Source organism: Melozone crissalis, unplaced genomic scaffold (assembly GCF_028551555.1).
Source record: "Melozone crissalis strain CALT ecotype California unplaced genomic scaffold, PUWL_Pcris_2 ptg000006l_1, whole genome shotgun sequence".
NCBI lineage: Eukaryota > Metazoa > Chordata > Aves > Passeriformes > Passerellidae > Melozone > Melozone crissalis.
Window position 1 is genome coordinate 40257528 of NW_026535784.1, and position 144179 is coordinate 40401706.

General features: G+C 41.1%; 3 protein-coding genes across 4 annotated transcripts; 2 read left to right on the forward strand and 1 right to left on the reverse strand.

Moving 5' to 3' along the window:
- Positions 1-8381: 8381 nt before the first annotated feature.
- ARHGEF38 (Rho guanine nucleotide exchange factor 38) lies at positions 8382-44841 on the forward strand. The gene is made up of 15 exons (XM_054295413.1): positions 8382-8508; positions 8614-9234; positions 19790-19995; positions 22453-22576; positions 26852-26999; positions 30016-30033; positions 33945-34144; positions 34636-34769; positions 36718-36822; positions 38004-38126; positions 39898-40218; positions 41992-42132; positions 43290-43488; positions 43670-43929; positions 44656-44841. Exons 1-15 carry the CDS (start codon positions 8382-8384, stop codon positions 44839-44841), a joined length of 2913 nt encoding a protein of 970 aa, XP_054151388.1.
- A 6129-nt stretch (positions 44842-50970) lies between these two features.
- Positions 50971-67826, reverse strand: INTS12 (integrator complex subunit 12). Of its 2 annotated transcripts, XM_054294762.1 has the most exons (8): positions 67745-67826; positions 66340-66493; positions 61659-61822; positions 59678-59824; positions 58962-59149; positions 55044-55203; positions 53599-53751; positions 50971-51916 (listed from the first exon to the last, which is right to left on the reverse strand). In XM_054294762.1, the coding sequence occupies exons 3-8, from the start codon at positions 61812-61814 to the stop codon at positions 51338-51340; spliced, it is 1383 nt and encodes a 460-aa protein (XP_054150737.1). In that variant the 5' UTR covers positions 61815-61822; positions 66340-66493; positions 67745-67826; the 3' UTR covers positions 50971-51337. The 2 variants fall into 2 exon arrangements, with proteins under 2 accessions (XP_054150737.1, XP_054150746.1); XM_054294771.1 differs by lacking the exon at positions 66340-66493 and having other exon boundaries at positions 67745-67770.
- A 68-nt stretch (positions 67827-67894) lies between these two features.
- Positions 67895-115315, forward strand: GSTCD (glutathione S-transferase C-terminal domain containing). Its single transcript, XM_054295889.1, has 12 exons — positions 67895-67912; positions 70760-71191; positions 72367-72825; positions 75705-75959; positions 76640-76733; positions 100752-100867; positions 101089-101133; positions 101522-101650; positions 104126-104259; positions 105973-106003; positions 109890-109959; positions 112166-115315. Exons 2-12 carry the CDS (start codon positions 70781-70783, stop codon positions 112300-112302), a joined length of 1881 nt encoding a protein of 626 aa, XP_054151864.1. The 5' UTR covers positions 67895-67912; positions 70760-70780; the 3' UTR covers positions 112303-115315.
- The last annotated feature ends 28864 nt before the right edge of the window (positions 115316-144179 follow it).

Below are 144179 nucleotides of genomic sequence, written 5' to 3' on the forward strand. Positions count from 1 at the left end.
GGTGCTCGCAGGCCGCCAGCGCTGCCACAAAGGGGGATGCCGAGAGAATGCAGCCAGGCTCTTCTCCGTGATGCCAAGCACTGGGACGCGAGGGAGCGAACAGAAACTGACACACAGGAAGTCCCACTGAACTTACACTAGAGCCGATTTTCATTATGTCCTCACTACTGTTTCCCCATGTACACCTCTGAAATGTGTCGGTGCTCTGGGTCCTTGATGGAGCTGTATTCTAGTGTGTAGATTTCCCATTACAAGAAGGCTCTGGCGGGGGAAAAAAAAACTATAGTCTCCTCTGATTTGTGCCACTGCTTGCTGCATTTGTGACGATAGGCATCTCCAGAAGAGCAGAGAGGCAATTTTGCAGGGCCATTCCCCACTTCTGCAGAAGCTACGAAATAGTACTTCATATTTCATCAGAGGAGTTGGCATCTGAGTTCACCAAATGCAAAGTTTTCAGGGGTAATCCCCTGAATTGAACATGTAGGGGTGAAATTCTTCATAGAATCATAGATCTGGGGGGAAGGATCCTTAAAGATCATGTAGTTCCTCTCTGCCATGGACAGGGACACCTTTTACCAGACCAGGTTGCTCAGAGCTCCATCCAACCTGGCAATGAACATTTCCAGGGATAGGACATCCACAACCTCTCTGGGCAACCTGTTCCAGTGTCTCCCTCACAGTAAAGAATTTCTTTATTATATCTAATCCTAGACATACTCTTTTTCAGTCTGAAGCCATTCCCCCTTGTCCCATCATACTCCTGTAAGAAGTCCCTCTCCGTCTTTCTTCTAGGCTCTCCTCAGATACCAGCAGCTCTCTGTAGTTCTAAGTCTTTTAAGTTTGTCTAGAGGGCAAACAATCTGTTTTTCATGTGGTGTAATTAAAAAAAAGGAAAAATCTATATAACTTTTTTTTCTATTATAATAAAATCCATTATGTGCTTTCTTTGAGTTGGCCTGCTGCTGAAATGGGCACGGTTAAAAGGAAACACATGCCACAGGCCTAGAATTCCGCCTCTGCTTAGTTCTGAGGAATCTGAACTTCATTTATATAAAGTCAGAGCCTTTACAAATCACTTACAGAGAACACACACAGGATTTTTTTACACTTGCAAGGCTGACAGATGGGTGTAAGGTTATTCTAGTAGGAGTCCAATTCATATTTATTCTCCTCTACAAGCTGAAAAGTGAAACACACTGCAGTGTCCAGGAGTCCTGGTAAGATGCACAAAGTCTGAGCACAGAGTTCTCCTTTGCCTTGTGTTGTGAACATGGTCTTACCTAAAACTCTCTCATCTGTAATGGGAAATCAGCTGTGAAGCACTTTGAATTTATTAAATATAAATGAGTTTCTGTGCAGGCACCGTTTAGATGCATAAATAAATGCCATCATGTTACCTAGCAAGGGTAGATGATACAGCAGAAAACCACACTGACACCCTGCTAATGCTACCAGAGCAGAGTGATGCTTTAGGACTCTAAGGTATCCAAAATTATCTTAGTACTGCAGAAATATTAATCCTTTAAATAGCTTTGATTGTATTTTTCAGTATTGTGCATTATATTTCACTGAATACAGCTGAAATACACCAATACTCCTCAAGTCATGTTTGGGTAAAACCAGCTCCCTGGTTGGAATAAGTTTACCTACCATCCTTCAAATCAATGTTTTGGTTCCAGTGTTTACCTTGAGCAAATTCTCCAGAATTACCAAGTCTTTTACTGCCTAGGGATTTTTTTCACAGTCATTCCCAAGTGTTTTACATCTAGCTCCTTGCATATCATTCCAATTGGGCCAGCAAAAAGCATTTATAGGACTGATCCCGTTCATCGACCTTGTAACAGCTCCTGCTGAAAAACAATGAAAATATTGCTATTTATTTCAATGGAATTAGAGCCAGGTCCTTAAGACTTAAGTAGAACTTACATGGTGCTTAGGTTTTATGCTTGCCCTCTGCACAGGGGTGAATCTCATTCCAGCAAAATGCCACTGGAGGATAGCAAAAACTCAGCAGCAATATAACCATCTAAGCCTGAAGGACGTCCTTATTTTAAAAGTTTGTACTCTGCAGTGTACATTTACATAGATTTTAGATAAATTTGTATATACACACATAAATATTTTAAAATTAATGTTTTGTCCATTAAAATGCTGTGCAAATTAAATGCAGAAAATATTATCTATATTTTAATTTAAGGAAACCCATCCTCCTGAAGGAAAATAATTTTCATCTTTTCACCTAATAAAGCTTTGAAGAATTTCATTAGTACGACTACGTGCTATTTCAGTACATTTGCTCTTGGCTGGTGATCACATCATTATCATTAAATTTTGCTGTAATATAAGTTCTATCTCCATGGCTTATAAGACTGTTAATCTGAAGGAATCAATTCCTGCCAGCCTTCTGTTTTGCTGCTACCTGTATGCAGAAATTACAGCCAGGATCCCTCCCTGCCTGCCCAGCCACCTCGGTGGAACAGGTCACTCCCTGGGCGTGCTGGCCAGTGCTCTCTCATTCAGCCAGTGCCGTCTCCCCCACCTGCCAGTGGGTCAGCTGGGACCAGTGCTCACTGCCCCACCTGCCAATGGATCAGCTGGAACCAGTGCTCACTGCCCCACCTGCCAGTGGGTCAGCTGGAACCAGTGCTCACTGCCCCACCTGCCAGTGGGTCAGCTGGGACCAGTGCTCACTGCCCCACCTGCCAGTGGATCAGCTGGAACCAGTGCTCACTGCCCCACCTGCCAGTGGGTCAACTGGAACCAGTGCTCACTGCCCCACCTGCCAGTGGGTCTGCTGGAACCAGTGCTCCCTAGGGCAGATCAAGCCAGGCAAGTCTAGCTGAGGCAGTTTAGTGACTTTGGGCTAAGTTATCCAGGCTGCTTTTCAGCCAAAGCAAGTTAAGGGCCATGAACAACTCCTGCAAATCTTTGCATTGAGTCCTCAGCAGAAAAAGGATGACAAATCATTGGAGTGGGTGACCCCTTTCATTGGCACAGCTGGATTTGGTAGAGGATGTCTAGAGAGGATGTTTACAAGCAGCCAAGTCACATATGGATTTGTATATTGCTCACTGATGGATGCCTGATGGCAATGAAAGACTGCGTCATCTAACTGAAAGGAATCATTGTGTATTTCAGTAACTAGAACTAGGTTTATCAGGTTACACTACTTTCCATCTCAATGTGAATAAGAACAGAAACTCCTATCCCAAAGACACTAAATACTTTGGGTCAGACTGTGAACCCTTGTTTTGCAGCAATGAAGTCACTTCTGTAACCCAACTGGTTTAAAGAGACTGATCTTCTCTATTTATGCAAAATTTGGATTTAGTCATAATACTCATTATTGTTAAGAAGATTTTAAGTTTACACCCTTTTTTTCCCCAAATAAATTGTTTGTCTGAGCTGTTTTGTCTAAGCTGTTTGTTTCTTTTTAACCATGCTTTTTGTTAGGCTCCCCTGAGAAGTGTGTTAGGTTTGCTTGCCACACTTCTCTGGACCTCTGCCTAGAAAGTGATTTGCCTATCAAGAGGCCAGGACACCATGACTGACTCTAGTTTTGTCAGATATGTCCATTTCTTCCCTCCACTCCTTCCCTTCCCTCAGTACATCTGTAATGAGTTAATTTTAAGCTCTGTGAACCAAGGATTTTCAGCCTACCCTAACTCCCATTAAACTTGTTTGTGAGTGTGAACTGAAGCTTAATTTTTTTTAAGATTCTTATCTTTGTTACTCCAAGGCAATTCCTCCATCACAAAACAAAAATCACCAAATAATATTCTCTCTGGTTCATTCTTTCATTCATTCTTTCACAAATGAGCACAAACAGTAACATAGAGAAAAAGAAAAAAAAGGCTCCAGTTCAGCTATAAAAATACTGTCTGGAAATATAAAATTTTAGTGTGAAGCTGTAAATCTATAATGATTCAAAACAGAGACCTAGAAGGAAAATCTTTCCATTTGCTCATGATGGTCCATTTTTAGGTTCCATTCCTCTCTTGATTTGTGAATTGCCAGACATAAGGTTCTCAAAGAATTCCACAGCAAATATTTCATCTTGGTAATTTCTATGCCCTCTTATTTTACATTGAAACACACCAGTACTGAAGAATCATCTTCCTGTTCTTTTACCTGTGCCTCGCTCTCTTGCTTGTCTTTCCTCATTAGCTTTGATATCACAGTGCCATCTACTTGATCAACAGAGTCAGGTTATTTTCCTTAGAAAATTACACGGCTCTAACACTGAAGAATTCAAAGGGCTGCTCGGTTTCCTGGCAAGCTCTCTCTCCTCACCTCCCAGCCCTTTCAAAGCATCACTGCCCTTAGATGTCCCCCTTTGGGAGCTGGCCCAGCTCCAAGCCTATCAGACCTACACAAAGCCCTGGCTGGATAGTGACAGGTCCACAGCGCTGCAAGGACAATCCAAGCCCTGCCGACCCTTTTCTCAGCATCCCTTCTCCTCTATGGCAGGTGTTTCAATTTGAGAGATGGGTCCCCCTCTGTAGGCAGAAAACACGTCAGCCTTTTGTGTGCGTAAACTGGAGCAGAGGCTTTGTTTGGAGTAAGAAAGCATCACAGCAGTCAGAGGAGATAGATTGCATATCTTGAAAGGTTGAGCCATCCCTTCTTAGAAATATCCACAGCCCAGCCTGAGCCCCAGCAGGCATGTACTTTATGAATTTTTCCTACAAATATTTAGACAAGAAACACTGTAGACAGGGCTAAAAGAAATTATCACTGTGCACTTACTTCTAAAGACCTGTTTCTCTACAGGAATCACCAGTCTGGCAAGATCAACAGTAGGAGTGAAGGTGAGACTGCCACACTGAATAACTTTTCACCTACAAGACAGGCTTTTTTCTCTTTTTGTACTATTGAAAGGTGTTTGAAGTTTTTTCCTATGTATATTTCAAAGTAATTTTGATTCATTCATTGTGAAAAATCAGCATGTAGACTCCAGTTTTACCTGTCCCTAAGCCTTATCTTTTTATTGCTTTTTTCCTCACCTGTCATGCTGTTCTTATCTTACCAGCACTGTTGCAAACAGGTAGAGCGTACGTACCAGCCACTTTCCTGTGCTCAAAGTCCTCCATGGGCCTTACACAGGATTGTTCTTATCAAAGCCTCCATGTTTCGTCCCTCAGAAGACATCTTTGCTATGACACGTGCATGCAGGCTGAGTGACAAGGTACAGGCTTGCTTTTATTTGCACTGAGGCTTCTCTGTATGGAGATGTGGAGCTACAGAGACAGCTGCACTCTCTGCTGTCATGCTCCACCGGTGGGGGAGGTAGGACAGCTTTCTGCAGCAGCACCATGGTACCTTTCTGCTTCTCCACTGCCTGTCAAATGTGGTCTTTTTACATAGGTGAAACTGGCAAAGTCACTCTCAGTCTCTCTGACTGTGACTTTCTTTTCCTTGGTGTGTGTGCTGGCCATTGCAGTGAGCAAACTTGTAAATGCCAATCCCATGGCATTGCCATAGGACTCCAGCAGTGATCTATGCATCCTCTCAAAGGGAACAGGCGTGGCAGTCAACCCACACCAGTATTTTTTGTATAAGTTCTGGGATCCTGAGTTATAAAGAAATCTGTAACAGCTGTGAGGTATGACAAGAAAACAAATAATTGTTTGCTTACTTAATGGCCATCAGTCTTTATGGCACTTCTGGTTCATTTATAGCTCAGGACTGAGATAAAGGTTGGCATTGACCATACAACAATCAGCTCTTGTATGTGGCCAATACAGTTGCTGGGGAACACAATGCCAATATTTTCTGTGTTGACACCAGCACCTGTTCTGTTTCTTAAGCAGGGTGGCTTCCCTGCAAATAACTCCTGTGAGTGTTTGCATCAACTGGATTCCAGTTTGCCCTGTGGAACTGAGCATAACAAAGTAGTAAAAGAGATTTCCACATTCATTGAAAAAGAGCATCTTGTCCACGTAGATACCATATATTCCTCTTGTCTTATGGATTAGTGACTTTAGTACTGTTTTCCCATCAGTTGCTAATGGGGCCAGAAGAGAGCAGGAATAATTTGAAATTGAGAGAGGGTTGTTCATACTGTTGTGAGTGGCAGTTAATGCTTCACACACAGTTCTGACCCATGCTTTCTGTGGCATTTTGTTATAGTCAGTAAAGATCAACAAACAGTAGTAGGAGTTTTTAGGGGGTCTTGCCCAAAAGCACATCTGATTGTTTTTATGTAATCCCTCTGCTGATTGCACAGGCATAGCCCACTGCTGTAAATCTGTGATGGTATTTAATGGGATGATGGATACACCCAGTTGTCTCTCAAATCTCCCTCCCTCCAAAAGGGATGGAGAAGCCACCAGTCCTGAGCACGTCCCACTCATTTGGAGTATCACAGAAGATATGGTATTTTCAGCCTTTCCTGTGTTGGATGGCACAGAGGAGATATTTTAAGGTTGAAGTAAGTTCTCATCTACATTCTAAACTGTGGTGTAGGCCTGCTTTGGACTCCTGGCTTTCTCCAAAACAATGCTGCTGGCTAAAGCCATGTAAACCATTCCAAGTACAACTGCAGCAGCAACTACTGCTGACTTTCCCCATAACAGTTTTGTTGCTGAATGAGCACATACTTTTTTACCCCTTGTGACTGAATTGAAGAGCAAGAAAACTTTTGCATGTGGGGAGATTGCTGTTGTAATAAACACCTGAGCAAACTTTACTGTATCCTGTCTTGGCTATAACTCTGCACATGTGCCAGAACGTACAATGCCAAGAATTCTATTAAGTTTTGTTCTTCCACCTTCACCCAGCCAAGATACATTCCCCAGTTGTCCCCCAAACCATTTGAATTTAAATAAATATAAGGAAATCTAATCTAAAATGATGGGACCTCTGTTTTCTGAGAAGTATGGCACTGAAATCCTGGTGGGGAGAGATACCTTCTCTGGGTAATTCTGGCCTAAGCAACCATCAGCCCTACCCACAGCTGCTCATATGTGCCCTGCGTCATCCCCTGCCTCATGCTGCCACAACTGCTTCCTTAGCTGGATGAGGAACTAATCAGAAGCACAGATCCAGATGGAAAATAGCCCAGGGAAAAGGGGCGAGGGAAGGAGTTTTCTGCCAGATCAGTTCCTCCATCTCATCTCAAATTCGTGTGTTTACACCCTGCAGCAATAATGGGAACAAATTCATCTGGGGAAGGGGGGCAGTCAGGGTGGTGACTGTTTAAACCGGTTTTACCACCCTCAATGAATACCAAGCTATTGCTTCAAGTAAAAGCTCCTCCCAAAGTCCCCAGTGTAAGGAAATTGTCTGATTGATTTCCCTAACTCCCGCTTTAGTCTGTGTACTACTTCTTGCTAGAGCTTTGATGCTTGTCACAAGTGTGTCACCAGTCTGTCCCTGCCTACGCCTCTCCCTGCTGTCACCACTGCTTTGCCTTTCAAGGAACTTTTGTGGTCTGACTTGCAGAATAAAGAGTTTCTTGGGAAATAGCAAAGAGGAGGCAGGACGTAACACATGAATTGCCTATGTAATATGTGACTTCTCTGTGTAAGCACAAAGTCTTCCCAGTATTCCCCTCACCACTTTATTCCTCTGCCAGGCTGTGTTTGGGCTGGACACTTTGTGCAGCACTGGCCTGGTGCTGCAATTTGACGTAGTTTATTGCTTAACAGTTTCATAACCTCTTATTTTCACTACTGGGTAGAAATGAAGGGCTTTGATGAGGAGATTGCATTACAGGACCCGTTTTATAAAGAAAAACAAAACTTGGAAATAAGGTTACACTACCACGTCTCATCCCAGCTTGTTTTTTACTAGACAGTCCTTCAGGGACACAGCGTGGCAGCGCTAAAGCCAAACGTTCTGCCAGCCTCTGTCAGAGGACATTGGTTGTGTCCCCTGGCAGATGCTGTGGCAATAATTGTGCGTGAGACTTGACACCGATTAGGCTGCACCACAGGGCTCCCACCAGGCATTTCCTACAGCAGCCAGGGCTGCAGGGTTGGGTATCACAGCAGCAGCAGTGATTGCTACTGATGGCTGTTGGGGCTCTTCCCGGGATAAGTCCGGTCCAAGCATAGATGCCAGCAACTCCTGCTGTTTTGACGTGAGCTTGATTAGACTGGCACTGCAGAGGATCATTAGGCAGTGCATGTGTGCCAGAGGCCATTGCTAACAGACAGGATAATGAGATCTCTTCCAGGGGCTAATCCAGAGGTACTATGAGCAGGTGTTTTGGTGTCCAGTCCCCTGGCTATCACAGCTGTGGTGTCCTTCACCTTCGCAGTTCCTTGGCAGGCTTTCAGGCTTTGGCCCCTCTGTGCATAGTGTAGAGCAGGACAGAGCCTGGTTTGAGACAAGCATCAGCTCCACGCTGCTTCCTCCCTCCCGGAAGGGCTTTCATGTCCTTCTCAGCCCTTTCCTTCATTGTCCTGGGGGACTGGTCGCCTTTCAAACCTGTAGATCCGGAGTTTCCAGCCCAAAAGATACACCTCTCAGTGGGGTCAGGAGACTGGCAGATACAACTTGGTACGCAAGGAGCCGGGGTCGTGACCAGGCTGCCGGAGTGAGGGCCGAGTGGGTGGCTGGCCTCCCCTTCCCACTGCCTTGCTGTCCGCTTCACCTGCCCGGCAGTGCAGAGCGGGAAGGGCTCTGCCGTGCCACCCTCGGGCATCTCCCAGCTGGAGCCGGGAGGAGGCAATTCCCGCTCCTCGGTGCCGGCACCCCGGGCCCTGCGGCGCGGTGAGGAGCGTGCCCTGCAGCAGGGAGAGGGCCGGGAATGGCTGCGGTTTGGGGCTGGCTCCGAAAGCGGCCCCGCCAGGCGCGTTGCACACAGGGCAGGTGAATGCAAACGCTGCCCTGGGCGGCAGCTTCCCGGGGGTGGAGCTGCTCCGACACAGGTGGCAGGGCTGAGCCCGGGGCCCTGCGCAGCCTGGCGAGCCCTGCTGCAAACCCAAGCCCAAAGCAGCCGGCCTTCACCTGGGCAAGGGGGTCACCTCCCCGGATATCGAGCTATTGTCCCCCTCCAGCAGCAGCAGCAGCAGCACGCAAGGATGTCCGGGGCGAGCATGGACTGTCCGGGGAAGGAAGGCACCGGGGGAAGGCTGAGGAATTTGACCCTGCTAAGGAACAAGCTGTACCTGGGGCAGAGGAGGAGGACGGAGCCCGTGGTGGAGAGCAGCACCACCGCCGGGGACCACGGCAACTTGAGGAGGAGTCAGTCCGACAGGACGGAGTACAGCCAGAAATTGCAAGGTACTGGGGAAGCTTGTTCGGTGCTCTGCTGCCAGGGATGCTCTGAGCTGGGCTGGTGTCTCCGTGCCCTCCAGGCTGCAGCCTTCAGATAAAGAAGGGAATGGCAGGCTCTGCCCCCCCACACCCACATTGGAATGAGCAATGAGCCATGACCCCTCTCAACCTTGCCCCCCACCTCCAGGCTGTGACATGTTTCCCCTAATTTTTCTAAATAGTGTTTTGTAGACGGGACACAAAATATAATTGAAGGTTTTGGTGAGTGCCTGCAAAACTCGTATGCAATCAAAACCTTTCTCATTCACCAGAATGCATTTGCAACACAAACAGTAATGTGAAAATAGGGTCATCCTATCTGTCGTTGGCTGTCGCATTAAGCAGGGTATGTGCCAAGTCATTAGAAGCATCAAGGACTTTTTATTTTCTCAATTAAAAATATTGTGGTCAATAAACTGTTGCATAGATTGTACAAGCCTGAACTAAAGTATGTCCAAATACATGTTCAGATGGATATACTGATGAAAATTATACCATTCTGTGATTATGGAGAGAGTTGCTTTTCAAATAATCATATTGCATATGGAACAGAAATTGTAGTAAAGTATGTCAGTACTGGGTTTGTCAATCAAAAATTAAATGTGATGCCACAAATTGAGGAAAAGCATGAAGAATGTGAATAGCAATTTCTGGGAGTGCTCTGGAACACCAACTGATGAATTTCTGTGGGTTTCCAGGGTCTTGAACAACAGGGTTTGAGTATTATTATACTATAAGTGTGTATTACTAATAGTGCTATAACTGCTTAGTGGCAGTCATTCTTGCAACCATAATCCTTTATGAGGAAATAAAATAGAAAAATACTTTGGATTGCTGTATTGTGGTTTTGATGCACTTAATTAGGAAGTAGCATTGCTTCAGAGAGACAATAAAAGCAGAAAATAAAATAATAAGCCTGAAAATAATAGGTTTTCTATGGGGACTGCATATGCTGAAACAGAGAGGTTCATCAATTGTGCTCTTCCCTCCTCATGATAGTTAATCAATGAGAAGGTGAAAAATACTCAGATAGGTCAGGCCCACGATTCAGGAATCTGGCAGGGGTGTTTCAGGGCACGGATGGCTGTGGCAAGCTCATGGCACAAATCCCATAAAGACAGCAGATTTTAACTCCTAAATGGGGTTGGCCAAGTGAGGTCAAGGTTATCAGAGAAGTATCCAGCGAAAAGGTGTGAAATCTTTCTGTCCTGTGTCAGCCACGTTCAAGCCATGGATGTCTCCTGTTTAAAATCTGAAGGCGAGGAGGTGGGAAAGCCCAGGAAGTCATGGCAGAGCTGAGGTTATGTATATGGCAGCAGTCCAAGGAGACAGTAAATCCAGCTTTACAGCTCCTGCCACATGCTGGGACTGCCACGGCCGCCTATTGCAAAGCACGGGCTGATATCAGCTCACTCTGTTTGCCTCTGTTTGTTTGAGAAAAACAATGTTGGGTTAAAAATGTACCTGCAGGCTTTGCATTGGATTAGAAGTTGCCTGTCCTTGGAGTGAAAATACAAAGGCAGTAGAAATTCCTATAAAGTATATTTGCACTTGCCATAGAATTGCAGTTATGTGCCCAGGCCTGACCTGGATCAAATTTTTTTGAGGAAGATGTGCTTGAATCTGATAAGGATCACGGATCCCGGACCTAATGTGCTGCCTGCCAACACTGACGCTGTGCTGTGGTTGGACACCTTTGTGTTCTGCATTTTTCTCGTAGCGCTTGGATGCAAAGCAGCTTACAGCAAGGAAGTGGTTGTGTTGGCACAAAGCTTTTGAGTTTTCCATTCTTGTTAAGAAAGTCAGCAGCTCTGTTGGTGACAGCATTTCTGGTGTGTGTCACCCGGTCGGGACTTTCTGATCACCCTAGAGTGGTAAATGCTTTGTAAAAAGATACAAATGGGAACTTGCACTTGCTTCCGACAGGAATTGTGGGAAAAGCTCTGTGTTTAGTTGCCTCTCCCTTCTATTGGCTCCTGTTAATGTGTTCTCTAACACATAATCTGCAGACCTGGGGTAGGTATTAGCGCAGACAAGGATGTGTAAGACACAGGGATGCAACAGCAGCAAGCGCTGCAGAAGGAAATCTCCCGTAAGTGGGGCGGGTTTCCACAGGGGCTGCAGGACCCTGCTCTAGGCAGAGCTCAGGGGCCAGTTCATTTGTGCAGGGTGAAGCGCAGGCATGAGGCACATCCCGGTCCCTTCCAGGCCCGGCAGACTCTGAGGGTTCCCCTGAGAAGGAACCGGGCTGTTCCTCCACAGCCATTCCCAGCAGCTCTGGAGTACATGCTCAAAATGCAGCTCGGTGTGGTGGAAATAGAGGCCCCCAAATAAAAGCCTGTGAAGAAAACAAAACAAAAAGCCCAAGAGAGCAAGCAGTCAGGCATAAAAACTCCTAAGAATTCAATTTCTGCGCTTGGATTTCTTTTAAGTTTTGTTTTATACAGTAGACCAATGTTTTCTATGAAGAGTGAGAAGGAGACTTTCTCACTCCAAATCTCCAGGGTAATCGAGGTGGTTTGTTCTGTCGTTCTACAAACAGCAGTGCACAATAGCATTGCCAAAGGTGGAAACTTCTGCAAGTGTTTTTCACTTTAAAATTAAGGATTGGTTAAGACACAAGAAAGCATTTTCATGGTTAATGACTATAGATGGTGCAACTATTCAATAGCTTATCTGGTGTGAATGGCCGTGCAACATTTCCTGACTTTACTCTTTTAAAAAGGAAATAAGATGCAAAGTAACTATTATATTCTCAAGGAGCTTGGCAAGCATTCGTGCCTGTACTTCAGCTCATCCTGTGAGATAACCCAATGCCTGCCAGCCCCATTTTAGATAGGGGGAAATAAGGTGATTGCCATCAAATGCCAGGTTCATGATAAAACCATGCAGTCATTTAGAGCTCAGATTACACTTGCATACTTGGAAGAGTCCAGGAATACCTTGATCAGGCCATATATATTTCTTCCATCAACTGGACATTGGTCTTCTGAAGAGGGAAGAATGGGGTTAAGGAAGGTATATTCACTAGCATCTGTGGTGGAGATGCAGAAATAATATCAAGGATCATTATAAGAGCTAAGGCAGAGCTCCTGTGACATTTCTATTCATTGCTCTGCTCTACATTCACTAGAAAATTCAGCAAGTATGTTCTTTCAAGAGGAATGAAGAAGTTGCAAAACAAAAAGTGATATTTAGCATCTCTACTTTCAAATGTATTATCTATAGCTGGTTAGCTGGTATGAGTTATCTTTTCTAAAGTGAAAATCCATCAGTAGCTGCTTCAAAAGTAACTATATTAATATTTATGTATTGTATGAATGTTGGGATTAGTCTTTGAATTAACCCAAAGCTTCCATTCTGTGAGTACCTGTGTATTTTGATAAAAGGGGTTTGCTTGGTGCAGTTATTGGCACACAAATGTTTGCAAGATCAGGGCAGATTAGCATACAGTGTGTCATGGGGATAGATGATATTAGCTAAAAAGGGCACACCATGAAAAGGCATTTGAAGCATAGTTCATTGTCTGTTAAGTTTTGGGCAGGTTGCTGGTTTTTTGTTAATAATTATATGCCAAACTTGTGCTTGCTGTGAAAAATGAGCTATTGAAAGCAGTGAGTTTCCTGAAGGAATCAGAGATCATATTTTCAGTGCTCAGCAAAACAATTAATGCCTCAAAAAAGCACCTTGTCTTACAAATTGTTACATATTAATTCCCTTACAACTTTGGCTGTGAATGGGTCAACTGCCCTGGTAAGTGATTTGCACACACTTCAATTTGAAATGCATCAGGGACATACCTGTATTGGTGATTCAAATCACACAGCTACCACAATGCACTGCCTCAGAGCTCATGTCTGAACCCTGAATGCTGTGTGTCTTCTCTGTCTAATGTAGTTATGAGAAATAACTAACACCAGATATTCTGCACCAGATGATGCAGAAACCAGCAAAATTATACAAATTCTTGGAAAGCTACTGTCCCTTGGAGTACAAAAGCCCAGACGCCTTTGCTCCATCTCAGGCAGGGCACCTTTCTTCATCCCATCCTCCTCCCTGCTTGCAGAGCACACCACCCCTTCCTGCATGGGCTGCCCATGCTGTCAGCTTCTTGCACCTCCCACCAGGTGTAAAGATCCCCTGTGCCACTCCCCAGTTCCTTATTTGCTTTGTGCTAGCTTTCTATGGACCACAATGCAGATAATATCTTATTTCACTGCAGGATGTATTGATCAGTGGAGCGGCTGGCTTGCTAAAGTACAGTAAGGAGTAAAATTTCAGGTTATTTCCTGACATGCAGGAGATGGCTTGATGAAAATTCTCCCCCCTGTGCCCTGGGATGAGAAGTCACGATCTAACAAATACTTCTATTTTTTCCCACGCAAATTTAGGCTTGGGGGATCTAATTCTGTTAACTTGTGCTGCAATAAAGCTGGAGTTATTCCTTGAGCTTATTGCAGTGTCTGTCAGGTAAGTGAGCCCACCTTTTCAGAGCAGAATCCATTTTGTGCTGCAGTGTTTGCACAGCACTTGGCACAGCCAAGCCTGGCTGAGGACATTTAGGAGCTAAGAGTAGAACTGGGAACTGCAGCCAAAGGGAAGACTGAGACACAGGGAGATTTATGGATCCTCCTCTGAGCATATTAGCAAACATTTTATTGATTGGGATACTTTGCTTTGTGGGCCACTGTTCATACAGCTAATCCATGCCAAATCCTGAGGTGCTTGTGTCCTGGAGGGAGCAGTTCAGGTGCAGCCCTTCCTCAGTTCCTGCTTATTAACATATTAGCTCAGTGCCACAGGGGTGGTGTATTTATACCGGTGTGTGACACCCTGGGAAGGTTTATTTGTAAGTATTGGAGCTAACAATAAGGGCATTCTTCTGTCACCTGATGATAAGCTTTCTTCCCTTGCACCACGGTCACATGGGAGCTCTCTGTAGTCCTGTCAGCACACACATAATTAGAGCGGTCTGCTGTCAAGGAATTGAAGAAAGAACCTGCACATAGAATGTAAATACTCTTTGTACCTTATGGAACAGAAAAATGATCAAAGATTGAATGACCTAATTGCATGGAAGTCTCTGATGCAGGTTTTATAAGCAAACCTGTTGCCCAGGAATACGGGTGCAAGGTCATCCTGGTCCTGCAGTGTTTTCTTCCTGGGTTCAGAAAAGGGGCTTTTTGCATGTGTTATTCACAGCCTGTGCACAGCAAACCCGCTCCTGAACAATGCTGCTCTCATGAGTCTCTCAGTAAAAGAAAAAAAAAAGGTTTTCCTCAAGTCTCTCCCAATATTTTTCTATTTCAATGCCCAACTTGGTCTTCAGTGGCCTAATTTGCACTATGTTTGCACCATATTGCTGCACTGTAAGAACTCTGGTGGGAACTGTAAGGACACCCCATGTGGTCCCTCACAAAGGGAGGGGCATCTGGAGTAAAACTCAGGTGTGTTATCTAACGTGATGCACTTTACCTGCACCTAGAGTCACACTCCATCTTTCCCCACTGCCTGTCCTGTTTCAGGCTCCCTCACTCCCATGGATCCCAGTGTCTCAGTGCCCTGCAGCCTTCCCAGCTCCTGCAGTGGATGCAGGCGTGTAGAAAACAGAGCCAGAGCGACAGCATGAGGAAGGAGAGGAAAGCTGCCACAGCTCTGGGCTTGGCTGCCTGCATTTCATTCCCAAATCCAGCTGATAAAAGTCGGTGTACATTCCCTTGTGTAATTGCTAGGTTATCTGAGGGTAAAGGCTATCTGAGGACTTGCTTTCACAGAGGAATAATTTATCCAGGGTGATACAAAACTCATGTTTAACATGTGAAAACACAGTCATTCTGTAATTTGTGTGTTATACCTTGATAACTTCTGCCTTCACCAGTCCCTTGTGCCAGGCAAAATCCTTGTATCTGCACAATGTGAGTGAGAACTCACATTCCTTTGGCATCTTTCAAATGCTGCCTAGGTAACAAAAAGGTCTGTAACTCACTCCACACACCAGCATCACTGTACTTGTTCCTGTATTCTGTGCTAGTTCCTCTGGTTCCACATGGAAGGAACTGGATGGGGAGAAATCTGGGTCCCCACACCAAGAGCAAAGGTAATATCCATTCAGAGCATCTTACCTGTGAGGAAGGATGGATAGAGCAGACCTCTTCGAGCTGCTCACTCTCCAGGCAGGAAAACCAGGGAGGTTTATGCACAGAGGTCTTGCAGCCCTGCTATGGCTGGTCCTCCAGTCCCTTGCTGTGGGTCCCTGTAGTGAACGAGTAAAATGTAAGGAATGCTTCTCCATTACCTCTTCTAAGATTAAGGTTTGAAAATTAAAGTATTAAGTTACCTTTAACAAAACCTTTACCTTTAAAGAAACTACTTTATTTTAGAAAATGAGGCATCCTATTGAAAGTTATTCATAGAGCTTTTAGTTGATACATTAAGCAAGCAGCAGACTTTTGTTACAGCAGAGCAGCGAGCAGCAAACTTTTGATACATTAAGCGAGCAAGCAGCAAACTTTTTGATACAGCAGGGAGCCAGCCAATGAACTTTGTGAAGTGGATGTGACCATTGCCTCTTTCAAAACCCTCTAAAAAAATCAAACGCCTAAGCTGTCACTGGGGGCTGTGCTGCAAATATCCACCCAGCGCTGGAAGCTTTGCTGTCTGTGCTGTCCTGGCTGCTCCAATGAGGCTGCCCATGCTCCCCATCCCGGTCTGGTCCTGCTGCTGTGGCGCTGCTCCCTTGCTGGGTCACTGGGCTCCTCTGGGAGAGGCTTCACCAGAGAAGGACCCCCTGCACCCGCACGGATCGCCCCCACCGCACCCTATCAGCCAGCGCTGGACCCATGGTGGTGGTAACCCCTTTCCTGTGCTTCTTGTAATTATTCTGGCATTCTCCTACTCTTGTGCTTTTCTCTCTTTCTTCCCTCTTTTATGAAAAATAAAGTCGCGTTATCGCTCTGGATCCCAACATTTAACGTCGTTTATGTTTTAATCTCACTTTCAGGTATGTTTTGAGCCTGGTTCCTTTCTGCAGTTGTAGATTAAGGCAAACCTGCCTCTCCTCCCTTTAAGCAGATTGGAACAGCCCCCCAGCACCTGCCCAGGGCCTAGAAGAGAGCTGCTGTATGCAGTATCATTGCAAGCTCTGTTCCTCCATGCTCTCACCACATTGTGGGATGTCTCCATCTGGGGGACATCTTTAGACTTCACACTTGCAAGAAATTGTTTTGTAAGATATATGGCTTCTTTGTCCTTGTCATCACATAATGAACCTCTTGTTTTGTGCAACTAGAGCCATGTACTTCAATTCACAGTTGAAAAATCTAAGTTATCTCCAAAGGAATGTCCTCCAGAAAGGCAACTCCTGCAGATAGCTGACATCACAAAAGCATTAATTACAAACTTTGCCTTCTACTTTATATTCTTATGTCCAGTAAAAGTATCAATTAGTTTTTTGTAAACTGGACTTAAGATGCAGTGGTTTAACAATCTATTCAATAGACTATTTTTTCATTTTTCTATACCTGGTATCTCTGAGGACAAATGAGTCAAATTCTTACTGTAGCAGTTAATCCTCAACAATGTCTTTTCCTGCTAATCCTCTCTTCAACTGTTCCAGGGCTGGTACACATTACCAGGTATAAATGAGTCTGATTATATTCCAGATATGCTCTCACTGTTTGTGCATTCATTAAACTTGCACTTACTCTGCAAGGATTTCAGCAAACTACTAATGTTCTCAAACTGGTCAAAAGCAATCAGCTGAACACGAAATCATACATTTTGGCTGTAATCATCACTTCAAGATCTTGCTGTTGCATTCTATAGAGACAGATATGCCTGAAATGAAAAAGTTAACATATTGAGTGAAAATGGAAAATTATATTACATTTAACTAAAGGAAACATTTATTAAAAAACATATTTTCTATAAGGAAACAGCATCTAACTGATATTTCTCATGATTACTTCTTCCTGTTGAGAATAATTTTTATTTCCCAGCATTATTATCTATTATGCAATAATGATAATAGATGAGCCCTGACATAATTCAAGAATCAAATTTGATCAGGGCTATCTAATGACACAAACTGAAAGAACAGCCTCTCGAGGGATTGTGAATTCCAGCCTGAAGTGAAATACAGTGGCTTTATTTTGCTCATATAATGGCCTCCCCTGCCACTAGTATAAAGATTAGAAAGTTTTTTTGTACAGCATCTTGTGTTTACCTTAAAATTCCATCTGATATCATAACATCTGTGTCTGAGACAAAACTAAACTCCTGAGATCTTCCTCTCTGTGCTTTCTCAGGAGTTGCCCTGAACTCTTCACACAGAGTTGCAGGCATGCAAACAGTTTCATGCTCAATCTAAAGAAAAATCCTGATTTTGGTGCAAAAGTTAAATAGAAATGGATTGTTCATATGGTTCCTTGTGAATTAATAAATGTGGTTACATACTGTAAGTTTTCAGAATAAAAAGTACCTGCTGCTTTAGCATGTCAGCAGCAGGCAAGGTGGTCCCATTCTGCAACCCTAGCAGTAAATTTCTCTGAGGGAGCTTTGAAGTGATACTGGTACCAGTTTTGCTCTCCTACTCACTAAAGAGCAGAGTCTGTAATATTCAGCACGCAGCACCTTTGGTGGATGAGCTCTGCAGCAGCACGAACTCATCAGTGCAAGGTTAAGCCTAAAATTCTTTTGATAACCAAGGCCTTGCAGAGGGGAGACATTCTCTTCATGTTTCTGTTTCATTGTCTCTGTACAAACTCAAGGACAAAATGTTCATGCCTGTGTTATACACAAATGTCAAGGCTAAAAACTCCAAGCTGAAAAGTGTATCTAAATACAAAAATGTTTGAGAAAACAGCTCCCCTACTCCTCTGCCTTCCATTCCTCCACCCAGATCTGTTTAGGTTCTTGGTCCTCACTGTTTAAAACTAGTGCTGTAGAGACTGACATGCTGTCCCAAAAGCAGCTATTTAAAACTATCTGTGGTCGCATCAGTCTCACTTGAAAACCTGGTGGGAGAGTCATTAATACAAACCTTTCCTTTCTGAGTATCACTGGTCAGCATAATTGTAGAAGGTATGGGTGAAGATGACATATTTGATTTATTGTATTTTACACCTCTTGTTTTCAGATGGCTCAAAGCCCTCTGTCCTGAATGCTGCTTGGCTCCCACAGGTCCAGCTCTGGGCTATCCTCTACCCCCTTGGCTGGTGTTGCACAGGCCAGTTGCACTGTTCAATGCTCACTGGAGTGCTCATGACCTTACCCTTAACAATCAATTAAAATAAATGCAATATGATCAGTGAGCAAAGCACCTGATACTGCTTTTTATTACCTCCTTCAGTACAGTCTGTACAAGAAGCTGACTTGAAGGTGCAGCAGTCGATTGTCGGCAGAGATTCCCATCCTTTGCTGCTGAGCAATAAAAGCCAGGGCTGTCAAAGCTCAGCCTGAGTGATGCAGACTTGAGCACGCTAATGATATGTCTGTCCATCTTTGTTGGTACTCTGCACCATCTTGTGGCTAGCAGAAAAACACCAGAATAGCCTCTGAAATCTTTGACTCGGGTCCTTTTTGGTTTCGTTTTTGGATTTTGTGTGTATTTCTTAATGAAAAATATGGATTGCCAGTGCCCTTTTTAGAGCTGACATGGATCTCTGCAGCCTGGCTTAGAGACCAGCAGGTGGGAAGACCATCATTACAGATAAGTAGGTTGTGTGCAGGTCTTGTAATGTACATAAATTACCTATCCGTAGAAGAGTCACTTGTGTTTTCCTGTATTTGAGACAAATCAGATGTCCTAGGTGTTAAGTACCGAAAAGCAGTGAAGAATGTCCTAATCCCAATGATTTCTGTTGTTTGTAGAAATGGTTGTTATTGATCATTAAAGGTTTTCTCATATTCTTCTTGAATTCCTTTGTCTCTTTCAAAAAAATATTTTTAAACAGAGCTGGAGGATTCATCATCATTGTTAGTAACATTGTCTTCGCTTGAAAGTTTGTCATCCAGTACTTGCAGTCCTCAATTTCCCATGAATAGACTCAATGTTACATTGTACAGAACAAAGGTTATTATTGTGAAGCTTTTTTATGGTAAACAGCCTTTTTCTTTCACAGGAGCACATTTTTTCCATCCTCCAAATCATAATAGATGTCAGACCACTACTGTTTTCAAAGGAGTAGAAGGGCATCAGCTATCCTGGAATTTTAGTGTGATGAGAATTAGACTCTCCTGTGCTCCATAGAAAATTTCTGCCCGATACCAAACATCTAAACCAGAGGAGCCAGTGATGGGTTATCCCCTTAATGCCAAATGGACAAGTTGCTTGGGCATACCCCTGTCCACTTTTACAAGAAGGAGATGGGATGACACTCAGTCTGATTTGGGTTTGCCATTTCTTATGCTTCTTTTCCTGCTTGCCATGGCTGTTTGTCCACCACCCATGGTCATGCAGGGCAAGCTGGATGAGCATGTGGAATTATGACACTCCTCACGAATCTTTTCCTTTTTTTACCAGAAAAAATGGCTCCACAGGCGGTGTCCTCAACCCCTGCCACCCCGCTGCAGGAGGACAAAGAAGAAGAAGACGAAGAAGAAGTCAGGCGACGCATGATGGCCAGGAGGGTGAAAATCATCGCAGAACTCCTGCAGACTGAGAAAGACTTTATCAGTGACCTGGATCTCTGCATCCAGGAAGTGATTCAGCCCCTGAGAAACATGCAGGTGAGTGCTGGGGTGGAGGATGAGGGGATGATGCCAAGGTCTCAGCTCAGCCATGTTCTGCTTGCAGACAATATCCATGCAAGCACAAGTGTCAGCAGGAGAGTGACATGGTGCTGGGAGCAGGTCTGGAGCCAGCGCCCCGGGATGTGATGTGTCAGGGCTCTGGCAGTGAGGAGCATGGAAGGTCAGAGATGCTCCTGAACCCTTGTGCTGAACTTGCATAAAGCCTGCATCGAGGTGCTTGTCCAGAGGTCAGCTTGGATATTACATCCCTGCCTATGGGCTGCAGCAGCAGCTTCCAGCTTCCCTTCTGCTCTGTAGTTATAACCCTTGTTACGTGCCACGGCAGATGCTTACTGGTACCTCAAAATGAAGGTTTTTCCCACAGTAGAGACTGGAATGGCATGAACCTCTGCATCAAGGTTAAATTCAATTGTTAAGATAACTTTATTCATCCTTTCAGACAGTTGTAGTGGATAAATACCATGCTTGACAGGCCAGTGAGGACTTGGGATATTTGTATTTCACACAAAAGAGGTACATTTAAGAAAAAGGCTCATAAACTACCTTTCATGGAAAAGACCTTATTAGGCCAATGATACCTATTTTCTTTTTCAGCTGAGACTTCAAAGAGCACCTTTGCCTCAACAGTATTTCAATTTGTAGAAAAATGGTGCTGGAAATAGAGGAGATTGTCCAGACAAAGATTCGTGTTTGTGAGGCCTAGCATTCAACAGAGGCTGCACAAATGATATCTGCTGCAGAAATAGAATAAAAATAATTTTAAACAGACCTTAACCCACGTAATCTTTGTGTAGGGTTTGTGGTGACAAAATACAGGTGCAGAGGCCAAAGTGTCTTCAGGTGACATTGGCAGTGCCTCTTAACCTGTGCTGCTAAAACTTCTGCAGGACATTTTTGCTTTTCTAAAACTGTGTCAGAATTTGCTCCAACCCACTCTCAGAAGAGCTGGCATCTGCTGACATAACTTTAGGAGTTCTTGACTTCTTCCTCCTCCCTCACTCGTTCATCCACTTAGAAGTAGTCTCCACTTGACTTCCTCCCCAGCCTGGCCAGCATGGAGCAAGAATATTCCCTGGTTGAACTCACTGAGATTTTTGACAAAAGTGCCGTATTCTGTCACTCTTTTTCACCCAACTAAAAACATTCTTTTTGATTCTGTCCTTTGCCACTGCATTAATGTGTGGAAGTGTCCATGCATGATGTAGTTCCAAATACTATGTAGACATGCTGGGGAGGAGGTCAGAAGTCCTGTGCTAGATGTATACAGGAAAAGTAATTTAGAGATTATAACTGTCTTAATCTAATCTAATAACCTCTGCATTTTTGAAAGGCTTTCAGGAATGTTACATGTTTTTAATGCTAGCTCTCCAATAAACTACCATATTGGAAGTTTATAATGTATTTAGAAAATTGGTCTAGGCAATGAATCTGTTTCATATTTCCAAATGGATAAAACATGTTTTAGCCCCTATAATGCTTATAAAGAAATTAACTGCATCAGTACTGGAAGTGTATTTCTGATTTTGTTACAATAGCATGCAATTTGATCCTCCTGGCATCTGGTAAGCTGCTATGTAAATCAGCAGTTCTCTTCCAAATGGAGAGGTAGGCTCAGAGAGTATTGATATGGGTGATGAAACTGGTCTTGTCTTTGTTCTCAGTATGAGCACATTACCACTGGTTATCTCCAATGATCCCCAAATAATAACTATTGCCCTGCTGTGAAATGAAAAGTACATGTCCTGGAAATCTTTTACTTCCTGTAAGATGAGGAGGGACACAGAACCAAATTTTCTGTTGGTAGAAATGGATACAATTCACTGAAATCCATGTTGTGTGCCCAGGCTCTGTAAGAAGTTCTTTAGGTTGTATTAATATCCCAAATTAGAAATGTGTTTCTTTTAGTGGAAGTTATATGATCTTGACTTTGGATTTATAGGACAACCAATTTAAATGGCACCAGCTATCTTGGAGTCTTTGTACCTGGTAGCTGGCACCAAAGTGCCAAGCTCTCAGTTTTTGTAGTGGCCTCTGATAGTGGGTGGTAATCAGGGAATCAAACCTACTGCCAAGTATTGTTTTCCCCAGTGGGAAAGTAAATAAACATTTCAAAGCCAGCTAAGGATCTTTTCTTTATTCAGATGATAATATTTATTTCCTTCCTAGATAAACAGTTTCAGATTAGTGATAGTTAAAAATAAGGTTAAAAACACTTGATAACATACACTTTGTCAACAGCGTCAACCACATTATACTAATGTGAAAATTGTTAATGTGTCCTTGAAGTCGCAAGGAGGATGTTTATATGAGGTTTTGCAGAAGTGGTGCTTCCTGGAGTGTTGAACACTCAGGGCATAGCAAGAGAAGCTGTGCAATACACAACGTCCTTCTTTATCCTTTGTCAGTAGCTGCTTACTATTTGTATTCCATTAGATTGCTCGCTTTGACGTGGATGGCTTGTTTAGCAACGTTGAATTGGTCCATCAGCTATCAGCCAAACTGCTGTCATTGTTGGAAGAAGCCACAACAGATGTGGAACCACCCATGCAAATAATCGGTATGTTTACTGTCCTCTTGAGTTCTACAAAGCCACGTGAAAGAATAAACATAACACTCTCCTGTCCTCTGCTCTCATCAGACTTAGCTAGTACCCCTCTCAGAGGCTGGCATCCTAGGGGCTGTCCAAAATGACACAGGAAAAATAACATGTGAAACCTGTCCATTTGCTGTACTGTACTTATATGATGATGATGCTTTTTTTTCCATACATCTGGATGCTGAGGAGAAGGGAGGAAGGAGAAAATGAGTTTAGAATGAGTAAAACCTGTTGCAATGAGTTATACAAATTACTGCTAAGATCTGTTTCATCTAGTTTGATATTGCCTACCTAAATCCACTTGTGCTGACTCAAATTCTTATTTTGCATATACAGAGTTGTGCCATTCAGGAAAAGCATTAGAAATATTTGGAATAACAAGCATGTCAAACCTCAACCCATCCCAACACTCTAAACATGTATGTACTGGTGATACAGTTCCTGTAGGAGGTGGTTAAATGTGCTTGACAGGGACATGGACAGTAGAGAAAGATGTAATGAATCTGAAGTTTGTGGGATTCTGTGTGGGAATGTCTGTAGGAATCACAGGTATTTTCAGCCAGCAGGTTGGCCCCGGATATGTCACAACAGTCACGAGTTCTGCAGGTCAGGTCATGAACATTAAGGCAGTGATTCATGTGACATTCTGGCACAGCTGGAGAGATTTAAGAAGTTACCAGCAGACATCAGCTCTCCCATGACTGCTTTGTCAGTGCAAAGGCACCTTAGGGTGAGCTACCTTTAAGGGATCAGGTGAGAATTCTGAATTTGCTTCAGTGCAAAGTCAGACAGTTTAGTTTAAAAATTTAAACAGTTCAGTTTAAAAAATTTCCAGCTGGGATTCAGAGGTCAAGAGAGGTTCTTTCTTTCCTAGCCTGACCACAAACCACAGGTAACCCTAACCTTATAAAAAGTGTCCCTCTTCTCTCAAGTAATTGGGTAAAAATATCAGTTGACACTTTACTAAGAAACAGGATATTAAAGCATGAGAGACTTGGGAAAAGTATTAATTCTAGCACGTCTCGATCTGGTTTGCCAAGGCAACAGCTTAACGTAGTTTGATGCGTCTGTGTTGTTTGGCAGTATTTCAGTAGAAGCGCATCATGATGAGTCATACTCTTAATAAGCAATGTTCTATTCTAGCAGGAAGTGCCTTTCTCACAGCCAAGAGAATCATTCTATTAGTTCCCTGCCACATTCAGAAGTAAAGACAAACAATTTCATCCATCTATTAGGGTGCATTTCTCCAAATGAGACAAAGAACCATGAAAATACATGGGATCATTGATCATAGAGTTGGCTAACTTATGACAGGAAAAAGGTTGTCAAGTAAGGTGTGAGACATTCTTCTGAAGGCTGAGACAAAAATAGGGAGAATAATTGCATCACTACAAGCAGTTAGTAGGTTTATTGTCCTCTGAAAATACATCAAAGTAATAATTTTGTGTTCAGGATCTTCAGTGTAAAAGTTTTTGAAGCCTATAGAAAAAGCACACTCATCATATTCTGTCATGTTTAATGTATTTAAAAATCTTGTATTGAAGTATCTTACTTTGGAACCCAGTCATGGTGAGGTTCAAAAGAACTGATGATTCACTGCTTTGAAAGCAAAACAGTATGGTTGTTCATAGTCATGTCTTATTTTAGTCTGTGTTCTCCACATTTTATCCTATGTCCACATTGACAAGTGATAATGTCCAATAGGAGCAGACTTGCAGAGTGAGAGTTTCTGCTAAGGAAATGGTATCCACACTACACATTTTACAAGGTCTTACTTCAGCTTGGTTGTAGCCTGTGCCTGTGGGTTGAGATGCCCCTTATGGCTGGACTGCATAAGATGTGCCCTTGGAGTGTGTCTTCTGGCAATTATCATCCTCTAAGGGATCCAGTCTGTATCACTGTGACTGCTCCACCACACAGCCAAGGCATGGGAGATGAGGACTAATGAGTGGTTGGTTTCAAAACCCATCTCCTAATCTGAGCTAAAATAGGTTAAACACCTTTTGTAGTCCTTCCGTGATTTTTTTTCTCCTCTCTGTTCTGAGTACATATTCTTCATATTCCTCTGTATATGGAGGAATATGAAGACTTAGCTTTTGATATTAGACTCTTTCCTCCCTCTCCTACTGCTGCCTGTAGTGGAAGCACCACTGAGAGCAACAGGGAGAAACTGCCTTGTTACTCAAGTCTTCCTCCTAGGAATTTCTCTTTGAGACTGATGACCAACTCCAGAAGAGGCATCAAGGAGCTTTGCATCTCTCAGAGTATTTTTAAAGCTGTGCCAAATCCAATGTGGTTTTGGTTCATAAAGCAAGCTCCCACAGTGATATGCCCAAAACTCGTACAGCTCAGAACCAAGACAGGCTTTAGGTTTAGAAATCCACCTGCTGTTAAAAGGCCCTGTTCATGAAATCAGCACATGATTTTTCTCATCATTGAGCATCAATGGGAGTATCTTTCGCTGTGGCACAATACTTCAGTGAACAGAACTTGCCCAGCTCTTTCCTCCTGGAGAAGCTAATTTTCAGCCTGTAGTATACACTGAAATGAGCTCTAAGGCTGCATTGCATTTTTCCTACTGAAAATGTGACCTCACTTGAGGGCTTAGGATAATACAGACCATGCTAAGCACTTGGAGCTCTGCTTAATGTTAGTGCAAATTTTGAGAGCTCATGATCTCTAGAATTGGGTGCCAAGCATGCAGGATCAAGGTTGAGGCTTGTTAAGGTTTCCCCTTAGGTTGTTGGCTAATAAAGACCTGCATAGAGTTCATGGGAAAGCCAGGATGTAATGTGCATTGTTAGCCATCAGCATTAGCAGTAAGCACAAGGCAGAGAAGACAGCTAAAGAGCATTTAACTACAGGATGCTGGTGCTTTTCTGACTGTGCCCTTTCAGTAACTAAAATATACTGTGGTGGTCTTAGCTTCTCATTGTTTTTTCCCTTATTTGCACCCTGAAACCAACGTGCATTAGACAGCCCAGTTAACCTTCGCTGCTAGGGCAGAAAACCCAGGGCTGTGTTACTGTGGTAACTGAATCATTTTTCACTTGAAGATGGAGCAGTTCAATGCAATGTATTATGGAACAGCACACTCTGGTCAGGATGAAGCATGCAGGATGCCTGACAGCTCAGAGCTTGCTCTGTGAATGAATAGACAGCTCCCAATTAATGCAGTGTTCAGCTTTTACCTTTAATAGTCGTTGCTGGAACTCAACAGGAATGTTTATAAACATCTATTTGGACTGGTTGCCACATAGAAATAATTTTCAGTAAATGCCCGACAGGAGTTTTCAGCATTGCTGTTGTTTATTATACACATTTCCAAAGATGCTGATCGGGGGGCTGCTGCAGAACTGTGTAAGAACTGAGCTAATATCTCAGCAGAAGAGAGGAAGCATGCTCTCCCTGCTCAGATTTCTTACATACACAGAACCAGACACAAGAGTTTTAGGCTGAGAGAATCAGGCTCCAAAAGTAAATGGGAAATGAGTGTAGGACTACTTTAGTGCCTCTAAAATTCCCAACTGTTCTTTATGGGAAAATGGTGGTGTGGAGGACTGAAGATGGAGGTGTTCTCCCTCTTCAGCTGTATATAAACCTAGATATTATATAAAAATGACTGTAATCCATGGTGGTTTCATTTAATTAGGGGGAAGGGGGGTTGGAGGTTTTTCTTCTGTCATGTGGAGAAAATTCTCTATTCTAGGTCGTAACAATTGCCATTTCAAGGTTTTGCAAAACAGATAAAATTGAAATGGCTAATGGAAGATAGAGTCATTATTCCTGTTATTACCCATTTAAGTTCATATTCATGAAAAAAAGTCAAAAGGAAAGCTAACAGGCTTACATTCATCCCTCCTGCCAGCCCATGACACAAAAATGGTCTCCCTTTATTAGTTAAGCTCTCCTGTGTGTTTTCCAACGAAGGGACATTAAGCTGGGGCAGTGAATTAGGAGGTTGTGTTTGAAGGGGTGGGGGTTGTAGAGATTTCATGCTTTTCCCCTGAGGGAATTTTTGTGCATTAACACTGATATAATGGTGCCTGGCTATGACAAAGATGAGCAGCTGAGAAATACATGTAATAAATAATGCACATAAACACACAAGATCATTTCTAAGGGAAGTAAAGTGGAAGCCAGCCTTTTTAGCTCACAGCTAATGTGGTGGAATAATAAATCTCCTTCTGAGATGCTGTTGTCTGACTTGACATGCTTTGTTTTTCTCCTTAACAGGGGAAGTGTTCTTGCAGATTAAAGGCCCACTAGAAGACACATATAAAATCTATTGCTATCACCATGATGATGCACACACCATGCTGGAATACTATGAAAAGGATGAAGAACTGAAGCAGCATTTAAGAGACTGTGTACAGTCCTTAAAGTAAGATCTTTTCAAATGATGATTTCCGTCCATAGTCAGTTGCCTGGCAGGGAACATTTTAAATGGATGTAGATGAAAGGTCCCCTGTAAATCCGGAGTTTTATAAGGCTTGCTGGGAGCTCTGGCTTATGCTGCTTTCATGAAAAGATGACAAGCCAGGGGCCATGATTAGATTTTTTTTCTCTCTAAGATGGCCAAAAATAGCACAAGAAAGGTTGCTCTTTCCTTAGTTTCAGTGCCCCATACTGGCAAAAAAAAAAAAAAAAAAAAAAAAAAATTGCTGCATCATATCATGGGCTATTAGGAACACCTTTTCCAGCTCCCAGGAAACTTGCTGCCCCCTGTCTTCAGCAAGTCTGCTCCTTGAATTGGAGCAGGCTGTTATGGAGCTACTCGAGTGCACTGGCAGTTCTGGGCTGCTGCTACGAGGCCCCAGGGTCTGGAGCTGCTGTGCAGTTCCCAACTCCTCATAATGAGGGTGTCTGAGAGGAAACAGTGGTGCAGCAAGCTGCCACTTCCCACCAGAGGCAGGTGCTTTGTGCCATTGGCTCCAATGCCAGACCCTTGGGAAAATGCGTAGAGAACTGGGGATGTTGCCAAGTAATGGATCCATCTGTCTTCCAGCACAGCTTCCTCCTGCAGCTAGTGACAAGCATCAGCTCATCCACTCCATGGAGAGTGCTTCTCTTCCCACCCATAAATCCCCTTGCCCCTCACTTTCCCAAAAGCATCACACAGAGCTGTCAGGAGGGAACATGCCGCAGATTCAGACCAGAGGTCTGGCTCCAGCTCCAGGAAAGGCCCATGCTGCACTCTTGTAGGAGAGATGTAAAGTTATCACAAATAAAGGAGTGTACAGCAGCAACAGATATTTCAGCCACACCTTAATTTGTGATTGGTCTGCAGAGATCTGTTAAGACTTAGGAGATGGGAAGTATGTCCAAGTGAAATCTGGAAAGAGTGGTGAAGGAAAATATTAATAACATTAAAAGAGAAGTGTTTGCTTTGAAGATAGGTTTTGTTGAAAATGAAGCTTGTCTTGTACAACATGTTTGGCTCTTAAATATATAACAAAGTATATGTACAGGGTTCTCAAGTTTTAGCTACCCTGGAAGTTGAAATAAATAAATTTTCATACAAACTCATGCCTTCAGGCTAATGGATGGCCAGGTATTTCTCCTAAGTGGGTATTTTGGTGCTGATGCCTACAATAATCTTTCCTGACTAATCAAGAGAAGCCACTACTGTCATTCATTTATCCATGCTGCTGAGGCAAGGGGACGTGGAAGGAAATACAGATAAAAAATAATGTCCATGTACATCCTAGGGTGGATGTTGCCACTTGTATCCCAGAGTCAGCAAGAGGTGTTTCTGCTCCAAAATCACAGCTGGGCTTTGTGAAGAGAAAGGATATTTTGTGCTGAGCCACTGTAGCCTTTGCTAGCAGGAAGTGACAAGGACTTCCTTACAATGAACCCTTGTTTTGCCTTATTCTTTCCTGATTAGCCTTTAAGCAGGAGCCAACCATAAAAGCACTGGTGTGTATATATTATGTTGTGACCTTTCCCAGTGCCTAAAGATTGCAGTCAATTCAACTATTATGACCTGAAAGTGCATGCTGAGATTCAGAACTGTGGTCATCTAAAACTGTTTCTACCCAGTGGAGAATATTTGCCCTAGGAAGAAAACTATGCAAGATTGTTACCAAATAAGTTACAAGCTGTTTTCCATTGTGAGACATAACGAATATGGGGGCTGGTGCTATCTTTGAAAAATGTTTACTTGTTAAAGAGTTTTCTTTTCCCTTGGAAAGAATATTGTTCCACTTTAGAAAATCTTAAATGAGCTGACATCAGTAGGGGCTTCTGTGCCTCCACTGAGTAATATCTGACATGTGAAAAACAAGTTCTATATCAGGAGCAATTTGAGAGTGGCACTCTGCACACCTGTACAGACAAATCAGATTTAATTAGCTATGTTGAGGTTCCTGTTCCTTTTGACTGAAGAGGAAAAAATCCATCCCAAAATGTAGGTGTCTGCATTGGAGACGTGTGCAAATCCAATTTCTGTAGAGTCCCGTGTTTCAGCAGCGATTATGCAAACTGGGGATGTTGTTTGCTAGCCTAGCCAAAGAAATGCAGCTGGTAAAAATGAAAGGATGCTGGCAGCTACCTGCTCAGCTTTCAGCCTGAAGTACCTCGGTCAACTATCACAGGGGCAGAGGGATGTCACAAGCACACAAAATGCTGACAGTGCAGAAGCAATGAAAGCAGCAGCAGCTTCCAGATGCTCAGCTAGGCACTGGGGGCCAGGAGATGAGAGTGCAGGCAGTCAAAAAAGTGTGGCTGAGGATGTGATGTCAGGAAAGCCTGATGCAGGGATGGTGCTGACACGTTTGGGTCTCTTGCATTTGAGTGTATTCATACCATAAGAAAGCATTCTATGCACGAGTTTGCAAACTACAATTTTAAGTCCCTGATGCTTTTGGTATATGCATCAACACCATCCTACTCCAGAGAGGTTTCAGTTGATGTGTGGTCTACAAAAAGCTTCACAGCTTCATTGACTCCACACCCTAAAAACCTGAAATGTATTCTTTTTCTTTTAAAACTACATTTCTGTTTAAAGAGAGTAGACAGAGATGTATGTAAAGTGTAAGAGTGATGTTTAGTTTTATTTTTTGTATTAATGGCTTGATGTTACCTACAATTGTTAGCAGAGTGATCCAAACTTCCTTCTCTAACAGTGTGAGGACAAGGCTGGGTCTTGCAGCCAAAGCAGGTTTCTTATAATCCTTTTGCATTTGGGGCTGTCCATTCAAAAAGTTACAGGGTCAGATTCACCAGTACCCTCTGGCTGCTTTGTGCAGTTCTGCTGACACACAGCAGCCATAAACCTAAGTTACCTTGCCAGTTATGGCTACCCTGTGTGCTGAAGTGTATCTGAGAATCTCCTGGTCTGTGTAAACCCTTTTAGGAGGAATCTAATGCATGTTTTGTTTTCTTCTCTTTTGCAGAAAGAGATATGAAGAAGAGTAAGTACTATGCCCTTTTTTACATGTAAAATAATCTTTAAAGTGTCTTTGATTTATCTTTAGTATGTTTAGAGCTGTACAGGTAGTAATTTTAAGAACACAAGCCTTTTGTGTCAGTATAACCTGGAGAATTTTCCAGGACATATGCAGAATGCTCTGAGTGTTTGTCAACAGCATAGCGTCAGTCTTTGAAATCCAATTTCCTGCTACAATTCAGGCAGGCCTGCAGGTAAAGCTGTTTCTAAGCTGACAACCCCTTCAGTAGCCCTATGTGAGAAGCCTTCTTTAGGATCTTCCCCCAACAGTGTCTGGAAGAATATCGGAAAAGAACAAGCTCATTGCAACTTAGCCAAGAAAGTCCCCCAGCCACTGATGAGTTTTGGTTAAGGGACTTCTGTGCCAAATGTGACATCTTTGAAAAGCTGTAAAGGAGAATTTATCACAGCTGCAGCTTCTGGACATCCAGCATGTTGGCTGCATTGAAATGCAGCAATGCCTTTAGCAACCTGCAGTGAGAGGTCAGAGGAGGGACTGTCTGAAATGAAGAGAAAGATTACAACTCCAGACAAAGTGTTAGGAGAAAGGAGGAGCAAGTGTGGTCTATGCTGGCAGGAGAGGAAGAGACCTCAAGCCAAGTCAGGGAATTTGTTAATCAGTCAGTTAATTGCATGTTATAACTATGATCTGCATAAAATACACTTTGAAAGACTTGCACGTTGAAACTCTACTTTTGGAGGTTTCAAGCTTTTGTGCTAGGAAATAGTTTCTCTGCAGTTTGTTTTGATAAGGGATATTCCTGTGTACCCCTGTTCCACAAGGAGTGTGGCTCCAAGAGATACAAAATATCCAGAAGGTCGCAGTATGATCATGTGAGGCAGCAATACATACTGAAATCACCCAAGACTGGCTGTTCTGCCTTGTGTAGCCCCAACAGATATGAAAATCCCTGAGCTCAGCTGCCTCACAGGCAGGGCACTCAGGAAGTCCCATCACCTGCAAATCAGAGGTTGCAGAGTTGCAACAGCCCTTGGGCAGGACTGCACCCAAAAATCTGATTACTCTTGAACTGGAAAATACAGCGTAACTCCCCCCAAATGGTCTGTGATGTTGCTGCTCCCAGACTGCTTTTCATTCAAGCATGATCAAGAAAACAATTACATAAATACCAGACAGTGCTGCCCTTTGCTAGCAGCTCAGTAGGTTAAATTCTGCTTGGCTTAACAACTGTGCAGCCTCAGTGAGTTCCCTGGGTTTGCTCGAGAGACTTATGGCACAGTGAATTATTTGCCCTACGTGTCTTGTGCTAAAATCAAGGCATGCATAGTAGACCATGAAGCCCGAGATCCTGAGTCCTGCTGCAGCCTGATTCCTGCTCACCATCTCAGAACTGGCAGCTGCCCATCACACCAGCCTCAGCCCGGCTGGACCATGCTGGCTGTCATGTTTGCCACTGGACCAAGCTGCCTGGCAGTGAGAGCAAATGAAACTAAATCCTGCCTCCGCTGCCTTTGTGTGGCTCACCACCATGGGCTTTTTAAACAAGTGGGAATGTGTCTGTGTTAGTGACTGTGTTTTGTTGGGAGGCTGTGCCCTGGAGCTCAGTTTGCCAGTACTTCAGTTTGCCAGCTGCATTTGCTGCAGTGCTATGGCGATAATTTGCTGTGAGATTGGTACAGTTACATGTGGCTTAGAGTACTTGCTAAATTCAAAATAACGTGGGGGAAGGCTGAAGTAGCATCACAAATGAATTACCAACTTAATTTTCTGCACAATAGATGTCACAAGGTGTTACTCTCCTGCTTGAGTCGTGTGGCAAGGCCATGACCCAGCAGCCCCTGGGTCCTAACAGGGTGCACTGCAAATGGGACTGCCCAGGGAGAGTGGCTATCTCAGCTAATCTTGCTGGGGAGAATTAGATGAGTCAAACTTTGTGGCATTTAGTGCCCCAGGGAGTCATTATCTCCTAACAAACCTGCTATCTCTCACACCATATTGCAAGACTGTGTCATGCAGATACCGAACAGAGGGCTGTTTATCACTTGGGCAGCTGTCCAAAGTGCAACTATATAAAGAGAAGACGCTTGAAGATTTTTCCATTCATGAGGCAGCTTTTATAGATTTGCATTCATAGAGCTTTTCAGAGAAAACAATAACAATTTAAGATTTTTTTTCATTATTGCTGCCAGAAGCTGAAAGAAGGAAAAACAGCTTTCTATTTAATGTAAGATACAGGGGAAATGAGGGGAATTGAAATGATGAGAATGTTTCAGGACATGAGGAAGCCTTAAAAGGCATCTACTGTTAAATTTTTTTCATGCAGAACTTTTTTACAGATAATGCCTGTTTGAGAGAGATGGTTTAAATATGCAGATGTCTCTTCTCAAAGGCATTCAAATTGTTGTTAATTAGTCAGCAAGTAAGGATTGGCTCTTGTACTTTTTACACATATAAAAGTAGGAATGAAGGGGTTTTTTTTCTTTTATGCTTTCTGTTGCACAAAACAATAGATGTCAGCCTGCAAAACCATGTGGCTGTTCCCTATTTTTTGTACTTTCCTTCTACATTGTGTCATTTCTTCTTTCCATATGCAGAAATCCTTCTTTGTCTGCCCTTAACTCTTGCATAGTTAATGTCAGAAAACCTTTTCTGGTCCAAAAGAGCCTTTCTGGGCGTGCAAATGGAAAGCTTGCTCTGCTTTACTGCCCTCCACACTGTCACCAGGAGCTCGTGCTCAGTTTCAATGGGGAAGTGCCAGGTAGCTGGTGCTGGAGCTGTGCCTGGTTTGCTGAGGAGTGTGCTGTCATGAGGGGAGGCCATGGACATGTCTGTCCTGCTGCTGGAGCCTCAGCAGTGGCTGGCCCTGCTCTTGGCCACCTGGTGGTTGGTGTTACCTGTTCTGGGGAGACCCCGTGTTTCTGGGGAGACCCACATGGAAGGTGATGAAGGCACATGTGGCTCAGTCCTTTCCTGATTCCTTTGAGGCTGTTGTGGCAGCCCACAAACTGCACAGCCTCTCCCATTCCAGCCTGGAGAGTGTAACCAAAGTCTGGAGCAGGGCTGGAGTGTGAGTTCAGATGGCCCAAGAGCTCAGGGGGCCCTTCATGGTCTGAGCCACTTGATTGCCTGGGGATGCTGCTCTGCTGCCCCAGCCCAGCCAGTGGGGATTGAGCCTAGAGCCACAGAGCATCCCTGTGCCCATGCTGGGAGCTGGGACTGTCCTGCTCTCACCCTTCTGCCACCCTGGCCAGCTGCCTGCTTTGCCTTTATGTAAGGGAGTCTTCCAGCAGGCTGGATGAAGCCTGTGTGAATATCCTGTGTGTTCAACATTTCCCAGGCCAGATTTGGTACCCTTTGGAAGCCAAGGCATCATTAGAAATAACTGACTGGCAGCCAGCAAAGCAAAGCCCCAGGTGAAAGGCTGTAAAGCTTAAGGGTCTCTGTGCTAAGTCAGGGGTGTAGTGAGAAGGGATGCACTGTGAATAGGCATCCCAGTTACCCACAGCATGGAAATGTTGCAGTTTTAAGCCTGAGGGCCCAGAGCAGGATGTAACAGCCCTGCTCTCACACGCATTTCTCAAACTTCCTGTTATTTGTTCTTCCACCTACATCTCCTTTCCTGGGTGTTGTGATGTGTGAGTTATAGCACATGCTCCTTTAGACTGAGTGGGATGGTTTCAGAGCTGATGTCTGCTAAGTTCTGAAAACAGAAAATTCAGAGAGCTGGGGTGTATTTCTCATTGAGGGGGGGACAGCAGGGTTTTGTTTACAACACCCGTGTTCCCCCACAGATCTATCTTATTTTTATTTATGCAATTTTTTATGCAATTACCAGACAAGTTTTTTGACTTGAGCTGTAATTGCAATTCAAGGAATTTCTAATTTTGTGACAATTATTTTTGTGTAAATTACAGAGGGAAGCCAAATCTAATGGACCTGGGATCCCTGTTGATCAAACCAGTGCAACGGCTGATGAAATATCCCTTGTTACTCCGGGAGCTCTTGAACTCAACTCCTGCTTCTCACCCTGACCACGAGGCTCTACAACATGCCCTTTTTACTATGAGAACCATTAATTGGAACATCAATGAACTTAAAAGGAGGAAAGATTTAGGTAAGAAAACACAGAAAGTTCTTTGTAGGTTTGGGCTGGCCTTTACAAGATATATTTCAGCTCAGACATTTCACTATATAAATTTTAACTGGTGCCACGCAAGGTGTGTAATACATTGAGTTTCAAGAGGGTAACAATGCCTTAATGTTCCTTGTCCTCAGCCAACTATGTTACCTGACTGGTAACTCCAGTATGAAAACAGAGAAAGAATTAATGTTATAGTGTCTGTAATGCAGTTGCAAACACCGATAATAATTAGGATGCAGTAATAGCAATATTTTTTTTAGATTTGCCAGGTTGAAGCCCTAACTTCGCTCTCCCCAGGGTTACTGTTGATAATGGGGTTTTCATCCTCTTGAGCATTTTCACATGACATTACCCCAAATTACATCAAAGTGTCTGCTTTCAAATAGTTTCATATTTGTGTGCCTGTTCTGGTGAAAAGTCCTGTGAATACAGACTATTGATGTAATGAAATTCCCTGTCTGCAGTGCTGAAGTATAGGAAGAATGATGATGATGAAACCCTTAAAGAAAAGTTTGCCCGACTGAATATTCACTCCATTAGCAAGAAATCCAAGAGGGTCACCAGCCATCTGAAAATACTGACGAGGGGAGAACCTCAGGTACTTACTCATCCAACTGCAGATTTGCATTGACAGCTTCAGTTCTGCTTTTGCACAGGGTGTTTTTCAAAACATGTTGGAAATGGAGTTTGTGGTGCTGCTTTTTTTCCTACCTAATTTATAACGTCATTTTCTGACTGTCACAGAGGACAGGAAAGATCATTGTGATTGAAACAGAAAATAATGTAATGTGTTCTCCACCTTTTCCTTTTTTACACAAGAGTTTCTCAAACTTCTGGTCTTCAGTAGAGAGGAAGTGAGAGGTAGTTTTGTGAAACTCAGCCTGAGGTCAACATTTTGCAGATACCCTGGCAATAATTATTGTCAGGGCTGAGAACATGTTCAGTCCGTCTTGCTCATGTTGTAGCTTTAAAGGTTTGGGATCCACCAAGGAAGATGATCAATGCCTCTAATTAGGAAAGGGCCACAGGGTTTGCCTCTACACGTGCAAAGACCTGGAACCCTCAAAACTACAGAGAGAAAGAACTCTGTGATAAGTCTGATGGGTGTTGGCTGGCCAAAAGTAAAATCCTCCTTCATAATTTCAAAGTTGTAATTCAAAACCTAGCAGGATAAACATTTTCAGGAAAGCTTAAATTGAAATCTCAAAGAAAATCAATTACAAACGACCTTGAAAGTGATATCCAGTGCACCTCACTGCATGAGATGGCTGATTATACAAGGTCACTTGCCTTTCTAGATGTGACTTCACAAGATACATGCCATTTTTTCCTGGTTTGTTTTTTATCAGTGTTTCTTCTCTTCCTCTGATCCAAATCACTCACATATATTTTTTTTCTGTTCATTTATTTATACAGTGGAAATTTTTGTATTCAAAATGTGACAGACACCAGTAAGACTATAAAATCAGAGAAAAAGGGAATTAAATTTGATTAAGAGGATATGTGATTTTTCTTTTCCCTTTATTTTCTTCTTTAGAAACTTCTGGTTTATGTTTTTTTGGTTTTGTTTCTAATTAAGCTTTAAACGTTTGAGGATCATTTTAGTATCAGAATGCATCTGTTAGAGATTCAGCCGCCTCTCCTGCTTAATTAGACTGAGAAAGTTCCCGACTCACGTCTTGAAACACGCCGACACCCCCACGGCAAAAACACTGAGACGTGACTTGAGATTTCTGAAGCCCCTGCAGGAAAAGAGGGGCAGAACTGACCGCGTTTTCAGGGCGGGATTAAGAAGTTTCCCGAGGCCATCGGCGGCTGCCGGCGTTTCCAGAGGAGAGGCTGGCTCGGCTCTGGGATAACAGCTCTGGGATAACAGCTCCACCTGCAGCCGGCGTGCGGGAGAGCGGCTGCGGCCCCGCTCCGGAACAGCCATCCCTCCTTCTCCTCCCGAATGTCCATCCCACCTTCTTCTCCTGAACATCCATCCCACCTTCTCCTCCGGAATAACCATCCCACCTTCTCCTCTGCAATAGCCATCCCGCCTTCTCCTCCCAAATAGCCATCCTGCCTTCTCCTCCCGAATATCCATCCCACCTTCTCCTCCCGAATATCCATCCCACCTTCTCCTCCCAAATATCCATCCCACCTTCTCCTCCGAAATACCCACCCCACCTTTAACTCCCAAATACCCACCCCACCTTTTCCTCTGCAATATCCATCCCACCTTCTCCTCCCAAGTACCCATGCCACCTTTCCCCCCTGTCCTTTCCTCAGGTGGAACAGCACCACACAGGAAAATGAAGCATTTTGTCGGCCTTGTAGTAAAGCAACTCCCTGCTCCCACAAGGATTAAAAATGGAATTCTCTGCTGTGTTGCCCAGTGGTTTTGACTTTTCTTGAATTACAGCTGGAGCTTGGGAGAATTAGGGGTTGATCTGTTTTCAAAGGGAGGAGTTCAGGGATTTTTCTAGCAGCGCTCTGGATGTTTATTTTGTTAGCCAGGCTCCTTTGGGCTGCCGAAATAACAGCGCAAATGTCTATTTTAGGTGAAAGATGGAACTTTTGATAAGGAAGAAAAGTTGTTCCAAAGTCTAGAGAAGACTGTGAAATTGTGTGTGAAGAACATTTCGCTTTATTCACAACATCTCCAGGTGGGTACAGGCCTTTCTGCAATCTGTGGTCACAAACCCTGTCCGTAACCAGTTTGACACACATTTCTTTCACTGGCTGAGCAACACCAAATTATTTATTAGCAGGGCTGTCTACATCAGAATATTAAATAAATAAGCTTTGCTGCCACTGCATTACTGAGCCAATGGCAAAGAAGTTTTGAAGCCCATAGTTTTGCGTTTTCCCCCTGACAGAGGCAGGTTCTGTGGAGACCCACAGGTGCAGAGAAGAAGGTTCTGTCTGGTGGCACAGTCAGGACTTTCAATCTCTGTGTGAAGCTGTCACCCCCATCTGCTGCAGTGAAGGACAAACTGAGATTGAACCAATCTTCTCATTAAAGATTGAAGAACTGAGCTGCAGCCCCATAAATTAAAACATCCTAAAATACATATTGTGGATGGTAGGACCCCTTCCCTTTTCCCATGTTTACGTTGTGTTGAGGACTAGCATTAGATGTGCAGAGTGCTTGAGTTCTCTAAAATGTCTTTGCTTCAACCCTCCTCTCCAGAACTGAGGGTTGGCTTGTGATTTATCAGCTTGCCCCTCCCATGGACCACTTGCCAGCTTTGTGGATGGCATGAAGCCTGTCCAAGGGTAAGAGTGCCCTAGCCAGGCAGGGAGGCTGTTTGGGAGATAGGCAAGATCAATAGCCAGCTGGCCAGGGCTTATGGTGCTTGCTTCTGCAAACAGGGAAAGGCCGGGGAGCTCAGCCAAGGAGGGCTGCTGCCTGCAGTGGTGCTGACAGCTCCTTATCCAAATGGATCCACACTTCATTGAGATTTAAATTCTGAGTAACTGAAATACACCACTTAGTCCTACTTAGTCCCCCAAAAGAGATTTTTGAGGATGCGTGGTAAGCTGGCTTCTTGCTGAGGAGTAGCTGAATTCCAGTGGGATATTCATTAGTTTAGGGCATAATTCTTTCAGTTGAACATTAACAGCTTGATTCTTAAATAGTTTACACTGAAAATAGACAAAGCAGAGGAAAATACTATCACAGTAAACAACCTCACGATGACTGGAAACTGCACAGCAACTGCGCAGGTGTTGGAGATGGAAAATATTTCTGATTCCAGAAGTATTATTGAGAAGCTGCATGAGTGAATGCAGCATATTAAAACAGATTGTAATAGTTTCATCTTCCTACCATGTTTTCATTTAGGATTCTATACATCTGGCTGCCCAGAATATAATTGAGCTTCAGGAAATCCTGCAAGATAAAGATGACAAAGTCAATGACTGTTCGGAAGAACAGACCAACACTGCAAATCTGTGTGAAGACTTTGTAAGTAAATGCAATGTCCACTGTTACACAGCTGTCTGTATGTCTGAGAAAACAGCTGCATGTGAGGAAGACTAGGACAGAAAAGAGGAAAAAAAACCAGCTCAGGAATCTGTTGGAAAAGATAAATGGGGGTTTTGGTTGAATTTATGTAGGAACTAAGATAAAATACAATATAAATGAATTGTATTTTCCTTAGAAGAATGAAAGAAAACCTGCCAAGCTAAATTCCTGGGTTTATACTAAAATCTTTGTGTTAAATTTGTATCACCTGAACAATTCTGTATTTGTTTCATCTGAACTTCAGCAAAGAGCAGCAGATTGTTGCCTTGCTGTTTTTGTTACCAGCACTTTCAGTTTGAGTGACTTTTGTGATTGATATTGTGCTTATGTACTGTTAGCTCCTGGAATCACAGATCTGTAAAAATCTAAGATTTATTAACTGGAAAAAAGCCTCTCAGATCATCAAGTCCAGATATTAACATAGAACTGTCAAATCCTTCATATAGGGAAACCACGAAAAATCCAAATATAGCCCATAGTAATTTATAAAGCAATTTTTAAAATAGTAATAGTCTACTTCTTCAACTAGTCTTCTGCTTTCAGAATTAAAATGAACTCTAATGCCTGGCTCTAATAAGGTACTTAAATGTCTTTTCAAAATGGGACAGGCTGCTTATTCGAACAGCTGCTCAAGCTGGAAAAATTCAGATTTGGAGGTGCATTTGTCAATAATGTATACCTTCCTCTCTCATTAGATTTTTGGAAAATTTTCAGGGCAGAAATTCCCAGTAGCCTCTTTTTAAGAAATCAAGTCCAGCAGTTTGGAAGAATTGTTTTCTTAATGCATCAAAAATTGGTTCACTAAACACAGCCCAGTTTTTCAGGTGGAAATAAAGTAGGAGCTATTTAGCCAGTGTACATCATCTTGGCCTTGGAGAGCAGCTCTGGGGCTAAAATGGATCTGTCCTCAACTCTGCTATGTTTTTGAGAATGCAGAGGCAGCTGCTTTTATATTCTCACATCCAACCCAACAACTTAATTCACACAGAATGTCCAAGAGCTTTAATCTGATGATGAATTTCACTCACTACCAGCCTGTGCTGTATTTGAACAAATTACTTACAAAAATAAATTTTATTTCATGCAATATTAATCCCATGAGACAATTAGAGACTAATGGAAAAGTCTGAGGAAGACTGGTTTTTCTACCAGGTGTCTAATTTTGTTGATTACTAGAGATAAAACCAACAAGCACAACCTAATTTAATCAAATCAAGTGATTGTTTGTGTTTGCTTAAACAGGAATTGAGTTACAGCTGTTTCCAGGAGAGGGAAAAGGGGAAAAAAAAAAGCAGCTTTGAGAGAATTCAAGTCTCCCACTTAATAAGACCTCGTTGGCTCTAGAGTGTATATTGATGTGGGCCTTCCAGCCAAGGAAATCCCAGTTTTATTTGACCACTTGATCAATCCTTGCTGTTTTCCCCCAGCGGCAGCTCCCTAGGGGCAGTACCTGAGGCTGCATGCTCCAAGGGACCACTGCCATTTGCAGAGGCTGAAAACTGAAAAACTAACATCTATAAAACTGAACATCTCCCGTTATGAAGGAGATTCTAAGTCATGCTGGACCCTGCTTGAAACTGCCTCTGGCAGCAAAGCTTTGTGTACAGTGATTAACAGATTGCTGGATGGGCTGCCATCAGGCTCAGCCCCCTGTGGCATCTGATGGACTGTGTGAATAAGGTAATGAGTAGGTTTGGTTTCTACTTTCCAGATGGCTCAGCTGGACAAGCTTGTCTTGACTCCTCTCTCAGCACTGCAAGCCCTGTTTCCAGGCCCCCAGAAGCTCATCCAGAAGCGCTATGACAAGTTGTTGGACTACAACAGCTACATTCAGAGGTCAGCTGGAGAAGAGCTGGAGCTGGCAAAGAAAGAATATGAGGCTCTAAATGCACAGCTAGTGGAAGAACTTCAGGTATTCAACAGAGCAGCCAAAAAGATCGTGTTGAACTGTCTACATTGCTTCATCACCCTCCTCAGGAATATTATGTTTGCAGCACTTCAATCAAACTCTGCTGTCATGGTGCCTGTTCCAGTAAGTACATTAGAAACAGGTGTGGCTGTGTCTTAATTTCTCTTTTCTTCTTTCTGTATGCTTTGGCTAAAATTATGTAGGACACATATCTACAAAGCTACACTGATTTACTGATTTTGTGACTTTGTTTGTTCTGCTGAGCACAGTTAGATTGTTTTTTTCTTTCCTTTGCAAGCTCAGTACAGATTAAGTTCTTAGAATCAAAGTGGTTTGGTTGGAAGGGATCTTAAAGATCATCTAGTTCCAATTCCTCTGCCATTAACAGGGACATCTTCCACTAGACCAGGTTGCTCAAAGCCCCATCCAACCTGACCTTTAAAGCTTCCAGGGATAAGGAGCCCACAGCTTCCTTGCAGAAGCCATTTCAGTGCCTCACCAGGGTCACAGTAACCAATCTAAACCTGTCCTCTCTCAGTTTAAAGCCATCCCCCTTGTCCTGCCACTACATGCCCTTGTAAAATGCCCCTCTCCAGCTTTCCTGTAGGCCCCCTTTATGTACTGAAGGCCACAGTAGGGTCACCCTGGAGTGAGTTTTGAGGAACTTGTTCTGAACTCTTGTCAGACATGGGTTTTTCATTGAGAATGATCCTAATGGGACTGTTCCTGCTGTTGCAGTTACAGTAATGGCAACAGTATTACAGGGAGGCAAAAAGACGGCAGCTGCTAGCACATCTTAGCATGTACTCTGACTAGCCCAGAAAACACAGGAAATTATAAGAAAGTACATGAACACCTCATTTGCTGCTAGACTGCAGAGTCACAGATGACTGCAAAAGAGAAACAAGTTAGGAGATCCGATGAAATCGTGTTTATGAAAATCAAGGTGCTTTAAACCCCAAATATGATGCAGAAACTCCTGCAGATATCTCTCAGCAGTAATGAATAGCCTCACCTGGAGGACTTGAACCCCCTGAGAAACACAGCTACAACAATGTCTTCCACACCTACAAATCCACTCACCTGAACAGAGCAAGGCTGCTTGGGAAACACACTCTAGAAAGGCAATTCTGGAGTGTTTTTGTTCCATCAAGGCTGGAACAGAGCACATTATAGTAAAGGGCAGCTGAAAAATTAAGCAAAACAAGGTCAGGATCAAACCATAGAGCTATGGTGTTTAATGGGAAAATTAAGGATTTTTCTGCATGAAGAAATTTCATCCCTGTAATTTGATGTTTTTCATGTGTTGAAAGCTGTTGTATTGGGCATTGTTTTCTGGGAGGGTCTGGCTACAAAGTTACCTTATTTTTCTTTTTTTCCTGTTTACATCAGCAAATGCTTTTGGTATTAGGCATATACAAAAATCAGTTATTCAGTGCCACAGACAGAGACTCAGTTACCCAACAATTTTTAACCTGTTTGCAGCTCTCAGTTGCACAAACACACAGCTGTGGGATAAACTACTCCAAACCTTGTAGCACATTGGCCACTCTGATAGCTGCTGAGATGCCCATTTGCATGTGAAAGCAGGTGGTTCAGTAGCATAAATGCAAGGCTCTTAATCTTCATCACCGTTTAGAATATTTTTAATGATTTAACTTCAATTTCTATGCCATTTAAATGTAATAGCATCTAGTAGAGACTTTCTTTAAGCAAAGACCTTGCTTCTCTTTACATCTTATATGTAGAAATTGCACTGCTTATGGGCTCTGCAGAAAATAGTCATAACTTGTCAGATTTCCTGACTCCTAGCACTCAGCAAATTAAATTAAGTCTGCTCTCTCCAATCTCCCTCCCATTTTGTACATGAGATCTAACCCACATTTGTGTTTGCAGCTGTCCTCCTCAAGCATCTGGGAAGTGCATAATCAATTGATAGAGGAGGTTCACAAGCTGAATTTTGTAAAAGAAAACATCAGTACAATCTTTATTGAGGGAAAATTGAGCCTGGAAAAAAAGAAACCTGTTCCTTCTCCGGTGAGTACCATACATCCCAATTGTGTATGAAGCATCCTCTTTCGATCACTGTTGAAAAAATCCATTTTTATGCTACCTAAAGGTTTGGGCTTTGTCTCCCCACTGTGACTCTGCATCAGGTTGTTGGAGTAAAGTTTTCATTGACCAGTAACCTCTGAAGATTTTTCACTTTTTTCATGTTAATATCTTGAAAATCCACTTGAAATTACCTCAAATTGCTCTTAGCCCTTTAAGCACATGTTAAGGCTTAGGTATATTTTTGGTAACTTGTTTTGTTAAATGCTCTTACATTGCATCTTAGTCTTCTAATTCAGAAATTGTTTTTTCCTTGTGCTCAGCTGTGGTTATGTGCACTGGTGTTTACACATATATGCACAAACATACACACCCACAGCAGAACATTCAGAAAATCCACCAGGAAATCTGTGTTCCCAATCTCATCAGATGTTTCTGGAGGTTTTAGGAGTTTGATTTACAGAAAAATAAGGACTTGGGTGCAGGTTTACAGAAGAAGCTGGGGCAGTTGTAGAATTCCTTTCAGCATCAGTGAAGGCACAGGTGCTCTTGCTTCTGTGGTATGTGAAGATCCCATTGATGTGCATCACCTCCCTCCCTGCCCTCTAACCAAACCCTGAAATGAATATGCTTCCAGCAGGTAATGGCATCTTGCCCTCATTTAGAGAGGTAATTTCACACAAAAAGCAGCCATTTTGGGTACCACTGTTTTTTTTTTTTTTTTTTGCCTAATGCCTTATCATGCAAGTTTTTATGTGGCCTTAGCACACCTCAGCCCATTTTTGGATTATGCTTTTTCTGTGATATTACATCGGAATACAAAGGTCATGGCTACGGAAAACCAATTAAGCAGGAGATAGTTCACATACAGAACAGCACCTCTTCGAGAGCAGAGGACAGACTAAGAGGTCTTTAATTAGTGAAATTCCTACATTTCTTTGAAATCTGCCCTTTATTGCTCACCTGTTAATATAGCAGTGGGACAGGTTCTTCCTGCATTCGCAGGGGAGACTTGGTCCCGGTGCAACTCCTTGGTTTGTGTGTGAAAATGCTAGGTCAGTTGCCACATGCAGCATTTTTATCCAGATTTTTACCTGGAAATGGCCCCAGCATTACTGAGGATGAATATGATTTGTTTCCAGCTGGAGTCCCCACGGCAGACAGAGGAGCACAGGTCCAAGCTGCTGGCCACCAACAGCACCGAGTCGCTGTACCAGGCTAAGCGCAAGTGCAACGCCGTGCAGGAATTCGATATTGACGTGCAGGAAGGAGACGTGGTGGCTGTTGTGGAGAAAAAGGACCCCTTTGGAAGCACAAGCAGATGGCTTGTTGACACAGGAAGTGAGTTCTCTGCACAAATATCCCAATAACAGCTTCCCTTTGGGATATTGATTTCCTTTCATTCTGGCCCCATCTGTTTGCCTCTGTCATACTGACAGCTGCATAAAGCGGTTGGTTTTGAAATTATTTTAGCAGCGTTTTGCTGTTTATTTATTTTCTGTCTCTTTATTCTGGTTTCTAGTCCTCACAGGGTATGTGTACTCCTCCTTCCTGAAGCCATACAATCCAGGCAAAGCACAGAAGGATGCAGCAGAAAATGGCTTTGGTGATGATGATTTTGATGACATCAGCCTCTTTGTCTCTTCACGGCCCTCTGCTGACAGCAGCACAAGCAGTCCAGGGTACCAGAAGAGTAAGAGCTGCTCACCTTTCCACTTCTGTGAAAATCCTGCAATTAATGGCACGGGGACTGGTGCTCTTCAGGGTATGGATGAGCAGCAGGTAAGTATGATACACACTGTGCCTGTCTTCTTGTTGTTCCTATTTAAAATCTAAAATTATACTGTTAGTAATTTAAATGGTTTCCTCTCATACCAGAAAAGAGTGGCACCAATCTGTCAGTGTGACATAGGAATTCATTATTCTCTGCTCTAAAATAGCTGTGAGGTAGGAAAAGAGAATCAGTTAAACTGTGAATTGCAGTCCTGTGTTGCAGAAAACACACTTGCATTATCCCACCCCATGTATCCCACCCCAAGGTTCTCATACGGAGCAGGAACTTGCAAAATAGCTCAGTTTGGGGGATTTTTCAACTTACTGGTGACAAGAAAGCTGTGACAAGAATGCTGATCAGCAAGGCACAGAAGTGACCCATGTGCCACATTTTAGCACAGGAGCTTTAGGAAAGGTGATTCCCCATGAGGAAACCTTGCTGAAAAATTCTTCATGCAATCCATGGCTACTTGGTGTGAGCTGAAAACCTTACCAGTGTTGCAAGGTGATGAGGTCTTGGAGATTGGTTTGTTTGTCATGCAGAACTTCCCAGATGCTTCAATTTTACTTTTTATTTTGGCCCTGTCTATAAATTGCAGGCCATGTAGTTGAACGCTGGTTTGTACATATTATTACATTTCTCTATACAGAACTGCTACTGATACACAGCTACACAGTAACATGTGGCTACATTTTTCAATTCTGATTTTTGTTTATGTGGCTTTCCTTTTTCAGATCTTCTATGCTGTTTTTGCATTTCAAGCTAGAAGTGATCAAGAACTCAGCCTTCAGGAGTACCAGAGGGTGAGGATACTTCGCTTTTCCGACCTGAGTGGCAATAAGGAATGGTGGCTAGCTGAAGCAAAAGGTCAGAAGGGATATGTACCATCTAATTATCTAGGGAAGATGACATATGCTTAGGAGGGGAAGGGCCTGTTGAGCCAGGCTCTCTGAAGCAGACAGAATAATCATCTGTTAGGTTTGCTGCAAGCAAAGCAAGCTCACAAGTGATTGACAGAAGCCATGGTATCCAGCACACAGATGATACCGAGAACCTCCATTCTCCAAAAGCTATCACCTTGTCAAGACCTGAGGGAGGAAACATTTAACAGGAAGACTGATTCTGATTAACATGCTGAAGAGCTTGCTTTTCTATTACCCCATAATTTTCTCTTTTGTCAAAGCGTCGTGCATCAAGACTCAACCTACAAGTACAAATCACAGATGAAATTACATTTTTCTTCCATGATATTTAGCAAATAATATTCAAGATGAAGAGAATTAGCCTTGAAAAAGGACAAATTCAGTCATCAGGGATACTGTAGGCTGAGTTGTTCCTGAACTGTTATCTCAGTGCACACAGACACATCTTAAAACTTGAGCTTTTTTGATTGTCTGTTTTTATCCTCAGCCGCTTTTGTGAAGAACATTTTTTCTCAGTGGAGATTATTGGATTGGAAAAAGAAAAAGGACTTTAATTTTAAGGAAACATTTCAACATTTAAGACATACCAGGTGTGGTGGTACCAGTGACTAGTCCCAGGGAAGAAGGTACGTTTAGTTAAATATGGAAATGCAGGAAGGAAAAGAGGAGACACTAGAAACAGGTACTGTGACATGAAGTCATAATTTTCAAATGAATTACACAACTGCTTCATATGGTAGAAACAGTTTGTAGCAATATGGAAGTGCCCCAGGTTTGAAATCCACATATGTCTCCATACTAACTGTTTTAGTGCAAGATCTGTGTAGTGAAATGAAACCTGTGTTATTAGTCTTGGGAAATTCACTGGTTAAAAAAAAAAAAAAAAAAAAAAAAAAAGAAAAGTCAAGTGGTGCCTTTCAATGACTATTTAGTGCCTCTCTGATTCCTTAAGTCAGATGCAGGGATCATAATATCTAGTCAATAAGTTTCTTTAGGTTCACTGACTGCAGTGATTCCTAGATCAGGCTGGTGCCCAGCACTTAAGACAGACTGAATGGTGACAGCAAACAGCAAACCCCTCCTTGTGATTCTCATGGGTATCTGAGTGCTCAACACAAAGCGTTTCACCACAGCAATGCTGAGGTCCTCTAGTGATTAGCAAAGACCTGGTGCAAAGCACTGCAAAAAGGAAACAAAAATGTGATTGTGCCTGCTGCAAATGGTGTAACTGAAAGTACACTCCTGTCAGGTATTTTTTGGTTTGCATAATTGCTTGTGCTGATGACAAAAATGGCAACACTGTTACAGTCAAGGGTGGGAAAGCAGGTAGTGTTGCTGATCGAGGGTAAACAGAAATTGTTCTAAAGCTTTTGTCTGAGTTTCTACTTCCCATAGTTTGAAGAGTGGGGTTTGAAGATGAAATTATTCAAAATGCTTAGTGAGATGTAATAGAAAATAACCTGTCAGCAGAGGAAGGATAAGAAAAGTTAGGGCAGTTGCTGCACACAATAGTTTCTGCTATGATAATGAACCTGGTTTCATTTTCTTTAATATCCTCAATTTTCAGGTTATTTTTATAGAAGGGTAGAAAAAGTTGTCAGTCTTGCTCAGAGACTGAATGCAGTGGGGGATCACAGAGATTAAACCTGAAATTTGTGCTGGATTAAATCATATGATAGAGAAAGTTTTAGAGTTCTCAGAGATAGATACCCAGAATCTGATGTGTGAATCTCTGTGTACTGCTGCTATCCAGTGAGCATTATTTTGCCTTATTGTACATCACCTCAGGCACTTAAATCTTGCTGTTCCCATAGCAAGCAAAAAGGATTATCAATCACTTAATAAATGGATTTAGCTGCTTTTATGGAAAGATTCACCTTTAGTTAAATGAAGAAAATAAAAGTGCAGGGAGTATCAGCTTGGAAGAATGGACTGAAAGACTCATTGCTACCCTTTTACTGCTTTGGCACTTATATTTTGAGATTATGGGGAAGATACACACAAGAAAGTTTTCAGGTCTGTCTTACAATTTAGAATATTTTACTTGGAGAAGATCTATGCTTTGCAATAGTTGAAACAGTTTTAGAAATGGCTGAATTGTACTTAATAGGTTTAATGGAGTCATGTAAGCACAATGATGAAGTTTTGTATTTCAGACAGTGAAATTAATCAAGGGAAAGAGGAAAAAAAAGATTTCTGAAGTCTTAGCACTGAGAACGCAGCTTGAGTCACATGAGAGCTCAGATTTTGAGTGTTAGGTACATTCCCCATGAAGAATCAGACTCTGTGAAGGTGTCTCAAAGAGTACTCAAATGCTGCTCTCCAAAATATAGGTATCCTGATCCTGAAGTAACAAGGAATGAAGGATGAATATACGGGAGTTGACCACCTGAATTTCTGGGGGACCTGGAAACTCCTAGTAGGCCAAATGAAATCCCTGTAGGATTAGGATCCAAAATAATTTTTATATTGTGGGATAATTATATGACTTTATTGTAGCCTTGTAACTTGGGATCCAGTAAAAGTATGTAATTATGTACCCAGGTGGATTTGCTTAGTCCATTTCAGAAATTCAAATTGTCAGCCATTCTCATTTGATACTATTAATATATAGCAAATTATTTTTTTTTTGTTTAAAACAGATGAATGCAAACAGCAATCGCAGAAAAGTAAGAGATGCTCTTTGAATCTAAAGCCTTCCAAATTAAGGATTTACAACAATTCATATTAGACTTGCTCAGTCACACTTTTGTTAAGACAGTGCTTTAAATACCAGAAACTGAGCTGTGTTAGGGCTCCAGAAATTCATAAGAATATGCAATGATTTTGCCACTGCATTTTTTTTAATATAGGGAAGGTTACAGTATTTTAAGAGCTTTCTTATTCTCATTAATGACAACACTAATTAATTTTGATTGAAGCAGGGACAGGCTGCAGTTTCCTGGATTGATCCTGCATTTGTTCCAATGTGTGTTTTACTTGAGTTGTGGTGACAATAAATATGTACAACTACTTCCAAGATTGGGTCCATTCAAACTGAAGTGCTTCTCCATTCAGGGAATATTTTTGTGTTGCCATTGATAACCAAGGCAGTACACAGCAGAGTCCCAGGCTCTGACCTCTGGCACCTCTGCGCTTCACCATCTTCCCTCTGGCTGGGTGATCTTCCAGCAGGGGTTCAGCTTTTCAATGCAAACGCAGATTGAAGAATTATTCCTTCTGACTTCTCATCTTTGGAAGCTTCACTGAGTAATTACCTCCTTCAAGCACTCAAGTATGCTTTTGCTGTCATTTTAAGATAGCTTTTAAAAATGAAGATAGATGAAGTGGACCTACCACCTGCACTAGGAACACAGCCATGATAATCCTTGTTCCCATAGATCTGTTACTGATAATTCCTATTACAATACTATTTGTCGAGAAATAGTAAAAAAAGAAATCTTCTTTTAAATTATTGTAATAATAAAATCTATTTTTGTAAAGATGTTTCTTCTTCTTTATTTTTTTAAACATTATGTTTTCCAGAAGCAAAGAGCTTTATATGCTATCCAAGATCTGCCTGCAAAATAGCTGCCTCAGATAAAATGCTGCATTTCTAGGGTGCATCCTTGCTTATTGATAAATACATTAGAACTTTTCAAGCACTATCAAAAATACTAAGAAAGTTTAAAAATACACTTCAAGGTTCCAAATGTCAGCATAGCTCTGTTCTTTTCCAGCTGCTTCTGAGATTGTAACCACTATGAGCTGTAGTAGATAAAAGTGAGCCTTGTGTTAGACCTTCATTTTTAGACACAGGTATCACCAGCATCCCCTAGTCCAGCCAGAAGGAGCACTCATGGAACCAGAGTAACCTATAATTTCACATTACTGAGGGTATCAGAAGTTGGGCATCCTATTTAAGTGGAAATAAAATACTACCACACCAATTTCTAAAACATTTAAGAAAAGTCAGGTAGCTATTTTTACAGTAAATCACAGAGCAATTTGGTTTGGGGATAGAAAAATCACAGGACTATTTTCCAGTTATTTTTACTAAACCAGAGGCATGCTTCTCAGATTTCAGATGGGCATTACTTCTTCCTGCCCTACACTACATTCCTCAACCTGACACACGACTTCAGTCAAACAAGCCTGTAGAACAGACTCCTTTCCTGAAAATACAGTTGTTAATTCCATCCTAACTATAACATCAAAGCAGAAAGCAACTGCTCCCTTCAATCTTCTCTGGTTTTCAGCAGTGCCTGTCTAACATATTCAAGCTAAACACTTGATTTAAAAGACCTGGTCTGTGCTGTAAATCCTTTCTGATATAATACTTCAAAGAATCACAATCCTAACTGACATTTTTATACCAACAGAAGATGACTTTGTATTTCATTTAGGAAGCTGGGAAAGTTACAGTGGAAGAATGTCTTTTGCTGCTGCAAACTGTACCTGTATTGCAGATTTTGCTAATGCAGTGTTATTGATGAGTGCAGCCAGACTTTGGCCTTATTAGAGGGAAAAGAGAGGCACGAAAAGCACAGCATCACTTGTTTCATTCTGAATGGAGGGACCCTACAGTCAATCCAGGCCAGAATTACAGATGCAAAGACATCAGGGCACACTTGGATCAGATCTCAGGAGTATTCTAAATGGCATTAGCTACCACAATTTGAGAACAAGGATCATGCCTCTGCCTGTGTTCACCCCATTGGTGGTGCCTAAAGTAAGGGCACAGTTGAGATGTAAGCTCCTGCACTCTCACCAGCAAAGCTTTATGTCTGTTCAGAGACAAGACAGGCACCTAGCACCTTGAACACTCCTCTGGGAGCAGGTTTTACTACTGGAATGAACACTTCACATAGGAGCACTTGGCCATGTAAAGAATATCTTCACACAACTTCTTAGTGTAGGCATCAGTCTTCTGATTAACACTTAGGAAGAAAATATGCCTTCTCTTTGCTAATGGAAACTGCATCAGTGTCTTTTCCTACTATGCTACCATTAAAAACCCTCTGTGCTGGAAAGGAGGAAGGATGGGCTGATCAAAAAGCAGTAAAAGTTCTGAGTTCCTCCTCCTCATGCTGTTATTTTTGCACAGCCCTGGAAGCTGCAGGCACTACAAAGATAAAACCTTGCTTTTTTTCCCTCCACAGGAAATAATAGCTGAAAAAATATGCAAATTTTCCAGGCAGCTGAGGCAATCCTGAGTAAATTAAACTATTCCTTTGGCTGTTTAAGGAACTATAGCCTAAATCTGAATTGTGGAGAAAGGAAATGAAGTATGGGAAATAGCTGAAATGTACCAAGCTTTACACACACTTAAAATTCAGGATGGCAAAGAGAAACAGTTGCTTTCACCTACCTAAGGCAGTCTGTGTCACCACAGACCATGGACAGATGTCAGGTGCCCACCCCAGCCACTCTGTACTCACTCCCCTCCTCAGCTGGGTGGGGGGGGAACAGAAACTAAGATGGAAGGGACATAGGTCAGGATAAGGGGAGTGAGAAACCACTCACCAATTGCCATCATGGAAGATTAATGTGACTTATTACCTGTCAAATCAGAGTATGATAAGGAGAAAATAACACTGGCCATGCAAACCTAATACAGTCCAAGATGTTTTCATGTTTAGAGATGCTCCCCTCACCACAGAAGGAATGGAGGGAAATTGCCATGTGCTAGACACAGAGAGGAAGACTCAAGGTCATTTTCCAGCGCCCACCTTGAGCCAATTCTAAGCTGAACACAACCTGGAGCAGCTGGGATGAAGAGAGGGAGCACAAACCATGAAGAACAGATCAGGGTAACAGTGGTGAGCTGGAATACCTGATACTTCTCAAATACAGGACAGTTCTCTACATTTTAAGAAAACTTGAAGACAGTTTTGACTCTCTTCTGTTTTTTTAGTTGAAATTTCTCACTGTATAAAACCAAAACAGGCCAATTTAGCAAACTGCCAAACCAAAAATCTCAATCTAAATATACTGTTGTCAAACAGTTAAATTTTGAAAGTAAAGTATTTTTTCCTCTAACAAGCTTTAGAATTTGAGGCAATAAGTTCTGCACAATATTGAACATCTGAAGCATTTTAAGTACTGGAATATGGCGTGAAAGAAGAGTGGCAATGACTTTCCCAGATTAATAATAATTTTATTATTGACATTTAAGAATGATGGTTTCAGCAAGTTCAATTTATTAAGTATCTACACAAATGTGGGGGTTTTAATATTAAAAAATACCCAACATCTTCAATTTCAAGTTTCAGTGCTTTGAGCTACAAAACCAGGAGGATGTAATAATGAATTCCTCTAACAGATCCAATTCACAGATTTGGAAAGGCAGAAGGAATACCAGAATTATTAAGGTTTGACCCTCGGTATTACGCAAGGTTTGGGCTTCCCTGATTTAACCTCCTTCAGTCCAGTACCTGCGGGATTTCCTTTAAGAACAACACTGAGGTGCTGTCTCACGGAACACAACCAACAACATCAGCGAGCAGCCAGACTACTTCTTGAGCTTCTTTTGGGCAGCCTTCTTTTTAACCATTTGTAGCCGCTTCATGGCGTTGAGCTGGGACTCCTGCGAGGTGGGGCCCTTGAGGGGCGCGGGCTGGTTGCCGGTGTCGGCCGCGGCCTTGCCGGCGCTGCTGCCCGCGGAGCCGGAGCCGCCGCTGCCGTTGCCGCCGCCGGCCGCGCCGCCGGTGCCGGGGGCGGCGCCGCTGGGGCTGGGCAGCCCCGCCTTGCTCACGTTGTCGCTGCTCACCGAGCGGCTCAGCGTCGTCTTGCCCAGGGTCAGCGGCGGGGGAGGCTTCAGCTGCACGGGGTTCGCGCTGTTGTTGGCAGAAGCTATTTTGGCCCCCAGTCCCGTCTTGGAAGTCGCCAGCCCTGACAAACCCACGGGTTTCTGGTTATTTGAAGAAGCTGCAGGCTTCCCGCCAGCGCTCTGTGCTGTCGATCCCAGCTTGGCAGTGGATGGGTTGGCAGAGGAGGTTTTGGCTGCAAACGCAGCCCATCCTGTAAGGCCACTCGTTGCTGAAGAGGAAACGCTTGTACTGGCAGAGTTCCCCGAAACTGCTGCTGAGGTCTAAAATAAATAAGCATTCTTATTATAGCAGCATCTATTTGTGTAACACATCACAGCAGGAATACACTGAGCCTCTGATTCGGTTCTCTTCCCAGGAACACCCAGTGCACAATATTTCATCACGGGTCACCACAGCTGAAAAGTACTAACAAGAACAGGAAAGGATGCCAGGTGCAGCCAACTTTCCATCTCCCAGGCACACAGAACATAGTATCCCTTCTCCCCTCTCTTCTGTACACTTAGCAGACTACCACACAGCACTGGGATCCCTCCATAAATAATAAAAGTCCAAATTTGTGAACTATATAAAGGGTGGTGGCTTGGCTGCTTTTTAATTTGCTTACTGTTGTTACCAGGTGTCACTTTTCAACAAGCTGACAGAAGCTCAGACAAAAATCAGACACTGAGCAATTAAGTATTGCATTTATTACAGTCTTACTGTCCAAGTAGCAGTATCTAAACTGTTTCCTTACTTTGAATTTAAAAAAAAAATACTATCCTATAGTCTTTTCCCATTCAGGTACTGCAAAAGACAAACTTTCTGCAGACATGGGTTGCCTTTGCCTGTGAAGCACTTTGCTATCTGCTCTGACTTCCCACACCTTAAATCCTACAATCCCCAGGCTTCAGGTGAGGATGATATGTTGTTAAATGTTAAATCAGAGTTAGACCAAATGGCAGAGTCAAAACAAAAACTAAACCTCTCTATTCAAGTAACACTTCTTTTATGGTATACCCAGACAACTTCTAAACAGTAAAGGTGATGGAAGAAATCAGGTCCCAGGTCTTATAACCTGTTTAGGCACATAAATAACTCTGCTGACATGAAAAAAGTCATTCACAAGCATGAGTGCTAGAGCAATACCCATCCTAGTATTCATGACGGTTTGCATCCAGGCAGAGCTTTGAGCACATTAATAATTGCTTTGATTTTCAGATAAAACTGTGTTTTCCTAAGAAAGGGTCATGCTTTATGAGACTACTCTGTTATTTATTACACTGCTTCTGGTTTACCACCTTTGACCATTTTGACTTTTGACAATATTTTAACTAGGAAAACCAGAAACATGAAGCAACAAAGAATCAAAGAACAGAATCACAGAATGGATTGGGCAGGAAAGCCCATATTTAAGAAGCTCCCAAATTAAATCTCACAAAGTCAGCAACACTTTCACTACAATGGAATCACAGAACCATCTAGGCTAGAAAAGACCTTCAAGATCATCAAATTCAAGTGTAAACCCAGCACTGTCAGTGCCACTATTGCCATGAGAAAAAGCCTTCCAAGTGTCAAAAGACACATAAGTTACTTGGCTACAGAGAGCAAATGACACATTTTATATGATCCACAAATGACAGAATGGTTCAGGTTGTGGAAAGGATTTTGAAATCATCTAGTTCCAATCTCCCTGCCATAGGCAGGGATGCCTTCCCCCAGCCCAGGTTGTTCAGAGCCCCACCCAGCCTGATCTGGAACACCTCCAGGGATGGGGCATCCACACATGAAGTGAGTTTTTTTCCCCCCCATTCTTTCAGTGTTCATGCAAACCCACGATGCCCTGGTACTGATGACTATTTTCAATTATGGATCTTATGTGAAAAGATTGGTCTAATTGGAAAAAAGCCCTATTAATCTGTGCAGTGCAACAAACTCTTCCTCTGGTAAATTTAAACTACATTACCTTGACTTCTGTTCTCTTGAATGCCAGAAAAGCTGGTGGGGTCTCAGGTTTTAACTTGATTTCTGGTTTCTTGACCAATGGATCCTTCAAAGCTGGTGCAACTGAGACCACTGCAGGAGCTGGTTTTTGAGGTGGTTTTTGTGTCTTCTGAGCCTGTGTAAGTGGTAGGATAAAAATACCCTGAATAAGTTATGGGCCACATAACATGGACTGTTTTGACTGTTAACAAAAAGCATGAGCATTTGAAGATTGCAATCTAGCCTTTACAATCTCAGGTTTAATGGTCCCTGAGAACTGAGGCAACAGGGGATGTGGAGATGTGCTGGGTATGGTACTGAGGCCAGGGCCCAGCCAAAAAGCATCCTGAACAGAGCTTGCTATTTCAGTGTGGAAAGAGTGGCAGTGTTGATGCTTGGAGAGCAGGAAAGCACCGGGCCTTTACAGAACAAGGCAAAGACAGGTGAGTTTGCAGAAGGCAAGGACACAGTCCAGCAGCACTGGGATGTAGGCTGCAAGAGCCTGCTAAGAAGTGGCAGGCAAAATGGCAGAATTCATGCCAAAACAAAAAAAGGAAAGGTCATACTGAAGGCAACTGCTCAATGGCTAAACTGGCTACCCTGTGCAGGAACTGACCTCTAGCAAACACACCTCTGAGTTCAAAGGCCTGAAGATCATCACAATAATCATATATTTCAGTCAGTGTTGGTACATCCTAGGCCAGGATCTTACTTTGCCTTCTTTCCTTGTTTCTAAGTGGAGCCATGTCAACAGATAACACTTGCTCAATTATCAAAGAACAGTTTCAAAACACATTTTCTGCTGTATTTTTCTGTATTCTGGGTGTGATTTTAAAACATCAGAACTAAAGTCACTAGTGTTCCATGCACCCAAAGCTCTTATGTTTCTTTCTCATAATGAGATGAGTGGGAATCTGGTAGGATACTGTTCAGTCATGCAGAGAAATCAAAATAAAGGCTTTTTAAAATTTTTTTTTTAACTGGAATGTGCTACCCTCAGCTTATTTTTGACCCTGAGAACATTCAACATGTCAGACTGGAATTGGCAGTCTTGTCCTACAGGAAAAGAACCATTCACATCCAAAGCTCAGAAGAAAACTTAAACTGTAGAGCTATTACTACAAGCTGAGTATCACCTGAAATAAAAAAAAGAGGTTTTAACTTCTGCTTGTCAAGCAGGACACAATCCTATTTCACTTTTCTTCAGCCACCTGATTTTTAAAAAGCTTTGTTTAAGAAGTGCATTACAGAATACTCTTTGAGATGCTACATTAAAAACCACAGCTGCAGCAAGGGAAGCACTGCTGACAAAAATGGTTCTCTAACCTGCTTCCTAAGACTTGTCTAACCCAGGAAATATTCTCACACAGTAGAAATAGCCTGCTGTATTCAAACAGTGCTCACACGAGACAAAAAACTGACTCCTACCATTCTCTTCATCTGCCTGGTACAGCGGGCACAGTACCAGACAAGCCGAGGATCATTCACTTCCTTGTCTGTCACCTGAGGTTTATGGCAGTCCTGGTGGTACAGATTATGGCACTCCTGACACTCCACTAGCTGATTCACAAAAGTAACTGTCATTTGCCTGCAGAGCAAATAGTTAAGAACAGATTATGGGAGAAAGCACTTAAAGGATTATCCAATTGTTGAAAATTTTGCAAGGCTTAAGATAAAAAATAAAAATATTTTTCCTTTCACATATATTTTCTACCTATGGCAAATCAAATGTATTCCTTTTCTTCCTGTATCAGTTCTTCCTAACTAACATTTCAGAAATTTGGTATTTTTTAAAGGTAATTTTTTTCAAGAGATTTGAAGACTTCCATTCTATTAAACATGTGTATATGACAGTCTTGATTTCTCTGTTTGATTTTTAGAGCAGAGATGTAAGCCTTGCCCACTTTGGTTCACCTGGGCATTTTGTGGATACATCACAGAACACCAATTACTTCCTCATTATAATAGCATGTGAGGGACAGTCTCCATTTGGGTAATTTTGCTGTCAGCTGCAGAGCAATAGAGTTCAAGAACAAATAATTTCTCAATGACAAGCATGTAGGAGTGCTTTCTGCTGCAAGATTTAAAAGCCTCATCACCCAAGCTCTACGCTACTTTGAAGATGTTTTATTAGCTGTCCCTTTGGTCTCTACCCCATAAAGAGACACGTGGAATTTGAGATAATACCAGAATCGTGGAGAGATGGAATAGAAAGGATTAATTGTGCAGTCCTGCCTTGAAGCAAACATGCAAGCTGGTGATGAGGGCTTCATTTTGCGTGGGCCTTGCTGAAAGTAATCACGCTGTACAAATGACACATTAGTGATATATACATGGCTGGGAGTCTGCCTGTGAATTACCCAAACACCATTTTCCTAACAATTCCTCCTTTCAGATGACAAATCAAGCTATTTAATTGCTAAGCTGCTTTTGCTCATATCCCCGAGGAGCAGGTACCCAGGTAACCATGGAAACTCTATTTGTAGATACATGGGGAAAGGTAATCCCTTATTTCTTTATGTAACAGAAAAACAAAGTCTGAAGGTATTGTCCATATAAGTACTGGAACATTTTCTAAGAAAGATTTCTCTTTTAAACAGGCTACTTAAAAACAGAAAGGGAAACTTTTCTGAAATCCTAGGGTCCATTATTTTACATTCAGGATATTGAAAAGATGTTTTGTTTGGTTTCTATTCCTAAATAAACTGGATCAGAACAAATAGTCTCAAGGAGGGAGACTCACCCTACTTTAAAAATACAAAACCCAACCCCCAACTGATTAAAAACCCATGGATTCTTCATGCTCAGAAACAAGTTACTTTTAAATTATTACATTACTAAGAAATAAACCTAATGATTTTTTCCTTCAAAAACCAACCAAACAAACAAGTATTGATAGAAAATTAGGTGGTTGTTTCCACACCAGTCTTTTAAAAGCATTTTTTTAGGAGGAAAATTTCGCTATCATCTACAAATTTCATGGAGTATTTCCTCTTTGTACAACTGAGGAGCCAGTGAGGAGCCTCCATAACTGGTGAGTTGTCGTGTTTTTCCCAGTCTACAAGTACTGGAGAGGATGAAGTTATTTTAATTTTCCTCCCCTCCTTATGCCTAACTCAGTAAAAAAGAACAACTAACTTGATATAAAAGAACAAGAAGAAAAACACCACAGGCATCAACATTAATTACTCCTAATCACTATGAAAATACATTTGACACTTGGAAAATCTTGAAGAAATATTTCATGCCTCTGCTTTAGTTTTTACATCTCTAAAAAGGAATAGTTAATATGCAAAAGCACTTTTTTGGATCTGTGAACCCACAGCTGGGTTCTTGTTAACTTGCCTTCTTAAGCAATATAAATATACACTCTTTTGCTACGAACTCCACCTACTCTGCAATTTGACATGTTTTCATTCACAACTGTTTGAATAATTGAGTTATTAAGAGATGTAATTTTAAAAATGTACAGGGATGTTATTATTTTGGCTCAAGATAAAAACTTTAAAAACATACAGGATGTTATTATTTTGGCTCACACCAAAAGGGGTGCAATAAATAGAGGAATACTGTCTGACCAATGTGCTGGATTCAGAACTTTAAAGCACAAGTCCTCTGAAAAACATCCAGTCCAGCGTGAGCTGGAGACAGACAACCACGTGACATCTGTTTCAGCAGGTTCCATGTAAAATGAAAACAATCCAGAGTGTTGGGGTGACTGTTGCCACTCTCTCTCTAATGAGTTGTTCCTTTCCCAGCAGTGCTTCTCCCTCTGTCTGGCATCAGAGGTATTTTAGTTAGCCAGGGTAGATACATCTTTTACAGGAACACTCAAGTTGGGGACCATGAAGGGGCAGAAGCAAAGCTTCAGCAGCCAGGTTAAATAAACATGGACTGTGGAACAGCTAATGGAGCCATATCTCTGGCCTGTGCCTTTCAAAGTCTTGGCTACACTGGGCACAGGAGTTGCATTTCCTTTCTTCTGTTTCTTTACTTTGCAGGCATTTCTCATTATGCCTGCAAGTGTTTTTCTTTGCCAGGGAAGACAAAGAATTAATCATTCACAGCAGTCAAGACTGTATAAATGAAACTTCATTATCCCCTCCTGCCAAAAAAGGTAATACCTTACTATTTTTAGTAGCATTTTAACATACCACTGAAGGGGGCTTTGCCTCTTTTAGGAGACATCCAAAATGGAATTTGCAGGAAAAAAGGTAAAGTTCAGATATTTAAAAAAGGTAAAGTTCAGATACTTCTTCCTTTTTCAATGTCTCTAACAAGAAACTAAATATTTAACTAACACATGGGCGTAACATGAAATCCCATTGGACCCCAACTGGTCACCAGTACAATCATCTGTAACTACAGACATTTATCCTCTGTGCACTGACAACACCTCCCTATCTTCACAACAGGAATAACCATGGAAATGATGAAAGAATAATATTACAGCACACGCTTCCCAACTGACTCAAGCTGAGCTAAAACACATACTGCTGCCAAAAGGCCTGTGCCTCTTCTCTGTCCTGGCTCTACACATGTGCCAGCATAAGCATTTAGTCTTACTGAGCTGACTGAAACCCAAACCTACAGAAAAACCCACGTGGAGAGCTGATCCAGGGGCTGATTCAGCTGATCACAAACTGTACTGGCAATACACCCCCCTAAACAGTCGAGGGAGGGAGGTAAAACTGGGAGAGCCAAACTGTTCTTTTTGGCAGCATTGGGGCCTAACAAGGATATAAATGATCTGCGAAACAAAATCCTGGTGTGAGTGATTTGATCCTGGGATAGTTATTCAAAAGTATTTTGCATATCTGTTAACAATAAATGAACTGCTAGTACCATGCTAATAAGTCCAGATTTAGAGCCCTTACTGGAACCTAAAAACAACCTGTCTTCACTGCTGATATATTTGCTGATAAAACATGGCTATGTGTAAACTAATGTCAAATGATTAAGAAAAGAAGAGCAACACGTACAGATCTCATATTAATACCACCTAAAAGTACTTTCAGATGAGAACTGATTTTTAAAAAAACACTTATCACTAGCCATTAATATTTTGTTTTGTGATAACTGAAAAATGTATTTGTCATGATAGTTTTGCATCTTATCTAGTTTTATTTTCACTTGTCTTTTCCTGCAGAAGAAAAGCTGGTTCACTCTCTAAAAGTTCCATTTTCAAGAAACCATTCTTATTCATGAAGGAGCCTTAAATGCATTACCAGTTTTGGATATTAAGTGATTAAGTTATTTCCAGAATAAAAACTTTGAGAAGCATTAACTCAATTAAAAAAAAAAAAGGTAACTACACCTAGCTAGAAAGAAGCAATGTTGACTTACCTGCAAACAACACAGGCTAATCCCATTTCCATGGCAAAATCATCAGCACTGGTTTCCTCAAAGCTGGATAAATCAGGCATGGATAAATCCTTGCTCGTCTGAACTGTAATAGGAGATGAACGAGCCTCCTGCTTCTCCACCCTGGGCTTCTTTGGTGCATCAGCTCCTTCAGCAGGATCCCCTTTTGTCTGTTAAACACACACATACAGAATGTGAAAATGCAACAAGCTAGCAGATTATTAAAATGAGTTAAAATGGAACAGTTCTATTAGCAGTATAAGAAGGTGTACTTTATGCAGCATACACACAATGTATTTTCTTTAATTACACATTTTCTTCAAAATATTTATGAACTAGAAGCTCAAGCTCCCTTTTTGTACTTCACCTCAAAATCCTTGAAAAAGCTTTGGGAATATCGCATTTCAACTTGCTACATTTTAGTAATCTTTTATGAGATAATCTCCTAGGATTTAAAACACAGAATGGTTTGGAAGACATCCTTTAAGTCCAACCTCCCCACAACGAGCAGGAAAAATAACCACAGAATAATTACAAGAAGATATTCATTAGATTGCCCAAATGGCAACATGACTGGCTAATGTAACTCACAGGCTAGATGAGCTGAAGAGAAGATGAGTTGAAAAGGGGAGCTTTTGTCTAAAACACCTTTGAGTTCATTAATCAAGTTATTTCACTAGAGAACAAAAATAACTTACTTTATCTGCAGATCTCTTTTCTGTTTCTTTTTTCACCTTTTCTGATGCAGTGGGCTTGCCATTGTTGTTGCCAGAAGGCAAACTGGATGAAGCTTTAGGTTCTTGCTTAATGGGTTTGGTGACAGATACTTTTGGTTGCTCTACTTCCTGGAAACAGAAACAAAACTTGAAGCCAAATTCTGCTGTTCAGTTCCTACCTAATTTGCAATTAGTGAGATAACAGGACAGGCAAACAATATGCCATACAACACCGATCTACATATACACTTTCTATATAAAAAAAACATTTCTTAAAATATTTTCATATTACATCAACAATTGCAGAGAATTAATAACATCTTCCCTTACCACTCACCTCTCTGAGGAAAAGGCGCTCCTTTTCCAAAGACAGATCCTCTTTGGAACATTAATTAAAAAGGAGACATTTCTGCTTTTAAAATTCAAAGAGGTAATGAACATGAATTTTCAGATAGTTCTAGGGACAAAATTCAATATAAGCTAAAAACACAAGCTAACAGCTGATATAATCAGACATCAATAATTCATTCCTTCATGGAGAGAAATACTGACCTCCTCTTAATCTCAGTCCATATTTGTCTATCAGATTAATAAATTTAGATATCAACAGAAATCAATTGTTCTCATTAAAGACACATTAGTGTCAGCAAATGGATAATAATCAGGAGAGCCTGTAAATGAGTGACAGTCACACTGATGGGCATGAACAAGGTACCCCTCCCAGCTGGGAAGATGGGAGCAATTCTCTGCTGTATACTGGGACAGGTCCTCAGCCCTGAGCTTCAGCCCCGCAAAGTTCCTTGACTTGACTGTGGTAATCCTGTGCTCCCTACTCTCTGCTTGGATTTCATGGTCAACCACAAATTCACCCTGCAGCCTCAAAATGCAAGAAGAATGATTGTATTTTTTTTTCATTTCTGACCTTTATAGTCCTGCTGATATTGGATATATACTGAAAAGAGAACGAAAGATTTCTTCCTCTGGCCTGAGCTTCAGTTTCACCTGAGGGCAGGTGACTTCCAGCCAAGCTGTTATTAGAATTGGCTTCCCAAACCTCTCTGCACTGTTATTCTGCTCCCTGCTTCCTCCTCAAACCACACATTTCTTTTTTGAGCTCTGAGATGAAGGGCACCTGAGAGTTTTGAGACCTGTGTTAGGTTTCAGGGAGTTAACAGAAAGGAGTTAGACCACACAGTAAAGCGTGATGTATGCTGAGCAGTACTAGTGCCTTTCAGTTATTTGGAGACACGTAGAAATGAAATATTGCAAATGTATCAGCATACAGCCCATCACTAGAACACAGCAGGCTGACATGCAGGCATCCTAGGGGAGAACAAGACCTCATTATCCATATGGCAATACACAGTTGCACGAGGATGGCCCCGCTTGGCTATTTCCATACGCTCATCTCACAGTCAAATATTCTCTCTAGCAGGTGCTCAGTGATTTTCAGTAGATGAAAAGTAATGTTTGTCCATTGGACAGCAATGGTTTCAGCCTGCAAATAATTTCTGCTTTGAACCACTTGGTGGTTTTCTCCTATGACTTCATCAACAGAATTTCAAGGAAAGAGATACAGCTTTATTGGTAAATAGCGTATTTTGTTTCTTATTTCTCTGTGGCAAATGTAATCTATATATTAAAGAACTTTTAGCTCTGAAATGTAACTGCAGAAATATGTAAATTTGAGTGCACCTTACACAGCATGTCTGATATAATGCTGAATATCTCTTTTAAGTCTTGGTGGATCAACAAGGTAAAAAGATTTTTTTCCCATTAACTTCCATTAATTGAAAGGATTATGTTGTATGGAAAAGGGGAATGATGAATATGAACACTCCACGATTACTTTTTCCTCAACTTCTGATTCTCTTTTAACTTCCCAGCTGTAAGAGAGGGACCAAGCCCAGCAGGAGCTTTATTAAGGCTCACAGAAAGGAGCCATGCTGCCCAACGCCAGTACCTTCTGAGAGGGACGGTAGCTGGAGTCGGTTCCTCTGGCCAGCGACTCGTCGAGGAGTGCTTTCAGCTTCTCAGCAGAGTCCTTACTCTTGGAGTGCAAAAAGCCCAGGGCCTTCAGAAAAATGGGATCCAGCTCCAAGTTCACTGTAGCAGCCATAGTTGCGTCTTCAACGTGAGTTAAAAGGAAAACGAAAAACAATGACAGCTTTATTCACATGGAGCATAATTCAAACAGCATATGGCAAATAGAAGATTTCTTTTCTTTTTAAAATGTAATTATATTAAACCACAGCAAGGATTATATGCGAATTAATTATCATTAAAGATGGCTGTGAATTTCAGTGCTGCAGAACTTAGAATATGACTGGACATCTGAAATGCCAAATTCATTCTCTGGCATATATGATATTCAGAAATGAAACTCATCATACTTACGTAAATGAAAAAAAAATTATCATATAATGATATTTATAATATCATATTATTGATATTTCATATATAAAAATATTGAAAAGTATTAAAAATAAATATTACCTTCAAAAAAGCAATCACCACCCTTCTCCTTAACCCTTTTTGCACATAAGTGATTTCTAACTCATTGATCATTTAAGAGCAACTAGGAAAAATCTTACTTGTAGAAAAATTAACTTTTGAAACTTCTGAAAAGAACAGGTCATTGTAGCATGTAAGATATAAACAGCTAGTGTATTATTTTATATATATATATAAAAAATACATTCTTAAATTTAGCTGAAACAGTGAAAAGATTTGTAATTCAGGTTGTGACCTATCCACATACTCATGTGACAGTCTAAGTGTAATGTCAGATAATGACTATCCAGAGCTGCGAGATGCCACAGTGTCCATGGAAATAGAATAAACTGAGGAAAACGTTACAATGACTTTAAAAAACTCTTTGCCTCATAGCAATATATTCCTGCACTCTGGAGCACTGTGTTAATTTCTTTAAAAAACTCTAAGGAATTTACACCAAAAATTGTTCCTACAAAGATCGATAGCTAACTTAAATCAGTAAATAACAATAATTTAAGAAATAACATGGGAAGTTTCCTGATCTTTTCTAAAAATGTATGAGAAGTGTTATTGTTATTAATCCCTTTAGGTCTCATTTAAAACACATCAAGATGTTTGTGGGTTTGGGTTTTTACCTACAATAATCTAGAAGACATTCTTGAAAAACCTTTCATGAGTTCTTTCATCAAAAGCACTGTCTGGACAGCTTTTTCAGCTGAAGCTTCTAAGGTTCTGTCTGATTAATTCCTTTTGATATTCATGGCAGTGAACTTTTACCTCTCTGGCCAAAACACCAGCACTGGTTCCCTCCACACCTGCCTACAAGTCCCCAGGAACCTTTATCTCATGCTGAGCTTTCACGAGACACCAGAGAATCGCTTGACTGAGATCATGAAAGAGTTCAACGTACAGAACTTCATAGGCATTTTATCAATGGACCCAGCAGAGAGCTAAGAAACCTCTTCAAGAGCTTCATCTCTCTTCCTTAATCTTTGCTACTCGACAAATCATTTTCTGGTGGCCACAGAACTTCTGCCAGGCAGTGCTACCCACCAGCTACTCGGCTGTGCCACTGATCAAGCACAGACTGCAGCGCAAGCCCTGTCCCGGCAATTCCGTCTCTCTCTGATGATGACAAAAAGTGAATTCACAGAGCACAGAGAGCACATACCCTCTTTTCTTTATTCATCTACCTCTGATAAACGTTCAGGCTGCTCTTGAGATCTGTGGGTAGATTATGTCCCACACTTCTTTGTTCTGTGAACATGCCTTCCAAGTGTCAGCACCACACACTTAAACCAGGACTCTGCTAAACCCTCTGTTGAATGAAAACCTCAGAATCGAAACACTAATTTCAGAAATTTTGTAGAACTCCCTGTTAAAAAAATCCTTCAAGTTCTTCTCTGAGCAAAAGAGGAATTCTAGTAGGAATATATATCTGTGTACATGAGAAACAGGCAGCCATTCACAGCCATTCTTTTATATTTTGAAAAGAAATGTAAACATAATTCAATTTTCATCTCTCTGAAGGTAACACTTCCCAGATTTGTTTCTAGCTCTAGCTTTTTAAAGACATATATTGAAAGGAACTGTTAAACCCCAAATTTCAAAAGGGTTCTCCATACTTATTCCTTTATTTGCTATGTAATTACAGCAGTTCTTTCTCTGTTCTTGAGGACAATTATAATGTCCCAGGCTACTACACTTACGACTAAGATATCACAAGAAATTTCTCATGAGAAGAGAAAAAAATGGGCTTAGTAAAGAGTTCAAGTATGCTCAGTTTAGGAATGTATTTTCAAATTAAAAAAAACTATTATTGAGTTAGAGAAGGGAAGTATATTCAATGGAAAAATGAACACATCACTAACTGTCTTAAAACCAGCATCATCTGAAAAAAGCAAATTGATAACTATGCTGTCCTTATGGGACCATAATAACACTGCTGTCAAACAGGTTACTAACAATGTGTGTCCTGGTCCAAAAGGCAGATTATTGCTTTTGGTAGTGGCCCTTTCCAAAGTATCAAAGGGTGGACTGACACTTAAAAACCTAAGATACAATTTCATTCTTTCATGTGTTCATGCACAAACTGCTCCTCTCGCAGTCAAGTCAGCATACAGCAATGTGACAGCCTTGAGACAAGGACAGCAGTGTTTCAATGATGATGCCACAGGCTATTCTGTAAGACAGACCTCCTTGACTTTCTTCTTGAAGTGGAATCTTAGTATAGGAAATAAAAATTAAAATGCTATTTAGAAAAGAGTGAGTATGACACTGTCTTTTCTGCATTGGATTGATAATGAGCTGTGAGATCAGAGGGCTGTGTTAAAACCCTTGAACCCTGAGCAGAACAGGTTTTGCACCAAGCAAGCACACCCTCTTGCAACTCAGCATTATCCCATCAGGCTAACCCTAAAAGCACCTTTCTCAGCCTAGGTTGCTGTTACCTCCCAAGGTGGACTATTCTAAGTGATTTAAATCTATGGGGAAACACAGATGTCATTCAGTGAGTTGTTATTCTTAAAACACCCAAGAAGTTTAGGATTCTTTAATTTCTTGAGTATACTATTGTCTTCTGCCAAAAACAATCAATCTTAACTGTGCACTCTACAGAACACATGGTCTTCCAATTTAAAACTTACTAGATTTATAGGGTGTAGGAGCCCTCTTCTTTTTTTCATTCATTTGCCATCTACTGTTTTGCATACCTGCCCATGTGTTATCTTATTCACCATAACTTGCAGCCAAATGGATCTACTTCCATTATATTTTCAGATATGGTCATATTTTCAACCATTTGTGTCTGAGCTCCTATTCCTATTATTTTCTGAGGCAGGTGTACCACTAAAGATGTTTTTCCAAGAAAGTACACCTCTTCTATTTACATTGCAATGCGATTATGGACTTCTGCTATTATGCCATCCTTTTATAGACTCATCAATATTTTTATTTTTTACTGTCACTTATGATTAAAAGGCCTTTCACTCACATATCCTTTTCAGCTACCTTCAAGATCTGTTGCAGCTACCTTAAAACACAGTCACATGAATCAACAGCTTATAATTCCTTCCAACACACTCACTGCACTGTTCTTCATTTACTACCATATAATAAATTCACTTTTCCCTGTCACTTTGGATCCTTTTGTTCCTCAGAATTTACCTCCTTCCTGACTACATCTATTAACAAGTGACAGTGGCAGATTTTGCTTATTTACCAATAATGCCTCTTACAGGTCACTTTCAGACCTGATGAGTCTTATCAAAGTAGATTAAGGAAAATCTTAAAAGAAGAAAAAAAAATGAACTTCTATTTTCAGTTTTTGCTACTTAAGTATCTTAATCAGCACTTGATTTATGACAGGATAATTTCTCAGTAACTTTCCACAAGGGACATTTCAAAACTCACGCACTTCAGTAGTCTGGATAACTGTATTAATGAGAACAATTGTATTAATCAGTTCTAATTTCCTTGTCATCATCTTCAAAGAATCTTTTAAGACACGTATAAGATCTCCTGCTATGGAGTTACTAGTACTGGCATCCTTAATTTTACATTCTATTCTACAACATATTTTATAGTGTTCTTTTAAATTAGTATTCCAATCAATATCACTGTAACCAGCTTATCCAATATTTAAAAAATTACACTAATGCCCTCTATTTGCTGTTTTCTCCACAAAAACAGCATATTATTTCAGGATTACAGAATCATGCCTTGTGGAAGGAACCCACAAGGTCACCCCCTGCAACCTCCTGTTCAATGCAAAGTCAACACCGAATTCAGTCCAGCTTGCTCAGGACTTTTCTACCTGGATCCTGAAAATCTCCAAAGACAGGAATGCACAAATCTTTCTGGGCAACCTGTCCCATTGCCTCACCGTCCTCATTTCCTTGCTTTGAACTGGAGGTTTTAAGTTGTGCTGTCTCTCGTTCTCCCATTGTGCATGGGAGTACAAAGACTGGTTCTATCTTTCCAACAATATCTTCAGGAAAATTAAAGCTCCCACTATATGCCACTAAGCCATCAGCAGATGGTATCCAACACTCCCTCCACCTCCAGATCTAGCTATTTAGTCACAGAGGACAAGCAAATTGATCAGGCATTATTTATGCTTGGTAGATCTGGCTATGCCCAGTTTTTACCTTCTTATGCCACAAATGGCTTCCTCCGCAATACCTCCTCAGCACGAAGGAATGAGGCTGATCAGTCTGGAGTTCTCTTGCTTGTCCTTCTTGCCCTTTATGAAGATAAGATTTGCCTTTCTCCAGTCTTTGGGATCTCCCTCAGTTTCATGGCCTTTAAAAGACGATAGAAAGCAGCTTTGTGAAGACACTGTCAGTTGCTGGCACCCTTGAACGCAGTCTACCCCGGCCCATGGACTTATCAGGGAAACAATCCTGCTTCAATCCTCTTCCACAACTTGTAGTTCCTCCTCTCCTTAAGCTCTGCCTTGTGGTAAAAGGCCTTGGGACACATTACAGGTCAAGTCTGTGGCAAAGAAGACATCAACTATTTGACCCTTATCTGTTTCTGCTGTCACTAACACACTTGTTCCACACAGCAGCAGCGACGTACTTTCCTTGTGAATCCTTTTCCTGATAAATGGCATGATCCTTGTGAGTGCCTTTCAATTCAGGATATTTTGTGATCACTGTACCTGCACCACTGAGATTTGTTAAGCCCTGCTACCACTGAGCTTCAACATCCTGCAGAAAATGGACCTGAAGGTGTTTCAACACATCACTACTCATTGGCTTAAGCCACTGGTTAATTCAGTACACCCCCACTACTGTTTTCACCTTTGCAATACTCAACGTCCACACTGAAACTTATCAAGTGTACAAATTCCTAGATATCATCCTCCTGGTAATTTCTCAGGGAGAGAAGCAAACTTTAGTTAAATTTCTGAAACAGCTACGCCAAAGCCACGACGTGACCCTCGGCAACCTACTCGCTGCAAATTTCTCCCTGGGATTTCCTTTTACCAACGAAGGAAAGGCCTCTCACCTGAAAGCAACACTTTAGAATGCTCAAAAGAATAAAATACCACCCTGCTACAACTATTATTCCCCCGCATGGACGTGTGCCCAGGAGGGGCCGTCCCTTGGCACCGCCGTGTCCCACAGGGACAGCGTGGCCGCCGTTCCCTCCGGGCCCCCGGGACACCCAGAGCTCACCCGGCCCGAGGGGAAGAGCAGCCAGGTGTGCCTGAGGGCTCCCTCTTCCTCCCTCCTGCCAAACACCCAATTTCTCCCACCCGAACTTATCCTTACTGTCCTCTCGCAGCCCCTTTTTTCTTGTCCCTAACGCCTCCTCCCGCTCCCAAATCCCCTTTGCCTCCTCCCAACCCCCTCTTCCCCTCCCAACCCCAAAATTCCCTCTTCCTGTGGCCAAACCCCCTCTTCCCTCTCCCAGCTCCCCTCTTCCTTCATTCTCCCATTCGCTCTCTGCCTCCTCCCAGTCCCCCTCTTCCTTCCCCCAAATTTCCTCTTCCCGATCCTCTCTTCCTCCTCTCAAGTCCCCTCTTCCCGCCCGCTGGTGTCTCACCGGAGACGAGAACGAGGAGGAGGAGGAGGAGGAGGAAGGCGCCCCGGCAGGTCCGCCGCCACCGCAGTCCCCGCGCAGCGCGGGCGGCGGGCGGCAGTTCCGGGCAGTGCGTGCGGGCCGGGGCGGCGCAGGAAGGGGCGGAGCCGGGGCGGAAGCGGCCGGGCCGGGGTAAGGAGAAGGAGTGGGAGAGAGGGCAGGATCTGGGGAAGGTGGTGATGGCAAAGTCCCAGGGATGGTTTGGCAGCTCTGCCTGGGCACTAAGAGCAGCTAGGAGCAGAGCCTTTAGCGAGCGGGGCTGCGAGGGAGCCCTGGTTCGGTGCTGTCGCTCTCAGCCGAGCTCAGGCGTGTGGTGCTATCCCCCGGAGTACCGGCTCCATCCCCCGGAGTACCGGCTCCATCCCCCGGGTCCCGTCCGCGTCTGGCTCTCCAGAGCCGTCCCCAACTTCCACTTCATTCCTAGAACTGCCTGAAGCTCGGGTCCGAAGCTCTTCTGTGCATCCCCCTTCTATGCAGGGTGACGCATCCAGTAAATGAATCGTCTTGGATAGAAATATAACTCTACGCTCTCAAGTTATGTACCTTAAAGCACAAATAATGCTTTGCACTAAGTTAAATATTTGCCGCGTTTTGAAGTGGCGTTGTGTTAAACATTTCTCGAATTCTAACGCGCCTGCTTAACAAAAGTTTCGTTTTACTGGATAGTAATCAATAGGATCTTTTCCAGGGACTAAAAGGAAGAGGATGTTTATGTAGTTATTTATTTGTCTGTAATTTTTATGGGCAACGCTTGTTTTTAAAGCAGTGTTTTTCTTTATTACGTTGTTAACAGGGCAGCTGAGTGAAACTTAGTTAACTATTGTTTAGTGCATGTTGAAAGGGAAAAGAAAATGGTAAAAAACAGCACTGCTAGTGAAAGTTGCACTTACATAATATTTATAATTTTTAAGTAGGTGTCTTTTATACCAAAGGTAGGCAACATTATTTATGTTTACCAAAGGTAGGCAACATTATTTATGTTTGTCTTTTAAGTTTTGGTGTAAATTCTGTATTGATCGTTGCTTTTCACTTTCCCTCTTTCAAACAGTGGCTACTGTAAATATGGCTAATAGAATAAAAATCTATCTCTTCTCATAGAATTTATGGTCTAATTAGAGAAAAAAGTGCTGAGAAAAATACTGTGAGTGAGTAGTGCAATGTCTTATTAGATTTGGTTAGTTCTGTATTGCACATTTTATTTTATTGTGTATGTCTGCATCTGCTTTTGCTTTTTACCAAAATATTTAGCCATTTTGCATAGCATGAAAATGACCAAAATACCTCATTGAGTCCAGGAACATCAACTAGAAGAAAAAATTGAGTGAGGAAGGAATGTGTATGACTGAGTGGTTTGCATGCCCAGCAAAAGATGGACTTGTGAGCTCTTTGAGTTCACATGGAGAACAAAAATATTAACCCAAATGCATATAAGAGTACTATTTAGTATTGAATGAGATGCTGTAGTCAAGAATAGGAGTTTAAATGCTGCAAGCTATGGCTGTGACTCTGGTAGCAGTAACTCTTCTTGATTTACCTCTCTGGCAGTGCCTTCAGTGGATGATTTCTACCACAGAGGTGTACTTAGGAGATAGAGTCTGTCTCAACTTCCATGGTGTCAAGATTCACCCAAATAAAATATCTTGTGGTAAAGTAGGTATGGCATTGTGTACTGGCCTGTTCTTTGTGTGGCAGTGTATTAATTAAAGAAAAGCAACAGTCCTCCTAGCAGAGCCACTGTTCTTGTAATTTAATCGTTTAAAGAAGTGTCACTGTAACAAACATTAGTATTCTTAATGTCAGGTGGACTTGATTTTATTCTTCAACTCCCTTTTTGGGCAATCTGTTTTGGTCCTGTGGTAGGTAATACAAAGTAGTAAGTGTGATGTACACATCTACATGGAAAAACATAAATTGAATAATCAAGGTGTTTCAAATTAAAATTTTATTTTAAAATACTTGCATTTGTAAAAATGCAAGCAATTGTAATTGTGCAAAGACTTTATTAATCTGGACAGTAATGTGAAAGAGTGATGCTGTTCCAGTGGCACTCGTGCTTTATGTATATGTATATAATACCCTATTCTGGCCTCTCAGCAGCATTTAAATTTCTCTTCCTCGCTGCTCGAGCTGTGCTCTGTGTCACTTGTGCTAAGAGGGCCATCTAGTGTCTGTGGCTTTTCAGTGCCACCTGTCATCTCTCAGGTAATGGGCAATTCTGCTGAGTGATGGAGCAGAAAAATTACTGCTTCAGTGCCTTATGTTAAACTCCTATGGAATACTTAGTAGGAAAAATGTAGCTTTCACCCCACTTTAAGGAAAATTAAATTGAGTTTTTAATATACTGAGAAGATACTTCAGCTCTGCTACTGATGAATTGGACTGCTTTAAAGTAGTTGTGTGTTTGAGGTGTTCATGTAGCATCATGGGATGAATGTTTATTTGCTTATGAGTCCTTCAGTCATTATCTCACCCAACTCTAGATTAATTTTTAATACAGAAACCAACATTATTTCCCATGGCCTAAACACCTGCTATAAATGCCTTTAAGCAGTTACAAAAAGACAGATGGTTGTATTGGGGAACTGACTGTTGTAGATACGTGCTCAGGAACTTTTTTTTAATAATGCGTTGTTAATATTGTGGGAGGTTTTAATGTGAAAAAAAAGGGAAGCCTTGGTCTAAAATGTTTGTGCACTTAAAAATTGAAAATTAAGCATTTTCTTTAGGTTTTGTTTGATGTCAGAAATATGCTCAAATGTAAAAAAATATTTACAGAGGTAGTTTTCCTATCCATGATCTTGTGTGTGAAGAGACAGTGTAGATGTGAAATCATTCTTTTCTCTCTTTTTGGTCTTTAGTAGTGTCTTATGTTAAAATCAGTTGCAGCAGATAGTGGAAGAACCAGTGATTTAAATGTTTTTTAATTTTTTTTTTATTCTATATTCTTTTATGGATGTCATACTCTGATTTCTATTTCAGGAACTTCATCTCAGGAAGAAGATGAAAGATAATGTCGCTGAAGAACATTTATATTTGGCTTTTTCTCATCAGTACAGAGATAGTATCTTCCCTCTTCATACATCTATCTCACTGTTTTTGCTGTCCTACTGTGACTGCAAACTATTTAAAGTTTTCTTAGTGCCGACTGGCGAAGATGTGGGTGATCAGTGTGTGACAAAAAACCTCGCTGGTGACCTTGAGATCCACTTAATCCCCAGGTGTCAGCTTCCAGTGGTTGTGCAGAGCTGCAGTTTGCCTGCTGTTGTTGTGAAAGATGACAAATTCTGCCGAGCTGGGCTTTCTGTGGTCTTAAGACATATAATACAGAAAACATTTGAGGCAGATCCATCTAGAAAGGAGGTTTTGGAACTCTTGGGCTTTAAGAAGACCTGCTTAAAAGCCTGTGCTGAAGTGAGTGTGTCTCTCTCTTAGGTACATTGATTGGTTTTTTAATAAGCATTAAATGCTCTGAAGTAGACTCTTAATATTGATGTCAAGTAAAATATTTTTATTTTATTTAGTAATGTATTAATTTGCTTCAAAAATGCAATTTTTTCTTTGTACCTGTATTTTGGCACAAAGATGAAAAATAATTATTTTGAAGATACTACTTTTTAGCAGCACAAAAAGAAACTTACTGTTAAAAAGTAGGTCAGATCTTTGTTTCATGTCTAGCAGTATAAATGAGTTATAAAATTTGAAGTAAACTAAGAAACACCTAATTTCTTGCTGATTTTGTTTTCAAGAGCACGATATATTGTTTCCCTTCACTGTCAAGGTGGCTTTTGTTTAGCTTATCCTCACCAGGTTGTCCAGTGTCTTTTCAGCAGAGTGGCTACCTGGCCAGGTGGTCAGTCCCTAGCCTGTACCATTCCAGGGGATAAATCCCTCCTAGGTGTGGAATATCCTGAGTTTCACATCTGTTCCTCTCAGCTCATTCTCTAGTCTGTGCAGCCTCATGTGAATAGCAGCTCTACCTTGGAGTTTGTTGGGAATTTGTTGTCTGCTCTTCTCAATTCCCTGTCATCCTTGATGGCAGTGTATTCCATCTCCCCCCTCCAGGTAAAGATGATGAAATGGGATAGGCCTCAGCATAGACCCTTAAAGATTTCCACTCCCGACTGGCCTTCAGGTAGAGTGTGAGCTGTTAACCAGCACTGCCCTTTGAGTTGAGATGTCAGTCCATTTATCACACAGCAGTTTGCTCATCTGGCAGCTCATCCATCTAGCCTTGCCTTCCTCACGCCTCTCAGAGGCAGAACTCCACCCTGGCATGATTGCTGTTTCCATGGTTGCCATTGATCACCATGCCACAGCTTTGTTTCTTATGAGTGACACAGCCACCCTAATTTTATGTCAATAATAAGGAAATAAAAATATGCTGTACTGGATAACCATTCTGTTATATATAAGATTTAGCTTCCTAACTCTGCTGTTGTAATACAGAAATATCTGAGTTTCTAAGATTAACAAAGAATGTATTTACAGCTGGAATTCCTTTGCTTGAAGTGATTAAGTAACCAAAGTAACCTTAAATTTTGTTTCTCTTTCTGTAGAGACATTAATTATGTAAATGTATTTGACAGGTTAGCCAGTGGACCAGGCTCTGTGAGATCAGCATACCTCTGGCTGTGGAAAGATTTTTGACAGCCTCTCCTGAGCACTGCCAGGCTATTCCTCCTGACATTTTACTGCTGGAAAGGAAGCTTGGAGAACCTGTCCGAGTACATAATGATGACAAAATTCGAAGGCAGAAACTTCAACAACAGAAGGCAGGTGCCAAGGCTGCAGTGCCTGTGCTTGGTGAAGAATCAACAGAGGAATTAAAACCAGAAGTCCATGAGCAACCACCCTCAAGTTTGGAACTGAGTGTAGCTTTCTCCAAGCTACTTGCCCAGGAAGCACCAGATGCAATCAACAGGGAGGCCCCTCACATCAGGAGGACAAAAACCTCTGACCTTCCTCTCCTAGACCATGTTTTTGCAGAAGGGCTTTATTTTACTGTGGCAGATCTAGTGCTTTTGCCATGCATCCACCAGTTCTTGGTAAGCTGACAAATTCTGCAAATATCAATTAGTCTACATGTATGTTTTTTAAGAACCTAAAAGTTGTAAAATATGTCAATTTGAACATACTGTGGTGTTTCCAAAGTGACCTTAACCCAAAATCAAAGATTTGTCTTGTTTTTGTACAAACACAAAAGCCAGGAATTGGTGAGGTCACTTAAGTTACTTCTAGATACAGAGCATACCAATGGTTAGTGAACTCTGTTAGCTAACAGAATTAAAATATTATTTTGGCACCAATAATTTAAAAATACTAGTACAGGTGACTTGAGCTCAACTTAAAAACTACTTCTACAGTGGGAAAAAGCTTCTGTGGCAAGACTGCAAGAGTCTTGCTCAGCACAATCTGTGTATTTAGTTTTATAGGGATAGATGCATAGGAGAGATTTAAGGAAATTACAACTATGTCTTTATTTCCCATCACAGTAAAATGATAGAATGAGTTTGCCTCCTACAGTTCTATTCCTGCAATTACTCTATGAGATTTACAGCTAAGCTGCTGTCTATTCCAGGAGCAATTGCATTTTGATTTTGCAAGTTGGTTTGCCAAATTTCCCTTATGGTGTTTGGAAACAAATGGGATTCCTGGGGAAGATGCTGTTAGTCAGATTGAGGATAACAGTCTCGGAAATAAAGATAATGACTATCAAATATCAATAATGTGACAAATGTCCACTTTGTAACTTCTGTAACCATTATCATCATCCTCAGTGGATTTCTGTATGATAATAGCAATATGCTGCCTTTGAATTGAGAGGATGACTTATTTTACAGAAATTCCTCCTAATTCACATCTGCTTTGTTTTGCAAATCACATAATTGGAGGTGAGCAGCAACTTCTGTATGGATGACACTAAACAAAAGTATTAAGACAAAATGCTTTCCTACTATTTAAAAAACTATAATGTATTTCAGCTTTTGTTTTTCCAAGACCTTTTAAAATAAGAGCATAACTTTTTAGAGTAATATTTGATTTACTGGTGCTAGGCATGAGAAGATTTTTGCATCAGGTGCTTAATTGATTTCAGCAACGTAGTTGGGATCATTCTGTGGATGTTCTGTGAGCAGCCAAGAATTTTGTATTTATTGACTTTTTTTATGTTGCCCTTGAGCCCTTAGTGTTCTGCAGCTCATGAACTAGGTATTTTACAATACCCTTGTGTTAGCTGACACCAAGGATTGCCCTGAAAACCTGGCTTTCAGTTGAGTTTTTACCTAATTTACAAGAGCTCTGGGATAATGTTTGTTTATTTCTGTTCTCTGGTAAATGATCATTTTCTAAGCAATTATACCTTGGTGCCTGCAGTTGTCATCAAAATTGAAAAATGTGCATCTGAAAGCTTCTTGCAGGCCATGAGTTGAAACTGTTCTTGTTGATGGAAGTCCCAGAGTTCAATTCTGTATTCAAGTGTTATTTGTCACTTATATAGCTGGACTTCCTGGATTGTGTTTAAAAAAATCACTGTAGTTGCAGTTCCACTTTGAATTAAGGGTGTGAATACTAATGAAGTCTTAAGTGAGTATGTGTCTCGAAAATATCATCCTATAAATATGAGGAGACCTGACTAGCTGATTGTAATTATAATTACCAAAAGTGGGATAATGAAGCTGAAGGGTTGTTTTTCATTACCTCATTTCAATGCTGTTATCATTCTGAGGTTACCTTTGTTATGCCTTCTATTAGTTGTAACTGTTGAAAATTAATAGAAGTATAACAAAAGCTCAGATCCTTATTTGGGAAAAACACTATTCACTTTTTAAAATACAATTTAGAACACTTGATAACAAGTGTAACAGTGCCTCTTAGAATTGCTTTCCGAAAGACTTTGTCCGTAACTGAATTAATGTGGTTTTGCCCGTGTTACTATTGGGTTATTAAATTAGATACTAAAGTTGCACAGTTCATCCTTTTGTTCCTTTAGCTATTGCTAATTACTTGTGGTTACCCTAAGCATATTATAGCTTGCAGGAGGGCTGGAATTTAGTGTAATTTCAAGTTTTCTTTACCAATTTCTATTTCCATTCTTTGGACAGCTGTGGGGAAGAATGTTGGTTTTGCATGGCCTTTCCTGCCTGTTCCTGTAATTGTGTTTTTTAATTTTCTGTTTAAAGCAGGTACAGCACCACAGAATAGTTGAAGTTGGAATAATTGAGGTTGGAAGTCACATCTGGAGCTCATCTTGTCTAAGTACCCTGCTCAGAGCAGGGTCAGCTAGAGCCAGTTGCTCAGGATCATGTCCAGTTATATTTTGAGTGTCTCTAAGGAGACTTCACAACCTCTCCTGTAAGAGGATGATCTCCATTGTTCTAGAACATTTGGGAATCTAAACAAAAGTTATTTAATGTCATCAAATGCATCCTTTTTAAAAGTAGCTGGACTTCATCTTAAAAAGTGATTTGAGTATATTTTTTTTAAATATGTGCAACATATTCTTACTTAGGAAATGTTCTTATTTCATTTTTACACTAAAAATGCTAGTTTCTATTGGAGGCCACATTACTGCTTTGGAGTTTTTTGTCTAACAAGCAACAAAAACTAATTGTTCCTATGTGGGGAAATAGCCCATATTTAGAGTATTATTTATATGGATTTTTCCTGTTACTGACTGAAATTATGATTAAAGTTGGTCAGGTAAACCTTTTCATCCTATTAAGCAAATGGGAACTGCAGGTAAAGTCTAAATGGCCAGCTGGCAGTTCCACCTGGAGCTCTGAACCAGCTGATTTTTGTATTGTCATCATGCTGTGAGTGCTTGTGCTCAGCATGGAGCTGAGTTTACTCCTGTAGTTTGTGCCTTTTGGTGGCTTGTAGTAAGAAATTTGCAGTAGCCACTAACTTTCTCATTTTATTATTTTAGGTTTCCAGCAAGAAACAAGGCAAAAATCTGGTAAACTTGCCACTGATATCCAGCTGGTATCGAAGGGTTCAAGAAGTACCTGGGGTAAAGAAAGCTGCTGGCAAATGCAACATGGAGCTTCTCCAGCTTCCAGAGTTGGTGTCTGCTCCTGAGGAGCAGCTACAGGACTCTGCTCCAGTTCCAGATGAGCTAGAAGAGGGTCATGAAGACAGTCACTTTATAGGTGGTCCAAGGCCAACCATGACTAAGTTAATGGTAATTTAAGCTTTTTAATGAGTTATTTTTATAGCCACATTTGCTTAATTTGGAGTAGGTAGAATTTATTAGAATTGTATGAGATAATTTTGATAGCCTTGAGCAGTTTAATGCCCTTTGTTTGTCTGAAATCTGAAATGCATTGACTTAGAAGTGATTCTACTTTTTTTCTTCTCTTCTGATATTTGATTCATTCAGGAATTGGGCAAAGATAGGACTGCTGGAGCCCTATCAATAATTCTGAATAATCAAAGTAACTTTTTTGTTTGAATTGCAATTTTGTATTTTTCTTTCAAAGATATTTACATAAAGAATGACAAAAACTCTTGCTTTTATGTTTGAGTTCATTATCCAACCTTTTCAATTGGGTTGGGTTTTTTTTAACATCTGGGAACCCTAATGAGTTTTGTTAAAGAAAGCTGTCCATCATATTCCATAATTCAATATTTTTTACATTGAAGCTGACAGCATTTCCTAAAAAAACTTAGGAGAGTTTTTTTGTGAGAATGAGGGAAGTGCATAATTTGAATGTTGTATAATGTAGAGTCATCTGCCTGTTGAGTTTCACTTAAACTGACAGTGTTGCAGTTTGATCTGGTGCCATTAAATTTAGTGGGAATTTTGATACCGTCTTAAGTGGGTAAAGGGTCTTAACTTATGTTTTTCCTTCTTTCATGCAGGAAAATGGAATTGAAGCAAAGTTTTCTCCTCATCCATGCCCCAGCTGGACCCTAGACTGGACCAGTCTTCCATCTGCAGTCAGTCCTGGGGAAGGTGAGAGTTTGTGTCTGTGTGTGTATTTAACAGGGTCTTCTTCTGGTGAAGCTATTTTACTGTTTCATAAGAAAATATGCCCGTTTTCAGTATGTTTCAGAGCTAAGACAGGTAAGCAATTTCAAATCTGTATTAAAATGCAGTCTGTTTGTGACACATGGTGATATAGCCTCCTTCAGGTCATCAGCAGCTGAGGAGCAAACTGGGAGCAAAACATTGGCCTTGATTTCAGTCAGCAGTTGACACAACCCAAAATTCCCTACCAAGCTCAGTGCTTGGTTGTGTTTAGTTTTCCATGGAAGTAAAGGCATCCGTAGATACCTTCCATAGGAGTAGAGTTACTGTGGTTTTTTAGTATGTACAGATGGTAAAAAGAGGTTGACAGATCAGAAGAAAAGTGTATATAAAAGTGTAGGTGGTCACAGTGTGAGACAGAGGAAAATCAGATACATAGTGTGATTATTTCCCTGCACTGATGTATGTCATCAAATGAAATGTTTTAATTTTTTCCCTAGCAAGGCAGAAGCTGAAAATTTTGGGAAGAGGGGCTCGTTGAAATAAGACTGTTGAATGGATATACTGTGCAGCTGCTAAGGTTTGGAAAAGAGGAGATTATATTTAATTTGTGACCAACAAAGAAATGCAGCATCTTTTCTGTGGTTCTATTAGGCAGCATTTGAAAGGGGTTTTATTCCTTTTTGGAACTTCAGTCAGTCATGGAGTTTTTGCTTGTGTTCCTGGTCCTGTGTGTGTCAATGGATTCATTGTCTTCAGGTTCATTTCCTACTTGCTGCAAAGGCTTTGTGAGTATTAAGATCAGTTTGGCTGGATATGATTAGAGGTCCTTCCTTTAGGCTAATCCAAAGCACATTAAAGGGAAGGTGAAAGTGTGTGGATGTGGGGTTGGATGGTGATAACCCTTTTTGCTGCTGCTTTATTACTCTGAGGATATATGGAGATTAAAGCTTTTGGTACTGTTTGCTTTTTTCATCAAACATTGGGTTCACCTGTTAAACAAAAAAAGACATTTTTTAAAAGAGGATTTTTTTTTTCTTTAAAACAGCTTTTTATTAATTAACTTTTCTTATCCAACTGTGCAATTCAAGAATGAGAGGTAACTGACCTACAGTCTTACAAAGCCTTCTGACTTTTCTCATGAGTTGAAATACTTGTTAAGCAGGAAGTCAAAGAACTGAAAAGAAGTGCTTTATTTGTGGTATTTCATTTGAAATGAACCATCATTGCAGTAACAGTATGCATGAGATGGTATTTACTTACAGAGTAAAACAATGTTTACATTTGTAGTTTAGAAACATCTTTGAAATTTAAGTACCTTTGAATAACACAGGCTAGGACGGTAACACAGAGCATGGTGTTCCAGTTCTGTGGAATTAACTGATGCTTTGATTAAACAGTCTCTCAAACAACAATCCTGAAGGATCAGTATTAGCTTCAGCTTCCAGCACTGTTATTAAGTAAAGGATACTTTATTGTAGTGTGGCCTCTCAACAGAGAAAAGAAAATTTTGAAAATTTTCTAACCCTCATCATAAGCAAAATTAATTTTAATGAAAGGAACAGCACTTAATGATGTAATTGTCTTCTAACCAATATAAAAGTCTGTGACTTAGTGTCCATGTTAAAAGTTGTTTGTAATTGCTCATAGAACTGAATAATATAATAATTGTGGAATAAATGGTGTATTAGATGCAGAGCTATTTGATTTGAAATGGTCAAAATTGATTCAGTATATCCAGGTTGTTTCTGGGATTTTTTTGTGAGGCTAGGTCACTCTTATTTTTGTTCTGCTTTTTGTATTGGTATTACCTTTTGAATATTTTGACTTGAAAGATGCTTTCTGAGTTGAGAATACATTATGCTTAAAAATCAAAGATGGTTTAGGGAATCTGATGTTTTATGAAAACTTCGCTAATCAAGATATGCAAATTGTGTATTTTATTTTGAAAGTTAAAAGCAACTGTATTTTTAAAATTAAATCCAGACAGTCATTTATTCTGTAAAACAAAAAGAGTTTAAAGAGACACTTTAAAGTTCTCTGTTTCCCTTTCAAGCCTGTCAGAACTCTTTGAAAGACTTTGAAGATTTTTTTAATAGTGTTTTAGCCTCTTCCAGTGACTCAGGCATCCTGAAGCAGGAACTCATCCTTCTTTTTCAGCTGATCTTTCCATATCAGAGAGCTCTTTGCCTGCAAGCCACATGGGTGTAGCAATCCAAGGGAAGTTCAACTGAAGCTGCTTCTCATTAACTTCTCCTTAAGTTACAGTTTTGCTGCATTCATTTAAATAAGTTTAAACCACATTTGTGTGTGCATTATATTTTGCAGTTCAAGATTTGAAAAACCTATCATGGTAATACAGCCAGGTTGCTTCACATTCTTGATATATACTTGAGAAGTAAATAATTTTCAGTAACAAAGAGAAAGCAAAAATACTCATTTTTATAATATAGGTAATACTGGTATATCTTCTTTTACTGGCTTGCCTTAAAAAGAGTATTCTTGCAAAACTTTGTATTTCATATTTGACTTCTTAGGATCTTTTCTTTTGAATGTTCAGAGATAAATAACATTGTGTAGTTGGCCTGTGGACAATTTTCATGGAAGTTTGTATGCAATTACTAATTTTTAGACAAAAAGTTCTTCAGGTTTAACTGGAAATAATAACTTAGGCACATCACCAAACCAGATAACTCATGGTTGACAATGTACACTGTTTCTACTGTTACTGTACTCCTTCTCCCTTTTTCTTTTGTTATTGTCTTGGGCTACCAAGCAAAACAAGGGAAGGGAATTAATTACTTTATATTTTTATAATGCCTATTTGGAGACAGGAGGCAAAGCTATTTTACATGTTAAATTAGTATGTAGTAATGATTTTTAGGCACAATGATTTACTAAAATGAATAGTCTTTGAAAACATAGCTAGTTTCCATGCCTCAAGAAATCAATGCATATGCATTATGAGGAATACAAATTCAATATATTTATGTTTGCTTGAAGTCTGTTGCATTTTCTTAAGTGATGTTTTGATCTAGATGACAAGCTACAGCCTTTGAAATATTCAAAGTCTGCAAGGAAGAAACAACACTTGCTAGTGTATCTTATTAAAAATCATACTGGAAAGAAAGATTCCAAGTTCTAACAGCTGCATTTTGATTCAGTTGAGGACACATTCTCCTTGGTGTTTGGCCTGCTCTGTAAAATCCTGTTGTGATGGGTGATTGATGGACTTTCATGTGGCTGACAGTCATACTGCAAGGTGTCACCTTTGTTTCAGTGCCTTGCTTTGTAGGGTAAGTGTAAGCCCTCAGAGAATTACTGAAGCTTTAATGCTTCGTATTGAATATCTCCTACAAGAAAGTTTGGGTTTTGATGAGGTCTAATTGCTGGAGGTATGATTTTTACAGTTCACGAGTCCTTGTTAAATGAGTGTTTATTAGGCTCTGGAGAACTTTGTTTTGTGGAGTACTGTACATAAACTTCAGTGTAGGCTTTTTTAGTCCTGTTGTGGTTTGTGTTTGTTTACTGAACATACTAAAGAATTAAAATTAAATACTGCAGTTTGCCCGTTGAAATGTTTTACAGATTTATGGCTTGAGCACTGAAGACAATTCATAATGATTTGGTTTTGTAAATTCACAGTTGTTTTGGTTCTGATGGTTGAAGCATGTTCTTGATTAATCCACAATTAACTTTGACACAATGTCTGCACTTGACAGTCAGTGGCCTAAAATGACTTTACCTGTGTGGAATTAGAATGTGATCTGCCCTAGATAGAAAAATACGTTTTATTTGTTAGATTGTGAGGTTTTTTCTCTTTTGTCTCTGAAGTTATTAGGCAGGTGGAAGGGCATAAACCCCAAAGACATTAACTCATAGGTGCCTAGCAGATATTTTTAAACAAGGTTGTTAAATTAGTTTTTCAAATCTTAATCAGAAATCTTTAATAAATGTTAAGTAGCCTGCTAATTAACTCTGCCTTTTGTTTCATTTAAACTATGTGGTCTTTCTTTTACTCCTGATATAATTGTAGTAGAGTTTACTAGTTTCCTTCTCCCTTTTATATTTCTGTATTCCTTATTCATGGGATAAGGAAGCCCCAAAGTTACATTATTCATCTCTTAAACCAGAAGTTTAGAGGTTACATGTGTACTAAGTACTCCACAGCATGGAGAAGCAGGTCATTTTTTGTGGAAGATTACTGTTGAAGAGTGAAGGAATGCTGACCCATTCTAGCAGTTATGGTGTGGAACAATGTCCAGCATGTTATGATTAATATAATTCAAAAAGACATTTTCTTTTGAACGTGGCTCAAAATCATCATCAGAGGTATTTTTGGGGAATAGAAATGTAGAAATTAATATCCTTTAATGTTCAATAAGGTGTACTTAAGAGTGATGTGGTGCTACAGTGTCACTTTGTAGAGAAGGGGGTGATGACATATTTATTTTATTTGTATTAATTAGAAAGATTTAGGAGGAGACTTTTCTGTCTCCAAATATTCTAGATATGCTATTGGATAAAATGCTAAATTGTTGTTGACATTACTCTTCATAATATTTTTCCAGAATATACTAATATCTTAGTATTTGCAGTTACTGTAAAATTTAAATTGGTTTTCTGTAGCACCAGTCTTGACTTTAAAAGGGATATTTGATCTGCTTCAGTATTCTGGTATTTCTTGCTGTAAAATGTCTTCACTGCTTATTTGAAGATTGTTCTATATGTTTTGTCATTAGACTTCAATCCCAGTTACATCAATGATGGGGGTGTACAGCTTGTGTGCTTCAGCTCTTTTGTGTCACCCATTTGCCATATCCCAGAGTGTGGGGATTCATCATTCACTTCACCTATGTGGTGTAATCAACACAAGGATTTAAACTTATGGGGATTTTACCTGTTTTTGCAGTATTTTTGTAGGTCACTTAGGCTGCTGTTTTCTGCACACTGTAACTGAGGGACAGGTGAGTTTTAACGTGGCTGTTTCGTGTTTCCTCTGCAAAGCCTAAGCTGTCCTTTCAGGGAGAGGCATCAGGAGACCTTTGGTACCCCTGCAACAGCACTTTGGCATTTTTGCTTTCTTCAAGGTGTAATGTTTAGCTGTGCAACCTGTCTTTCAAGAGCAGAATCAGAGTGTGATTCACTCAGCTCTTTGTATGACTTCTGGAGCTAAAAATCTTCACACACCACAGGAGGGCAGCACAATCTCTTTGGATATGGAGCTTTGCCCTGGACTAAGGAGTCATCCTGGAGAAAGATGCTTTGTATGTGGCAGTTTTCAGCTCAGTAATCTCTAGTCCCAAAATATGGGACCACCTTTTGTAAAAGGTGACATGAAACAATTTTTCCCCTCCTTGAATTAGAGTTGGTAATTTAACAGTTGACTCATTCATTGTGCTGGATTACACCTGAAAGCAATAATTGCAGTATAAACACATAGCAGAGTAACAACTTCTGCCTTGAAAGTTTTCAAGTCTGAGAAAAGAGGTAACAGCTGAGCAGGGAGTGAAGGAGAGGGAAAGTTGATCAGCTCAACTTCTGCTGGAGTTTTATGTTCTTTGGGGAAAAGGAGTAATTCTGGGAAGATATTTCTAAGGAAATGAGGAGCTTAATGAAAATTTCTGGAAATTTTTTTCTGGCTTAAAAGTGACAATATACAGATATTTATGCAAGAGATTTATTGTTTTTAATTGGTCAACAAATACTGCAATAGTTCAAGAGCCAATGTTTTGGAATCAAAAAACATGGTAGCATCATAGGCTAGGTTATGGTTGGAGTTCAAAGGAAAGGGAAATAACTTATTGAATATGTTAGAAATAAAAATAGACAAATGAAAGGATGTAAAGGAGCTAACCAGTAACTCACTATTTTTTTATTTTGTAGCAACACTTTGAGCACATGAAAATATGTGACTATCCTCATTAGGATGGGAGGAAAGTAGAAGTGGAAGTCAGAAGGAAAGAAAAGTCAGAATGTGAGGAGCTGTGTGACCTAAACTTTGCACAGGAGCAAAATGTTGAAACTGAGCCCCAGAAACAAAGCAAAAAAAGATTCTCTCTCTTAATTGAACCTCTTATGAATTCTCTTCCTGATACAATCTTGCTTTCAGAAATAAAGGCACTGGGAAATTACACAGAGGATAAGATCAGATTGACTAAGTGTGAGAAGGAAGGTATAGTCTCTGAGCTTATGCACAGAAAAGGTTACAACCTAGAAAGCAAATGAAACTGAGCCCAAATGTGTCTCCTTTTCTTTCTCAGTGACAAAATAGTGCAAAGACTTCAAAAGAATTTAAGTTATGTTCTCACTCAAGTTTTTTGACACTCATATTTTGTTCTGGGGCTAAGTCCTTTAAAAACATTATTTGTTGTTTCTTTGGGGGGAAAGTAGGACTTGCTGGAAGTTGAAATATTTCATAGATTATTTAATTCTCTTTTTTTTTGGTAATGATCTTTGGAGAACTCATTAGATTATTTGTAGATTATTGGTGAATAGATAATTCGAACTGTGTTATCAATTTGCAATTTTGATTTTACCTGATTACTGAAACTCTATTAATCTCTCCTACTTAGTATTTAATATCCTTAAGTTATTTCTAAGGCTACAGAGTAGTTTCCAGGTTTCCCAGATTTTATGTGCATTCATAAATTATCATAGTAAATAAAATGGAGTTTTATTTTGTGGTTATTAAAGTAAACAGTTTCCTGCAGAAATGTAGGCAAGCATGTTTTGAACAACTTATTTTCCAATGTCACGATTTTCTATGTTGCAAGTATAGAACAAGTACAGAAGAGTACTTCAGAATCATTACCAAGGTATTGTCAAGTTTTGTGCAGCATTAGTGGATTTCTGGGAGCTCTTCACTGACATTTTATAAGGAGTTGATGAATCACAGGAAGGATATTTCATCCCATAAGATGTACCTTGAACATTGTGTTAGTGCCCAAAGGTGAGTACTGTGTGAGGGGCTGCATTCACCTTCTTCCTTCCCCCAGGCTTGCTGTGTTGCAGAGCTGAGGTACGGAATTCATTTCCAAACCATAAATCAGCTGTGACAACGTGTGAGTTAAGGAGGAATTTTTCTGTCTCTTGGAGTTGCTTATGGATTCCATCTGCACTTTCATTGGTTTTGGATATTCGTGTTAAGAGCCATGAATGCATTATTTGATTTGGATGCAGTTGTACATTGGATAAGGTCATGAGTTTGATTTTGGCTTTTCCTGAAGGCAACTTTTTGTGCACAGTTGTTCATTTAAAGTTCTAATCAGCAATTTCGAGGAAGTCAGTACTGCTGTGTTTAAGAAAAAAAAGCCAAGCCCCATAGTGTTAAGAAACACCATAAAATTACTTTGAATGATTCATTATCTGTTCTGAGTAGTTTGATTGTTTCAAAAATTTTAATTACACAAAGGAAAGGCCAGACTACTGTATGCTTAGTGTTTTATTGAAGGTGGTATTAATTATTTTGTACTCTAAATGCCTCTTCTCCAGATGGTTTGGAAATGCTTCTGAAAAGTTAATTTTTGGCTCATGTCTCATGTCAAATTTCTGGCATCTTACCATAGCAATATCAAAAGGAGTTCACATCCTTTAGAAACTTTTAAAGCATTAAAGAGCAAAGTCAAGTAGGAAGTTCATCTTTTTGTAGAATTATTTTCTAAGTGCAGGAGAATAATCTCAACATTAAAATGAGTCAAACCTAATCTGAAGCAATAAAATTTGTCCCCTACTAGTGTGGAATATTGGTATAAGCATCCAGAGATAATGGAGAGAGATATGGTGCCTGTGTTTCAGCTTGAGCTTTAAATGTTTTGTAGGTCTGTCATGGAGTTGTTGGTCTTTGTGTTGGTGTTTGAATGGCTCATGTAAGTAGTGTGAGTAGACTAGTTGAGGTATCATCAATGTAGTCATTCCATCAGCACACTTTCCCTGGAATTTTCTGATGTATCTGATTGGTGAAGGACTCTTAAATCTGCTTAAATGCTCTTGAATATCCCACTTGCAGATCTTCCTTGTGTTCTTGTGGTTTTAGTGACAACAATTAAGAAACAAAAGAACATCTTCTCACCTCAAAGTTTAAGGTACTTCTGAGTGCTTCCATGAAACTCAACTGGACAAACTTTTTATCTTGTGGCTGCATTGCCTGTTTTCTGCAGGATTTCATTTGTTAGGAACCAGAGTATGTTGGACAAAAGTAAAAATGGGCTCTAAAACTCTGCTGTTTTATACAAACACTCCTTGCTGTCCTAAACTTTGTACCTGATATCTTTAAGACTGCACTGAACATCAGCTCGGGTGGTAAATTGGTCTAGGCTGGATACATAATTTTCAAGGTCTCATACAGAAACTGGTTTTCCTTCTCTGGCCTTCATAGCTTGAGACAGGGAGAAATGTGGATGCATGTCATGGACTGCCATGAGCTAGCATTTCATGCTGCATCCTGGATGGGGTCATGAGTTTAGGCACAAGTTCAGGGGGATTTAATTAACCCGTGTCTTTAGCAAACAGCACAGTGCTTTTACTTGCACAATGTTTGCTAGTTTTGTGCAAGAAATAAGTCAATTTGTAGATATAATATCTTGAATCATGCCTCATATTTCTATTACAAAACTGTAAGCATTGTGAAAAGTCTTGTAACCAGGAGGTTTATTTTTTTTTGTATGTAACTTCTAGAATCAAAGGTTAAGAAAGGATATTTACTCTTAAACAGCTTCTGAATTTATTCTTGTTGCTAAGTTCTTTACCCATCAAGAATAGCTTTTCTATGTGTGCTAATGCTGAATATTGAGGAATATGATTATGAAAGCCAACATAAATGGATATATAGTTATCTTTCAGAATTGTTTGTGTTTTATAATGTATTTTTTGAGCACAGTCTATTACTTGACAACTTTTGTGAAGCACTGCCATTATTTCTTCAGTATGCTCTCATCATTTTCGAAAGCCTGAAAATGATTTCTTCATTAAAATAATCTGCTTCTCTAAAAACACAACAAACCCCCCCGAAAACCCAACCTGAACTGAGACAAAACACTTCTTAATCCTCTATTTTATGCTATGCAAAAACATCTGCCAAATGGATTACTTTCCAACTTATCTGCAGCACGGATTTGACATTCCTCTGCTTGCGCTTGTTACCGGGTGCTTTGGCCCACTTGTGATCTCACTTGATGGATATTGGCATTATAAGCTCTCTGTAACTTAGTTGGATGATAGGTAAGGCAAAATGCAGAAAATGAGTCATACCTTCAGTCAAGCTTTCTTGACATTTTGGATCTTAATTGTTTTGTAAACCCAGGTTAGTTTGTTCTTGTTTGTATTACCCAATTCCCTTTTGTTTGGGGTTTTTTTTTTTTTTTTTTTTTGGTGGTTAATACATGCATTTTGCACCTCTGTATGTTTTTAACTGTGTGATCATGGTCGCAGCTGATTCCCACTTGTAGGGAGCAAGTAGAACATATGGCAGAGATTATCAACGTTGAACTCCTATTTGAGCCACAAGGTCAGAAATTTCATGTAGAGATCAGGTTGGTAGGTTGTTGCAATGACAAGCAGTGGGGCTGAAGATCACAGGAGTAACTTTCTGCAAAGCATTGGAGTTGCTTGTAAATTGCACTTTGCCTGGGTTTGTGTCACATTCAAAACATGCTGGTTTAGGTGGACACACTTGTTCATGATTGTGCTGTTGGCAAGATTAGCAGATTTTGTGGTATATTTTTTCCCTGAAAGTCCTGCAAGGATAAATGAATCTTGAATAATTAGACAGTATCGCATATCTAGTTCAAGACTCTTTATCAATAGAGCTTTTTTTTGAATAAGTTGTTGATAATTTTAATAAATATGGAAGTAGCTGCTTAGAAGCTGTCTGTTTCTTAAGCTAGCTAAACAGATATAAGGAAACTTCTTTCTGACTTTGTTTTTGTTTAGTAAATTTTACTAATTTCTGCAGTGGCTTGTAGAGCTTACTCTTCCTTACTGCAACCATATGTGTACTTTGTTTCAGAGTAGAAATAGTCCTGCTGAGGTAGTGTAAAAATGGAGCAACAAGAGCTTCAGTAGAATCATAGCTTTTTAATTTTGTTATTCATTAAGATGACTCAGATTTGCTACTGTGCAGTATATACAATACCAAAGAAATGAGCATTAAGACTAGTTATTTCTTTTGTATCAGAAATATGATACATAGGTGAGTGCTCCCTACTGCAGGAATTTTATATTTAATTTAATTTTGTTGTGTGTCAGAGAGGGACAGAGCACAGTGCTCAACTAATTCTTCTGAATTATTTTCAGTACTAATTAATTAATTAAAAGAAAAACACCAGCACTATAATATTTTAGTTACTAACTCAATACTGCTGTATGGAAATTCAAATCTGATAGAATGTGGTCTGTTGTCCATTTGTAAGATATCCAGTGGCTGCTGCATGAGTAAAATTAGAAGCATACTTTGTTATTATATTTTTTTGTATAAAGCTGCAGTACAAGAGAAGAAATGGGCTTTACAGACTTTGATTTATCAAAGGATCTTGAATTCCTTTGTACTTAAGGGGGAAATTGAATGGAAAACCATTGATTCTCTTCCATCCTCAAATTTCAATGCCTGTAGACTATCTTGCATAGGTGCGCAATGGAGGTTGTGATTACTATTACTATCAGGTTTTCATGGCTTTTTTAATTAAAAATGCCTCTTAAAATTGCTGAATACACTGTTAAGGATACTTCTGTAGTCCCATACAGTCTTTTTCCTCCATTGTAATAAACACTTTTCCATGTAATTGCAATATAATTTTTATTATAGATATGCTTATTCTATCTTTGGATCTTCTCAGCTTGGTTTACTCCAAAAGTGGTTTAATGTAAGTAAAATAATCCCATCAAAGTGCCTCAAAATAATTGCACTATTAAAGCAGAAACACCCATTTTAAGGATTTTATTTGTATAACACTATTGATTTGACTGATGAACCTTCTCACTGCGGGTTAGCCTTTGTGCTGTGCTGCATTAGTTACTGTCAGAACAGTTTTGTCCCTTTGGCTTGAGGAGAATTTGCACACAAGATGCATACCCCATTGGCTTACTGTTCTCCAAATGCTTCCCCTGCTCTCTGGGTAAATAAGGGCTGGAGCATCTGCAGAACATCTGTCTCAGAGCTCCCAACAGGAGTGTGGGTGTCCCTGCTCTCAAAGGTGGGGTCCATGCAAAGGTGAAGGATCCCTGTGTTTCTCGGTTCCTTTCACCTACTTTGGGGAGCTTTTATTTCCTTGAGACCAGTTTCACTGGGATCTTTCCTTCTCAATTCCCTGCACAGCTATAAGTCCAGAGAAAGAATGCTGCCTGGCAGTGTGTACATTTTGTGTGAATGGGATGCAGTAGGAATTTTGCAGAGTCTTCTGTGTGGAGTTTGTCAACAGGAAGACAGTGGGGTAACAGAACATGCAAACTGTTAACCCCATTCTGGAGGTGACTATTGCTGTCTGAGCTTGATATGCATTTGCTTGAGCCCACTTTGTGTGTGTGCATGTGACAGGCCAAATTTGTTCAAATATACCAGATAATCCTTACAGTATAGAGGTTTTACTTTCCTCTTTATGTAGCGATTTTAGAATGTCCTCATTTTTAAATGATGCAAAGCATTCCTATAGTCATTTATCAGAAATATATGCTTATATATATTAGAACAGATTTTATGTTTAAGAACAGCTAGCTGAGGCAGTGCCTAGCAGATGCACTTCTGAGACATTTCTTCAGCAGGTACTGCTATAAAGTCTACGAACTATTAATTTGTTTTAATGCTAGACATCCCCTCTTACAGTTTATTAGATGATGATGGGGTTTGTAGCCCCAGATACTTGGTGACCTATCAGATCAATTTCTGCATCAGCATTAAAAGATGATGACAGAGTAAATGTGTCTGTATGATCTCCAGTACCACAGCTCTATCCACATTTGGTGGTGGTGAGGGAAAAGGAGTTCTGAGATGGTTTTTGCACTAGAAGGACAGTAGGGCCTCCAGAGGTCTTACCCAAAAAAACATTGCTGGGATGACTTTTTGTGCTGGGCTTTTTTGTTTGTTTTCCAGCTTTTGTCTCCTTTGACATTATACTGGCACATAAAGTTTGTGTCAAAGCTCATTTGCTACACAACAAGCTACAAATAATTATCTGTTGTTTGAATATCTTAGGTTTATAAGTCTATGTTTAGTTTTATTTTTTCATTAAGGCAGATGTTTCATGAACATGCCTTCTGGCAGTTAGTGGGAGATATATTTTCTTTTTAAGTTTCTGAAGGCAGATATTTCTTTAGTCCTAGTCTTTGTTTAGTTGACAGCTGATTAATTTCTGTTGGAAAAGAGTTCATAATTTTTCATTTCTGTTGGCTTCAATTTACAGAAATTCAACAAGCTGTTTGAATTCACTTCGGTACATGCTGCACAGTTTTTCAGTCTCCGTCCCCTCAAAACTGTTATAAAGTAACAAAATGAGTACATGAAGGGGATACTGTTGTACATTTTCTCCCCTTACCAATTAGTGCAGAGGATTTGTGTGGGAGATAAATTTATGGGTGACCTTTCTGTTTAGTTAGGTGGCCTTAAGTATGCTGGTAGTTTGTAGAGTAAACAGAAGTGATGTGTAAAGCAGAAGGTGCTGCCCTTTGTCTGCAGCCAGCTGCTCCAAGTCTCTCTCTGTGGAGGGGCCAGATGAAGTCATGACTTTATTTCCTAATGCTCCCACTTGAAAAGCCCGTGGAGCTGGAGTGCACTACTGGGCTGGTGCCCACAGTTTCATTAACTTTTTCCCCCCGCATTGAAATCCAAGTCTCTGTTTCAAAGATGGTTGAAGGGATTTATGGATTTTCTTGATTATTTGCTTTCATAAACTATGTAAGAATAATACAAAAGGCCACCTGGCACAAAGCTGCTTACCGCACAAGAAAAAGGAGCCTTTTATTATTGGAACCATTGATTAGGCAACAAGTGCCAATTTTATGTATTTGTTGGCTTAGAAACTCACTTTTGCCTCTGCTTTGGGTTTCAGGAAAATGAATTAACCTGTGACAGTATTTTCAAGCTTGGGTACTTTTTATTCCTTATAATAACAGAACACTCCCTTCTGCTCTTTTGTCAAGCATGTATGTAGGTAGTGGAGAACTGTGTGCACAGCTATCTTTTCATCAGTGTTTCCAAGGTTATCTTTCATTGGATTAACCAGAATTTTTTTAAAAATTCACCATTAGGCAGCTTTTGAATTGATATAATCAACTTGTCTCTTAACTGGTATTTTATACATGCTCTGAAAACTGTCTAGGAATGTATTTGTGACGGGTTGTGTAGCATAAGCTGACCAGTTCTGTGTTATTTGAGAGGCATTTCCTCCTTCTTTTAGTTTGTAGTCCTTCACAAATGCATTAAAACACATTGAAATTTTATTTGAATTTCATATTCTAAACTTGATGTAAAATGTTACTGTCTTCATGTTGCATGTTTTTGACTTGTCATGAAGAATTTCGGTTTATGCCAGGATTATTTAATTTCACAATCTTTCTGACATAAAGAGTGCAGTAAAGTAGCATTAGTTGGTAATGAGTGATTATTGCTATGTAATATGATCCAGATGACCACACCATCATTTTTATATATTAAAAGGAAAGGAATGGATATTTATTTTGTTTATTTCATTGGTTTGTCTTCCACTCCATCATAATTTGTTTGTGCTGATTGTTGTCAATCTGTGCTTTACCTAACTTGGCATGATTTGAATGGGTCATTTGGATTACTGACAACAGTGAAAAGGAGCACTTTGAACAGGAGCATTCTGCAAAATGCTCTGATTCTGTTAGTGCGGATAAATATCTGTTACAGCTTTAAAGGTGGTGAGGGTACCAATGGCCTGGCTGTCTTTAGGAATATATTTGTTACAAAGCCTGGGTTATTTTCTCTAATAGTAAATGTCAGTCTTGATTAGCCAGTGGTCTGGTTCTTTCTACATAGTTACAGCAGTTCTCCAAGCTGAGCATGCTGAGATAGATGTTGGTTTCAACCCAAACTGGTTACTAAGAGCCCCAGAGACATTTTAAAGGGCAGTTTAGGAGCTGTACTTGGCTGTGGCCTGCTACCTGCAAAGCTGCCCAGCAGGCATTCTGTGACAGGCACTTGATTGTGGCTGAGGGACTGCCATCTCAGCAGCTTGGGGCTTACTCATTGTGTCCTCATAGTCTGGGAAAACACTGGAGGGAAAACACTGTGAAAAGAGAAATGCTGGTTGAAATTTTTTGTTAGTGGGTTTTTTGTTTGTTTGCTTTTCTAAAATCTGTTATGCAAACTACTAATGGCGAAAGTGTATTTATTCTGGAGGCTAAACAAACTTTAATGTTGATCATCAGTGTTCACAATGGTAAAGTGGTAACCTGGCACAAGCAGATACTGATATTCAACATCAGAGATTAATAGAAGACTTACACAAAGCTCACTTAAATTGTATAGGAAATATCCTACTTAGCTATGAATTCAAAGGAAATAATTGCGTTTGCTATCTAAACTGCAGTCCATTTTGATTCCCCTCTGCCCCAACTTTGCTTCAATAATTAATTAGAAAAAAAAAAGAAATGAAAGGAAAAAAGTTGAGTGGTCAAGCAGTTACTGTTACTGAATTAAAACCTTATGATGGAATTGAGTAATTCCTGTATTTCCTCTGAACTCTTGAATGTTTTTTCAGCTCTTTTAGGTAACGTAAAGCACATGAATACCAAAGACCCTCATTTCATACAGCAAATTTGATTGACTTTCCTAAAATTTTCATAAACTCCAGATTTATACAGGATCAAGCTGTAAGTGCTGTAATAATTGCAGTGTGTAGATCAGACAGAATTCAGAGAATGGAGAAATGTGTAAACTTGGCCTTTCCATGTGCAACTTGGATGCCTTTGTTTGGAAGTTATATACAGCCATTGTGAAATGATGTTATTTGCATGTTGAAATGTCATCAGACCTTTGCAGTGTGGGATTTAATTTTTGCAATGACTGAAATTCAGGATGAAATTTCAAGGATGAAGTTCCTTTTCATCAGGATGTTCTGAGGGATCTCCTCTAGCCATTCATCTTTGTAAAGTACACAGGCCTAATGTGTGAAGTTCAGCTGAAAGTCCTGCTGTTTGTCCTGCAGCCAGTTGTCCAATTGCTTGACACATAAGGGCTAAATGAAGCATGTCTGTCTTCCAAGCAGCTATTTTTTTGTTTCTGGCTTATTATTTCAGGCTCTCTCACTCTTTTTGATAAGCAAATCAAAGACAGGAATCATCCAAATTATCAATATAGCTAATATGTATTTTTTTTTCCTTAATTAGAGGTGCTGATGGGAATTCATGAGTTGGTGTATATACAATATATGAGAAGGAGTCTTTTGGGCTTTCCTTTAATTCTGCAATTCATGGCTTCCTGTACAGAGGCAATTCAGTCCTTACCTTTTCCTTACCAATCAGTTACAAACAATTCAGCATAAGGAGCTCAGCAAGGGAAATCTCTGTTCCTGCTGCCTTTTCACTGCTGAGAGCTGGTGCCCTGCAGGCAAGCTGCTGCTGGCCAGCTGGGAGTGGGAATGGCTGCGGCTTCTGGCCCTTGCTGTGACCTCTGCTGGGGAAGGAGCTCTCCTGTTTTCACAAGGACCAGCACTCTTAGGCCCTGGTGAGAACTGGCTTCAGTTCCCCTTTCTCAGCAAGACAGTAGCTGGTAATCAGTATATTAGGCTTGTGAGAGGTAAACAAAACATTTGATTCTGGTTTCCTTGTTGGGCAGTGGCATCTTCATTTGAAGATATTTGCAGAAAGTGAGCAAGCCCTGCCTCCCAAGGCTGGGTGTTGCTGACATGTGGTATAATACTGTGCCTAGCTAGAACAGCAGTCTTTTTGGGGTTAGAGACCTTTCCCCACATTCAGTACAGCACAGGCTGCTTTTCCCTATCCTTTACTCATCCCCAAATGTTTTATCATCTTTCACTTTTAAGTTTTTCATTGCTGTGCTTTCTTCCTCACATCTTAAACACTTCACCGTAAGTAATAGGTGGGTTTGGGCACCTAGGGAGCCTAAGATATAGGCAAAATAGCTGGCTTGGTGGAATCTTAACCCTAAAGGAGTGAAGGTAAGGCATAAAGGTGAAGAAAGAGGAGTGGGAGAGAGTGTATGAATACATGAGCAAAGAAGTGGAAGAAGGGTGACTGCAGAGTCTTTTGTTTCTGCCCATAATTCTGTCATGACATTTTAAAAGAAAATAATTCCCTAATCTTTGGGATCCTAGAAAAATAGCTTGAAAGTATGAACCTCTCAAAGGCTTCAGAATGAGAAGGGTGACCAGACATTGTCATTTAGCTTAAATGTGTAGGAGCTGAGAACTTTGGAACTAATCTAATGTTTTGGGAAAGGTGTTGACACATGTTTTTTGTGAGGATTGCTGTTGGGCATTATTATAATGTGAAAAACTTGGAAGAGCATGGCTAGAAAAAACACTAAATGCTGATAGCCCTCATTAATTTAACTACATATAGAGGCTTCATAATCTAGTACAAAATAGTTTAAAAATAGTGTAAACAGTAGATTAATGTGCTAATCTTATGTTAGGTCTTTGTTTTCTAGCTTGCTTTTTGCTGAGTATTTAGAAGAAAAGTTTTGAAGATAATTAATTGGGAAAATACCAAACCACAAGTCTTTTTAAAGTAGGACATAGTTGCATTCAGGGAGACCTCAACATTAATTTTAATTTCTTTTTACTAGTGGCTGTATGTCTTTATGGCTTTTAAAGGTGCCGTACTCTTTTCTTGCTTAAAAGATTTAATGCAAAAAAAAAAAAAAAGAGCAGGCCAAGTTCCTCCTGAAGTTCCTGCTTAGGTTGTCAAGGGTCAGTTTTCATAGCTGTCTGACCTTTTTAGACTACACCAAGATAGTGTGTGTGAGATGTAGGGGGTTTTTGTGCCTGAAGTGATAAAACTATTTTGCACAGCTTGCTTTAATAAAGAGCAGATTGGTTAGTAACATCAGGAGGGACTCCTATCTAAAAAAACCCAATAAAATGCTCTCATGGAGTGCAGTTGTCTTTCCTGTCCTTTTGATTATTGCCCAATGTATTTTAAATCATGCATTGTAGCATTCTCTTATCCTACTCCCTTGGCTGTAGCTAAAACATCATCACATTTCATCATAAAAAACTTTATGTAATAAAAAGTAATGTGGCCTCTGGGATTTTCTTTTCTGGCCTTACCTGTTGACTCAAAGTGCATGCTGCACATTCTCCAGAGGGGTAGTTTATAGGCTTCATTTGTGATGTTTGGGAGGTTTTGTTTGTTTGTTTTCCCCCAGCCCAGTGATTGCTGAGGCATTTTTACAATATGTGCACATGAGTGACTTTAGGAATGCTGCTCATTCTCTGAGGCTTCTCAGGAACATTCAAGTGTTCCAAGTCTGGTCTTTGCAGAATGGAACTGATGCCTTCCGAGCTGCCAAGTGCAGAGTAGCCATGTGTTCTCAGCTGTAAGGAGGCTCCAGGCAAAAAATGTTGGTCATTTGTCAGTCCCAAGCTTCTCAGAGGTTAGTTAAAAAACAAAACACAACTTTTCTGAAAGTCTAATAATTGTTGGGATGAACTAAATTATTGCAGTGCTCTGATAGTTGGAATGTCTATTTACCATTTCCTATGCCAAAACAACTTAATAGCAATTTTGTTCATTTAATAGAGATTGCTACTTTTAGAAGTATGCGAAGCTGCAGAGTTGACGTGTGTGCCTGTTACCTCTTTAAAAAGTAAGCTTTTGCATGCCCTTTTACCAAATAGTAATAGCTTGTGGGGTGTTTCCAAACCTCATAGTTCCCGAGTATGTTTTGATAAACATCCAGTAGGGTGGAAAAAAGCTTACAAAAACAACAACAAAAAAAAGCCCAACCATCTACATCAGAACTGAGTGGATAAACATGACTGCTGATTGCTTTTATTCATAAAAATATACTCTGGCCTTCAGGATATGTTTGCTTCTGCTTCAGACAGGCATATTATAAAACAAGCTATTCCATAAGAAGTTAGTATTAAAAAGAAAGGAAAATTAGGTTTTCTGTATTGCAACCTCATCTATAAAACAGCATTTTCACTGAATCTCTAGCTCATATTTTAGTTCTCTAAGAGAGAATGGAGAGAGAACTTAAAAATGGGAGGAGGTGAGGTCTGGAGGACAGTAATAAATGCACAGCCCTTTGGTTAGTGTTGCTGGGTGTTTTGTTTAATGTCTGTGATAAAGTTGTATATTTTGTGATAGGACTAATGCATTAAAACTCTGATGCAGAAGTAAGGAAATACTTATACAATCAGAACTAGATGGTTTGGTTTTTTTAGTTTGCCCCAACTCAATTACTTTTAAACTTAGATCAGAAAAGTGTTTTAAGAGGAAATCAATATTTTCATATTCAACTGTGTTAAAAGAGAGATCAGAATAGCAATTTTCAAATGTAAAGAAAGAGCAAATGAATCAATAATTACCCTAACCTATCTGATTAAACAAATGCTTTAGCTTTTGTAAACAAACACATCAATTTAGTTATAATATAATAGACTTCTATTTCATTGAGAGCTAAACTCTAATGATAGATTGTTGTGAGTCATCTGTTTTAGCAGAGTTAGGAAGCAGGCAATGACCATAGGTGCTATTCTGCTTTACACTATGATTTCTTTTGAGAATTGTTCAGTGATCAAGCTTCCTTTTGTACCTTGCAGTTGTTTTAATATAATATCCAAATTTAGGGGAAAAAAAAGGTTGGTAAATGTTGTCTCTTGGTGACACAAATAATAAAACGTATCCTTTAGTCCTTGCTATAGGAGTTTATACCTGGTTATAAAGTGAAGTTATAAAAGAAGAAGTGAGTTACTTCACTCATGACCATGTGCATTAAAAACCCTACAAGAATTATGACAATCTGTCTTTGTAAGTACAGAACATTTCTGTTTGGTGCCAAAAGCTGTTTGGCTTTCTGGGCCAGTGTCACAGTTCCTGGAGAAGGCCAGTGAGGAAGCTGAACTGTACCTATGCTGTGTACATATGGAGTGCAGTACTGGGAGAGAGCTCAACAAGGAGTGAGGGACCCATGCCACATGGAGTGTTGTAGCACTCCACAGAGAGCCTGGGCATCTCTAGAAGCAGTAGTACAGACAAGGGAATGGTAGAGAAAGGATTTCTTTGGTTACCTCTGCAGTAGCAGGGCTCAAACTGCTCAGAAATCCAACAGAGTTGCCACATCATCTTGTGTTAACTGTATTTTTCTGCTGCAGCTTGTAGATGTGCCTTTTGGAAAAGTGTGAGCATTTAGTTCTCCTGGTGGTGTGCAGAAGTCTCTGGCCTCTTTTCTTCATAGCACATTGTAACTCTGAGATTCCCTGCAGAGCCAGAAAGCACATACTTTTCCACCTGCAGGTTCCTTTTGGGTATACCTTGGGAATAAAGTCTTGGTAAAGCAACAAGATCAAGAGAATGAAAAAGAAAAAAAATTAAGGTTTGCTGTAGTTTTCTCTAAATAAAAAAAAGTCCAGCATAGAGCTTTGGCTGCTAGGATAGTTGGTACTTCATGATGCTTCAAAGTGGGTTTTCTTTTCTTTCTGATGATTTTTCCCCCGGCCTTCCAAAATATGAATTAGACTTTTACATTGCTGAAGGTAGGATAACACAGAAATATTATCTCAACATAATGAAAATGATGATTAAATACGTACTGTAAAATTTCATGAAGCTGTTCAGAGTTAAATGTTTCCATTTACTTTTCAATGAGAGTGATTTTTGAAATGTCACCTATTGTGTAAGCATTATATCGCCGTCTAGGGGTCTGTGTACAAATCACAAACAGGATGGGACTGCTCTGGAACGTGCCTTGAGCTGTTTTATTTTTCAGCATCAGTCTCATTACATGGTTGTGACAATGGGAAGATGCCATCAGCATCTTATGCCGTTAGATTTTGGGGACTCTGATGGAGTGGAAAATGTAAAAGCTGTGAAACTTTTTGATAATTTGATGATGTTTTCTTTGTGAATTCCAGCAGATTAGGTATCCCACATTATAAGAAAGAGTTTAATGATCAAATTCAACAGGTTTTTTACAACTGGTCTTTTAGAGGCCAACCTTTGAATTCTACATTTAGGTCAGAACTCAAAGTCTGACCTTTAGGCTTAACACACATGGTAAAGCAGTATATTCTTTGTAACTAAGAGGCAGACTTCCAGTGACAGATACTTTTTAGTCCAGTATCACTCAAACAGCCAGACTGAATTCACAACTGTAAGGGAGTTGAACGTAAGGAAAACAATTTACACTGAGCCTGACAAGTGGAGAGCCAAGGTCAGTGTTATTCTACAATCTAGATTGCGTTGAGGAATTGGTTAGAGACATTTTGTGGTGTTAATTGTTTTATGGCTACTCTGGAGTGAAAGTCTGCTTTATCCCCAAAGCTGAAGCCATAAGAATGTAACTTTTTGTTCTTTAATGGACAGATTTATGTCAATGGGGAGGTATTCAAGTCCCAGTACAGGATGTGGTCCAACTTCTCTCTCAACAGCCATGCTTGCTGGGTCCCTTATTTGAGTTATGCCCAAGTGAACAAGCCACAGACACACTATTTGCTGTATTGGATTCAGGTAGTGCTCAAAAAGTATAATCATCCTTTTTTCCCAATCCAAGTTGTCTCCCTCCACTATTACAAACGATAGAGAAGAATTGAGACGCATTTACCTCCTGCATGCCTCTTGGCCTTTTGATGTAGTGTGTATTTCAGACTGTGATTCCACTGGGTCTTTGCCAGGGCATCCTTGGAGATGATGCTGAGGCTGGCTGGCCCATCTCCTGATACCTCCCCTCTCTCCTCTGGTGTGGTCATGCAACAAGTAGGAAACAGATGTTGCTGAAAGCTGACAGGTTGCTACTTGGGAGGAGGAGAAGGGAACCACTGGAATGTGGTCCCAGGCTGGAGAAGAGGAGGGCAGATCTTGAGCTTTCAGCACTGGCCCACACAGATTTAATAAAAGCAGATAATTTGAAGAAGAACATTGTTCAAGTAACCAAGGTGACCAATGAACCTCAGCAAAATTATTGACTTTGCTAATTTGTATTTATTTCAGTATTTGGCAGAGTTCATTGAAGGTGGTATTATTTTTGACTGTTGAGAGTGTTTGTAAATGAAAGTCAGCTGAGCTGGATTCCTTACATCTTTTTTGAGTTCTACTTTTTGTAGTGGTTGCATGGGAACCACTGTACCACTGTATTAATGTGACTAATACTCTGTGTGAGAACATGAAACACCAGCCCATAACACAAAAGTACAACAACCCCCACAACAAAGAAGCAAATAAGACCCCCTACCTGCCAAGAGATATCAAAAAGAGTTTAGCAGAAGATATTGTGGGTGTTAGGAAAGAATTAGAATATCCTGATTTATCATAAGGATCTACCATTAAAAAACCCATTGGTTTCAGAAAAACGTGTTCAGCTCAGAATAAAACAGTATCTGTTGTTTTGTAGTTACTGAACCTTTTTGCTGTACTTAAACAATATAGCAATGAATAGACTTCCCCTAAATTTCCATGAAAAGTAGCATCATGTTGTCATTTGAATTAGTTAAACAAGGCTTATGTAAAATGAAGAAGATACTTGTGCTGAAACAATAGAAGTATGCAATAGAGAGCATGCACATGCTGTGTTACGTGTACGTGTTGGTAGCTGCATGTGCAGATGTACTGTGGTAGGACTTGGAAGGTGGATAGGGTTAAATTCTTAAAGGTGATATATGGGGTGTGGTTTTTTTAAGGGTACTTGAGTGATTTTTCAAGTTCAACTTTAGAAATATGAAAGAATTATTTGAGGACTAAAGGATTATACAAACTTGAATGCTGACCAAGGTAATACAAAAATAAAGAGGGATTTGCCTTCTGAAAAGTTGATATTTATATGTACTAAAGTGCAAGACCTCTGAATGCCAAAGAAACTTTAAAGTTCTGCTTGACATGGGCTGAATTAACAGTAATGTTGGATTTGTGAAACCAAATAAAATATTTTTTGTTGTGACTGTTTATTGAAAATTAATTTTTCTGGGACTGGCAATCTGTTAGTTGGGTTCTCGTGAAGGAAGCAAATAATTTTGTGGGGGCCTTCCATGTATTGTATAAAAAATGTCAAGTTCTTCAAGATTTTGCCTTATAGGGCTAAATTTAAAACTATTTTTTTCCTTACTGTTCTTGAAGACAGCAATTAACATTGTTTGCAATCACAGAGCTTGTGAAATGCAAAGTGAACTGTAGTATTTTTCGATGCAGAAATTTTGGTTGAATTTATTTCCTGTTTGCTGCTATGAAGGACTAGTTAGCCATGCTAACATTCTCTGCAGGCTACATCACAGCTTGCTGTGTTTCTGTAGTTCTGGCTACCAAGCTCAAAATACAGAGGTAGAGCGGGCAAAAGTCCTATTGATTCAAGCTTGATTTTATCCATCTTTCAAGGGAGTATTTACTACTTATTGCCTGCACAGTAAAGGAGGATGAACCTTGTTAGTTGATGACCATTAAGAGTTAATTGCTAGAGTTTTTGAAGATTGTAGGTTAATTCTTTAAAAATTCTTTTTCTTATTAATTTAATACTAATGAGATCAACTAAGTGAGTATTAAGTACTGGATATGGTTTTGCTGATGAAAATTGTTGCTATTTTACTTCTGATTTTTAGGGATCCTAGAATCTATTTGCTAATTTTGCACAGTATGAAAATTTGATGGTGTTTTCAGGAGTTGTACTTGATAGTAAAGAGTTGTTTCAGTACTTTTTTCTTATTGTGAAGATGAGCTGTCAATATCTGTGTCAAACTCTGCTTTCTGAACAAGCAAAAGGAGTCTTTAATAGCTCTGTCAGCACTCAGCCCCACTGAGACAAAACACAGCCTTACAAATACATAAGTGCTGACTCAACAACTCATTGTATCTGAAACAACTCTCTGTTGGACTTTTCCAAGCACATTTGAAAGAAATTAATAGTTTTTCCCGTTCTGGTTATTACAGATGTGATGGAAAGCCAGTCTTTGCTATGTAGAAATAGTCACTCTGAGAAATACCTCCTTGCACTTGCAGTCATTTAAATAAATAGGACTGGTTAATATGAAAGTAAAAATTGACAGGAGAAAGAGTACAAGTTGTAAAACCAAAATGCTTAAGGATGGTGAATATAGATACAGTAAATGAGGATTTATTTTGGCAACCTTACTGTGAATGTGTTTGAACTCTGCCTCTGGGCATGAATCACAGGATTGGAGGGGAATTAGGCCAGAGCTTACATTAATTTGATTTCTTTACATTAAGTTTATATGAGTTTGTTCCTAAAGATACATTAACAGCAATAACTATGTCACAGACATCTTTTTATGAAAATCCTGTCTTAGGATTTTTCCTTCTTGAGAAGCTGAGAGGCTCTAAGAACAAAATGTAAACAATGGTTATCTGCTGCTGTGGAATGCAACAGGTAGATCTGTGATTGGTCTCGTGTGGATGTTTAGATTTAGTGACCCGTCATAGCAGAGCTGGCGCTCTCTTTCAGTCTGAGCCAGCTGCCTTTGTTATAATATTTTTCTATTCTATTTTTAGCTTAGCTAGCTTTCTGAGATGATTTTCTTTCTATTCTTTTAGTATAGTTATAATGTAATATATATATAATAAAATAATAAATCAAGCCTTCCGAAATATAAAGTCAACATTCTCATCTCTTCCCTCATCCTGTGGGACCCCTGTGAACACTGTCACACAACTAGAAAGTGAATTTTGGAGAAGGTTCTACCAAATATTTAACACATTAAATATGAATTTTGCTTGAAGTGGATTAAGATGTGCAAGTGTTCCTGTCATTTTCAATCAGAGCTATCAATCGCATTTGCAGTGCTTTGCAGTCACCCATGTAAAATTGTCAGTGTTGAGAGCTGCTGATCACTACTTAGGCATTTTCTCTGTCATCCCCAGGAAAGATGTCTCGAGACCGGGCGCTCAGGAAGCAGCAGCAGCTGAACAATTTGGTAGCAGCAGTGACAAAGCTCGCGAAACCTGGAGATTTGATTGTGGATTTTTGCAGTGGAGGGGTAATGTATGTTTTTGTTTATGTGGTGCAATGTTTTTCACCTTTCGTCTTTGCAGTGCTAGGTGGTTGTTGCTACAAAGAAAAGCAGATGTGCAGATGCTGAAATTTTAGCTGCTTTCAAAGGTTCTCTGATTAGTATGGGGATGCTCATCACATAATGAGTGAGCAACAGGGAACACTGAAAAGTGACTCAGATTTTGTTGTTTGTTTTTGTTTTCACAGGGCCATGTTGGAATTGTTCTTGCTTATATGATGCCATCATGTCAGGTAAATCCTCAATAAAAAGATTTCTGGTAGTCGTCTTAAAAATATGTGTATGTAGGGAGGACACATAGAAATCACAGTTGTCTCAGCAGAGGACTTAGGTTTGAAACATGCACATTTTTTAGCATGATCCCCAAATGTGTGTGGTGCTTTCCAGAGAAGACAAAAATTGTAGGAAAATATAAAATATTTTCAAGCTGATTAATATTGGCAAGTATTAAATGCCTTTGGTTGTTCCTGGGTTTCCAGCTAATCATTTTATAGATCTCAGACTCTGCTACAAGTGATTCAGAGGTTTTCTCAACAAACTACAACGTTTTCTGCTTAGTAGTGTTGTACTTTGATTTCTCAGTATTATTTTGCCTTACTTTCTCCTATGTGTGAAATTTAGGTGGTACTCATAGAAAATAAGGAGTTGTCTCTGATCCGTGCTAAAGACAGAAGTGATGAACTGGGTTTAAACAACATTTGGTTCATTCAAGCAAATTTGGACTATTTTAATGGGACTTTTAACATTGGGGTAAGTGATGATAACTTTTCCACTTCAGAACTTCAGTGTCTGATTAATTATTCTTAAACAACCGATATACATGAGAGAATAAAATTCTGTATGTCCTTACAGACTGTGAAAGTAAATGAGATTAATGTCCTGACTAGAATTTTGCAGCCCTAGTGAAGAATAAGGCATAAATAGTATTTTGTAGCTCTGTAAATATTTCTATCATCCATTTTTTATGCTGTTAATAGACTATGAACCTCTGTGGCAAGGTGCAAGCTTTCCATGCAAGACTGACTGTTCTTTAAATCATCCATCTAAAAGCCTATTTTGACTGTAGCAGAGGATGGGTAATGCTGAAAGTTTATGGTACATGAACAGTGCTATTTAACTGTTTGGTTGGTTTATTTAAGAAAGGAAAAGAAATTCAGGGCAGGAGAAAGAGGAGAGAATAAATGGTTTTAGCCCAGTCCTTCCAAGTGTAAATTTCTAATTCTCTAGCTTTATTTTCTGTGCTACATTGTCATATAAATCTCAGTGGGTGAACTAGAGAGCTATTTCAAAGTGCCAGGATCTCATGAATAATACACTGAATTGTGTGTGTGAAATGCTTAATAGTTGTTTTATGAAGTGAGTCTCCAATTTTGTGGTCATTGGAATACCTGTCTTGATTTCTGGGGGCCCATTTTAAAGGTTAATACAATGTTAACCCTGTGGAGTTTTTATTTAATAAAAAAAGTATTATATTCTCTTTTTCAAGTTTTGTGACAAGGGAGATATTGAAGTATATGTCAGCAGAGTTCACTTGGAAATTCTTCTTTACCTGCTCTTCATTACCAAATATCTGCCTAAGTCTTCACATTTTATTTTGTTTCAGATATTGAGTTCAATATATAGGGTTTACTGCAAAAGCTTCATCTTTAATTTTATTTGGGAGTTTTTCTTAACTAAATGGGTTTTTAGAAAGCCAAAGAAGAAATCATTTGGTCTAACAGATCACACAGGCTCAGCAAAGCTACTGGCTTATCTGCTGTTGTTTTAAGATCTCTTTCTGCAAGCAAAGCAGAGAGCTAGCTTTGTTTTCTACTTGGATAGATGAGGAAGTAACTATAATTGCATTCCATGATAATCTGATAGCTGTGATATTAAAATTCTATTTCTGATGTTAAACTAGTTTTATTTTTTTGTTAAATTCATATGAGCAGAAAATTTCATTGTGCAATTATTTTCTTGTTAATTTTTTAGTGTTCTGCCTGAGACTAGAATATTTGTTTCCATCTGTATGCAATTACAGTTCAGTTGATGATTAATGGTCTCCTCAGCTGAGCTTACAGCAAGCAGACTGGAAACAAAAAAGACTTTGTTTTAATTTATATCTGAGAGCAAAGTTTTTATCTTCCAGTTGCTCTACCTTGAAAAGCAGCTTTGAACCCTGAAATCTGAGCTGTGCAGTCTTAAACCTCTTCTCTAAACATGCAGTGAACAAAAAGCAAAGCAAATAATGTAGTTTTATAAATCCACACTGCTGCATAAAATCAGTAATGTGCCTCAAAAATGTCCTTAGTTTAAGTATGCACCAGACCTACTCTTTGAGGTGCTGAGCACCTGGGAGGAGGCAGAGGAGGTAATGCCCCATTTCAGTGGTGCATTTGACATCCCAGGTAGAGACAGGAGAGAGCTGCCTATGTTTCCTTGCAGGATATTGGGTACTGCAGTCATTTGTTTTTCTATAGGACAGCAGAAAGAATTTGGGTGCAACCTCTGTGTTGCCCAAACATGTCAGTGCTCACAGGTAGTTGTGATCAAATCTTATTTTAGTTTTAGTTGAAGAGCCCCTCACTAAAGAAAAGAAATAAAAGAATAAGGAGAGGAAAAAAAAATAAAAGGAGGGCAAGTTGTATTTGATGCCTCCCCCAGCTCCAGTGTTTGTTTCCTATAGGTTTTACTCAGTACTTGAAAGCCAAATTATCTAAATTTATATAATATTAGCATAATTTTAGCATAATAGCATCATTTTTTCCTTTAGATGTGACCTTCAGGTATATCTATTTCTTCTCATACTGCTTAGTTGAAATCCAGTTTTGATGTAGTTCTTTGTATTTTTGAGTTCTTTTTGCTTGACAAAATTTTTTTACATATCACCATATAGTTTTTCTGTTACTATGTATTCCACAACTACTATTTTTCTGGAGATTTGTGTTTAGTTCATTGGATATCACAATGAAGTGCATCTGCCTTTTGAGTGCTTTTGGTGAGCGACCCTTCTTCAGTGTTGATTCTTTGTTTCTTCTAGTGAAATAAACCCTAAATTTTCATCAACATAGATATGAAGGAGGGAATGAAAAACTGGAGAATTAAGGACCAGGCCTTTGGTGTAACAGCTTTAATTGCAAAAACTTCCTCATGCATTTAACTAAGTCAACCAAAAAAATGCTGGATTGTATTTAGACTGTTCCAGTGATGAATTTTCCTGTTTCCTTGGTTGTTTTCCTGCTCTAGGTGGCCCTGCACGCCTGCGGGGTGGCCACAGACATGGTGATTGAGCACTGCCTCAGGGCACGGGCTGCCTTTGTCATCTCCCCCTGCTGCTACGGCTTCATTCAAAATACAGTCAAGTTCAAATATCCACGAAGGTAAACTGAAGCTTGCAAGATAAGCTCTCAAATATCAACTTAAGTGAAGGAATAAAATCCTAAAAGAGTATAGAATTTACCATTTGAGGGTCATTGAGAGTGACCAGGCTAAGCTGATTCACACTTACAGTGAAACTGTTTCCTCCTGTTTAATCCATCCTCATGGGCAGATTGGTAATTCCTGGATTATTTTTTTTCTGGATTTATCTATTCATGGTTCAGACTTTATACAATCAACATAGTAGATACAGTATCTTATAAGCAGACCTTCTACCTTAAAATCACAAAGTTAATAGAAAACTCATGAAAATTACTCTAAGAAGCGGAATTGACTTTTTAATGTTGGAGGAAGATGTAAGCAGTCAGTTTAAAGAAATGGGTCTGCTTTATACCACAGTTTACTGCTTGTACAACTCCTTTGATTTATTCCCAAGTAGATAAGCTCTCCTGTGTTTCAGTTCATATTTTTAATACTTTTTCAATGGATTGTGTACATATTTTGTCTTCAAATCTGCCTTGTGGGAGGTACTAATATATCTCATGCTTAAGAATTTTAAGGCCTTTGATTTAAATGAAATGTAAAGGATAAGCATAAAGTGGCAGAAGATAAGAGGTTAAACAGCCTTCTGAGTCAGAACTAGGTGGAGGAAAAGGGTTGTGTTTTGGTTGGCTTTTTTTTGTTCATAAACCTGAACTTTGCATTTTGGATATCCAAGATGAAATAGATTTAATTGTACCAGGAATTACATCAATGACTTAAGTATGTATTTGCTAAAATAAGAAACTGAAACATGCAGTCTTAAAAGGTATCAACAAATCTATAGAGATATTATGCATTCATATGAAATATTTTTCATACTTTTCTATAATCAAAGTGTTCTGCTACAGAAGTGCATAGAAAGCAATTCTTTATAACTTGTCAGTTTGATAACCTTTGCCTTTAACTGTTTTTTCTTAGTCAATTTGGTACTTCCATCTCTTTTGTTTTCTCTTGTGGAACAATAATACATTAAGTCTTCTAATGAAGAGACAATAAAATTCCAAGCCTTCTAAAATGAACAGGCATATAATTTTTGTCAGTAGATTTGTTTTAAAATTGGCTGGTTAATGTTTAACTTTTCACCAGCTACATTTTTAGACCACAAAGACTGGAAATGATCGCTTAGAAAACTTTTTAATGTGGTGTTGCAAGAATATTTGTGTTTGCTGAAATTTTCAATCTAACCTCATAAGTCTATGAAAAACTATCAGCCTGGTCTTGAGCTACATTTTAGGGTTTGCTTTTTCTTTTTTTCCTTATGTTATATGATCATAGAGCATGATAGCCTGGCCATATCCCTGCAGTGTCTGTGTTCTGTACTCAATTCCATTGTAAAGACCCTTTAGCTTTGTGATACAAACAAAATATATGTGTGTACTATTAAATGTATGTGAAGTATTTGTGTGACAATGAGAAAACCACAGTAAGTATGTGTTAGCATTTATAATGATTTAAAGAGGGAGTTTTTATTAATACTAGGAAAAAAACCCCCACGAAATACACTTTTCTAGTGAACTGGAACTGTAATGGGCTTTGGTATTTTTTAAAGCCTTTCTGTATGTTAAAGATATTGCTGGGTTTTTTTTTAAATGTGTTCAAGTATATAATGATTGCTTCTGTTTTCCACTTTTGCTGTTTTCAGATGTGAATTGAATTGATTTTTTTTTTTTCAGTCATCAGTTCAAAGAAATTTTGTCCTACAAGGTATGTAAAAGGACAGAGGGAAAATATTTATTTGCAGTTTCCTGCATTTCACTGGGTCTTCTTATCAAATGAAGTATAGGTGGTTATCTTCTAGAAATAGGAGGGGCATGTGTTATGTGAAATGTTCATTATTAGTGCAGGTGCCATTGTGTTTTCTCTCCACCATCCATTTTGAAGGCTTTTTTCTTCAACAAAATTAAGTAGTTTCTCCACAAAAAACCCCACCTTTTTTGTCATAATGTATAAATGAGCCATTCCTAAGGTATTTTAATGTGCATCAGTTAAAAATTACAGGATACCAATTGGTTTAGATGTTAAATACAAGTGTTGTAATAAACATTAGATGTCTCCCTCTAATTTATGTCTAAAACGTTGGACATTGTAAGTGGGAAGAGCTTAAACAGATCAGCAAGATTTTAATACAGTACTTATATTTTATACAGTCTTTAAAATGCTGTTCAAAATTACTTTTAAAATATTGAATTTAAAAGTAATTTTAAAAGATTATCTCCACAGACCCCTGAGCAATTGGGGTCTGTGGAGATAATCTGAGAGAAACACAGGAGGAATTATCACTGAAGCATACTGACAAAATGAAGGGTAACAGGAGAGTGGAAAAGGACAAGAGCAGAGAGGTGGGCAGCAGAAAACTGGTACTGATCTGCCAAGTTTTGTCTTGTGAGTTTAAACTAGTTAGTGATGGCCAACTCAAAATTTGAAGATTAGAGGCACTTAATGTGGCATGGAAAAAGCGTTTCCTTTTGAGAGAAGCAAGGTTATGTAGGAACTTTACTAAATTTACAGCTCAAGTCCTAGACAGGGCTCTTGGCTTTTACAATATAGAAGTGATTTTTGGAGGTTCAAAATAATTCTTTGTAACAGAAATATGGAAATGAAGGAGGGTATTTCTAATATCCAGATGCTTTTGGAAACAGTGGGCAGTGCAAAGATAATGTATGTGGCAGGAAAATAGAGATTATCCTTTTTAATCCCTAACTTAGAACGAGTTTTAAAAATTCAGAAAATCTCCAGCCATCTTGTAAGGGAATAGTTCAGTTATCAGGTAATAAATGCCCAAAGACTGAGATGCCAAAAGCCACATGATGGATTTGGAGCTGCCATTATTTTTTCCCATGACTAATGTTCCTTTCAGCATCTCTGTGACATAATCTCAAAGAAGTTGGGTTTCAGTTCAGAAAAAAATTATTTACTAGCATTATTAAACCTGCTGACAGCACAGAGAGGGATGGTGTCAGTTATAAAGTCTAAGATGCCTAGATTAGGATAGTGTGTATAATCTCATTGCAACTCAGTGAATTTCTTCCTAATCTGTTAAACCACAGAGATTTAAATCACAGGGTTTGTCAATACTGTAGAAGCTCCAGAATTTTATTAATTGTGTTGCAGAAGGGCACAGGAGTCAAAGATAAGGCTAAAAAATATTGCTACTCTTAGTAACATGAGAGTCTATACAATTGGTCTAGGCTGGTTGGTGCCTCAAATAATCCTAATTATAAATAACTTCTGCTATGCAGCTAGCTGTATGTGTTTTTATATTTCATATTAATAAATTCTTACAAGTTATTGGCTAGCAGCCAAAGTTGCCATGTGTTAGCCAGACATTGTCTGTGTCATCCACTCCAGTTCCCATTTTAAATTAATTTCTCTTATCTTTTATTTTAGTGAGATGTAAAAAGACATCCAGAAGTCTGGCATTTCCAAAACTTTCTTGATGAGAACATTATGCTGTAATTCATTTGTTTATAGTTGCAAGGAATAAGGTTATGCTAGCTGTAGATTTCTATTATGATACATTTTGTGACTCTGTCAAGACACAAGGAGAATTGGAAAGCAGAACTGTATAAATTTGCAAATACAGCTTTGGAAATTTAATAGGAATGGAACAGGTAGATGTTCTAGTAAACAAGTTAATTGTTTATGCACACTTTGGGAAGTTTCTCATCCTTACTTTAGAAATGCTTTTTTAAAATTTCAGCCAACAGGGAATATGACAATTTAATCATTGTGTCAGGGGGAATCAATGTAGTCATAACAGCCTCTGGTTTATCTTTTTGGATCACACCGTAAGAAGCCAAGGATTGGAGTCAGTCCAGATGTTCAGGTCAAGTGACAAGACTTACCTTGGCTCTGGTCTGGTCCAAAGAGCTGGGAACTTGCTGTTGCCAAGAGCCAAGTTCTGTCAGGTGCCTGAAGACTGGTGAGGAGTTGTCTGTTAACATGGGTCTTCTCCCTCTCCTCTAAATCCCTCTTTTTCTCCCCAAGCTGCCTGTCACTCCAGCTTTTCTCCAACAGTGACCACATTGTCCGTGGCACCCCTTCTTCTCCGTTCTTCAGTGGTCACATCTGGGTTTAATGTTTTTACCTCTTTTGTACTGCAGGAGTAGCCACATTTGAGCTGAACTGCCTGGGTGTAACATGTTTAAGGCCTAAATGTGTTATAACATGTTCTTATTTTGCTTCTGTATTTTTTTATGAAGCTGTGAGCTGGAAACCTTCATGTCTTTGTGCTGTACTAGGGAACAAATATCCTTGCATCAAGATATTATAAATATATTTAAATGAGTAATATTTGTGTATCAAGAGATGATCATATTTTATTTTATAATATATGGGAAAATTTTTTGCGGTCAGGTGTCTTGTTTATGAATTGGGTGGAGTGCAGTGGGGGAATTGCCATCTTGTTTTAATATGAAGATTTCTTGTGGAGTGAAGACTTAGATGTTTATGGCATTCTAAAAAAAGCTGGAGTAAGTATCCTTACTTCAGAATAATGAAAGAACCTGAAGTGTCCTTAGGTGAGATTGCTCTCTCCACCTGTTATAAGAACCAAATCTTTAAAATTGTAATTTTATATCAGGTAAGAATAACAAAATCTTTTGTTATATCTTACCTGATACAAAAAACAACATGTCCTTGTTTCAGAACTATAGCTCTGGAAGCTTTGCGTGGGAGAGCACTTTGTGCTGTTGCCCATTTCTGTTTTCTCCCCATGACATTGTGGGAGACTTGGCAACGTTGTGTGATTCCAAGATGGTTCTGATTTACTCTGCCCTGTACTGAGCATTGCAGCTGTCCCACAGGCACAGCTGTCATCAGAGCAGTAATTCCACTGCCACACCTGCAAGGGTTTGCTCTCTCCCCTGGCTAACCTGCTTTCCTTGCCTTGCCTGATCTTTGAGGTGCCGTTGTGCTGGCATTGAAGGCAAGTGAGGATGGGGCTCTGCTGCTGCCCCCTCCCCTGCACCATCCCCCTGGCTGAGTGGGCAGGGAGAAAGTCTTCTGTAGAAGTGTCTGCAGAAACTTTTAATGGAACAGGGGTAGTTTGAAAGTAAATTGTGCTCCTTTTGCTGGAGACTTTCCTATTCACAGCCAGGTATTTTTTGCCCTCAGGATCTGATTGGATTTGGTGGGGCAGGGGAAATTTGACCCATCAGCTTATCCTGGGATTCAAAATCACTGCTTGGGAGAAATGTTCAAATCAACTGTTAAAGAATTTTGTCTCGGCTGCTTATTGATGCAGGGAGGCTGCCCCATTACGACTATGCTAAACGATGGCTGTGTTGCTCATCAGTTATTGAAGGCAAAATTAGTCTGCAGAATGTCTTTGAAGGATGCTGTCTTGTATACATTGCATCCCATTCAACTGCTGCAAAGAATTAGGAAGTTTAGCAAGAAATAAATACTAATGAGGAGAAGTGAGGCAGTGATTACAAACACTTGACCTACACAAGTATTTGCAGTATAAAAATGGGGATTTCCACACAGGTGAAATTTTTTAGAAATACTGTCTTCAATGTGGTATAATTTCTGATACTTTTAAGCATTTAATCAGATTTTTCTTAATGATTTTTTGTCTTTTTTATAGGAGCACATGATCCTTTGCAGATTTGCAGATCAGACAGCTGTTCAGCTTCCACCTGAACGCAGGCAAATTGGTATGAATTTCTGCAGCTATTGTGTAAACCATCCCAGTAATGGTTTTACCTTGATACAGAAAGGAAGAAGTAGGACATTTATGAATGGGGCATTAAGTAGATGTCTTCAGATAACAGTTGAAAATTTAAGTTTCGTCACATTTCACATCTTGCTGTTCTCTTCTTGCTATAGAAATGTTTTTCTTCATCCAAAATCATCAATATTAAAGTGACAGTTTGGTATTGTTGTTTTGATGGAAGCTGTAACTAGCTTTCAGGTCAGAAAAGACAGAAGGGCCTAGGAACTCTAAGTCTGCTTAGAGATAAGTCTGCTTTTTTGGCTTAGAAGAAACATTTACAAAGTATATGAAAGCAGTACTAGCTAATAAGCATAATGTTTTTAAGAAGCTTAATTTGAACAATTGAAAGTATTTCTTATACTCGCTGCACAAAAAGAAAATAATAGAGATCCTGTATAAAAGCTGACAGTAAATTTGTCAGTTTCTTTTGTCATCATCACAATATTTGAAAAAAAAATTTTAAAAAGGTCAATATTCATTACTAGTGTTGGACCCTATGCTGTAGACTGAAAATTGAAATAGGATCAAAAAAATTTTTTTGAAGGATTGTAACTCTTATCTGTTCTCAATGTCTGAAACTGCAGGGGTTTTTTCCACAAATGTAACTTTTAAGTGTTTTGCCCTGACAGTGAGTACTATTGTAATAATAATATTGGAGTCAGTGGCCATTTTGTTCAACCAACCACAGAAGGTGGTTTTCTATGAAACCACAGATGTGGGAGGATAGGGCTACAAAAGGTGATTTGCAGAGTTCTGTCTGGTTGGTTATACAAACTAGTGATTTCTTCCTGCAACATCCAAATCCATACAGGACTGAGTTGGAAAGATCTTTTTCAGGCTCTCCCTCATTATTGTATCTTTAAATTGTCTCCAGCCCAATTACTACCCCTCTCAAATCTCAAGCCACCAACAGAACTGAGGCCAAATGTCATAATAGTGAATTCAAAGCAGTGAAATTCTTCTGTAACTAAGCTGAGAAGGAGAAGATAGTTCTGGCTGGGGGCTCACTGTGGATGGACAGAGTAGGTTGGACTGAGCCCTGCATTCAACTGTGATGTGCACCAACTGCTCTGAAATACAAGGATACTGCAGGATGTATTGGTGCCACCTGCCCAAAACTTCTAAAGGCACCTGACCAGGGTGCATAGCAGGGCTGGTAATTATACAGGCACAAAAGCTGGTTATATATTCAGGAAAGAGAGATAAGCTGTTCCAGAAGGTGGTTTGGAATGCCAGACTCCTATTCCAAAGGCAAACAGGATGTGCTCCTGTCTCTTCATCTCAGACCCCAAATACATTTAACTGTGTAATTCTGTCAGGAACAAGGGAAGAGGCAGGATCATTGTGTTTGAGACTGAAGCAGGATTGTGCCCTGTTGACTTGAGACTGTAACTACTAGTGATAAAACATTTCAAAGTAGCATTAAATTTTCCTTTCAGTAGAGTTTCAAGCTGCTGAAAATACAATCTGACAAGTCAATTCTGTTTTTCAGAACATAATAATCAATTATAATGAGTGAGTAAGTAAAGACAAATGGTCCCATCATCTTGTCATGGTTGTATCATAACAAAAAAAATTCTAAGCAGAAAAAAACCCTCTGTCCTTCCTGGGTTTTTTGCTGCAGGTAAATCTGAAATAAGCTTATTTTGCATTACCAATTCAGTATGTTTGTTTATAAGTAGTTACAGCAATATGTCTCAAATCAATTACACTTTTTGGTATTTTAGTCTATTGTTCAATAACCAGAGATTTTCAGATTTTAGGTGAAAGTACAGGAAGGAAACAGCTATGGTTATAAAGGGACTAGAAGTCTGGCAATTCAGAGGGCTAAGGGGTAAACTAGACATTTTTCTTCTTCCCATTTACATTAAAGCATGTTTTTTTCCTGTAAGTTTTGAGAATACTTTTAAATAGTTGGGCCTTTCTTCGTATTAAAGAGTTAATAATCTCTTCAAGGTCTTTGCTAAATGAGGAGTACAAGTTACAGATGTGATTTGGAACATAAACCAGATTAAGATGTTTTTTAAAGTAGATTTGGAACTTATTTTTTAGATGGCTTACTGATGTGTTTTCCTAACATTACATGCATGTTTCTGATAATATTTCTACATTTTGAGTTTCTGTGTTCTCCCTTGTTGTCATTTTAGGAAAGCAGTGTATGGGACTTGTGGATCTGGATCGGGCATGGGCTGCAGAAGAGCGTAACTACTCTGTCCAAGTTATATCTATGGAGCCAGAGAGTTGCTCTCCAAAGAACAATATGTTTGTGGGCATCCCTGCTTAGAGTGTGAAACTTGCATTTGATTTGAAGCTGAGCATAAATCTTCAGTGCATAATGACATCCAGCAGATAGAAGCAGCGCTGGGAAGCAGACATCCCGCATCTTGAACGCATTGCCTTTGGAAAGGGAAGCAGCCCCCAAAGTCCTGAAAAGCAAACTGCATGCAGAGCATCACAAATCAACTTGCAATATGTCATTAAGCAACTTTTGGTTCTCATACTGAGAAGTTTCTGGATCTAATGACTGTGCATGGAATTATATCCATCTGCAAAAGTTTAGGAAAAACTGGCTTTGTTGAAGGAAAGGTGATTTCCTTTTCAGTAAAGCTGTGTCTTGGCTGCTTGGAAATTGCGTTCGTGGTCAAAACAGCATTTGTGTTCCTCAGCCGAGCAGTTATCAGCCAGCAGTGCTGATCACCAGAGGAACAGAGAAGATCAAGTTGATTGTGTTACTGAAGATGGCTGTGCAACAGGTGGTGGTCTGACTTTGCTGAAGAATTCCATGCTACTGTAGCAGATTATTTTTAATAAAAGTTCATCAGAATACTTTGGGCCTCAATCTGCTTATTAAAAATGTATTCTACCTTGCCAATAATTCTTTTAAAAGACTTCAGAATTACCTTTAAATATTATGCAAGGATTCTGTAACCAGGAAGTTGACACTTGGTTTAAAGAAACCAAACTTCTCATTATCCATTGACCAGAAAGTGGGAGCTAGACATGATGATAGTGAATGGATCCTTCACTGTTGCATTGGTAACAGAAGTGTGTTGATTCCTATTCATAAGAAACTTGCCGTACTGAAGAAATATTTATGAACAGTTCATGTGTCTACATACACCATCTTCATTGATTTTATATTCAGTTTAAAATTTGAGAAAAGTTGCTGTGTGGAACCATTTGAAAAGATAATCGTGGTTATGCTGCTCTAAAATGAAAATAAGTATTCTCCTGTGCTCCATTTTCCCCCTAATTTAAAATCACCAGTTGACACAAGCACAATGGAAGGTAGCTGCTAATGAGATTTTTACTGCATGTTTAGGGATTTTATACATCTGTGATTTCTGCCATGTTTCAGTTTATTTAATCTGAAGTTTGAAAACTATGAACATAGCTTCCAGACATGGCTAACTGAATTACAAACAATAGCTATTGGAGCAAAAAAAGAATCCAGAAGTATTTTATTATTCATGAAATGTAGATATCTTAAAGATCGAAATACCTGGGTTTTTTTTAATGTGAACACATGGAACGCTACCCCCTTATTTAAAAAGCACACAAATGAGCAAGTAGGAGTGAAATCCTACCTTTAACATGAGTTATTCCATAGATAATGATGAAACACTTTTTCTGCAACTGTTTGTGGTTACAGGAGGAACTTGAGTTTTGAAGAATGTATGGCAAATACAAAATACATGGCGATACCAGTTGTCTTCAGAGTTTTCTGCAATACTTGCCCAATGGGAATTCAGTTTCCAAATTAGTGGTATGTCAATCTGAACATTAGTCATGTTAAATTGCTTTTCTGGAGTGAGCAAATGTCTCTTTATGACTTTCTTGTGCTGAAGGAAGAACTCGTCAAGGTGAGGCAGTTGGAAACTGATGCTGTTTACAGTAAGAGTTTTCACACTTCTCTGCTCCAGAGAAGTAGCAATATCAATGCTTTAAGTATGGTGGTGTTGAACATTTGGCATGGTTTGATACTATGCAATAAAACAGAGCTTTCAGTAGAGCAGAATTCTTTGCTTTTACATGCTTCACCTCTTTTGCAATATCTGTGTCAATAGTCTGTAATAGTTTTTGGATCTACCTGAAAAGAAGGTAGATACATTTAGGGTCTACGACAGAGAACATGTGTGCTACTGGATAAAAGATAAAAATGGGTTTTTTAACACGCAAAACCAGGATTTCTTAAAAAGAGAGGTGGAAAAGGAACCTTATTTGGACAGATGACTAAGTGTTTATTAGGTGCTTCAGATGGTCTAGAAAAACAGGTAAAGTCAAACAAGAATCCAAATACCAATCTCTGTTTCCTATTTCATTAAGGTACCTGCTTTCATGTTAATGACAGCTTCCCACAGGTGTTGCTTTACTTGTGACTTAAATAAATTATTTTGTATCTGCTACCCCACAAAGAAATAGACTTCACAGGAAGAAAAAATTTATAGAAGCAAGGGAAAAAACCAGCAGAAGTAGTGCTATGTTTATATGCATGATGACATCCCATTTTTTTTTGGATGAGCCAAACTATACAAAGCGAGTTTATGACAAATTTTTTTCCTTCCCAAAATAAGGAATATTTTAATGGCATCTCACAGTATTTATCATCTTCATGGGTTACAGGATTAGTGAGGCTGCATTCCATTTGTGGTACTGGTGTGAGCTTGTTGCTGTTGGCATCAATGGGCTCTGGTTTCTTCTCAGGAGAACAGAATCTTTCTCGTGTCCAAGGATAGAGTTATGTTACTATGACTAGTAAAGCCTGAAATATACTTCAGATGAACTGATGTTTATTGAAAACTGGAGAGAAGCAGATGAAAAAAAGCATAAAAATCAAGATTTGCAGCAAGAGATAATAGCTAATTCACCACAGATTAAATCGCTAAACTGTGGCATGTACTTTCTGAAAGATGAACTCAATTATATTAATTTTTAGGTATGTTACTTTGCCCTATGTTTCTGTATACATAAATGGTATGGAATTAATAGAGCCTAAAATAGCCTAAACAAGGTGAGTAGACAGTGTGGTCCTATGAGTGAACAACTGGTGTTCTAGCAGCTAGTTATTCAAGGAGCTATCTTGATGTCCAAGGTGCATCTCCAAATACTGTTTGTGTTTTTCATTTGTCTGGCCCATTGGGACCAGCTGTAGGGTGAAAAAATTGCTGTCCTAGCATAGTCATGATTTTCCATTATCTTGAAAGTTTTCTTTTATGTTTCCCTTGTAGCCTCTAATGCTGGCAAAAGTAACCTTATAACAGGAAACAGATGACCAAGCAGTGTTAAAAGTTAGTCATCTGTGTGGACATGTATCCTTACTTTTGGTTTTTCATTTTATTCTTCATTCTGTTATTTATCTGCTTCTTCAGCCATTTTTCAAGAGATCTTAAAATGGCTGTATTTAGGCAGGGGTAGTAATAAACAAAGGACATTCCTAGTAGGTTCATTGTGCTGCCTAATTTTATGTGGCTTGACCTAAACAAAAAAAAAGGTAAAATGTTACTAATATTCTGATAAAGCCATCTTTTGATTTTTGCTGTTAATGGAACCTACTCTAGTGGTCAAAATTACTCAAAGATAATCCTTAGACAAATACACATAAAATTATTTACTTATAGGTTGGCCATAAATTTTAGGCCAATGTTTTCTGGTCATCTTTGCTAGACTTTTAGCTACTTGGTGGATGCAATGGCAGTAAGCAGAAATGTCTTTCTAAAAGCTGTATTCCTAGGTGACATGCAATGCCAGGTGTTCTCATTGAAAAGAGCATTTAATGGAACCATTTATGGTCAAGTAAGTTTAAGTAACCTGCAATGAAATGACACTGAGTTGATTTTACAATAGGTTTAAACGGATGTTAGTATGGCTCAACACCATAAGCTGAGGTGATTTTCTTTTAAAATTTTGGCATAGAGTTAGTAATTAACCCTTTAAATGTGTGTGTGTGTATATAATTTTTAGAAATTATTGGCCTAGAAAAGCACTGATTACCAAAAAGTAACTGAAGAGGTGAAGCATTAGTTTTGGTCTTGATGCACAGTTGTCAGCTGAAGGAAAAGCACATTTTCCTTTAAGCATAATCAAGTACTACTTTCAGTGGTCTTGCCTTGGGCCATTTGCTTGTCATGACAAACTCCTCATGTACAATCTCAGTCGAAGTTCCTGTGGTTTTATTACCATTTTTTAAACAAAATTGAAATAAATTTACCTGTAGATATGTCTAGTGGTACTTACATGCCCCAAATAAAAGAAGAAAACCTCTGAACTTTCCATGCTCAGACCAGCACTTTAACTACGTGGCTACCAAGGTTTTAGTTCAATAGCTTGTGCTTAGCAAGTTTCAGCTTACTAAAACTATCATTAAAAGAAATTCAATTTTCTAAGTCAATAATATATTAAGATTCTATAGAAAGACTGAAAAAGTGAAAGCAGCTTAATTTTCTTTGGTTGTAGCTTTTATTTGATTAGAAATTGCATGAGTAAGGAAGTACTCTTCTCTGCAGTCTTCTCATAGTGAATTTAAGAAAATACTTGAATTTTCAAAATAGAGGAGGGTGCTGAGGATAGTTTTATAATAAATTGCAATTTAAACAATAAAAGGAGTTAACATTATCCCAGTATTAGGCTCTAAAAAGATGATCAGCTGTTACAATTTCCCCCGTTTTCTGTCTCACCTTCAGGACTTCAGGCCTGAAATGTGTTTTCCTGGGCATGAAACCTGCAGAGCAAAACAGGAGTGTGCCTTGGATGGCTGCTGTCCCTGTCCCCATCACAGGCACGTGCCATGCCTTGGCAAGGTGAAGTTCTTTCACTCTTGTTTTTCCCCCTTGGTAATGTGGGAATAATGTCTCCTGTTTTCTCTTACAAAACAGAGACTCCAAGTATTCATGTGCTCTGTTGGAAAGAGACCTCTGATAGCTGTGAGATTATTTGATCCATCATTATAAAATGTTAGGGTTTCTTCCCAACATTAAATACCTGAAATTTTTCCTGTAGTAATTTTAGCCCTTACCTTTTCCTTATTTTGCTTTACCAAGTATGCTGTCTATACATTAATTACTACTGCTTCCGACACACAGGGGCAAGATAACTAATTTTTTATGTCAGACACAGCTATGGGAAATAGAAATATGTGCTTAATGACTGAAGCTCAACTAAAGTTAGTGCATTGTCTTTGCACTGCAGCTGAATCCTAATGACAGTGTCCAAAACTGGCACAGTAAACCAGTTTTAGGTGTCCTCAATTAATAGATGGGGAAAGAGTCTGGAATATTTTTAACCAGATGGTTCTGGATCTAGATGACACCTTATTTCTGCAATCCACAGCAAGGCTTGGAAAGCTGCATTCAGACAACTTTGTTTCCAAGTGCAAAACAAAGATCTTTCTCTCCTCTTCTGACCCACACCTATGTCAGCTGCAATATTATCAGATCTATTATCAGATCACCTGATGCAGTTCACGAAAATATAGGGTGACACGTTTTAATTTTATTCTCCTAGAGGAAGGACGAGTACAGAAATTTACACCTGCTTACCCCAGGGATGCAGGAACCCCACTGGCATTTTCAGAGTCAGAATTCCTCCTTCGTATACTTTGGACTCAGTTTAAGACCTGTGTGGAGGCAGAAAGCTGAATGTGTGCACAAAGCACCACCACAGCTGACCCAGCCCTGCTATGTTGAACAGGGCAGTTTTTAGCAAAGCCACGTGGAGAAAGGCAGGGATGTGTTTTCAGACTACAGATGGCATAGCAATGACTCCTGAACAAATTCTTCCAAGGAGTATATGGTGCACAACCACAGAGGGAATTTGGGGATTTGGGGAAATTGCCAAACACATAATTTCATCATTGATCTGTAGGCATAGAACTGGGGTTTTTGAGGTTTAAAAGCTCAGCCCAGATCTCTCTGAGTACATTTGCATGGTTCATTTCTCATAATCAGTGCTTTGGGAGTCATACAAGGTGCTTAATTATTCATATATTAAATGTATGTTTGGAATTGCTTTAGCATCTTAGCATTTTTATATGAAGTGTTAAGTCTCCTTTGGGATTTTTCAAAAAATGGAAAAGTCATCCCTCCCATTCTTCAACACTCACCATGTAGTCAATTACCCAAAAGGAGGGATTGTAATAACAGAGAAACTTTTGTAAGAAATGAGCCTCCTCAGGTAGAGCATGAGCTGAACAAATCCTTGTGCTCTCCACAGCACTGGGTCAATTCCCACCATTCTCCCCACAGCACAGAGCACCCAGCAGGACCAGGGCCTGAGGAGCAGCCCTGCACCTGGCAGGGCTGAGATGGGTTCCCTGCTGCTCTCACGAGCCCCAGCCCATCCTTCTGAACACGGGTCCCATGGCAGAGTGGCTGGAAGGAAAAGTGAGCAGTAATTCTGCTTCTTCTGCTCTGTCACTTTCCATAGCAGAGCAGGGCCTCAGGAGGAAGGTGCTGTCCCCGGGAGCAGAGCAAAACTCCTCAGCCCTCCTGGGAAATTCTAGTTAGAGGAGTAGTTGAAGACCTGAAAATGTCAAGACTTCAGAGACTTGAAATAAGGATCTGAATGCTTACATCTTTTCCTCAGCCAACAAACTTGGATTTTGTTTTAATTGCTATTTACTAGGGTTAAAGTTAAAAGACTCTGATAAGAGTTAAAACAGCAACAGACTAATAAACCTGGAGGAGGAGGGTTAAGGAAGGGTTTAAATTTCTTTCTGATTTGGGGATGTGTGGTTTGTTGGGGTTTTTTTAGCCACAGAAGGCTCCAGTGATGCTTGGGTTGCTCAGGCTGAGGGCAGCGGGAGGTGCAGCTCTGTCCCTGCTCTGCCCCTGAGGCCCCACGTGCGGAGATGTGCCCGGCTGTGCCCATCAGCAGCAGCAGCAGAATGTGCCTGTGGAGCTGTGCCCAGCAGCAGCAGCAGCAGGATGTGCCTGTGGAGCTGTGCCCAGCAGCAGCAGGATGTGCCTGCGGAGATGTGCCCAGCAGGAGGATGTGCCTGTGGAGCTGTGCCCAGCAGCAGGATGTACCTGTGGAGCTGTGCCCAGCAGCAGGATGGGCCTGTGGAGTGGGGCTGGAGGAGGCCGTGGGGATGTGTGCAGGCCTGGAGCAGCCATGCTCTGCAGCCAGGCTGGGAGAGCTGGAGCTGTCCAGCCTGGGGAGGAGCAGGGCCGGGGAGGCCTCACTGAGGCCTTGCAGAGCCCTAAGGGGGCAGAGAGTGATGGGGAAGGGAAGGGTTTTAGATCAGAAGGGGGAGATTGGGATCAGATGTTCAGAAGAGCTGTGAGGGCAGTGAGATATTGGAACAGGCTGCCCAGAGAAACTGGTGATGCCCTGGTACTTTCCAGGCCAGGCTGGGCAGGGCCCTGAGCACCCTGATCTGGTGGGTGGCAGCAGCAGCAGGTGATGGTTGAGGTGCCTCTATGGCGCTCTGGAACTCCATGGGTGGGCAGAGCGGACACCCGTTACCCGGGCATGGAATGTTGCCCCTGGTTGCCAGGGGCACTCCCGCTTCCAAGGTTCTGTTGGCATGGACTCTGTTGAGCCAGTTGACGGATTCTCTGCTGCGCAGCAGACGTGGAGCATCCGTCTTCTCCATCCCGGCTGGGAATAGAGAGCGAATTGCTGACATTTGCGAGCCAAACTCTGCACTGACTGTACAGGTGAGGGCGGGCGATTCTTGGCAAGGCTTCTGATGCTCAGGGGCTGGGCTGGGCTGCAGGATGGGTGGATGGGTTGCAGGTGGGCTCAAGTACCAGAGTCACAGATTCCCCTCTGGCTTTGGACAGGAACTGGGGTCTCAGGAATGGGAGTCTTGGGACATGGGGGTGTTCAAGAAAACTGGCTTTCCAAATAGATAATCTCCCCTCTCCTCTTCTGATAGGTTTGGAAGAGCAGTTTTCTGTCACTCCAACAAATCTGCACTGGGCTGGCTGAAGGATTGATCACATCCCTGACATTCCTTTTGCTGTTTGCCCCACTTATTCTGCTGGTGGTTTTTGATCAGAAACCACCATGAGCTCAGTAAGTACTTTGCTGCTCAATGGAAATCTGATTCTTAAAACATTTTCCAGGGTACTTCTAGAAAGCATTTCAAGAGTTCATAGCAAATGCAGAGGAATCTTTGAAAACTTCATGTAACTTGACATTCTGGAATAGTGAAGGTTTTGAATCTCTGTCGGTGTTAGCAGTAGTTCAGAAATGCTTACGGTGTGAGCAGCAAGCTGCTGGAATTGGGAACTGGTCTCCTCATTCTCAAGCCATTGGGACAGGCTCGCTCTTGGGGAGGCGGCTTGTGGGAGATCAGGGGTGATGTCTTTTCCCTGATGTGATGTGCTCAGGTGGGAATGGCCCATAGCACCATTTGGTGTGTATTCCAGCCTTTGCAGGAGAGTTTTCTGGATCCTTGTGTGCTGTCATTGGTGTTGCAAAAATCGAGGGCCGTGTTAAGATTTGTGCCACAGAAAGTGCTCAGGCTTTGTTCCTTGTCACCGTCAGCGAAAGCGCCCTGGAGGAGCAGTTGATTCCAGACCAGCTCGGAAACGGAGCAGGCTGCTGCCCTCCAGCGCAGGTGGAACTTCGCAGACCGAGCCAAGAGACCTTGAGGAAAGTGGTGCACCTGCCTTTGAGCCTGGTGAGAACAGAAACTGCTTCTGGAGGGTTGAGGAAAATCTGGCCATGTGCTTTTGCCAGTTTCTAGGCCCTTTACTGGGGAGGAAGGGAAACCTTGGGGTTGAGGAAGCACCTGGAATGGGATCCCCCAACAGCAAGCTTTCTGACAACTGTTTTGGTGTTACTGAGCTCGATACACTGGCAGCTAGTGGGAGAGGAGCTGTGTAGCAAAGGTGCCCAAGTGCTGCTCAAAGCCCTGACTGTGTGTTCTGATGAGCTGGCAGTCACTGCAGCTGGCACAGTGGAGGGTGGCCAGCTGAGTTTGGGATCTCCCAAGCTGGATGAAGATGAGGGAAGCCTGTCATTAGCTGTGGCCCATTCTTCAAGGAACCAGTCTACAGGATGGTACGAGGAAATTGCTATCCCCTCTAGTGTTGGTTGGGGTTATTTTTTTGCCCTATGTGCTAAACAATCCCCTATATGAAGTGACTAATCTTGTTCATGTGAACATCCAGTTGTCATCCAACAGATGCTGTTGTTATCCAACAGAAGTTTGGAGGAGCGCAGCTGCTCTTCCTGTTGTTTTGTCCCTTCAGAGGGACAGGGCTGGCAGTGCTCCCCTGTGGACTGCTGAGGGCAAAGCTTAAGGGGAATGTTACACACATTCCTAAAAAAAGAGACCGAGGGCACAATGAATCCAACCCCAGCCTGTTCTAGAGTGGCAGCCTACCTAATTCCTTAGTAATCTCTGATCTTGACTCTTTTTCAACTGGTGAAGAAGTCACCGATCTCACAGGTGAAGACATCATTGATCTCACAGGTGAAGATGTCATTGATCTCACAGGTGAAGATGTCATCGATCTCACAGGTGATGGCATTATAGATCTCACAGGAGAATCTTCTGAGCCTGAAGTCATCTCTATCAGTGACAATGAGTCTCCTGTGGTAAGTAGTGAAGGGCACACTCCTCTCCATCTTCCTTTCAAATTACTTTGCTTGCCTGTCTTCTGGAACATTACTGAGTACTCCGGCCTCAAAGGTTGAAAGAAGGCTCTGATTTATCACTTTAGACACAGTTCCCAGTCAGCCCCAAACACACTCCTGAACACATCAGCATGCCTGAGAAGTGCTTGCAGAGTGTGGGTGAACATGCTAAAAGAGGTTGTTGCTTCCGTGATTTAAAGGAGAGCACAGGAAGTCTTTGACTTCCCAAGTAAGCAGTTGTTTTACCTGCAACATCAGTATAAGGAATCTCATTCATTGAGCTGTAAAAGGCAACTGCAGCTGACTGGGGTATGCATTAATTTGGTTTCTTATTCCAAGAAGTCTTTAAAAGGGTCACATTTGGAATATTTTCATTTTTCCCCTACTATCTTAAAAGAATATGCTTGGATTCAGCCCACAGTGCCGTGTATCAGCTCAAATTTGGGATGCCACTGCTGCTGTGCAAAACAGAACCATGCAGCAAACAGCATGGGAGTTTTATCCTGACCGGGCTGTTCCTCAACCTTTGCAAAGAAAAGGCCTCAAATTTTACAACACGATTTTCAAGACCCAGCTCCACGTGCACCAAACACAAGAGCACGTTTGGGTATGGGTTTTTCCTCCTCAGTAGTTGTTCACATGCTAAGAAGTGTTGAGGCTATTACAGGTGAAATTGCCAGTTTGGGGGAGAAAGAGAGGAAGAAATGGCTCCAGCCCGAAATCCAATTAGGGAACTGAAAAAGGGAAGCAGGGAGTAGAGTGTTCAGGGGGTCCCTTAAGTGCCTCCATTTCTACCCTATTTCAGGACAGGGAGCAGAGCCAGCAGCAGCCTCATCTTTCCAGAGCATCAGAGAATTCTGTTGAGCCACTGGCAAGGAATGATGAAGAGGAACCAATAGAAGATGATGGGTATGTGAAAGTGTCTATCAAAAGAGTAATTTCAGATAAGTGGTTGAAAGAGGTTTTTGCCAAGCCTTTGGGTTCTGCCAAGCTCTGTGCAAGTACTTCAGACCTGGAATGTAGTGGCCTGCCTGGAAGAGAATTGAAATAAACCCAGCAGAATCCAGCAGAAGCCTTTTCTTCTCTGTTTGTGAAGCCTTGGCTTCTTAGAAGCTGTCCATCTAACATTGAATGTAAGAGAATGGCTGGCCACACTGAAATGCTTGCTGTCCATCAAAATTCTTGGAATGATTGTGTTTCTGGGCTGGGATGTTGCTGAATCAGAATAGGGGATGTTTTAAGTGCCAACGTTTTCTTTGTTGGTAACCTTTGGTGCCCAGTGGAATAAATGGCTGCATGTTCTCCTGGTTCTGCTTTCTCCAGTGATTGGCAGCGATTTACTACTGAACATCCATTTTGGTCAGATGAGGACTCAGAGGTGAGGATCCACCTGTCCTTGTCTTTTCTGGTCTGTGGGAGGGGAAGGGACAAAAGGGGAGCTGGCTGGAAGCACAGCCCTTGCTGGGAGGCTCCAGCTTGAACATCCGTCCAGGTCCATTCTTGGTGGTGTCCATAGAAGGAGAAGCCCTTTCCAGGATGGCACCGGCAGCTCTGTGTGTGCTTTGTAGTTCTAGCATTAAGTAGCAGATTGCACATACTCCAAGTCCAGTTTGCCTGGTGCCAATAGAGCAGCAAACTGGAGTTCTTTACTCCCAATGCCTGTTGTGGTTCCTATTCTCAGTGGCCATTCGTCCAACATGAAGTGTTTAGGGCTTTGAGTGCAGGAGTTGCCCTTCTTGGGGCTAACAAGGGAAAGAAAAGCTTCTAGCCCAAATCCAGTCAGGGAACTGATACAGGGAAGTAGGACGGAGTTGTTTTGAGCGGTTCCTACTCTCTCTTAATTTTTACCCCACTGCAGGCCAGGGAGCAGAGCCAGCAGCACTCACAGCTGTCCAGAGCAGCAGAGAATTCATCTGGTCCAGTGGCAACTCGTGACGAAGAGGAACCAAGAGATAATGATGGGTATGTGAGAGTAAAATGTCTCTGTAAATTCCAATTTCTGATACATGGTAGGAAGACATTTTTCCAAGCTTCTGGGTTCTGCTGAAGTCTGTGCAGAAGCTTCAGACCTGGAATATAGTGGCCTGTCTGGCAGAGAAGTAAGTAAAAGTGTCCAAAAAAAAAGAATAAAAAGCAAAATCTTGCTTCAACCTTTCTTTTCTTTTCATGAAGTCATGGTTGAATATTTGTTACAGTGTGGCTTGATATATGCTGAAATGCTTGCAGCACATAGCAGCTCGGGGAACACTTGTGGAGCTGGGCTGGGATGTTGCTAAATCTGAATAAGTGTTACGTGTTGCTATCTCTCTGTCTGCAGTGAAATTATTGGTTCTGTGCTCAAATGGCTGCATGCTCTTTCTGGTTCCCTCTAGTGCACAGACAGCAGGTCCTGCTTGTCCTCTGATGCGGGAGAGTGACAACTCTCAGGTGCAGGACAGGGAGCAGAGCCAGGAGCACCCACTTGGCTCCAGAGAGGCAGAGAGTTCAGCTGAGCTACGGGCGAGTGACAACGAAGAGGAACCAAGAGATAACAATGAGTATGTGACTGATGGAGAGTCTCTCCAAAGTGTAATTTCTGATATATGGTAGACACAGGATTTTTGCCAAACTGTTGGATTCTGCTTGACTCTGTGTAATGGGATCTGATTTGTGCCATAGTGGCCTGTCTGGAAGGGAACTAATGGCAACAAAACCCCTAAAAACAAAGCAAAATCCTGGAGAAACCTTTCTTCTCCATTCAGGAAATCATTATGAAATGTTTCTTACGTCATGGGTTGTCGCACCCTGAAATGCTTGCAGTACATAGAAGCTGTTGCACTTGATTTTGTTTCTGGGCTGGGATGTTGCTAAATCAGAACAAGGGGTTATTTCTATTCTTGCAATTGTATGTCTTGGAAGCCCTGTTTGCACTGTGAAATTGACAGCTGCCTGTTCTTCTAGTTTTATTAACTCTGATGAATGGCCAGACCGTTTTGAGAGTCCTCCGACATGGCAGGATGACATTACAGATGTAAGCATCATGTTCTTATCACCTGTTCTTGCCCTGTCTGCTTTGCGGGAGGGCAGGAGACAGAGGGGGAGCTGCACACCTCAGTTGTTTGAGGTGGGATGCCACAGGCAGCTGACTGGAAGCACAGGCCTTGCTGGGAAGCTCCAACTTGCCCATCCGTCCAAGTCCTTTCTTGGTGGTGTCCGTAGAGGGAGAAGCCTTTGTCAGGATGGCACTGGCAGATCTGTGTGTTCCTTGTAGTTCTATTCATTGACTGACAGACTGCAGATACCCCAAATGCAGTTTGCTGGTGCCAATAGAGCAGCGAACTTTTCTGCCCCAAATTCCTGTGCTTGTGGTTTCTGTTTCTCGACAGCTGTTCTTGCAACATGAAGTGTTTAGGGCTAGCAAGGGAAAGAAAAGCTTCTATCCCAAATCTAGTCAGGGAACTGAAACAGGGGAGGCAGGATGGAGTGGCTTCAAGCGGTTCCTACTCTGTCTCCATTTTTACCCCACTGCAGGACTGGGAAGGGAGCCAGCAGTACTCACTTCATTCCACATCAACAGAGGATTCGGTCGAATTAGTGCCATTCAACCTTCTAATGGAACCACGAGATATTGAATTGTATGTGACAGATAAAGAGCCTCCCCAAAGTGTAATTTCTGATGCATGGTAGACTGAGGTTTTTGCCAATCTTTTGGGTTCTACTTGATTCTGTTTGGAGAATTCTGGCTTGAAACATAGTGGCCTGTCTGGTAAAGAAGTAAGAAAAAAAAAACAACCAACCAAACAACAACAGCAGCAGCAGCAACAAATAACACACAAAAAAAAGCCCAACAAAAAAACCCAAAAAACCAAAAAAACCAAAAAAAACCCCAACAAAAACGTAAAAACCAGTAAAATCCTGAAGAAATATTTCCTCTCTGTGAGGAAGTCATTATTAAATATTTCTTGCATTATGGATTGTCATACCCTGAAATGCTTGCAGTACATAAAAGTTCTTCCACTTGATTGTGTTTCTGGGCTGGGATGTTGCTAAATCAGAACAAGGGGTTCTCTAAATTTCTTCAATTATATGTTTTGTTGGTAACCCTGTGTGGTCTGTGAAATTGACAGCTGCATGTTTTCCTGCTTCTGTTCCCTCTAGTGAACGACTAAGAAGTCTTGTTAGTCCTCCACATTGGGAGGATGACAATGCAGAGGTGAGGATCCTCATATTGTTGTAATTTCTGATTTGTGGGAGGGAAAGGGACAAAAGGGGAGCTGCACAACACAGTTGTTTGAGGTGGGCAGCTGGCTGGAAGCGCAGCCCTTGCTGGGAGGCTCCAACTTGAACATCCGTCCAGGTCCATTCTTGGTGGTGTCCATAGAGGGAGAAGCCCTTTCCAGGATGGCACTGGCAGCTCTGTGCGTCCTTTGTAGTCCTAGCATAAAAGAGCAGATTGCACATACTCCAAGTCCAGTTTGCCTGGTGCCAATAGAGCAGCAAACTGGAGTTCTTTACTCCCAATGCCTGCCTGTTCAGCAGCCATACAGCTAACATGAAGCGTTAAGGTTATCATAGCAGAAGTTGCCAGTTTTGGGGAGAACAAGGGAAAGGAACAGATCCAGGTCAAATCTGAATAGGGAACAGGAACAGGGGACCAGGGAGGAGGGTGTTCAGGGGGTTCCTAAGCTGCCTCTATTTCTACCCTGTAGCAGCAATGAGAGCAGAATCAGCAGCACCCACTTCTTTGTTTATCAGGGCAGCAGCTCTTTGTGCTACTGCTTTGAATGCTCTTAACCAAACATAGAGGGTGGTACCCTACCCTTGCTCACCTCCCCTGCTGTAACTGCTTTCTGCATTGAGGCTTGTGTGAAGCACCAGTGGCCTCACCAAATTTAATTGTATCTTCTTTTCTCTCCCTTCCCATGTGCATTGACTGAAGCTTCCGGAAGGTGAGTTGATGTTTTACAGTTGGTAATGTACTTTTATCTGAAAGGTAATAGTTATTTTTGGTGTTCTCTTCCAAGAAAGTCGAGCAGCAGGGATTGAAACTGCATTTTGGCAAAAGGCAAAGCACATGGCTAAAGCCTCTGGCCAGTGTCTCAGAGAACGGATGCAATGTGCGTGTGATGGCCTCTGTCAGTCACAGTGGGAAATCCCTGCAAGAAAAGTGGTAGCTGAACACTTATGCAGAAGGAACTTTAATGCGGTAACACTTTCTGCAGTTTTAACTGGTTGGTGTTTGATTAGTGTGACATGGACACTGGAGTTGCTGAGGTGGTCGTTGCCTGAGGTTTCTGAGACTGAAAGAGCAAACAGGATTTCTTCACCCTTTGGCTGTTACAGGCCAGGCCATTAGAAATGGGTCTCCCTGTAACTTGGTCAATATGTTGTGCACAACAAATGGACTTGTTGCTGGGGTGCAACAGGTAAATAACGATACACTTGAGAGAGACATTGGTTGTTTGTTTCAGTGTTTGACCAGTCTGGGTGCTCAGTGATATTTCACAGATCAGACACACCCACTATCAAAATAACTTCTATTATTCATAAATTTAAACAAACAAGAAAGTAGCTGGAATTGGTTGCAAGTGACAAGGTTATCCTCTTAGCTAGTATTCTGTCTTCTTTTGGTTAGTGATTGTCTCACTTCTCACTGTAATTAGTCCACTCAGTGCATTGCTCAGTCTCCCTCTTCTTTTGGGCTGGGGAGTTTCTTGAGTTGCTGCCCCAGGAGTTGGTGGTCACAATCTCTCCCTGCAGGAATTACTTTTTTCCAGTCAGAGCTGATGTCAGGAGAGTTGGGTTTCTTAGTTTCTTCCTTATCTTGGGAGTTGTGCCAGATGTCCAAGTGGCCCCTCAATTCTGCATTCTTTGTGTCCACTTTCAGTGGGCATCCTTCTCCCCAAGCTTTGTTCAGCCTTCCCTGGGTCTGAGCTCCTTGAAGCATGTCAAGCCCTGAACCTTAACAAGGCAATTCTACCAACAAGGAATTTGCCCATGGGCATCACTTAGATCTTGTTTGTGAGTTGTTGTCTATTTAATGGAGTAAATCTCCCTTCCAGCTAATTTGGCTCTAAAGGAAAGCAATGATCTAACAACATCTGAATACAAAGAGCATCCTTCCTTCAGAAATCCTTTACATATTCTGCATTTTGCATCACATATAACTCCATTCTCAAATTACGTTAATGAAGGAGGAAGATGATGACAATTTCTAAGGGCATGCTGCTTCAAGTAATTTTACAGTTTCCATGGACTGTCCTGGAGTATCTCTTATGTCACCTTTTTCAGCTGTGTGTGGGCTGAACAGAGGAAATATTTTGTGTTGTCTTGTAGCAGAGGGGTCACAATGTCTGGACAAGTCCAGCCTTAGTATTTGGGAAAGAAGATTGTTTAGGATTGTTTTTAACCCAGCTGAATAGAGTCCATTTAAAATTGGAACCATTGCTGACTATTTCTATAACTCATTTCAAGGGTAGTTCCAGGGAGAGAGAGAATAATAGATCTAACTTCTGAAAATTACATTACAGTGCATGGACAGGAAAGGAGAACTGTTACGCTGAACAGCCAGGAACAGGTGGATGGCTCTGGTAATGGAACAGGAGCTAATGATGCACCTGAGGCTGACTCAGCCCCTGCAGAACAGGGAGCAGAGGAGGAGGACACTGAAAGTTCAGAGTATGTATGGCTCCTGCCCTACCAAACACAGAGCCTTTCTGTGCCTTTCTTTCTTTTCTGTGTAGCACTAAGTTATTCTGCTGTGCCTGGTTTATCTTTGAGGCCTTCCCACACTCCATGGATTTCCCTCCTGCTCCCGTGTTGCATGGTGATCAAATGATACCATTTGCATTTTGGGAGAAAAAGGCATCCCAGAGCAGATGTACAGCTTTGCACAGCAGCTGAGAGATGAGTGTGGGGGTATGGCAAGGAAGGGGGATTGGTCACAGGCCATAGCTCAGTATTGCATTTGCTTTTTCTGGCAAGCTCTGGTAGTGATGTTAGATATGGAAATGCTTCCGTTGTTATCAATTGAGCTTGGCATCATGGAACTGGCAGGCAGCAGCTGGGCAAATTCCAGCAGAAGTTCCCTGGTGGGATGGTGCCAGCTTGGTGCCTTTCTTCTGGAGCTGGAGCCCTTCTTCCCAAGGTAGACTTGTACACAGGCATCTGTGGAGGTCATGCTTTTATGGCCAGTGCTGGATGTCACAAGCCCTGATTTGTTTCCTCCTGTGGTGGAGATCTTGCAGTTGAAGTTGGATGCCTTCGCAGTAAAATCCCCATTCTGCAGAGAAACAGGGAAGTCCTGCAGTAGGAGCACTCCATCAGGATAAGAAAGATGCAATTCATTAGACTGATTAAATGAAACCAGATGTCTGTGTCACTAGGGAAGACAAAGAACATGAGAATTTTCAATAAGCTTTTCTGAAGTGGTTTTTTGGGGTGAGAGGAAATGCACAGGTTTTAATGTAATTGGTGTGCTTTGAACGTTTTGGAAAGGCAATATAGGAGGGAACTTGAGTATGGAACTTTTAGGTGTCAGGCCTTAAATGTGCCACTAAAGGGCTTCTACTATTCTAAACCATCATGCATTTTGCCAATGAATTTGTAGATGTTTAAGTTTTGGTTGTTAAATCTGTTGGAGAACAAATCTCACCACTTGGTTAATATAACAAAAGGCATATTTTGTTCCTTCAGTCTCAAGCCTCTCAGTTACAGAATGTAACTGCTCTGTTTAGGTAAGGCTGAAAGAGCTCAGTGCTACAGCATTGAAAATTGTCCAAAAGCTCCTTCCCAGGGCTGGATCTTGCCAGAGCTGTGTTACTCTGTAGTTTAGAACTGGGTCCTGGGATGAATATTCTGGGGTGAAGAGTTCCCAGAGGACAGCTGGATGCTGTGGTTACAAGGCTCTTACTGATGACCTGCTGGAAGTCAAAGTTGCCATACAGAAACTGGCCAGTGCCAGAGACTGCTGTTACTTCAAATCCCAGGGCAGGGTGACTGACTGCACCTTTCTCCTGGTGACAAGCAGGACACCCTTTCCCTCAGGACAGGGAGATCCCAAATCCTGATTAAATGCAGCACACAGAGTCTTAAAGACAGCAGGATTCTTCAGAGGAGATGTGTCATGGCTAGTCAGTGCAGTTGCATGATTGTATGAGATTTTCTGTATCAATAACCAGTGAAATATGCTGATCTTAAAAGCTGCGTGTTCTTTCTACTTCTGTTTCCTCCAGTGCACAGCAAAGAGTTGTCATTAAGTGTCCCATTTGCCTGGAATTTTACTCAGAGGTAAGAATCCACCTGTGATGAGGAGAAAGCCAGAAGGGGAGCTGCACAAGTCAATTGGGTGATGTGGGGTGCTGTGGTCAGCTGGCTGGAAGCACAGCCCTTGCTGTGAATCTCCACAAGTCACTTCTTGATGGTGAATGTAGAGGGAGAAGCCTTTGCCAAGATGGCACTGGCACATCTGTGGGTCCCTCATTATTCTAACTGATTCCAGATGCTCTAACTAGAGCCTCTGGTGCCAATAGAGCAGCAAAGTCAAATTCTTTCCTCTCAATACATGTTGTGATTTTCTTTTCTCCAGATTATGCAACATGGACGACAGCTTGTGGCAACCCTGTGTGGCCATGTCTTCTGCAGTAGGTGCCTCCCTATTGCCCTGAAGACTGGTCACGTGTGCCCAGTCTGCAGGCTGGAACATTATGCAGGAGAACATATTAAGATTTACTTATGAGTGCTTCTCAGGACCGACGCAGATGGACCTTGGACTATAGGCAGTGTAGAGACTTGTTTCTTTATGTATATAGTTCTTCCGGTTTATAGTTTCATTTTTTTTCAATGTTAAATAAAGTTTGGACTGATTTAAATATAGTCTGTCTGCTCTTCTGTGTTGGACTGTGCTGATAGGCAGAGATGTTGTCTAAAGAAGTTGTCTAACAGGTGGGAATAAGGCTCTTGGTTGGAGCAGTCAGAAGCTCGTTCTTTTCCTCTCCCCGTAGTCATTGATTTGGGGGCAATGTGCTAAAGCCACAAGCTTTGTAGTTCTTGTGGCCAGCGTGTGTTGTACGGGGAAAAAGAAACAGGGCCTGCTTGAGGTGAGAGGGATCCGATTGCTCAGGGCAGACTCTGGTGCACGCTTTGGTGAACGTGTCCTGATTTCATTGCTCAGAAGATAGAAAGAGTAGCAGGTGGTACACACATCCAAAGAGAGCAAGGTTCTTTGAGAATGACTGGTACATTACCAAACTGCTGCTTTGAGTGTTGTAAGGTTTCATTAGAATTAGAATCTGGAGGCTTTTGAAGGAATGTGTTTTTGAATGCCTGTAGTTGGTGACTGACTTTGAGCTGTTGGCAGTTCAAGTGTGTTGTAGCTCCAGTTCCTTTAATTACAGCTGTACCATCCTAAGTTCCACTGAAGAGAAATGCAATTGTCCAGAGATAAATTAACGGGACATAAGAGAGGAAAGAAAATTATTCCGTTATGCAAAAGCAATTAAGAGGCAAAGGCAGATCTCAGCTAAAAACTGCAACAGTAAATTCATTGTACCATGAAACAGAAAACTCAGATGACCAAACTGAACTGAGGTCCTCTGAGGTGTCTTAAAAGTTGGTCATCTGTGTGGACGTGTATCCTTTATTTTGTTTTTTTAAATTTTTGGTCTTTAGTGCGCTATTTATCTGCTTCCTCAGTCATATCTCAAGGTGTCTTAATATTTAGGCAGTGGTAGTAACAAACAAGGTTCATTGTACACCCTAATTTCTATGTGGCTTGACCTTAACAAAAAAAATGAAAACATTAGTATTAGCCTGATAAAGTGACCTTTTGATTTTTGTTTTTAAGAAAAACTACTTGAGTTGTCCAAATTACTCAAAGATATTCCTTCAACAGACACAAATAAAATCATGTACTTACAGGATGGCCACAAAGTTTAGAGCAATGTTTTCTGTTCCTCATTTTTGCTAGACTTTTAGCTACTTGGTGGATGCAACGACAGTAAGCAGAAATGTCTTTCTAAATTGTCTAAATTGTCTTTCTCAAAGCTGTATTCCTAGGTGACATGCAAGGCCAGGTATTCTCAGTAAAAGGAGCATTTCAAAAAACCATTCATAGTAAAGTAAGTTGGATCTTAAGTTAACCTGCAATGAAATGGCACTGAGCTGATTTTACAATAGGTTTAAACAGATGTTAGTATGGCTCAGCAGCATAAACTGAGGCAATTTTCTTTGAACATTTTGGTATATGGGTAATAATTAACCCTTTCCTTGTGTAAAAATATAGATAGAGTTTTTAGAAAGGATTGATCTAAGAATTCACTGAATAGCTGAAAGTAACTGAAGAGTTGAAGGATTGGTATCAGTCTTGGTGCACAGATGTCAGCAGAAGGAAAAGCACATTTTCAGCTCATTTCATCATTGATCTGTAGGCACAGGAGAAGTGGAGTTTTTGAACTTTGAAAAGCCAGACCAGAAAGAAAGCGGATTTACATTGTTCATTTCTCATAATCAGTGCTTTGGGAGTCATACAAGGTGCTTAATTATTGATATATTAAATGTATGTTTGGAATTGCTTTAGCATCTTAGCATTTTTATATAAAGTGTTAAATCTCCTTTGGGATTTTTCAAAAAATGGAAAAGTCATCCCTCCCATTCTTCAACACTCACCATGTAGTCAATTACCCAGAAAGGATAATTTTGGATTAAAAAAAGGATAATTACCCAAAAGGATATTACAAAGGGATTGTAATAACAGAGAAACTTTTGTAAGAAATGAGCCTCCTCAGGTAGAGCATGAGCTGAACAAATCCTTGTGCTCTCCACAGCACTGGGTCAATTCCCACCATTCTCCCCACAGCACAGAGCACCCAGCAGGACCAGGGCCTGAGGAGCAGCCCTGCACCTGGCAGGGCTGAGATGGGTTCCCTGCTGCTCTCACGAGCCCCAGCCCATCCTTCTGAACACGGGTCCCATGGCAGAGTGGCTGGAAGGAAAAGTGAGCAGTAATTCTGCTTCTTCTGCTCTGTCACTTTCCATAGCAGAGCAGGGCCTCAGGAGGAAGGTGCTGTCCCTGAGAGCAGAGCAAAACTCCTCAGCCCTCCTGGGAAATTCTGGTTAGAGGAGTAGTTGAAGACCTGAAAATGTCAAGACTTCAGAGACTTGAAATAAGGATCTGAATGCTTACATCTTTTCCTCAGCCAACAAACTTGGATTTTGTTTTAATTGCTATTTACTAGGGTTAAAGTTAAAAGACTCTGATAAGAGTTAAAACAGCAACAGACTAATAAACCTGGAGGAGGAGGGTTAAGGAAGGGTTTAAATTTCTTTCTGATTTGGGGAGGTGTGGTTTGTTGGGGTTTTTTTAGCCACAGAAGGCTCCAGTGATGCTTGGGTTGCTCAGGCTGAGGGCAGCGGGAGGTGCAGCTCTGTCCCTGCTCTGCCCCTGAGGCCCCACGTGCGGAGATGTGCCCGGCTGTGCCCATCAGCAGCAGCAGCAGAATGTGCCTGTGGAGTTGTGCCCAGCAGTGCCCAGCAGCAGGATGTGCCTGTGGAGCTGTGCGCAGCAGCAGCAGCAGGATGTGCCTGTGGAGCTGTGCCCAGCAGCAGCAGCAGCAGGATGTGCCTGTGGAGCTGTGCCCAGCAGCAGCAGGATGTGCCTGTGGAGCTGTGCCCAGCACCAGGACGTGCCTGTGGAGTGGGGCTGGAGGAGGCCGTGGGGATGTGTGCAGGCCTGGAGCAGCCATGCTCTGCAGCCAGGCTGGGAGAGCTGGGGCTGTCCAGCCTGGGGAGGAGCAGGGCCGGGGAGGCCTCACTGAGGCCTTGCAGTGTCCAAAGTGGGCAGAGAGTGATGGGGAAGGGAAGGGTTTTAGATCAGAAGGGGGAGATTGGGATCAGATGTTCAGAAGAGCTGTGAGGGCAGTGAGATATTGGAACAGGCTGCCCAGAGAAACTGGTGATGCCCTCGTACTTTCCAGGCCAGGCTGGGCAGGGCCCTGAGCACCCTGATCTGGTGGGTGGCAGCAGCAGCAGGTGATGGTTGAGGTGTCTCTATGGCGCTCTGGAACTCCATGGGTGGGCAGAGCGGACACCCGTTACCCGGGCATGGAATGTTGCCCCTGGTTGCCAGGGGCACTCCCGCTTCCAAGGTTCTGTTGGTATGGGCTCTGTTGAGCCAGTTGACGGATTCTCTGCTGCGCAGCAGACGTGGAGCATCCGTCTTCTCCATCCCGGCTGGGAATAGAGAGCGAATTGCTGACATTTGCGAGCCAAACTCTGCACTGACTGTACAGGTGAGGGCAGGCGATTCTTGGCAAGGCTTCTGATGCTCAGGGGCTGGGCTGGGCTGCAGGATGGGTGGATGGGTTGCAGGTGGGCTCAAGTACCAGAGTCACAGATTCCCCTCTGGCTTTGGACAGGAACTGGGGACTCAGGAATGGGAGTCTTGGGACATGGGGGTGTTCAAGAAAACTGGCTTTCCAAATAGATAATCTCCCCTCTCCTTTTCTGATAGGTTTGGAAGAGCAGTTTTCTGTCACTCCAACAAATCTGCACTGGGCTGGCTGAAGGATTGATCACATCCCTGACATTCCTTTTGCTGTTTGCCCCACTTATTCTGCTGGTGGTTTTTGATCAGAAACCACCATGAGCTCAGTAAGTACTTTGCTGCTCAATGGAAATCTGATTCTTAAAACATTTTCCAGGGTACTTCTAGAAAGCATTTCAGGAGTTTGTAGCAAATGCAGAGGAATCTTTGAAAACTTCATGTAATTTGACATTCTGGAATAGTGAAGGTTTTGAATCTCTGTCGGTGTTAGCAGTAGTTCAAAAATGCTTACGGTGTGAGCAGCAAGCTGCTGGAATTGGGAACTGGTCTCCTCATTCTCAAGCCATTGAGACAGGCTCGCTCTTGGGGAGGCGGCTTGTGGGAGATCAGGGGTGATGTCTTTTCCCTGATGTGATGTGCTCAGGTGGGAATGGCCCATAGCACCATTTGGTGTGTATTCCAGCCTTTGCAGGAGAGTTTTCTGGATCCTTGTGTGCTGTCATTGGTGTTGCAAAAACCGAGGGCCGTGTTAAGATTTGTGCCACAGAAAGTGCTCAGGCTTTGTTCCCTGTCAGGGTCAGCGAAAGCGCCCTGGAGGAGCAGTTGATTCCAGACCAGCTCAGAAACGGAGCAGGCTGCTGCCCTCCAGCGCAGGTGGAACTTCGCAGACCGAGCCAAGAGACCTTGAGGAAAGTGGTGCACCTGCCTTTGAGCCTGGTGAGAACAGAAACTGCTTCTGGAGGGTTGAGGAAAATCTGGCCATGTGCTTTTGCCAGTTTCTAGGCCCTTTACTGGGGAGGAAAGGAAACCTTGGGTTGAGGAAGCACCTGGAATGGGATCCCCAAACAGCAAGCCTTCTGACAACTGTTTTGGTGTTACTGAGCTCGATACACTGGCAGCTAGTGGGAGAGGAGCTGTGTAGCAAAGGTGCCCAAGTGCTGCTCAAAGCCCTGACTGTGTGTTCTGATGAGCTGGCAGTCACTGCAGCTGGCACAGTGGAGGGTGGCCAGCTGAGTTTGGGATCTCCCAAGCTGGATGAAGATGAGGGAAGCCTGTCATTAGCTGTGGCCCATTCTTCAAGGAACCAGTCTACAGGATGGTACGAGGAAATTGCTATCCCCTCTAGTGTTGGTTGGGGTTATTTTTTTGCCCTATGTGCTAAACAATCCCCTATATGAAGTGACTAATCTTGTTCATGTGAACATCCAGTTGTCATCCAACAGATGCTGTTGTTATCCAACAGAAGTTTGGAGGAGCGCAGCTGCTCTTCCTGTTGTTTTATCCCTTCAGAGGGACAGGGCTGGCAGTGCTCCCTGTGGACTGTTGAGGGCGAAGCTTGAGTGGAATGTTACACACATTCCTAAAAAAAGAGACCAAGGGCACAATGAATCCAACCCCAGCCTGTTCTAGAGTGGCAGCCTACCTAATTCCTTAGTAATCTCTGATCTTGACTCTTTCTCTTTTTCAACTGGTGAAGAAGTCACCGATCTCACAGGTGAAGACATCATTGATCTCACAGGTGAAGATGTCATTGATCTCACAGGTGAAGATGTCATCGATCTCACAGGTGATGGCATTATAGATCTCACAGGAGAATCTTCTGAGCCTGAAGTCATCTCTATCAGTGACAATGAGTCTCCTGTGGTAAGTAGTGAAGGGCACACTCCTCTCCATCTTCCTTTCAAATTAGTTTGCTTGCCTGTCTTCTGGAACATTACTGAGTACTCCGGCCTCAAAGGTTGAAAGAAGGCTCTGATTTATCACTTTAGACACAGTTCCCAGTCAGCCCCAAACACACTCCTGAACACATCAGCATGCCTGAGAAGTGCTTGCAGAGTGTGGGTGAACATGCTAAAAGAGGTTGTTGCTTCCATGATTTAAAGGAGAGCACAGGAAGTCTTTGACTTCCCAAGTAAGCAGTTGTTTTACCTGCAACATCAGTATAAGGAATCTCATTCATTGAGCTGTAAAAGGCAACTGCAGCTGACTGGGGTATGCATTAATTTGGTTTCTTATTCCAAGAAGTCTTTAAAAGGGTCACATTTGGAATATTTTCATTTTTCCCCTACTATCTTAAAAGAATATGCTTGGATTCAGCCCACAGTGCCGTGTATCAGCTCAAATTTGGGATGCCACTGCTGCTGTGCAAAACAGAACCATGCAGCAAACAGCATGGGAGTTTTATCCTGACCGGGCTGTTCCTCAACCTTTGCAAAGAAAAGGCCTCAAATTTTACAACACGATTTTCAAGACCCAGCTCCACGTGCACCAAACACAAGAGCACGTTTGGGTATGGGTTTTTCCTCCTCAGTAGTTGTTCACATGCTAAGAAGTGTTGAGGCTATTACAGGTGAAATTGCCAGTTTGGGGGAGAAAGAGAGGAAGAAATGGCTCCAGCCCGAAATCCAATTAGGGAACTGAAAAAGGGAAGCAGGGAGTAGAGTGTTCAGGGGGTCCCTTAAGTGCCTCCATTTCTACCCTATTTCAGGACAGGGAGCAGAGCCAGCAGCAGCCTCATCTTTCCAGAGCATCAGAGAATTCTGTTGAGCCACTGGCAAGGAATGATGAAGAGGAACCAATAGAAGATGATGGGTATGTGAAAGTGTCTATCAAAAGAGTAATTTCAGATAAGTGGTTGAAAGAGGTTTTTGCCAAGCTTTTGGGTTCTGCCAAGCTCTGTGCAAGTCCTTCAGACCTGGAATGTAGTGGCCTGCCTGGAAGACAATTGAAATAAACCCAGCAAAATCCAGCAGAAGCCTTTTCTTCTCTGTTTGTGAAGCCTTGGCTTCTTAGAAGCTGTCCATCTAACATTGAATGTAAGAGAATGGCTGGCCACACTGAAATGCTTGCCATCCATCAAAATTCTTGGAATGATTGTGTTTCTGGGCTGGGATGTTGCTGAATCAGAATAGGGGATGTTTTAAGTGCCAACGTTTTCTTTGTTGGTAACCTTTGGTGCCCAGTGGAATAAATGGCTGCATGTTCTCCTGGTTCTGCTTTCTCCAGTGATTGGCAGCGATTTACTACTGAACATCCATTTTGGTCAGATGAGGACTCAGAGGTGAGGATCCACCTGTCCTTGTCTTTTCTGGTCTGTGGGAGGGGAAGGGACAAAAGGGGAGCTGGCTGGAAGCACAGCCCTTGCTGGGAGGCTCCAGCTTGAACATCCCTCCAAGTGCCTCCTTGGTGGTGTCCATAGAAGGAGAAGCCCTTTCCAGGATGGCACCGGCAGATCTGTGTGTGCTTTGCAGTTCTAGCATTAAGTAGCAGATTGCACATACTCCAAGTCCAGTTTGCCTGGTGCCAATAGAGCAGCAAACTGGAGTTCTTTACTCCCAATGCCTGTTGTGGTTCCTATTCTCAGTGGCCATTCGTCCAACATGAAGTGTTTAGGGCTTTGAGTGCAGGAGTTGCCCTTCTTGGGGCTAACAAGGGAAAGAAAAGCTTCTAGCCCAAATCCAGTCAGGGAACTGATACAGGGAAGTAGGACAGAGATGTTTTGAGCGGTTCCTATTCTCTCTTAATTTTTACCCCACTGCAGGCCAGGGAGCAGAGCCAGCAGCACTCACAGCTGTCCAGAGCAGCAGAGAATTCATCTGGTCCAGTGGCAACTCGTGACGAAGAGGAACCAAGAGATAATGATGGGTATGTGAGAGTAAAATGTCTCTGTAAATTCCAATTTCTGATACATGGTAGGAAGACATTTTTCCAAGCTTCTGGGTTCTGCTGAAGTCTGTGCAGAAGCTTCAGACCTGGAATATAGTGGCCTGTCTGGCAGAGAAGTAAGTAAAAGTGTCCAAAAAAAAAGAATAAAAAGCAAAATCTTGCTTCAACCTTTCTTTTCTTTTCATGAAGTCATGGTTGAATATTTGTTACAGTGTGGCTTGATATCTGCTGAAATGCTTGCAGCACATAGCAGCTTGGGGAACACTTGTGGAGCCGGGCTGGGATGTTGCTAAATCTGAATAAGTGTTACGTGTTGCTGTCTCTCTGTCTGCAGTGAAATTATTGGTTCTGTGCTCAAATGGCTGCATGCTCTTTCTGGTTCCCTCTAGTGCACAGACAGCAGGTCCTGCTTGTCCTCCGATGCGGGAGGGTGACAACTCTCAGGTGCAGGACAGGGAGCAGAGCCAGGAGCACCCACTTGGCTCCAGAGAGGCAGAGAGTTCAGCTGAGCTACGGGCGAGTGACAACGAAGAGGAACCAAGAGATAACAATGAGTATGTGACTGATGGAGAGTCTCTCCAAAGTGTAATTTCTGATATATGGTAGACACAGGATTTTTGCCAAACTGTTGGATTCTACTTGACTCTGTGTAATGGGATCTGATTTGTACCATAGTGGCCTGTCTGGAAGGGAACTAATGGCAACAAAACCCCTAAAAACAAAGCAAAATCCTGGAGAAACCTTTCTTCTCCATTCAGGAAATCATTATGAAATGTTTCTTACATCATGGGTTGTCATACCCTGAAATGCTTGCAGTACATAGAAGCTGTTGCACTTGATTTTGTTTCTGGGCTGGGATGTTGCTAAATCAGAACAAGGGGTTATTTCTATTCTTGCAATTGTATGTCTTGGAAGCCCTGTTTGCACTGTGAAATTGACAGCTGCCTGTTCTTCTAGTTCTATTAACTCTGATGAATGGCCAGACCGTTTTGAGAGTCCTCCGACATGGCAGGATGACATTACAGATGTAAGCATCATGTTCTTATCACCTGTTCTTGCCCTGTCTGCTTTGCGGGAGGGCAGGAGACAGAGGGGGAGCTGCACACCTCAGTTGTTTGAGGTGGGATGCCACAGGCAGCTGACTGGAAGCACAGGCCTTGCTGGGAAGCTCCAACTTGCCCATCCGTCCAAGTCCTTTTTTGGTGGTGTCCGTAGAGGGAGAAGCCTTTGTCAGGATGGCACTGGCAGATCTGTGTGTTCCTTGTAGTTCTATTCATTGACTGACAGACTGCAGATACCCCAAATGCAGTTTGCTGGTGCCAATAGAGCAGCGAACCTTTCTGCCCCAAATTCCTGTGCTTGTGGTTTCTGTTTCTCGACAGCTGTTCTTGCAACATGAAGTGTTTAGGGCTAGCAAGGGAAAGAAAAGCTTCTATCCCAAATCTAGTCAGGGAACTGAAACAGGGGAGGCAGGATGGAGTGGCTTCAAGCGGTTCCTACTCTGTCTCCATTTTTATCCCACTGCAGGACTGGGAAGGGAGCCAGCAGTACTCACTTCATTCCACATCAGCAGAGGATTTGGTCGAATTAGTGCCGTTCAACCTTCTAATGGAACCACGAGATATTGAATTGTATGTGACAGATAAAGAGCCTCCCCAAAGTGTAATTTCTGATGCATGGTAGACTGAGGTTTTTGCCAATCTTTTGGGTTCTACTTGATTCTGTTTGGAGAATTCTGGCTTGAAACATAGTGGCCTGTCTGGTAAAGAAGTAAGAAAAAAAAAACAACCAACCAAACAACAACAACAGCAGCAGCAACAAATAACACACAAAAAAGCAGCCCAACAAAAAAACCCAAAAAACCAAAAAAACCAAAAAAAACCCCAACAAAAACGTAAAAACCAGTAAAATCCTGAAGAAATATTTCCTCTCTGTGAGGAAGTCATTATTAAATATTTCTTGCATTATGGATTGTCATACCCTGAAATGCTTGCAGTACATAAAAGTTCTTCCACTTGATTGTGTTTCTGGGCTGGGATGTTGCTAAATCAGAACAAGGGGTTCTCTAAATTTCTTCAATTATATGTTTTGTTGGTAACCCTGTGTGGTCTGTGAAATTGACAGCTGCATGTTTTCCTGCTTCTGTTCCCTCTAGTGAACGACTAAGAAGTCTTGTTAGTCCTCCACATTGGGAGGATGACAATGCAGAGGTGAGGATCCTCATATTGTTGTAATTTCTGATTTGTGGGAGGGAAAGGGACAAAAGGGGAGCTGCACAACACAGTTGTTTGAGGTGGGCAGCTGGCTGGAAGCGCAGCCCTTGCTGGGAGGCTCCAACTTGAACATCCGTCCAGGTCCATTCTTGGTGGTGTCCATAGAGGGAGAAGCCCTTTCCAGGATGGCACTGGCAGCTCTGTGCGTCCTTTGTAGTCCTAGCATAAAAGAGCAGATTGCACATACTCCAAGTCCAGTTTGCCTGGTGCCAATAGAGCAGCAAACTGGAGTTCTTTACTCCCAATGCCTGCCTGTTCAGCAGCCATACAGCTAACATGAAGCGTTAAGGTTATCATAGCAGAAGTTGCCAGTTTTGGGGAGAACAAGGGAAAGGAACAGATCCAGGTCAAATCTGAATAGGGAACAGGAACAGGGGACCAGGGAGGAGGGTGTTCAGGGGGTTCCTAAGCTGCCTCTATTTCTACCCTGTAGCAGCAATGAGAGCAGAATCAGCAGCACCCACTTCTTTGTTTATCAGGGCAGCAGCTCTTTGTGCTACTGCTTTGAATGCTCTTAACCAAACATAGAGGGTGGTACCCTACCCTTGCTCACCTCCCCTGCTGTAACTGCTTTCTGCATTGAGGCTTGTGTGAAGCACCAGTGGCCTCACCAAATTTAATTGTATCTTCTTTTCTCTCCCTTCCCATGTGCATTGACTGAAGCTTCCGGAAGGTGAGTTGATGTTTTACAGTTGGTAATGTACTTTTATCTGAAAGGTAATAGTTATTTTTGGTGTTCTCTTCCAAGAAAGTCGAGCAGCAGGGATTGAAACTGCATTTTGGCAAAAGGCAAAGCACATGGCTAAAGCCTCTGGCCAGTGTCTCAGAGAACGGATGCAATGTGCGTGTGATGGCCTCTGTCAGTCACAGTGGGAAATCCCTGCAAGAAAAGTGGTAGCTGAACACTTATGCAGAAGGAACTTTAATGCGGTAACACTTTCTGCAGTTTTAACTGGTTGGTGTTTGATTAGTGTGACATGGACACTGGAGTTGCTGAGGTGGTCGTTGCCTGAGGTTTCTGAGACTGAAAGAGCAAACAGGATTTCTTCACCCTTTGGCTGTTACAGGCCAGGCCATTAGAAATGGGTCTCCCTGTAACTTGGTCAATATGTTGTGCACAACAAATGGACTTGTTGCTGGGGTGCAACAGGTAAATAATGATACACTTGAGAGAGACATTGGTTGTTTGTTTCAGTGTTTGACCAGTCTGGGTGCTCAGTGATATTTCACAGATCAGACACACCCACTATCAAAATAACTTCTATTATTCATAAATTTAAACAAACAAGAAACTAGCTGGAATTGGTTGCAAGTGACAAGGTTATCCTCTTAGCTAGTATTCTGTCTTCTTTTGGTTAGTGATTGTCTCACTTCTCACTGTAATTAGTCCACTCAGTGCATTGCTCAGTCTCCCTCTTCTTTTGGGCTGGGGAGTTTCTTGAGTTGCTGCCCCAGGAGTTGGTGGTCACAATCTCTCCCTGCAGGAATTACTTTTTTCCAGTCAGAGCTGATGTCAGGAGAGTTGGGTTTCTTAGTTTCTTCCTTATCTTGGGAGTTGTGCCAGATGTCCAAGTGGCCCCTCAATTCTGCATTCTTTGTGTCCACTTTCAGTGGGCATCCTTCTCCCCAAGCTTTGTTCAGCCTTCCCTGGGTCTGAGCTCCTTGAAGCATGTCAAGCCCTGATCCTTAACAAGGCAAGTCTACCAACAAGGAATTTGCCCATGGGCATCACTTGGATCTTGTTTGTGAGTTGTTGTCTATTTAATGGAGTAAATCTCCCTTCCAGCTAATTTGGCTCTAAAGGAAAGCAATGATCTAACAACATCTGAATACAAAGAGCATCCTTCCTTCAGAAATCCTTTACATATTCTGCATTTTGCATCACATATAACTCCATTCTCAAATTACGTTAATGAAGGAGGAAGATGATGACAATTTCTAAGGGCATGCTGCTTCAAGTAATTTTACAGTTTCCATGGACTGTCCTGGAGTATCTCTTATGTCACCTTTTTCAGCTGTGTGTGGGCTGAACAGAGGAAATATTTTGTGTTGTCTTGTAGCAGAGGGGTCACAATGTCTGGACAAGTCCAGCCTTAGTATTTGGGAAAGAAGATTGTTTAGGATTGTTTTTAACCCAGCTGAATAGAGTCCATTTAAAATTGGAACCATTGCTGACTATTTCTATAACTCATTTCAAGGGTAGTTCCAGGGAGAGAGAGAATAATAGATCTAACTTCTGAAAATTACATTACAGTGCATGGACAGGAAAGGAGAACTGTTACGCTGAACAGCCAGGAACAGGTGGATGGCTCTGGTAATGGAACAGGAGCTAATGATGCACCTGAGGCTGACTCAGCCCCTGCAGAACAGGGAGCAGAGGAGGAGGACACTGAAAGTTCAGAGTATGTATGGCTCCTGCCCTACCAAACACAGAGCCTTTCTGTGCCTTTCTTTCTTTTCTGTGTAGCACTAAGTTATTCTGCTGTGCCTGGTTTATCTTTGAGGCCTTCCCACACTCCATGGATTTCCCTCCTGCTCCCGTGTTGCATGGTGATCAAATGATACCATTTGCATTTTGGGAGAAAAAGGCAGCCCAGAGCAGATGTACAGCTTTGCACAGAAGCTGAGAGATGAGTGTGGGGGTATGGCAAGGAAGGGGGATTGGTCACAGGCCATAGCTCAGTATTGCATTTGCTTTTTCTGGCAAGCTCTGGTAGTGATGTTAGATATGGAAATGCTTCCGTTGTTATCAATTGAGCTTGGCATCATGGAACTGGCAGGCAGCAGCTGAGCAAATTCCAGCAGAAGTTCCCTGGTGGGATGGTGCCAGCTTGGTGCCTTTCTCCTGGAGCTGGAGCCCTTCTTCCCAAGGTAGACTTGTACACAGGCATCTGTGGAGGTCATGCTTTTATGGCCAGTGCTGGATGTCACAAGCCCTGATTTGTTTCCTCCTGTGGTGGAGATCTTGCAGTTGAAGTTGGATGCCTTCGCAGTAAAATCCCCATTCTGCAGAGAAACAGGGAAGTCCTGCAGTAGGAGCACTCCATCAGGATAAGAAAGATGCAATTCATTAGACTGATTAAATGAAACCAGGTGTCTGTTTCACTAGGGAAGACAAAGAACATGAGAATTTTCAATAAGCTTTTCTGAAGTGGTTTTTTGGGGTGAGAGGAAATGCACAGGTTTTCATGTAATTGGTGTGCTTTGAACGTTTTGGAAAGGCAATATAGGAGAGAACTTGAGTATGGAACTTTTAGGTGTCAGGCCTTAAATGTGCCACTAATGGGCTTCTACTATTCTAAACCATCATGCATTTTGCCAATGAATTTGTAGATGTTTAAGTTTTGGTTGTTAAATCTGTTGGAGAACAAATCCCACCACTTGGTTAATATAACAAAAGGCATATTTTGTTCCTTCAGTCTCAAGCCTCTCAGTTACAGAATGTAACTGCTCTGTTTAGGTAAGGCGGAAAGAGCTCAGTGCTGCAGCATTTAAAATTGTCCAAAAGCTCCTTCCCAGGGCTGGATCTTGCCAGAGCTGTGTTACTCTGTAGTTTAGAACTGGGTCCTGGGATGAATATTCTGGGGTGAAGAGTTCCCAGAGGACAGCTGGATGCTGTGGTTACAAGGCTCTTACTGATGACCTGCTGGAAGTCAAAGTTGCCATACAGAAACTGGCCAGTGCTAGAGACTGCTGTTACTTCAAATCCCAGGGCAGGGTGACTGACTGCACCTTTCTCCTGGTGACAAGCAGGACACCCTTTCCCTCAGGACAGGGAGATCCCAAATCCTGATTAAATGCAGCACACAGAGTCTTAAAGACAGCAGGGTTCTTCAGAGGAGATGTGTCATGGCTAGTCAGTGCAGTTGCATGATTGTGTGAGATTTTCTGTATCAATAACCATTGAAGTGTGGTGATATTAACAGCTGTACTTTCTTTCTAGTTCTGTTCCCTGTAGTGCAGAGGAAGGAATTGTCGTTAGTTGTCCCATTTGCATGGAATTTTACTCACAGGTAAGGATCCACCTGTGATGAGGAGAAAGCCAGAAGGGGAGCTGCACAAGTCAGTTGGGTGATGTGGGGTGCTGTGGTCAGCTGGCTGGAAGCACAGCCC

Bases quoted from the DNA above. Each gene is read 5' to 3' on its own strand.
- GSTCD (XM_054295889.1), top strand. From the start codon at position 70,781: ATGAAAGATAATGTCGCTGAAGAACATTTATATTTGGCTTTTTCTCAT. The intron at 75,960-76,639 runs GTAATTTAAGCT...TCTTTCATGCAG, and splicing joins CAACCATGACTAAGTTAATG to GAAAATGGAATTGAAGCAAA. The intron at 109,960-112,165 runs GTATGAATTTCT...TTGTCATTTTAG, and splicing joins ACCTGAACGCAGGCAAATTG to GAAAGCAGTGTATGGGACTT.
- ARHGEF38 (XM_054295413.1), top strand. From the start codon at position 8,382: ATGTCCTTCTCAGCCCTTTCCTTCATTGTCCTGGGGGACTGGTCGCCT. The intron at 8,509-8,613 runs GTACGCAAGGAG...CCTGCCCGGCAG, and splicing joins AGACTGGCAGATACAACTTG to TGCAGAGCGGGAAGGGCTCT. The intron at 36,823-38,003 runs GTGGGTACAGGC...GTTTTCATTTAG, and splicing joins TTTATTCACAACATCTCCAG to GATTCTATACATCTGGCTGC.
- INTS12 (XM_054294762.1), bottom strand. From the start codon at position 61,814: ATGGCTGCTACAGTGAACTTGGAGCTGGATCCCATTTTTCTGAAGGCC. The intron at 59,825-61,658 runs GTACTGGCGTTG...TTCTGTTTCCAG, and splicing joins GCTACCGTCCCTCTCAGAAG to GAAGTAGAGCAACCAAAAGT. The intron at 55,204-58,961 runs GTAAGTCAACAT...TTTGCTCTGCAG, and splicing joins TTAGCCTGTGTTGTTTGCAG to GCAAATGACAGTTACTTTTG.